The following is a 133,078-nucleotide window of genomic DNA, read 5'->3' as shown; positions in this document are numbered from 1 at the left end:
GGAGCCGGTGCCAGCTCCAGGACCCCCTCCTGGGCAGCCCTGTGTGACCCCCTGCGAGGTGCTGTCCACGGCGACCCCCGGACCGTGCCCAGGCTCTCCTGGGGCTGGTCACACTGCCCTCTGCCTGGCACGTCCCGGCCTGCAGGTCCCCGGGGTGGGGGGCAGGTCTGTGCAGGCCCCGCCATGCGCACAGACAGGCCGGATCCGTCAGTGGGCAGCGCCCCCGCCCGGCCCCGTTGTCTGCCCGCGGCCCCCCTCGACAGCACTTTTCACACGAGAGCCCCGGAGGGCAGCGTGAAGAGCCAGGCCAGCGGTCGCCGCGCTGTGAGAGCCACGTGACGGAGATGTCGCCCGAGGAGGGCTGGCGTCTGGGGACAGGCTCCGCGGCAGCGGCACAGGGGCCAGGAGACTCACAGGCCAAGCCCTGCTCCACGGGCCGCCCGCCGGCGTGAACGAGAGGCGACGCGGGGACCCAGCCGGGCCCACAGCTGTGCCTCCCGCCCTCGCCCAAGCCCCCGCGCACTCAGCCTGTTCAAGTGCCCGGAACGGCCTCAAGCATAGACACGCCTGGGCACAAGTCAACTGTCCATAAAACTACGAAGGTCCAGATTAGGCCAAGGGTCCTCTCTGACCACGAGGCCGAAAGCTCAGAGACCGACCGTGAGTCTCAGTGGCAGCTGGAAACGCTGCGGTCTCGGGGCGACGCGGTGGTGAGCGGCGGGGGTCACGGGGCAACGGGCCGATCCGCGCGGACAGGGCCCGGGGGCCGCAGACGCGGGCTCAGAGGAGAGGTAAACGCACCCCAGGCCCATGTCAGGAAGCGGGACAAATCCCTAACAAGCAACGTAACGCGCACCCGAAGAGGAGCGAACGAGACCTGCGCGCCGGGCCGCAGGGACGGAGCGGCAGAGCGAGAGCAGGAGCTCGCCGAGGCCCGGCACGGGCGGAGCCGGCTCTCGGACAGGAGCACACAGCAGGCCGCTCCCGCCCCACACGCGCCAGGAGGGAACGCGGCGTCCCGCACCCCAGAGGGGGGAGAAGCTGCCGCGCGGAGCACGCGGCCGCCCAGTGCCAGACGCAAGAGCGGACACAGAGGCTGCTCCAGACCCCGGAGGGCAGGGCCACCCTGGCACACAGCCCCCGACGCCTGGGAAGACGCCGGCCGTGCCGGCCTCGGCCTGGAGACCGAGCACGAGTCTCCCCGAGACAGAGCCCGCGGCGACAGCGGCGCGTGGAGGAGCTGCTGCCCGGCGAGGGCAGCCACCGAAGGGGCGCCTCTGAGTCGGGGCCCGGCCGCGGAGAGACTGCGCAGCGGAGGCGCGGGGCCCGCGGCCCCGAGGGACACGGAGGCGAGAGGCTGAGCAAAGGGCGAGCCAGCCCGCACCCGGTGAAGTCAGAGTCGCGGGGCTGAGCTGGAGGAGGGCTGGTGAGGCGGCGCAGGACGTCGAGAGAGGCAGAGCGGGCGTCTGGGAAGAGGCACGTGCGCTGCGGCAGACACCCCGCAGATACCCCACGCAGCGTGCGAAGGGAGGGACCCGCCCGGACCCGCCCCCACACGCTGAAGGCCGCCCGCCAGCAGGCCTGGGCGCGAGCAGCAGCAGCTTCCCCGGGAAGATGCAGAGGGCAGGGAAGCCGCGTGGCCTCCGTCTGGCGCGGCGCTGGAGGCTCTGCCCGGACAGACACAGACAAGGGGGCCGCGCTGGGAGAGGAGCGGGGCCGTCCCTCCCGCAGACGCAGTGCGGCCGCAGGCACCTGCTGTCTCCGCCAAGCACACAGACCAGGAGCGCAGGCAGCGAGGGACCGACTCCCTCCACACGGGCTTTAAAAAGAATGAACGTGGTGGGGCCTCCCTGGCGGCGCCAGAGGTTGAGCACCGCACTGTGTGGCTGTCCGCAGCCTCTGCAGCGCGAGTTCCAGCCCCGGCCAGGGAGCTCCCCACATAGCGCTGCAGACCCCTCCTGTCTCCCCGCTGCTCCCCTCGGCAGTGGATTTCAGTCAGTCTGCCTGTTCTGCTCCCCGCTCTGTCTCTGGGAATCCTCTCACCCCCACACCTCTGGCCTCTGCCCCAGCTCTTGTATAAATAAATAAATCTTTAAAAAAACTAAAAAGAATGAACGCCTGCAAGTTAGCCCGAGGGACAGGGGCCGCACCTGCGGCTGGACGGCAGGAGGGCAGGGCTCAGCCCTGGGCGCAGGCGGCACCACACGGGGGGCCGGGAGCGACGGGATGCTGCGGAAGGACCGTCCCGTCCAAGCGAGGCAGATCTGGGGTGACCCGTGGGAACACCAGCGGCACTCTCCAAGGAAACTGAACCAAAAGCAAACTGGAATTTAAATAGAACCACAAAACCCTCGAAATGCCAAAGCAATACTGAGAAAAAGGCAAAGAAAAGCGGCATCGCGTCACCCGGTCACAGACGCCACGTCAGGGACGCTCGTCCTCAGCGGGGAAGAGCCCAGCGGCCAGCGGCAGCCCCGGCTAGCCGGCCACAGGAGCCCACGGGGGCAGCGGTGGAGCCCATGGGGCCGGGGTGGAGCCCACGGGGCCGGGGTGGAGCCCACAGGGGCAGCGATGTAGCCCACAGGGGCCGGGATGGGGCCCATGGGGCCGGGATGGGGCCCACGGGGCCGGGGTGGGGCCCACGGGGCCGGGGTGGGGCCCAGGGCGGTGGCGGGGAAGGGCAGCGGTGACCTGCCGACGCACACACAAATGATTCCCGAATGGATGAAAGGTTTAGGAACAAGACCTGGAGCGACAACCTCCGCGGAAGACACCGGCGACACCTTCCCGCGTGGCGGCCGCGGGCCGGGCGGGTGGGGCGTGGAGACCCTGGGGCCGGCGCGCAGCGGCCTCCAAGCACGGTCGCCCCCGCGCGGCATGGACACGCCAAGGCGCGCTGGGGCGCGGGAGGAGGCGCCGCCAAGGGGGGCCGGGCGCCCCAGCAAACCCAACACGCAAACGCCAGTGCCAAGGGCCCCGACCTCGCTGGTCCAGCGCAGACATGTCCAGGGCGCAGGAGAGGGGGGTGCGCGGGAGAGGGGTGCACGCGGGAGAGTGGGGTGCATGGGAGAGGGGTGCGCGCGGGAGAAGGGGGTGCACGGGAGAGGGGTGCACACGGGAGAGGGGGTGCGCAGGAGAGGGGGGTGCGCGGGAGAGGGGGGTGCGCGGTCAAGCCAGTGGGCAGTGAGAGCAGCGACTGGCACTTTGATGGCTGCAAGCTCAGTGGCGCCCAAAGCCGGAGGGGCTGGGGGAGGGGCTGGGGGGCTGAGGCAGGGGCTGGGGGAGGGCTGGGGTGAGGGGCTGGGGCGAGAGGGAGGGGAGGGCAGGGGAGGGGGGAGGTACATTAACAAAGGCCACGTTGACATTGAGCCTCTGCCCCGGGTGTCCTCACTGCATCTTCTCAAGACCTGTGGGCACTGCACAGTGCCCCCCCCACGCCCAGATCCCGCCCGGGCCGGGACCGCAGCCTCGGCGCCAGCACCCTGCAGGAGTGTCGGTGAAGGACCCTGGCATGTGCTTCTTCTGCACCCTCCGGGGTCCGGCAGCCACAGGGCCTTGCAAGAGGGCAGGGGACCGGGGCCGAGTGGGCCACAGGGTGTTAGCCCCAGGGGTGGGGCGCTGGGCCTTGGAACAGAGGGGCCGCCCCAGGGGAGGAAGCAGGAGCCCCAGAGGGAGCCGGTCCGGGGCGCGCCATGACTTCAGCCGGGGGTTCCGACGCGGGTCTGGCCTCCAGAATCCTGCAGAACCTTCAGAGAATAAACTTGGCTTTAGGCGCCGAGCTTGCGGGGCTTGGGCTCAGCAGCCCCCGCAAACTGACACGGGGATGGCGCCCCAGAGAGTCTCCGGTCCTGTGACCCCGGCGAGGCGGGAGATGGGCGCTGGCTCCGCGGGGGCAGGCTGAGGCCGCGCCGGGCACGGGCTCCTACCCACCGTCCCGCGAGCCCGGCCCCGTCTCTCCTTCCGGGCCGAGGCCGCGGAGCCCCCCCTACGCTTCGCGGGGTGTCCCCAAGAGCCCCGGCGGTCTGCACGCCGTGTCCCCTGCGCTTCCGCTGAAGCCCCCAGTGGGGTATTGGCGGTGGGAGCGGCCAGGCCGGGCCGGGGCGAGGGGAGCCGGGCGGCAGCGGGCTGAGGCGGGAGGGTGCGCTCGGGGCTCCTGGGGCGAAGCTGGGGCGGCGCGGGGGAGGGGGTGAAGGCCAGCAAGGCCTTCTCGTATCTGCGGGCAGGCCCGGGGCTGTCGGCTCAGGCCCAGGACTGGAAAACAACACTCTGGAGAGCCCTGGAGGCAGCTGAGATTGGAGCCAGATTTCAGCCTTGGGGGGACGTCTGCCCGCACCTGGCGGCCAGGACAGCAGGAAAGGCAGGCTGAGCCCGGCGCAGGCCTCGGGCTGGGGGTCAAGCCCCAGAGAGGGACGGGGGAGGGCGGGGAGGGGTGGGTGGAGGGGTGGGTGGCTCTACGGGGCCCCGCGGCGGCACCCAAGGTTGTCCAGCAGCACCTGGGCGGCCGTGGGCCCAGACCGCTTCCTGCAGCCACAGAAAGACAAGACCCCGCCGGCTGCACCGGCCGGATGGCCAAGCTCGGGCCCCTGCTGACCACTGCCAGGGTGGGGGGCCGGGAGCCCCACGCTGCCCAAGCGCCACTTGGGAGGCTGCATGGGTAGGTGACCAGCTCCGCAAAGGCGGCGCCCTCTGTCCTCCCAAGAGGACGGCGGGGGTGTGGGGTGGCGGGGTACCCGGGGCTACCCCAGAACACAGGACCCGAGCCGCGCCCCTGAGGGCCGAGGGCAGAGGCACCGCCCGTCCAGGAGCCCGGGGGCGGCACCCTCGGAGCAGGGCTGTGGGGGGGTGCCCCACCCACCCGCACCCGGCTTTTCTGGGGGCGCTGCCTCAGCTGCAGGCCCTGAATGAAGGAAGCCCCCACCCTGGGGCCCGGCTGGCCTCCTGGCACCCGGAGGGAAATCGGAGACGACGCCCAGCGCAATCAGCCGGGGTGGGGGGCGCGGGCGATGGAGCGGAGGGCCCGGCCCTGAGCCCCGCCTGCTGTGGGGAGACGCGCAAGGCCGCTGTCGGGGCGCGGACAAGGCGGGGGGCGCGCGCACCTGCGCGTCTGGATGGCGCGAGGGGGCGCAGGGGCGCCGGGGGTCCCCAGCGGGAGGGCCGCGTTCCTGGCGGCGGGCGGCGCGGGGGGGCTCCCTGCGCCCCGACGTGCGTGTGTGCAGAGCCGCGCGGGCGCGCCGTGAAGAGGGGCGCAGGCCACGCTCCACGCAGCCAGGCGCCCCCGGAGTTTCCTGAACCCCGCGCGGCGAGTCTCGGGAACGGCTTCCCGCGGGCCTCTCCTCCGCGCCCGGGGCTGGGGCGGGGGGCGCACGCGCTGCTCCTGCGGGTCCGGACGGACGGGCCCCCACGGCCCGGGCCCAGGGGCCCGCGAGTGGCCTGGGGGCGCGGGGCCTGCGGCGGGGCTCCTCGGGCGTCGGCGGGCAGGCCTGAGGGGCGGCGGGCGGGGGCCGTCGGGGCGCGGGGCTCCAGCGCGGGGGCGCGCGGGGGGCGGCGCGGAGGGCGCGGGCTGGGGGCGCTGGGGCCTCCCGCGGGCTCGGGATGACCCTCGGGCCGCCCCGGGCCCTGGCGGTCCGGCCGGCCAGAGCGAACGGGCCGCCGCCTCGCCGTCCACCCGCCGCGGGCCTGTCCCCGTCCCTGCCCCTGCCGGCCAGTCGGGGGGCGGCCGCTGCTCCCCAGCGGACCTCGCCCGCAGGCCCGGCCGCCCCGGCCCCGGCCCCCACCCCGGGACGCCCCGGCCGGCCCCGGCCCCGGCCCCGGCCCCGGCGGGCGGGCGGGCAGCGGGCAGCGGGCAGCGGGCGCCGTCCAGCACGCGGCGCCGCGCCCGACGGGGCGGAGCGGAGGCCCCGGGCCCACCCGGCCCGCGCAGCTCGACCCCGCGCCGTCCCCACCGCGGCCCCGCGCGCCCGCACCGCCGCCCGGACGGCCCGACCCCCTCCGCCGCCGGCCCCGGTGCCCCCGGCGGCGCGGCCGGGCTGGAGGCGGGGACGGCGCGGCCGGCGAGGGCGGGGGGCCGGCCCCGCAGCGCCCAGGCCGAGGCCCCGCGCCGCGCCGCGCCCCCAGCAACGAGGGCCGAGCCCGGCGGGCGCGGCGCCCGGCGGGGCGGGAACAAAGGAGCGCGGCGGCGCCGGCCGCGGCCCCGGGGCCCGGCCCGCCCGGCCGCCCGGGCCCCCCCGCGCTGGCGGGCGGCGGGCGGCGGGGGCGGCGCCGGGAGGAGGCGGAGCGCGCGGCCCGGTCACCTACCCGGTGCTCTCGCCGCGCGGTCGTCCGGGCCGCAGGCCGGGGGCGGGGCCGGGCGCCGGGGCGGGGCTTCGCGGGGCGGGGCGGGGCCGGGCGCCGGGGCGGGGCTTCGCGGGGCGGGGCGGGGCCGGGCGCCGGGGCGGGGCTTCGCGGGGCGGGGCGGGGCCGGGCGCCGGGGCGGGGCCGGGCCGAGCGCGGCGGGGCGGGGCCGAGCGCCGGGGCGGGGCGGGGCGGGGCCTCAGAGGGGCTGGACTTCCGCTGGCCGCGAGGAGGCGGCTCCCCGCCCGGCCGCGCCCGGGAGCCCCCGGGGCCCCTCCTGACCCCCCGCCCGGTCCCGCGGCGGCGCGGACGCCGCCCCTGCGCCCCGCGGCCGCCCCTGCCGACCCGGGCGTTCGTCTGCACCGCCGTCCGCCGCGCCGAGCCCCGGCCTCGGGTCCGGGACCACCGTCCGGCGCGCCTGCCCCGGGGCCGCGCCCGGCCGGCCCCGCCCCGCGTCCTCCGACGGGGAGGCGCCCCCGCGGCCCCCGCGGCCCCCGCGGCCCCGCGCCCGGCCCGGGCCGTGTGCAGGGGCGGCGGTGCGGCCCCCGAGGAGCCGGTGGCGGGGCCCGGCGGGCGGTGGGCCCGGCGCCGCCCGGCCCGGGGCGCTCCCGGGCCTGGGCCGCGCCGGGGTCCGAGCAGGGGCCCCCGGGTCTCCGCGGCCGCCGCGTCCCCGAAGCCGCGGGCTGCCCGGCCCCGGCGCCCCCAGGGCCCGCGCTCGCCCGCTCGCGGCCGGCGACGCCCGACCAGCCCCGGCCCGACGGCGCCGGCAGGCGAGGGCGCCCCCTCGGCGGCCCGACGCTCGAGACCCGGGGACCCCGCTCCCCGCGCCCAGACGCTCGGGTCCGCGGCGCCGCCCCTCCCCCGGCTGCCGCGCGGGGGTCCCCGCGCCCGGCCCCCGCCCCAGGCCCCGCGGCGCGGGCGGACCGGAATTTGCCCTCCGGGAAGGGCTGTGCCCGGCGCGCCCCCACGGACCCGCCCCGCGAGCGCGCGGCCCGCGTGTCCGTCCACCGAGGCGCCCCGCGCCGCCAGACGCCCGCGCCCACGCCCAGGCCGGCCCCAGGCCTCGGGGTGCGCGGGCGGGGCTGCGGGCGCCCTCGCGGGGCGCGGGGCGCGGGGCTGGTCCGGCTGGGCGGCGGGCGCGGGGGGGCCGGGGCGCCGCGCCAGCCGGGTGCTCCCGCGGATCGCGCGCCCCCGCGAAGGGCCGCCTGGCGGGGACGGGCTCTGCCGGGGCTGCCGGTGCGCGGCTGCGGGCGGGGGGCGGGAGACCCTGCGTGCATCCCCCCGACGCTTCCTGCGTCCACCGCAGCAGAATCTGTGATGATGCTGTTGTAGTCCAGGCTTTACATAATTTGTGCTGTATTTTCAGTTTGGAGAAACTTTTCTCTGTTGCGGCAGGAACAACTGCAATAGCCAGTAAAATCCTCCAAGCAGGGCCTCCCCGCGGCGCAGCGGTTGAGCGCTGGGTGGCGACGCTGCCCGCGGCCTCTGCGGCGCCGGTTCGATCCCCGGCTGCTCCCCGGCCACCGGAGGAGGGTCCCGCATGGCGCGCAGACCTCTCCTGCCGCCCGCTGCTCCCCTCAGCAGTGTCCTTCGGTCCTTCTGCCTGCTCTGCTCCCCGCTCTGGCTCTGGTGGATTCTCTCGCCCTCCCGCGCTTCCCGTGCTCGTATAAAATAAACAAAAATAAAAATAAATCTTAAAAAAATAATAAAAAAATAAAATACCAAAACATGGCTCAATGTATTAAACTTTCTCTTTACTAATGATTAAATCCTAATGTTAAATGACGTAAGACCACCTCTGTAGAATTTAGTTTTATGTGAATCATCTTCATTATGATACAAATGTTTTCATTGCCTTGTTCTGATTTCTTTTCATTTTCCTAGAATGCTAACTTTGTTGCTTATTTCATGTGTTTCTGGATGAAGAAAGCTATTTTCTCAGCAATTAAAGATGCTTACAAATGCCTTCTCCCTGAACCTGCCACCTTCACTTCTGCTTTCTAATGTCAGCAGCAGCATAGACACACCAAGGATCAGATCTGAGATCAGTTTCCTTTTCCTTTTCTTCTGAAGCCCATGACTCATTTTTGTTTGAGGATGTTCTGCTATTTCACTTAACACTTCCAATGCAGCACAATTCTTGCATAAATTAAAATTAATTGCTTTAACAGCATTTGCTTGACATTCTTTTGTGTTTCTGAAGGTGATTATAAGGTCAAACAGGATACACATTTCATCAAGACGTTGCATGTTAGGGCAGATACAAAAACTCCCCAATGTAATATTTGAATTATTCCAAGCACGGGATCACTGCTGGCATCCTCAAAGCCATGTCTCCCAGGAACACACGCAGACTCGATGCCATCATTGGCCAAGGAGGCTTCTGGATTTCTGGCCAACATTTTGGCTGTTTGCCTTCTCCCTTCTGCATCATGGTAGCATCATGGTATTACGTCTTCCCTTAATCATCTTTTAAAGTGTTTAAATGGAGGTAAAATTACTTGATTTGAAATAAAAAGATTCACATCTCGCATGTTCGACATCTATCCTGTTGGCATTGTGCAGATGTGTCCCACTTCACTACCAGGTCTGCCCGATGTGCCAGTAAACAAAGAACATGATGTGAACGTTCAGTATGGAAAATGCTCCCCGGCTGCTGAGTGAAACTATAAGGAATGCTCTGTTAATTCCTGTGAACCTCTGGAAACAATCACAGGGAGAAATATGAAGAAAATCAAGACAAATGGATATCAGCCCTACTGGGAAACAATATTCAATTATGTGAGACTCCAGGGGATTACTGCCACCTGTGCTGGATTTGACTTTAGTTAATTTGTCTCTTTTTTTTTTTTTAAGATTTTTTTTATTTATTTACACAAGAACAGGGATACAGGCCAGATTCGTGGGAGGGTGAGAAGATTCAACAGAGACAGAGCGGGGAACAGAACAGGCAGATTGAGGAAATACACTGCTGAGGGGAGAAGCGGGCAAAACAGGAGAGGTCTGCCACACCATGTGGGACCCTCGCCAGCCAGCTGGGATCACACCCGCACTGCAGAGGCTGCAGACAGCTTCACAGTGGTGCGCTCAATCACCTGTGCTACCAGGGGAGGCCCTAATTTGTCATTCATGGGGAGCATAGTGAATAGGGAAAAAAAATGGGGCCTCATCCTTGTAGGATGTAAAAGGATGCAAAAGACTTTCACTCTCAGGGTAACAACAAGAAAAACCCAACAGGGAGGGCCTCCCTGGTGGCGCAGCGGTTGAGCGCTGGGTTGCGAAGCTGCTCTCAGCCTCTACGGCGCCGGTTCGATCCCCGCACAGACCTCTCCTGCAGCCCGCTGCTCCCCTCAGCAGTGTACCTCGGTCCTTCTGCCTGCTCTGCTCCCCGCTCTGGCTCTGGTGAATTCTCTCACCCTCCCGCGCTTCTGACTGTACCCAGTGCATGTATAAACAAACAAATAAACAAACAAATAAAGAAAAATATATGCCTCTTTAAAAAAAAAACTTAAAAAAAAAAGCAAATGGAAACAAATGAACCATTTAAAAAAAAAAACCAACAGGGAAAAATATAATTTTATCAGGTTAGTAGACAAGTGGATGCCAGGAAACCTTTCTGAACTGAATTCCTGAGAAGGTTGAGCACTTCAGAGAGGGACAGTGTGATGGCAAGCTCTCCTGGAACAGGAGAAGCGAGCAGATAAAGATATATTACATATACTGGTAGAATAAGACACATGATGGCTGAGTTCTCACAGAAACACTGGAGGCGCAAACACAAAAAAGCAACATTTTTAAAGACTAGAGGGGAAAATATTCAACTGAGAATTCTATATCCAGTGAAAATATACTTGAGAAATGAAGGCAAAAGAAAGGTATTTTCAAGTATACAAATGTGTGTGAATTCATTACTAGTCACACTCCAAGAAATATTAAAAATATACTTCAGACTGAAACAAGTGATTCCAGATTGAGACTAGAATGGACACAAAGGAGCATCAGAGCTAAAAACCCAATGGAGGATATAAAATTTAAGAACTCTAACAGGACAAATAGAAAACAATTAGCAAGATTATAGGCAGACTTAAACCGCACTATATCAATAATTACATTAAATATAAATGGCTTAATTTATAGCAAAATGGAAGGAGTTCAAGGAGATTACGTAAAGTAAGAATAACAAAGACCAATATTGGACATTTACATAGCAGATGAGTCAAAAAAGTAAAATTAATGGATATTAATAAATGAAGCAAGGTCTCTGAGGTTAAGAGGGAGGGGGAAGGATAAAGGGTCAAAGAAGACATGAGGGATGGTAGTGGGAATTAAAAAAAAATTAATTTAAAAATTAAAAAAAAGCACTCTACCAATACAAAAAATATTAGCCAAGTGTGGCTTTATTGCAGAACTTTCTGATCACATCAGTGACACAAACAGTTGCAAAGGTGTTGCTGATTATCTGAGTAGAGTTTTGAATACTCTTCCCTCTACTTTTCCTCTCATCCTTTACCACAAGCTTACATGCAACCTTTTTTTGAAGGCCAACCCCTTGTTCTAAAATACTCCCTCCACCCTCAGGACTGCACTCAGCATCCATCTGCTTGTTTCCTGCACAGAATAACATGTAGCATTCTTATTTGCATGTTGACTTGATTATCATTTGCCTCCTATACTTAAAGAAGCATCATAAGATAAAAAATCTGGTATATCTTATTCATCTTTTTAATCTCATAAATATAAACACACAGAAGAGTATCTTCCCCAGAGCAAATGCTTAATGAGTATTGTTGAATAAATTAATTAAAATAAAAACAATATATAAATGGACTAAATATTAAACAATTAAAAGGCAGACCATGGCAGACTACATTTTTAAAAACTTAATAAATCTATTTAACAGAGACACATTTTAAATATAAGAATATAGTTAGACTGAAAGTGAAAGGGCAGAAAAAGAAATACTATGAAAAATACATAAATATATGTGATAAAGTAGCCATAAGAAAGTTGGAGTCACACTATATCTTCAAATATTTGAAGCAAAAATTCTGAGAACTAAAAGATTAATAATAATAAACCAAAGTACATTTATAGGTTAATATTTTAACACTTTTATATAATAAATTGATGATTAAACCAGACAAAATTATCAATACGATGCATGATTTGAATATCATCAAACAAGCTGATCTAATCAACTAGTATAGACGGTCACGCCCATCAAGCCACAGAATACTTGTATACACAGAACATTACCAAGAGAGAACATATGTGGATCAAAAAATAAATTTCATTGTATTTTAAAGGATTGTGGATATACACTGTGTTCTCTGCTAACAGAAGTCAATAATATCAAAAAGCAGTCAACTTTTGACAAGTAAGTAACACACTTCTAAATAATCCACAGGTCAAAGAAGAAATCACAAGGGAAATTATAAAAATATTTCTTTCTAAACAGTAAGAAAATTCAATATATCAAAATATATGCTATATAGCTAAAGTTCTTCGATATAGATTTACAACTGAAAATGCTTGCAACAGAAAAGATGGTTTGAAATGAATGTTCTAATCTCTACATTAAAAGTTAAAAAAGAATGAGCAAATTAAATGTAAAGTAGATAGAATGAAGGAAATAAAAATTAAAGTGGAAATTAATGAAATAAGGCAACAATCAAGCCACAAGGAAAAAAAGGCGAGACAACAGTTGGTTTTTCAAAAAGATTAATATTTATCAACCCTTAGTGAAACTAATGAAAAAGAAAGGGAAAACCAGAAATACCAGTGCTAGGAATACAATTAGAGAGCCTGCAGATAATTAAAGGACAATAAGAACATAGTACAAACAACATTAAAAGATTGACGAATTGAAATTTTCTTTAACACAAAGAAAACTATACCAGAGGAAACAAAATCCCACTAGCTCTATATCAGTTAAAGAAATCAGAATAATAATTAATAACCTTTAAGGGCAAGTATGCTGATGTCTGCAACCGTACTTAGGAATGCATTAGAAAATAAGAGGGATTGGTGGATAAGGAAAATTATAATAAATCTAGGAAATGGACATGACTATTTTAGATTTCTGTCCATATTTTCTAAGTGGTTGAAATTTTCATAATAAAATTTTAAGGAAAACACCAGCCGTGTTCACAAAGATGCTTACTTACAAAGAAAATACCAGAATATACGGTGTTAGAGTGAGGCAAATATTTGAGAAAAAAGTAATACCTCTCTTGGACAAAGTCTTTTTCAGAAAACACAGACGACATATTCTTGAACTAATTTCTGAGGCCTGTGTAACTCCGAAACCCAAACTTGACAAGGAGAAGACAAGGAAAGCATAGGTTTATATTCTCATGAACATGGACACAGACATCCTTAGCAAAACATTACTAAGTTGAATAAACATCATGAGCGAGTACAGTTTGTCCCAGGAATATAAGGTTAGCCTAACATTTGAAAAAATGATCCTTGTAATTCACCACATCAACAAAATTAATCTGAAAAATGCTATAATTATGTCAAGGAATGCAGAGAAAGTATTTGTCAGAATTCAACACCCATTTATGGTTAATGACTAAAACTAAAAATAGAAGGAACTCCCTCAGTTTGATAAAGGATGTCTATCAAAAAGCCACTGCTGATCCTACCGTCATTGGTGAAAAACTGAGTCTATTCCCTTCATATCAGGAATGAGAGACCGATGCTGCACTCTGAACTTCTTTTCAACTTTGTATGGCATTCTTAGCTAGAGGAGTAAAGCAAGAAAAAGAAATCAAAGGCATACAGGTCAGAGAGCAAGACCTAGACGGCCTTTATTCACAGAAAATGTGGTGGTGAATATAAAAGCCTTAAGAAATTACTTAAAAACCATTAGAGCTAATAAGGGGCCTTAGCAGGGTTGCAGGCCACAGACATGTACATCAATTATAGTTCTATTTCTAGCAACAGTTGGAAAATTAGTAAGTTGAGGAGTGAATCTCACAAAGGGCACGTCAGACTTTTCCAATGGGAGACGCACCGCTTTCCAAAGTCGCAGGACTCGGTATTGGTTGGTCACATGTGAGTTCTCTTCAGGCCAGTTTAATGCCACCTCCATAATTTCAGCAGGAGTGTTGGGGTACAAATTGACATGTTGGCTTGTCACATGGAAATGCAAAAGCTTTCAAAAACCAAATCAATTTTGAAAGACGGAAGTTGCAGGATTTACAGGACCTCAAGACCGTCTCTAAAGCTAGTGATGAACAAATGTGGACACAGAGCCCAACAGAATTGAAGAGAATCTAGAAACAGACCCCTCTTGCTTGTTCAGGGGGTTGATTTGTTTTGAGAAAGGCACCAGAAACACTTAACGGGGGGAGAAAAGACTGTAAAAACGGTGCGGGAGTAACTAGCTGGTCACATGGGGAAATGAGCGCGCATGGAGCGCACCTCACGCACCTCACACGCAGCAGCTAACCTGAGCGGGATCACAGCCCCGACAGGCACGGCTGCCAGGGCACGTGGGACAACAGCTCATGACCCTGGTGAAGACTTCCCGGGACACGAATGCTCTGACCACAAGAGACAAATGAGGTGGTTCTGATTTTACTAAAAGCAAAGCTGTCCACCAAGACAACGCTCACTGCCGCTTCCGTCCGCGCGGCACCACCACCGGCCGGTCCACCACCACCACCTCTGACAAGTGGAACCAATGTGCCATGTGACATGGGGGTGCTCAGGCCTGGGCTGTCATTGAGGGGAGCCTGAGGAGTCTGCCTGAGATGCAATGGGACCCCCAGACCCACCCAGAGGAAGCCTCTGGGTGCCTGGGGACGGGGCCTGGATGCGAGGCGGCCCTGGGTGAAGAGGCCTGGACCCAGGCTTCCCGGCTGTAGGCCAGGCTGCAGCTTCAGGGGGGAACCATCGAACTGAAGGTGGGAAGCCCAGGAGGGAGGTCTTGCTGTAGCAGACCGGGTGGTCCTCGGCCTCCACCCCCACATCTTACCTTCCTACCTTGCAGGTGAGCTGCTGGCTGTGTGGCCCAGACCTTCACTCAGCCCCCCCAGATATCCCTTCTTCCCCAAGTACCCCTGCCCTTCCAGGCCAGGGTGCTCAGGGCTCCTGGCACCAGCTTCGGGGGCGTGTTTCTATTCTTGGCTCTAATCGAAGCAGCTGCCCATTAAAATTCCATTAGTTTTGAAGGCTGTGCTGCAGTTGGTATTTCTAATTATTGTGAAATTAAAATTGTCTCTGTAATTTAAGGATAATTACAGGAGATGCCAGCTGGCACCCTGGGGAGTCACACTGCTCCAAAGCAGGACTTGCAAAGTCTCTGGAAACTTCTCTGAACAGGAAAAGAAAGGTGGCTCAGAAGACGAGGGAGGGTGGGGTGAGGTGCTGAGCTGGGCCCTGAAGCTGAGGCTGCTGGGCCTCCGGGGTGGGCACAGGGTCAGCTCAGGGGAGCAGCAGGGGGAGACAGCTGCCTCTGGACCCCAGTGGCCTGGGCCCGCCCCTCCCCCCTCCCCCCAGGGGAACCAGTCCTTCAGGGATTAGGGGCACAAAGAGGGGCAATAGTGCTGGCAGTTCCGGAAGCTATGGAGGCCCTTTTAGGGGGCGCTGCATTGAAGGGATTCTATGGACGTGAACTGAGGGGACAGCCTGAGGAGAGAAGAGGGGCCCTACCATGTACCCTCTCAGGCAGCCCCTGCCCTGTGAGATCCCAGGCCCAGAGCCACCCCCCAGCCAGCGAGGCCTGCAGGACCCACGGCTGACTATCCTCGGGGCCCTGCAGGGGATGGCTGGTCAGATTTTAGTCAGAACATGGCCACCCAGAATAAAATATGCATTTTGCTGCCAAGAAGGACAGGTGGTCACTGGGGCCGGCACCAGCCTCCACAGAGCATGGGTCCGGGCGGTCATCTTGACGTCAGGGAAGGGCCGGCGAGCACCAGCCTCCTCTCCTCCAGGCAGGCACACTGCCTGAGCAGGTGCCGGGACAGGCCACAGGGCGGATGCACAGAAACGGCCAAGCCAGTGGCACCGAGGCACAGGACAAGTCACGGACGCAAGCCAGACAGAATGCCTCAGGGTACAGCTCCAGGCTGCATGCTGCAACAGCCCAGTGGAGTCACCGTGTGACACGCAGAGATCAGAGGGCACTCACCCCAAGGCCAGCCCAGTGGGGCTACTGGGCCACCACCCCCACTAGGACCCCGGAACCCAACGCAGCCCTGGATTCTCCCGGGCCGGGGCTGGGGAGATTTACCTCACGCCCTCTTCCACTAAAATGCTTGTTTTGGAAAATGTATTTCCCCTGCAGTGCGATTCGTGTCAGCACGGGGTGGGCTTACTGCTGTTCTCAAATGGGGCTTCATTCCCTCCAGGGTGCGGAGCAGGCAGCAATGCCGGTAGCTGAGCCACTGAAACAAAAGCTCTCTGGCGGCTTCAGTGCCTCTTGGGGGGTGACGGGGCCCTGAGACCACAGGCTGAGAGCGCCCCAGGCGGGGCTCGTGGAGCTGACCCCCCGCGGCTCTCCCACGGCCGAGCTGTCAGCACAGGCTCCAGCCTTTCTGCGGCTCCTCCCGCCGGGGGCGGCCAGGGCTCAGGAGCAGGAGCCGCGCCCCGGCCGGGCTGCCCCAGAAGTCCTCTCGTCTCTCCTTGGCACGAAGCTTTGCAGGTCACCCCTCTCAGAGCAGACCACGGCCGCGGCTGCGCTCTGTGAGCAACAGGGGCCTCTTACCTCAGAGGTTTTGGGAGGTGACGTCTCTCCCCAAGCTCGAGTATTGTTCTCGACTTTTCAATAAAGGCGGGAGTTTCCTCCACGCAACCTGGTGCGTCCAGTGCTTGCTCAAGAGCGGTGCGGTGTTCCGCTCTCATGTGTGAGAGGTCGAGGTGACTGAAAGACTCTTGGTTGTTTATTTGCTTTTCTGGGGATACAAAAAAATAGCTGAAAATAAGGATATTTTCACCTCCTTTCCGGCTCTTCCCTGCCGGTCTTGCCTGAGTGCACGAGCTGGGAGGTCCCAACAGCGCCCCGTCACAAGGGGATGGCAGCACCTCGTGGGGGTCCTGACTGGTGCTCGGTGTTCATGTGTTTTGCTGACTCTTACTAAATATTTAATATTTAGTGGCGCTACTTTTTACTCGTGATACCACCTTCTCCTCCTAACGGACCGACAACCAAGAAGAACCGGACACTGTCCGACTGTTCGTGAAGGGCGTCCGGGGGCCCAGCTGAGCCTGCGAGGGGAAAAGGACGGGCGGCGCTGGGCTCCGCTCTGCGCAAGACCAAGTCCCTCTACCTGCAAACGCTGAGGGGCCCGACGCCCGCAGCCGCGGGACTTGAACATGGGGGCTCGATCCACCAGGAGGCAAAGTGCCGGACACATGGCCCAGGGGCTCCCAGTGTGACCACCCTGAGGCAGGGGCAGGTGGGCTGGTGGGGTTCATGCACCCTCCCCGCAGGCCACCCAGCAGGGACCCAGGTTGGTGAAACAAATTCAGTGGCAGCAGCTGGGCCCGCAGCAGAAACTAGGTACAAGGCAACTCCCCGTCTCCTGCCTGGGCTGCGGGTGTGGAGCCACAGGGCCTCACAGAGCTGACATGTCAGGGCACACCCACGCTGCAGGACACGCACACCCCACATGCACGGCGCCACCATGCTCTGCACGACACACAGGTGCCACACCCGCTCAGCCTTGGGCCCCAGCACGAATCCACGGCACGCGAGCCCGGAGAAGCCCCCGGGACTGCGAGGGCCAGTGCTGCGGCCTGCTCCAACACGGGCCCTCAGAACCCTGCCTCCTCCTGCCAACCTACAAGCCACCTGGGAGTCTGGTGAGTCAGAGAGAGGGTGGTGAGAGACCTGGACACACCTGGAGGGCCTCAAGGGCCACTGGAAGGTCAGAGGAGCCGGTGGCTGGCACACGAGGGTGGTGAACCCCAGTCTGCCTGCCCTGGCAGTCTGCTTAGATGCAGTCAGTGGGAGCGTTTCTGGACAAGGCACCCCCAAGCCATGACGCCTCAGAGCCCTGCTGTCTGGGCGGCACCTTGCTAGTCCCACCCACACCCTGTGGCTGCCTCCTTGGCAGCCGAAGGCCAAAGCCCAGGGCGCCAACGAGACCTAGGAGGTTCAGCGGAGCAGCGTCTAGAAAGATTTCCCTGCAGGTGACCAGGAAGAGGCAATAAGGCAGCTCTGCCCTGTAGCTCATCTCCCTCCTGGCCCTGCCTCCACTGGCAGCCCAGAGCTTCCCGCTGAAGCACAGCCCTGGGCTTGGGGGTGCCAGCTCCCACATGCCCACCATGGCCTTGCTGCTCCTGGGAGGTGCCCAGCGTCCACCCACCTTGAGCCCCACTCAGGCTGTCCCTGCAGCCCTGTGCGTCCAGCCACCTGGTCTTCAGGGCCCTTCCAGCCCTGCCCACACCATCTGTGAGTTCGCCTTCCTTGCGTGTATCCCCAGGAGCGTGAGCCCTCGAGCCAGGGACTCCTGGCACAGGAAACTCCAGGAGTGCCTGGAAGAGTGACCTCGCCTTAAGCGGGGGACAGTGGGCACCCGTGTCCCAGGAGGGGAACAGATGGCCGCTCGCCTGTGTCTGTCTGCCTGCTTGGCACAGACTGACCCAGCGCCTCCGCCAGGCAGGACGCGGCTCTGCATGCAGGCGGCAACGGAAAACCACGTTTAATAGGCAGCGCCAGTTCAAGCGTCCCCGGCAGCAGATATCGCTGGTCCCAAGACGTCCTGTGGGGAGCCCCGCGGGGTGGGGCCCAGGAGCCCTCCTGGGTCTGGGCGGAGTTCTAGCACTGGACGTCGGCCTGTGGGGTCCAGAAGGAGCCCCGGGAAGGGAGCCCGGCGGTCGCCGGAGCCCCAGGGCCGGGCCGCGCTGCGCTAGACGCTGGACTTGGCGATGAGCTTCTCGAGCAGGCTCATCATGCGCTCCTGCAGCTGCAGGCTCTGCACCTGCAGGATGTGCTGCTGGTCCAGCACGCGGCGCGCCTCGCGGCAGGTCTCCTCCACGGCACGGCCCAGCCGGCGCTGCTCCTCCAGCATGGCCTCCAGCAGGCGCAGCTTCCGCTTCCGCAGGTGGCAGCTCTGCAGCTTGCGCTTCTTCACGGGCCGCTCGTCCGACCTGTGGGGACAGTGCGGCATGGGGCGGCTGGCCGAGCACGCAGGGAGACCGAGGCCCCGGGGAGCTGGAGTGCGCCCGCTCGGGGCGGCCAGCCCTCCCACACAACAGCCAGGGCAGTGGGGCACATTCTGCCACCGGGCATCCCCGAAACCCCTTGAGTGAGGCCATCAGGGGCACGGGTGAGGGGTGAGGTCCAGAGGCCGCCCCCAGGAGATGGGGGGGACAGCGACGCCCGCTGGCCTTGGGCAGGTGGGAACAGGTCCTGGGAGGAAGGGGTGGGAGCTCCCTTTGTCTCCAGCAGCCCGGAGCCAGCAGGCCTTGGGGGCTTGGGCCCCACGAGGCCTGGAACCCTGGTGGATGGGGCCTGGGCCGGCCCTCAGCTGCAGGCAGCAGCACCCTGGGCCGACCTGCCTGCAAGGGCAGAGAGCTGGCACGTCTCAGCAGACCCCCCCTCGCCTGGCCACCCTGGGTCTCCCCAGCAGGACAGGAACTCAGCTCCTCAGGGGCTCCTGCTCCAGCCTGGAGCCCTGACTGCCTAGGGCCTGGGAACCGGGCTCAGCCCCTGCAAACAATTGGCCATAAATCTCAGGCTTCCCTGCCAGGCTGGTTGGCCTGTCAGCAGAGGCTTTTTGTGTGGGGTCTTGGCTGAGAACTCCCTTTCAGGGGAGGGGTGCTGACAGCTGAGGGGGTGTCACAGCTAGGGGTGCCCCAGAGACGCCTTCTCACCCCCACCCCAGCCGACAGGGCTGAAGGTGGGCTCAGGGGGTGGCCACAGACACACTCTCCCTTGTGCCCTGCTGGCTGACTCCTAGTCACCCTTGAAGGCCCACCCCAAGTGTCCCTCCTCAGGGCCTGGCCCCACATGCAGCGGGGGGCAAGGCCAGGTGGCCACCGCAGGCTGGGGGCAGTGTGTGGCGGGCGGCAGAGCAGGTGGCACACCCAGCCCGAGAGGCTCAGGAAACACACCTCCCTTGCCGAGGGGACCAACAAGAGGCGGAAGGGCTCTGGATGGGGTGAGGGTCCGGAAACCAGGAGCTGGGGGCCGGCAGGGAGGCACACCTGGCCCCCCTGTATAGGGGGCCTGTGCCGTCCGGTCCGCCTCTGACCGGACCAGCCACCCTCCGAGAACAAAGGCGGAGCCCCACCGTGCAAGGGGGGACCGCGGCCCGGAGAGGCCAAGCTGTCCACAGGCTAACAAGCGATGGAACCGGAAGACTCACCCGGTGGCCAAACCATAGCCAATTTACGTCCACCTGCCTCCCCGCCTGGGCCTCCCTGTCCCTGGGGTGCTCGCGCGCCGCCTCGCCCTGGCGGGGATGGCAGAGGGGTGTCAGCGCAACAGCAGGCCACCCCTGCAGCTCTGCCCCTGCTCTGGGGCCGGCTCCCGGCCCGCGGGCGGGGAGAGCACACACCTGAGCTTAGGGGACAGTGAGCTGGAGGAGCTGCCGGAGCCGTCATCCCGGAGGCGGCCTTCGCGGGAGCACTGGTTATACGGTAGGTACAGAGGGGCGGACTTAGCGGACGGCGACAGGGACGCCTCGGTCGGGGGCGCGGAGGGCCCCGGCTGCTGGCTGTCCGGCAGTCCGCCGTCGCGGGGCTCGGGGGCCTGGGCCAGGATCCTGCCAATGGCGGGGTAATAGGGCCAGTCGGGCGGGGCGGCCTCGCTATCTGTCATGCATTTTAATTTCCTGAAACGAGAGACACAAGAGCCAAGGGTGAGAAACAGCTGCTCCCGCCCTGGCCCACGGCCCTGGGCGGAGTGGCCCTCGGGCTCAGGACCCAGGGGAGCCACGAGGCACAGGCGGCAGCCGCTCCTGGCCAAAGAGACGCTGGCCTTGGCAGGAGGCGTTGGGGGCGGCACAGCCTGGGGGTCGCGAGCAGGCCCGCGCCCCACTCACTGGGCTGGTTCGGGTCAGGGCGGGCCCAGCCGCCCGGGACTGTTTCTCTCTTCGCTTTTCTATAGTTTCTAAACGCTCTGCTGTGCACAGACACGGCTTTTAAGCGAGCAGCCAGCAGTACTCAAGTGTGCGCCAGCACAGGTGGGACGGGTAAGCTCTCGCGGCGTCAGGAGACTAGCGGGGAGGCGGGCACCGTCACGGGGGTGGATCTACGAGCGCGGGCCGCAGCACCCCACAGATCTGAGACCGTCTCTCGCTGTGTGACCTTGGGCGGGTTCATTAGCCTCTCTGAGCCCCTGTGTTCACACCAGTAGAGCAGGGATATCAAAGTAAGGTGCTCTTGGGGTGTGGGGAGCGTTTCGTGGAGTGACCCCCGGGGCCTGCAGAGCGCACACTGCCCGGGCTCACGAGGGCCGGCCTGACGTCCCCCCCCCCGAAGACACAGGCCGGCGGTCTGCACAGTGCAGCTCTGCCCACTCTCTGCCTGCCTCCTGCCCACCACCACAGACAGCCCGCGGGACCCTGGGGGGCGAGGGACAGGCGGTGGGCACAGCGGAGCTGGGTCACCCGGGCCAGGCCGGGGAAGAGGCCACAAGGAGGGTGGTGGGGGCTCCCTCAGGCCCCAGCCTCGGCCTGCAGTCCTTTGTGCTCCTGCCCAAGCTCCCACTGTCCCCAGCTCACAGACACAGCAGCTGGGGAGGGGCCCACTGCACAGGGCGGCCAGCAGGGGCCTGCTGTGGCAGGAGGTGGCCCTTGGGAGCACTGCCCACCAGGCAGTGTTCTCAGCAGAAAGCAGGTGACAGTCACACAGGGGAGAGCAGTCACACAGGGCTCAGTCTCCGGGCCATGGCACCACTGTCCATCACACGAGGGGGCTGAGCAGACATGGATACTGGCCCTGTCTCTGCCCTGGCTCCCCTCCAGCCCCCCTGGGGGCACCCAGCTTTCCTGCCCCCTCAAGAAGCCCACTCCCCACCCCGCCCTACCCTGGCCTCCCACTGATCCGGAGGCGCCTGAATGGTATTCCAACAAAGCATGCGCCACAGAACTGGGCCACACCCTTAGACTTTCTTAACCTGAAAACCTTCATATATAAAGAGCTCTCAAGTGAAAATAACAGCCCCTGTCATGGGGGAGGGTCTCTGGGGAGAGGGTAGGTAAAGAACAAGGCAGTCAAAGTGTTGGCTTCTCCAGGGCTGTGGGGCCTTGGGCATACCCTCTCTGCTCTGGGCCTCCATTTCCCTGGGGTGAATGAGGGCAGACAAAGCGGTCTGTGAGGACCCAGGGTGTTCAGGTGCTTCTTAAGCAAGTGCCGTGAGGAGCCAGCAGCCGGAGAGAAGGCCCCAGGCCCTGTGCTGCTCATCCCCGTCTCCTGTGGCCTCTGGGAGTGGAACAGGATCCCTCCCTTGGCCTCTGGAGAGGGCTTTCAGGATAAATAATGAATAACCCACCAGACACCCATCAGCTGCCGCACAGCTTCCCTGGCCACTGCAGGTGGGCTGGTGGCTGGGGGCCCGTGAGCATGCAGACAGCCACACCCGTGCAAGGCTGGGAGTTGAGGACACGCATGCAGAGGGGCCTCGGGACCCCCACAGCTGCCTCTCTTCTGGCCCTCAGGTCTGGCAGGGGCTGGGGACAGGAATGGGCAAGGCCTTGGTTAAATCCAGGTGACTGAAAGCAGCGTCAAGGGTCTCCGGGTGCAGGAGGGGCGGGGTTCCCTCCTCACCTACTGGGTGAGGGGTCCGCTTGCTACAGTGTGGCTCCAGGTGGCCCTCCCTGCAGGGCCTGGTCAACACCCCTGTCCATGGTGGCCCCAAGGCCTGTGGAACCCACAGATCACATCCGTGCTCCAGAAATAGCCACCAGGATGCTGCCAGGCTCTGGGGGCCGCCTACCCAGTTTTGTTCTTCTCCCACACCCCAGATCCTGCTTGACCTTCACCCCAGCAAGACCTGTGCCTGGGGTGTCCACACCCAGACCACTGCCCACACCAGAACCTCTGCCCACCCGACACCTGCCCTGCCCGTGAGCCTGTCTGAGTGACCTTCTGCAGACAGGCCCAGGCTCCCTGTCCCGAGGGGCTCCATTCTGGGCAGAGCCAGGTGGGACTAGGTGGAGGCTGAAGTGGGGCCAGGTCCAGGGCCCCCAGGCTGGGAATCCCTAGGCCCAAGGTTGGCACCTCCCATGAGCGAGCAGGAGCCTGCTGGGTGCTCAGCTGGCCCACAGCAACCCCAGCACCCTCCCCACCCCACCCTAACACAGTGGGGTCCCACTTGGCTCAGGGGACAGGAAAGTGGGTGTCAGGAGCAGGCGGGATGCAAAGGCCTGGCGGCTGGGCCTCCTCTGGCCTCCAGCCTCAGTTTCCCTGCCTGAGTCCCACCACCCTTTTGAGCAGTCACACCTGGGCCAGTGACCTGCAGGCCCGGCTGCCGGGCAGGGTGTGCGCAGGCTGCGTGGGGCCCCTGCCCGGGGTGCCCAGCCCTGGCCTGCCCCACAGGGCCTCGCTTTCCGGCTCCTGGAGGGGCCCGGCACCCACCTGTACTGGAAGGTCATGTTGGTGATCTTGATCTTGATCTCCTCGCCCAGCCGGCGCTCGCCGGTCATCTCCAGCAGCTTGCTGGCCATCTTCTCGTAGACCTTGGCGTTGCGCTTGGTCTGCTTCAGCTCGTCGAAGAACTCCTCCCAGACAAGCATGAGGCCGCGCATCTCGGCGTCCGTCCAGTTGCGGGCCCGCCGGTGCTTCTCCGCCTGGGGGGACACGAGGTAGCCGGGCACCTCGGCCGCGGCCATGCCGGAGGCACCTGCGGGCGGAAGGCGCGCTCAGGGGGCCGGCGCCGGCCTGCGCACATGGGCGAGCCCGGCCTGGAAGGCAGCTCGGCACTCAAAATGGGGCCTCCATCTGACAAGCAGGAATTTAGTTAAAAGCTTTTAAACGGGAAACGTCATTTTGATGTCACGTTTCCATAGCAACAGAGCAACTGCATAAGCTACAACAACAGAAACCTTTTAACTGAAAGCACAGGAATCAGACCGCCCTGACGGGCCGTCAATACTGCAGCCAGCGGCGAGGCCCAGGCCGCCTCCGGCCCCCGGCCTGTTGCCCACCTGCTCGGCCCGGCCTCTCCGGCCATGCAGCGAGAGGGCCATGAGGGGCTGACCGGGTGCAAGGGGTGGGGTCCCAGTGGGGCCCCGCCTCAGCCCCACCCCGAGGCCTGGGGGCCCAGGCCAGGGAGAGCTCAAGACCGGGAGTTGGGTGGTAGAAAATGGGTGACCTGGGGCTAACAGGGGAAGGTGGGGAGAGGACAGAGAGAGAGGCAGACACGGGGCAGACCCCTCAGGGGCCCACCACACAAATCACACACTGCCGCTCACCCCTGTGGCTCAGGCATGTCAGTGAGAGGGGCTGGGCTGAACGGTGCCAGGCTGCCCTGAGCCGCCCCTGCTCTGCCCCTCCGGGGGTGGCCTGGCCCTGGCCTGGGAGGGGCAGGTGGGCTGAGGAGCCTGGTGGGGGCCTGAGTCGCCAGGCATGTGTGAGCCTCCCATGCTGGGCAGTCCCCACAGCCCTGTCCCCTGCTTGGGCATCGGCCATACCCAGCCTTCCTCCTCCAGGGGGGCGAGCAGGGCTCCCTGTGTCCTCAGTCCCGCAGAAAAAGGCTTGGCAGAGGTCTGCCAGGAGAAAAGTAAATAATGGGGGACTGATCCTCAGCAGGGCTACTTCCTTCTCAGGAGATTGCCCAGACTCTGTCTTTGGACTGACTGGCAAACTCCTACTCATTCTTCAAAGCCTTATTTTGCTACCATCACCGCCTCTGAAGTCTCCCGCTCCACTTTTGGTCCCCACCCCACATGACAAGGCAAAGTGCTGCATGCCTGGGAGAATGTTCCCACCATTCCCGGGGCCCCAGGAGACCCTAACACCGACCCTGGACCAGGTGTCCCCTGGGCTATCGCCCTCCTGCCACGAGAGACCTGACCAGGCTCAGTTTCCACATCTGCGGGCCCCGGGGGTGACATGCTAGCTGCCTGCTGGGCTCCTCCATTCCAGGAACCAAACTCACCCTAGGCCTCAGGTGGTGTGGAGGCTGGAACCAGCTTGACCGAAGCCAGACCCCACTGCCAGGCAGGAGTGTGGCAGTGACACTGACCGCCAGCACTGCCACTATGGGGCAGTGACTGAGCCAAGGGGCAGGTGGACAAGTGGCCCTGCCCGCCAGGGGGCAAAGGGCACCGGTGGAGCACCTGCCACAGCGGCTAGGGAGGAGGGGGCCTGCAAAGACTGCAGGGGATGCGCCACCTAAAGGCTCCGACACAGTGGTCTGCCCACTGGGGCCACAGCCTTGACTGCGCAGGCTGGGGACCTGGCGGGCCCTGTCCCCTGGCAGCGGGTTGGCACCCAGGCCCAGTGCCAGTCAGTGAGCCTGCTTGTCTGTGGGTTCCAGTGGTCCTGAATCCAGGGGCGGGCTCAAAAAGTCCAGGCTGAGAACCAGTGGTGGGAGATCTCTTGCGTCAGATGGCTGGCAGTCCACTGACCTGGGAACGGGCACGAGTCTCTACTGCACCCCATGGGCACCGGCATGTCCTCTGGAGCCCTGTGCTCAGGAGGGCTAGCTGGGTGCTGGCCACAGTGGCGCCCAGGGTGGCCCGGTGGCTGCAGTCAGACGGGGGAGCAGCGGGCGGCAGGGGTGCATGTGGGCAGTAGAGGGCCTCTGTATCCCCTTCAGCAAGCTCTCAGGTCAAGGCCTCCTGCCATCATCTCCCTATGGGAGTCCCTTCCTCTGGAACCTCAGGATCATCTGGGGCCCAGGGGACATCCCTGCCTAACCATGTGGTGCCCCCGGGAAGCTCAGGATGGCTGCACTCCTGGGCGCCCAGAGCGAGTGCAGGAAGGCACATCTCCAGGAAAGGCCCTGCTCTTCAAGCACAAGGTCTGACCCTCCCAAGCGGCCCTCCAGCGGGCACTGAGCCGGAGCACAGCTCACAGGGCCAGGCAGGGCTGCCCCATGGAGCCCAGGTGGGCCCAGGGCCAAGGCAGTGCAGCATGGGCAGAGGCTGCCGGTCTGCCTGGGGCTGGTGAGTAACTGACAGGAAAGCTGCCGCCCCAGGGAGCCAGGGGTGCTGCCAGGACCATGGTCACGAGGCTCCTGGTCCTCGGTGTCACCACCTGCTCAGTGCCCCGCACCATCTCCACCTCCCGTGGGAGTCACATGGGTACAGGTACCCCTTTGGCCACTCTGGCAGACCCCAGTGGCAGGTCACCAGTGGGACAGGCTACCCACTCTGCAGATGGCATGTCTGGGGGATTTGGGGCAAAAGACTGGATGCCAACCTTCCTTCTCTTCAGGGGCACTGCATGCCCCCGGGAAGGAGATTCCCAGTGTGCATCCTGAAGCAGAGCCTCGACTTTGGGCCTCCAAAGACAGGAAGGAAGTAGGGGACAAGGCCAAGAGCCCAGCTGTCCAGCCAGGGGGACCCTGTGCCTGTCCTCTGAGGGGGAGGGGCTTCGTACCTTGGCACAGCTGCATGGCCTGCTGGGACCCTCAGTCTCTGCGGGGTGGGGAGGCAGAGGGCCCAGGGTGTGGCATCCAGCAGCACCTGCAGGAGAGGGGGCCACAGCTGAGTGGGGGGAGGCCCGCTGGGTCAGCCTGAACCAGCGCTCACTCCGAGCATGTGCCTGGCCCAGCCTGGCTGGCCAACGAGGAACCCTGGACAGGAGGCAGGCCTCCTCCCGAGGGCCAGAGCCCACCGCAAAGGCAAGGCAGCTTGGCACTGGGAGAGCTCAGGGCTCGGAAGACCCCCAACATCACGGAGGCCCAGTTCAGGTGGGAGGTGTGGGGCAATGTCGGGGGAGAGTGGTGATGATCCTCCTCAGGATTGGCCTGGCCCCATGTCCAGGGCAGCGGCCCGTAGGCCCTGCCTGCTGGGAGCCCAGGCCGGTCCTGAGCACCCCGGGCAGGTGAGTGGAGGCCTGGGAAACCAGGGCTGACCAGGAAGCCACCACCTGGGTGGCTCTTGGGTTTCCCTGGGAAGCTGGAAGGGACACTGTGTCCCAACGGGGCTGCCGCTGAGCCGGAAAGCCAGGACAACAGCGGGTGGGCATGGTTGCGGGGCCCGGGCGACACCAGAGCCGCTTGTCCTGCTCATGGGTCCGGGGCCCTGAAGACAGGCCCGCCCAGCAGGCTCAGCCCACTGCGAGATAGCCCTGAGGGCGAGGCTGCAGGCCAAGGCCAAGCCCTCCACAGAACGGCTCTTTGGCCTCAGGTCAGCAAGCAGGGGCTTTCTCTGAAGCAAGGGGGCCCTCCCCTCTGCCGAGCATGCTGCCGTGCTGCTGGAGAGCAAGCGGGGCCGTGCGAGACAGGCCCATGCACGCAGGAGCTGGCTGCCACCTCCAGGCACCTGGGCCCCAGCGAACAGTGGGCCCACTATGCACCTTGACTGGGGTGTGGGGAGGGGGAGGCCATCGGGGCCTGAAGTTGGAGCACAGAGGCGAGGTATTTGAGGAGCAAAAACCGTCCAACGTAAGAGCAACTGTGGGGAGCACTGACTGTGCAGGGCCAGCCCAACAAGCCCAGTCGCATCCTGCTCATGCCCACACCTCCCCCTGGACAAAGTCTGGCCTCCAGGGCCTCCGTCAGCAGGCCAAGACCGCTGTCCAGTGCAGAGAAAGGGCTCCGTGGTCACGGCAGGGCAGGGCACAGGCCTGCTGCTGATCCCTGGGAACGCTGCTGCGTTCCCGACAAGCACCCAAGGGCAGGGTGCTTGTCCTGTGCTCTGCTGTCCCTCGGGGCCCAGCGGGTGCGCACTCGGGGACTGCCCCACCTGCTGAGGGGAGGGTGGATGAGGCCCAGTGACCAGATGGACGGGCAGTTTCCCCTGCTGGCTCAGCTCACAGACAGGGTATTCGTCCTCGCAGGTTGGAGGGCTGAACACCTGCCCCGGGATGACTGCCACACCAACCACGAGGGCCCCGAGGGGCCTCCAGAGGATCCCCGGGCGGCCAAGTAAACTTCTGTGTGCTGGGGAGGCCAGGCAAGCACCGCCACACTCCCAGGCCAGGCCCTCAGGTGGGGAGACCAGCTGCACTGGGGGGCCGGGTGTACCTGGACCAGGAGCACACAGTGCCCATGGCCGCGGAGGTGGAAGGGGCCAGCCTGGTCACACCATGGCCCCTGCGTGAGCCCTTTGGGCCTACATGACCTATGGCCCCTGTGGGTTGAGGGACAATGTGTAAGCAAAAATTCAGAGCCGGTCATGGTGTGACTGGGCCAGAACCTCGCTCGGCCACCGCAGTCTCGTGGCCTGTGGGCAGATGGCCAGGCTGTGGTGAGCGGGCCCTCGGAGGACACAGGACGCAGGGTCTCCACTGCCAGGCTAGGAGGGGCCCCTCCAGACATCGGGCACCAACGGGAGGCCACCAGCTTCTGCCAGCTGCCCCCCTCCGCCCCCGGCAGAGTCTCGAGCCTTCGCGAGCAAACTAGCGTCACACAGCAACTCAGTTTATTTCTTGCCTTTAATTCCGACATACAAAGTCACGGCAGTCAGCAGAGCTGTAAGCACACGCCTCGGGTCGGCCCCTCCCGCTCCGCTCGGAAGTGACGGGCAAGTCTGGGTTGGGGCTCCGGATGTGCCCTCGCGGCCCCATGGGTGCACAGCACGGCCCCGCAGAAAGCCCCTGGCTGGGTGCCGAGAGGTGGGGGCCAGGAGGCCCCCTCAGCTGGGAGCCTGGCTGCCGTGCCCACCACAGGACTGGCTGCACGAAACCACAGTGACCGTCCAGGGCCCAAGGCTCCTGGGTGCTGGAGGGCCCTGGACTTGGCAGGCCACCCGCTGCTGTCACTGCCACCCACAGCCCCTCCCCACAGTCTGGCCGGCGGTCCTGGCCCGGATCGGCTAGCCACGCTGCCCGGCCAGACTGAGAGGCTGCCAGCCGTCTGCCTGTCCCTCCCACGGCCCAGACAGGACAGTAGCGACAGCCCCGGGCACTAGGTGTGAAGGAAGCACGCAGTCGGGCCACCGCCAGGGTTCCGTGTCCAGCCACACGGGCGACCGTGCCAGCCGGGGCAGTTACGGCCCCCCCGGGCCCCGTGCGCTCATTCAGCTCCCAGGAGCCGCCCGACAGCCCCGGCTCCCAGGCCTGAGAAGGCCACCTGCCAAGAGGGGCCTGCGGGAGGTGGGGCCCGTGGGGCGCAGGGCTCCCCTGCACTACTCCCAGGTAGTATGTGGGGTTTCCGCTTCACCCGCTTCTCTGGAAAGACACTGCTGGTGAAGGGCAGCGCTGGAGGGCACTTGGCAGGCGGGGCTCCCGGGCGGGGCACTCTGGCACGCACCCTGGTTTCGCTCGTCTTTCCTGACACTGCCAGCAGCAGAACAAACAACCGCAGAGAGGAAACCCCAAGCTGACCGTCCTCTCAGCCCTTCCGGCGTCCTCGGACAGGTGGCAGGGAGGGCGCAGGCCGAGGTCTTGCAGGAGCCGAGGTCGAGCCCCTCCCGCATGAGGGCCTGGAGAGGCGCCGGCTCGGAGGGACAGGTCATGTGAGTGCACACACCCCACTCTGGGGCACACCAGCCAGTCTCTGGGGGGGCACCCACACCCTGAGCTGGGCCCGAGCCCCCATGAGGCGCCTGTTGGACCGCTCTGTAAAAGGGGCCATTGCTGGGCCCAGCGACTCGCCATCCGGTGTCATTCCTAAGGGCACGGCCATCTCAGCCCTGTCCACGTCCACGTCAGAGCGGCGAGACCCCCTGGGCAGGCAGGGGCAGACAGATCCTGACTCTCAGCAGGTGTCCCGAGGTCCTGGAGTGAGTGGGGACGAGCTATGTGTGGCTCCCGCCTCCCCCCTCAGTCCTGCCCAGACGTCAGCTCACTCCTTCAGGCACACCAGACTCAGCCAGGGCCCTGTTGGGGGCTGCAGGGAAAATGGAAGGGCTGCTCTGCGGAGGCCCCACCAGCGCCCCTCGTGTGCACGGACAGCTGGCCGGCCCTGCCTCCCAGGGGCCCAAACCTTGGCAGCCAGAGGGGCGGGAGGCGCAGCTTGGGGCTGTCCCTGAGGCTGGCTCTGCAGCCTGCAGTGAGCAAGATGCCCCCACACAGACCTGGGGTGATTAAGGTAGTAGACAGGGTCTCCTGCAGACTGGAACACAGCTCCAAGGGGCCCTCGGACCCTAGGAGAGCCACAATCCGACTACACCAGAACTCGACCACGACGACTGACGTGACCACGAGCAGACGACTGTCCGAGGGACCGGGGGTGGGGGTGGGGTGGGCGGCAAGCAGAGCTCCCGCGCCCCGCCCCCCAGCACTGGAGAAGCTGGCACGCAAGGCCCCACCTGAGCGGTGGCTGGCAGAGGGTATGGGTTGTCCCCCATGGGCTGGCCAGGCCCTGTCCTGCCCCTTCAGATGGAGCCACACAGTGCTGAGGCACCACCCTGGGCTATCCTGGGCTCCAAGGCGCCCGCGGCACGGAAGGGCCCCAAGGGGCGCTGGGATCTTTCTAACAGTTGCCAAGACACAAAGCTCTGTTCTTGACCGGAGGATGCAAACACAGCTCGGGCGACTCAAGGGGCCGCTGGGCAAGGCCCACAGCTCTGGCAGACCACAGCCCAGTCAGCTGGGATGGGAGCCGGGGACACGAGGGCCACACCGCCCCTCATGGGTGCTGTGGGGAGGGCCGGGGGCCGTGGAGAGCCCCTGGTACGGACACGTGACCTGACGCTGATGCTGCTCTAAGGGCTGATGACACGTGAGTGCACGGGAGGGGCGGCCAGGCCCGGAGACACCGCCGCATGCAACACAGGCTCCCCAACACACACACACGCACACGGGCGCAAGAAGTTACCTTAAAATTAATCTCTTTACTGATAGAATTAAATTTGAAATCCTGAGAAGAAAACAGAGAAGGGAGGACGGCGCTGGGTGTCTGGCCACCAGCCCCCACCCACACCCCAGCTGACACGCCCACCCTGCCTGGCGCGGCCCAACCCTGGCTTCCTGCACCTTGCGGGGGGCGGGGGGGGGGGGAGCAGACCAGCGCTCCCAGAGCCTCTGCCTGGGGGACAGCAAAGGGCTGGCAGCCAGCCCAAAGGGCAGGGCTCGTGTCCCAGCCACAGAGCAGCATGCCCTGGACCCCAGGATGGACGCCAGGACAGAGCAACGCCTGGCACGCCGACTGGCCTCCAGCACTAGCTCCGCGGGAGGGTGAGCAACGTGGCTGCCTCCCCAGGAGGACTCAGGCTCGACCCTCAGAGTTACTGCATATTCCCTGTACGCCGCCGCACGGCCAGGGGCGCGGGCCGCCTGCAGAGACGGACGCCACTGTGTGCCCTGGCACCCCAGGAGAAGCCCGAGGCTCCCAGCTGCCCCATGCGGCCACTCAGCATGTGGTGACCTTGTGGACATTCCGCAAACAAGTCAGCAGTCGGTGATACGGGTTTCCTGGTGCCGCGACCACCTCGAACACAGACTGAAAGGCCCGGCGGTCCAGCTCCTCCTCTATCTGGTGTCTGTAAAAGTCTGTGGCGACCAGGCAGAAGAGGTTAACATCCACGTGTTCCAGCCTGCCCATCCTGCTGACGACGTGGGGAAGGCTGGCAGAGGAGTTAAGGGAGCAAGGCTACAAGGGAGGGGGGAACTGCCCCAGGAGTGTGTCGCTGGCGCCAACCTAGGAAGCCCTACTAGTCCCCACGCAGACCTCAGCACGGCTGCCAGGACGCAGTGCTCCCTGCTGGCTAGGGACAAGGGCAGGTTGGGCCAGGCAAGCTGGCCAAAGGAGCCGAAGCCCCGTAGGGATGCCGCCGTGCCGGGCGGCACTTACCTGGCCTGGCTCCTCACACGGTGCTGGTGGCTGGTGCTCCCGCTGGCCCGGCTCCCAGGGACTGAGGGCAGAGCCATGGCCACCCTGCCTAGGCATGCGGGGCGAGGCCTGCCGTCCGCACCAGGACGGCCATCTGCCCAGAGGCTCTGGGATGTGTTGTGGGCAAAGGCTACCAAGAGGGAACATCCCCTTTTGGCAGTTAGTGTTTCGGGGTGGGAACTTGCCTTTATGAAGTCTTTTACTCCAGACAATGGACAGGCACAATGGCGAGGGCTAATTAGAAGCAGCACTGGTGGAAAGCCTGGCTGCACAGAGCACAGAGCCCAGCCCCGGCCTCGAGTGAAATCCCAGACCAGCCTCTCAGGTGGGCCTGGTGAGGTACGTTTTCGGTTTCCTCTCTTGGGGTCTTGCCACCCAGGGCCCTCTGTGCAGAGCAGGGTCTTCAAACACTGACCCAGGACCAGCCCAGAGGTGACAGGGGAGCAGCAGGTGGAGCCTGGCCCCCGGAAGGATACATCGCCGACACCCAGGGGCTGGTGGAAGCACTGACAAAGAAGCAGGACAGGCTCCACACGGCCATGGCCACGGGGGTCCTCTGTGTGAAGTTGGAGAGGGACAGCATGACCCAGTCACGGACCATGGACGACTGCCCTGTGCTGTGCAGAGTCTGGAAAACCTGTGGAGAAGAGCTGTGTGTTGCAGGGAGCCTGGGGTCCCTAGCAAACCCCGCGGCTGATGGCCCAGGTGCCAGGGCCCCACCCACCTGGTACACGACGGTGGCCATGAACTGTGGGTATGGCTGCTGGTTGGACAGAAACTCCCCGATGACTTTGTTCATGACGTCCTGCGGTGGGAAGAAGTCGTCTAAAAACTGAGGAAGGATCCGCGCCACCACTCTGGCTTCACAGGGAAACCCTTTTCGGATCCTGAAAGGAAGGAGCCCCATGAGAGCTGCCTGACCCCCCTGGAGGCCTCTTGTCTGAATCAGCCTGATGTGAGACCTGGGCTGGAGGGGTCTCAACATTTAGGCTTTGCAAGCTGGCCACAGGCTGGATCCCCCACTTTGTGGGGGTGTGGGACAAACGACCCCAAGTCGTGAGAGTAAGGAGCAGAAGTGGTGAGGGTGGTGACGGCAGAGAAAAGAAACGCCTAACACCCTGTCCACATGCAGACACTGACCCCAGCCACACCCATCCTCGGCAGGCGCCCCAGGCTGTTGCTCCTCCTGCCATACACCCACCGCCTGCCCCTCGAGGAATGTTCCTCAGATGCTGGGCCAGCCCCGACTGTACCCTGCAGGGCACACGTACGCGCTTCGTGTGGTGAGAAGCACCATGTGACCCAGCCCCCGCCCAGTGTGCCCGCCCACCCCAGCAGACGGCATCTGCTGCCCAGCACACCAAGGCTGGGGCTCTGGATGCCACCCACAACCCAAGTCCTCTTCTGTCAAACCCGCTCGGCAGGGCGCAGCCGCATGTGATGGCAGGGCCTGTAGCCCATTGCCGACCACAGGGAGGACTGCCCGCTCTCACTTTACAGGTCACATGCAAACGGCATAGACTTGCAGACATCTGCCAGCAGAGGAGGGCCCGCAGCGTGGGGGGCACTGAGCGGGACCCCCGAAGCTGTACGTTTTGCTAGTTGAGACCACCCTGGTCTCCGGAAGCTTAACGCTGCTCCAGGTCAGGCCCTGGCCCAGTGGGGGTGTGCCACTTTACCCCTGGGGCGCCTCAGGCCAAAGGCCCCAGGTCAGAGCAGGGCTCCCACCAGCCGGGGCAAGAGCCGGAGCAGAGCACAGGTTGGGCAGGGCCAGCCCTGCAGCAGAGCGGAGGCAGGCGCTAGTGCTGTCAGCCCTCACCTGTCAAAGAGCACAGACACACGCTCCATGGCCACAATCACCGACTCGCTGTCAGGGGCAGTGGGATTGGGATCTGAGGTTCTGCCGGGGCTGATTTTCTCTTTTCCTGAAATAGAATCATACAGCGCTGTCACTGGACGGGCTTTTTGCAAACGCCCTCAGGGAGGTTAAGGAAGCCCTCGAGATGGCCTGAAACTGGGGAATGAGAGCCCCCACCAGCCACAAGTGCCACCCAGACTCTGCCCCACAGGGTGCAGTGGCTGGTCTGCTCGGTCTAGACCCTGAGCCGTCACCCCAGCTCTCGGCGCTAGACTCTCGAGCGCCACAGAGCCCTGTGGCCAGTGTCTGTGAACAAGCACGCTTCTGTCCACCTGTCAGTGTGGAGCTTGGTGGCAGTGGCCGGCTGGGCATAGGCAGGCCAGGGACGCCAGAGGCCCCAGCACTCACCTGTGTACATGCAGGTGAGCATCAGGCCCAAGGCTGCCATGGAGCGGTGCGGGCTGTGCACATTCACCCTGTCCACACTCAGCTTGACCAGGGACTCTGTGTCCAGCCGGGAGAGCTGCTCAGACAGCAGGAGGCGCTCCAGGCCCCTCAGGACGCAGTGGTAGATAATGGAAGGTGTGGCCTCCTCGCTGCCCGACAGCATCACCCCACACATCTGCACAAGGAGGGAGGCTTCCAGGTCAGGTGCCATCTCGGTGCCCCATGGCTCCCAACCCAGGGCCAGGAGCAGCGGCGCCTGCTCACCTGTATGACCGACGCCGAGAACTCCGGCCCCACGTCCAGAGGGTAGTTCTCTATCAGGTAGAAGGCAGTGGCACACATCACCAGCACATGCTGCTGACTGTGGACGTTCACACAGCTGAAAACACCAACAAGGGCCTGCTGAGCGGCCAGCCACGCCATTGTCTCAGTGACCCTGGTCACCGTCCCGTGAGAAGGGCACCTGCCCACACCAGTGCCCTTCGGTGGTGTCAGCCAGGACCCAATGCACCCTGAGGTGGGCGAGCCCCCTGTCCCAAGGACCAGCCCGAGAGCCCCACTCACTGGGCCATCCCTTTGAGACTGGACAGGAGATAGTCACTGAGCACGGGGATGAGCTGCTTGGCCGTGTCATCCAGCAGGTCGCACTCGAGCACGTAGAGTGCGCCGTGCAGTGCCCCGATCTTGCTGGGCAGGTGGCCACTCCGCAGCGTGCTTTCCAGCAGTCGGCTGACCGGCTCGGCCACAGCTTTGTCCTAGAACAGGCGGGTGCGGAGACTTGTCCCTACGGGGCACCGGGCTGGGGCGCTGTCCACTGACGGGATCCCGGCCTGTCTGTGTGCATTGTGGGGCCTGCACAGACCTGCCCCCAACCCGGGGGACCTGCAGGCCGGGACGTACCAGGCAGAGGACAGTGTGACCAGCCCTAGGAGAGCCTGGGCATGGTCCAGGGGCCCCCATGGACAGCACCTCACAGGGGGTCACATGGGACGTCCCAGAGCTGGCACTGGCTCCTCTCGACCCCGCCATGGGTACTGTTTTGTGTCCTCTCACTGCGCCGCATCACAGCTGTGAGCTCGACTGTATGTGAGCCCGAACGCCCTCCAGGCAGAGTCCCAAGGAGGCCCACAATGGCATCTGCTGACCAGGGTCAAAGTGTCATCAGCTCATTTAACTCCTGCACCAGTGGGGCTGAGTGGGAACCTGCACTCTCAGCACCATGCTCTCATTTACTAGGGAGGAGGCCCCCCAAGAGCACAGTGGAGGAAGGGGCCTCCAAAAAGTCCATGAGAGGCTGCCCGCCACATGGGCAACGGCTCCTAAGGCCACTGCCCACGCCTCCAGGGTCTGCCAGGGGGTGGGCCAGCGAAGAAATCTCTCAAAAGGAAAAGACAAGTGTGGTCCGCAGACAGGCCCGGGCGCTCAGGCGGGGGGCAAACGCAGAGGCGCAAGGGCACATGGGGACAGGATGCATCCCTGAGCCCTGCCTACCCGGGGAGCTTTATAAAAACTCTCCTTACTTAGTTGACTCACTGACAACACAACAGCCGCCTGCGGGGTCTGGGCTGAATGGAAAAACAATGACAATGAACATCAACCCGGCAGCAGGAGCTGCCCACAGAGAAGAAAGGGGCCCTTCAAGTCTCGCTGTGGCAGCCAGAGGCAGAGCACTTTGAAGGGGTGGGTTCAGGAGAACACCCGCGTCCTCACTGTGCCTGTCCCTGGAAGACGGCAGCAGGGTGAGGACCACCCAGAATGGACGGGACCTGCTCTGGCTTGGAGGGACAGTTCTACACGGAACACGGGGGAAGGGGCGGGAGCCACACCCCAACTCCGCCACACCCTGGGTGACCTGGAGCAAGTGGCTTAACCTGTGGCCTCAGCCTCCTTGGGGGCAGACAGATTGAGAGGGGCCTGACTCCCAGCAGAGGGAGGTGGGTGATGAGGGGAGGGCCCAGCCGACATCAGTGGCTGTGGCAGGATGGGTTGGAACATGGCAGGCACCCATGGTTACGGCTGTCCCCGGCCCCAAGAGCCCGGCACATAGCAGCCATTTGCGGTTTGCTGAACATAGGACTCTGGACCATTACAAGGGCTCCAGGGACATGGAGGCAAGCAACACGCCCCTGACTTGAGTGGTGCAGGCACGGGCACAGCCGTGCACACCAGAGCCCAGAGCATCCTCTAGCTTGCAGGCCACAGGCAAGCACCCTCATGTGTCTGTGGTGACGTTTTAGAAAGGGAACGCCACGCAGCATGGCACTGCTCTGACCCAGGGGTTGCTGAGCAGGAGGAATTCGCAGAGGAACTATCTGGCCCCTATATTCAACAAAGACAGGGTGTCCAGACCCCCAGGTAGAGGCCGGGTGGCTCAGGGTCTGGAACACTCGGCAGGCAGGCAGGGAGGAAGGCTGAGCCTGTGGAGGGCTCAGCCCACACTGCACACACCTAACTTGGTCGGGAGGGGCTGCCGCGGGACCTGAGGCTCTAGGCGCCCCACTCCAGGCTCATAGCTGCTACAAAGACCAGGTAGACCTGCCAAACCGGGCTGCTCCCACACCCCAACAGCAGCAGCGCCAGCCTGAGGGGGTCTCGTGGCGCCGGGCCCACCCCTCCTTACCATGCCAAGGACAGCAGCTGCCTTGCAGGTGGCGGGCACCAGGTACTGAAGGAGAATCTCGTCCTCTGAAGGGTGCACCCGCCGCAGCTCTGTCAGCGTGAGGTACATCATCTCAAACTGGTTGCGCTCAGTGAACAAGTCTGAGACCACGAGAAGCTGGAGGCACAGACAAAGGACGGGGAGGGGAATGTCACACGTGGGGACAGCAAGGCCCCCCTGAGGTGCAGGCAAACACCTGCGATGCAGGAGGGCGAACACGCAGCACCCTGACTGGGCGGAAACCTGCTGCCACCGGGAACCAAGACGGCGCGAACGTGGAGGGGGTGGGCCACCCGGTCTTCTCCAACATGGTGCATGCACCGCAGGCTGGGGGGATCAGCTTGGCCGAAGCCCGTGTGGGGATTGGGGTAGAGTCATGCCGTGTGGGGAGCTGCAGCCACCGACAGGGCTGGAGCCGCTAGAAGGCCAGGCCACCCCTAGCGTGGAAGCCCCGGCACAGACGAGCCGCCGAGGGCCACAGAAACGACTGCTTTGGTGAAGATTCTTTGGCCTCCCCAAGATGTTCAGGCGTCCGTGATCTTCACACCACACCGCAGAGCAAACGTCACGGGGGCGCACACATGTCCGCGGAGGCCAGAGCAGGTGGAGTCCGGCGGGCCAGCACGGGGCCCAATGAGCAGCTCTGCAGGGGCCAAGGTGCTTCCGCAGTGACACAGAGCCCGGGTTTGTGCACCCTCCTCCCCAGAGCTGGCTGGCTGGACACAGGGGTGTCCAGCTGTCCTCTCAAGAGCAAGTTACTGAAGAAATGGGCAGCAAAATTCATGCAAGGCTCTTTCCACCGGTTAAAGAAAATGCTACTTTAAAAAAAAAAAAAAAAAAAGTGCTATCACTTATTTTTAAATGGACTAATGAGTAACCTTTTTCAGAAACACTAAGACTTCCCTGAAAAAACAAGACAGCTAAAACTTTCAATTGAAAATGAGGTTTTTACAAGCCTCAACTTACCAGATATGAAACAACTTAAAAAGCCTTAAAGGCATGTTGAGAAAAACCAAGTTAAAAGGAACAGAACAAGTCGTCCTTGCCAGAGGAGATGCCTTCGGGTAAAGAGAAAGGCCCAGGCTGCGGAGGTGGAGCCGTGCTCCCGGGTCCGCGCACAGGCAGGCCCGTGTCCCACGACCGTAGCCGCCGGGCAGGCGGCAGGGGTGGCGCAATGGCACTCAGTAAGCAGTGACTGAGAGTGCTCGGGCTCGGGCTGCCTGTCACGGCCCCTGAGGACAGAGACGGGGATGGGGAGGGGGACCCAGAAGGCAGAGAGCGCTGGGACTCCCACGATGCTGCCCTGGACCCGAGCGGAGCGCCGGCAGGGCGGGAGAGGACCCGCTGGCTTGAGAGACGGGTCTCTGCACCCTCTGACCCCCAGAGCTTGCTCGCTCACTGGAAGGCCCTAGGGGGGTGTGTGCGCACGTGCACCTGCGCACGGCTCCCCGCCCCAGCCCCCGCCCCGGCACGAGGGGCAGGCGGATGGACTCACAGACCGCACGACTTCGCTGATCAGGATGACGGGCATCCTCCGGGCTGGGCCCGACGGCAGGACCCAGCGGCTGTACAGCTCAAGCAGAAACTGCGAACAGGAGTGGATGTCAACGCCGGCCCGGTGTTTCCTGCAGAACATGTGGGACAGTGACCCCTGGCATAAGGTCGTGTGAGAGGCCCCCGGACCCATCACGCGAAAGGAAGACATTTCAGACGCTTTAAACAGAGCCCGGCGGCGACCTGGAATTGACTGGAGACGTGGGCGGTGACGACGGCGCGGGCGCGTCGGCCTCCTCCTCCTCCTCCTCGTCCCACTCCTCCTCGCGCAGGGGGGTGATGCTGTTCCCCAGCCACACGGAGTGGATGGACACCTTGGACAGACGTACACGCGGTTTCACACTCGGGGCCCAGCAGGCTGCTTCAGAGCCGCCAGCCCACAGGCAGAAGCGCAGGACCCCGAGCCCGGACACAGAAAACCCCAGCTTTCGGGCCAAAGCCAGGAATGAGGGGTGGTCAACTCGCGGGGGCAGCTGAGGGGGGAACTGAAGGGCCCCTAGATAGGACTTGAGGTCCCAGGACAAATTTCTTTTCGAAACGGGTCATTTGTGCTGAGTCCCTGGATTACTTGAAAATGCAAGAGAGGGTCTGCGCGTGTTCTGAAGCTCTGCCGGGGCGGCGGGGAGCTGGAGGGTGCCTCCCGTGGAGGCGGTTAACCCACTGTCCCGCCATCCCCCAGAGCCCCAAGACGCCCTTCCTTGGCAGCCTGTCCATGGGAAACGCGGCGAGTCAACAGGGCTGTGCAGCTGTGCCCTCCAGCAAGCGGCTTGGCCCTCCTCCCTCTGCACAAACACCCGGCCTCGGCTGCAGTGGGCAGGCAGGGGGAACGGCCCTGGATCTGCTGGACTGCAGAGAAATGGACTCCCTATTTGCTACCCTCAGGCCCTGAAGGAGTGACACCCCACTCCCTGTTTCAACCCCCTCCCCAAACCCAGTGGTGGCTTAGCACAGAGGGGATCCCCGACAGGGCAGGGGTGGCGCCCTAGCTCAGCCCTGTCAAAACCCTCTACGCGCAGATCTCACGGCTAGTGGGAGCACGGACCGGCAAAGGCCAGCAGTCCCCAGAACAGGAACCGTGGTCCCAGCCAGCCCCAGGCTCCTCCCTCAGCCTGCCCCTCAAAAACACACGTCCGTAAGACGGCATCCGATTCTCCCAGTGCACTGGCTCTCGCACAGGTGGAGAGCTCGCTGAGGGACCAAGAACGGGGGCGTCCATCTGTGGCGTGGCGCTCACAGGGGACGACGTGGGAGGACAGACTGTGACACGCGGTCCCCAGACTTCGAGGGGGCGCGGCCTGTGCTGCTCGCTGTGGCCTCAAGCTAATCCCGACACTGCTCTGATCAGCTTCTTCCTGGAAGGCCCATGTGGCCGCGTCTAAGTAACCAGCACCACGGGCAGAGAGGGCACAAGGCAACAGTGCGGCCCAGCCCGGCCCACGCCACCGCATCGCGGCTGACCCGGGGCTGCGTGGTGGGTGCGTTCCTGGCGTCAGAGCGGGAGGTCTGGACCTGGTCGCCCCGCCATCTCCCCTAAGTCTAATTCACACAGCTCGCATCAGGGTGTGTGTGCTGGGAGAACACAAGCAGACGAACAAAAGGGAAGGTCCTCTCCTGCAGACGGTGCGTTCAGCTCTCATGGGGGGCGGGGGGCAGCTGCGGGGAGGGCAGGCAGTGGAGGCGGATGGGGCGGGCTCACCTGGCCCAGCTTGTAGCTCACGTCGCCCAGCTCCCGCTCGGGGTTGACCTGCAGCAGCAGCCTGTCGTGGCTGATGAGGGCGCCTGCAGGGACAGCGAGTGACTCACCTCCGGAGCTGCCTGGGCGTCACCCGCGGGCCTCGGGGCCCCTCTGTCACTATCGGCCCCCACGGGGCCGGCCGGCAGGGTGGAGTGGGATGAGGGCGAAGGCCACGGTGCTCTAGGCCCTCCCTCAGCTTCTGCGGCTACCAGGAGCCGGGGTGGGCTGAGCCAAAGAAGTGCTCAGGCCGGCCGCTGCGGGCCGGGCAGCAGGCAAGCCTCCGGGGCTCAGGAGACCACTTCGGCGGGCAGTGCCTCCCAGGACCCTGACTTGGCCGCTGCTCGTCCATTGTGCCAACGAGGCCCCAGTCCACCACCTTCCCCCACCCCCCGATTTTCACCCCCTCCCACTCTTCCGCCCAGCACCCCTCTCCCTGCAGGGGTCAGCCCCTGGGCAGGTCTAGTGGCAACACACCCTCTTGGCAGAAGTCCCCCGAGTCCCTGGAAGCACCTGCTCCCCTCAGCTCCCGGAGGAGCGCTGGGTGCCTCTCTGGCCTACTCGCCCCTGCTCTGCGGCATCTTTCACGTCTCCAACTGGCCGTGAGCTCCCTGAGGGACCGGGCACCCATGCTCACAGCCCTCGTTTCACGCCAACAGCCTGGACGCGCCCGGGTGTGCAGCACACCGCACTCCACACAGAACCGTGTGCGGGCCAAGCTTTCAAGGATCTCACAAAGTCTAAAACCCAAGGAATCAAGAAAAAGCTCTGGGCTGAAAGTAAACCAAACCTTTTTAACCCCTCTCTCATAGAAAACCAAGGGAAAAAAGAAATTGAAAAAATATATAATAAAGTAGAAAGAAAAAAGGAAAAAAGACACAAACTTTCACAACACGACAATTCAGTCTGCAAACGCAATGTAACTGTACACATTTCCTACCTGTGTGGCTTGTCCCACAAAAACATGCACAATTAAAAAAACCAAAACCCTTCCTTTAACCTGGGTGATGTCCTCCAGGCGCTCTGGGCCAGCAGCCGCGGCCAGTGTGCTGTGGGCCCTGCCCCACTGATACGCCCCACAGAGCCAGGGGGCTCTGCTGGCTCTCAACACAGGCACTGGGAAAGCTTCTGGAATCCCTCAGGCCTGCCAGCCTGGCTGAGGACCCCAGCGCCACAGACAGCGCCAGCTCAGCTCTGGACTGGACTGCTCAAGGCCTTTAGTCTCCCCGCCCCACGTGACTCAGCTTAGAATTCAGAGGGCACGGTCAGTGCCGCAGTCTCTGAAAAAAGCCCTGACTCAGGTCCTCTGCCACGCCCCTAGGCACACGTCGTTCGGGCCCAGGGACAGAAGGCCGTGCCCCACACGCACCTGTAGTGGCCGGAGACAGAGAGGGGACGGGGTCCCACGCCTGGTATGGGTGGTGGGAGGCGATGTTCTCTCTCTTTGACACCATGGCTTGGATCTCCTGCTCCACGATCCCTCTGATGATGCTCAACTTCCGCCCGAACCTGAAATTCAGAACAAATGAAATATTAAAAAACAATTTGCTTTCTTCAACACCATCCAAGTGAAGCACACCGGACGCGCCCGGGTTTTCTCAAGAGACACAGGCTCCCGCGCCAGCTCACCGCGCACGCTCTATGGCCACGCCGCTGCCCACGTGGCCCGTGCAGGGGTTAAATCAGCCCAGCTCTCCCGCCAGGCTCCACGCACTCATGGGCCTTACCACTCTGCGCCTCACTGCAACTTGCCACGGGGTGGGGGGGGGGGGCAGGCAAGGTCCCTGCCGGATTTGTACCTCTCGCAGCCACGCAAGGCACATGGTGTTCTATTCAATTTTTGGCAACAAAGGGGAGGGTCCTGCTGAAGCTGTTGTCACCTGCCCAGGTGGGGTGAGGGTACCTCGCCGTTCCCTCCCCGCCATGTACGCTGGGAACTCAGGCCCACCTGGTGTCGAGAGCTTTCAGGGGCTTGTTCCGAGGCTGCTGCTCCAGGCAGCTCACAGCGGGGTTGCCTGCCACAGGCACGGTCATGGCACTCAGCACCAGAGAGGTGATGGCCTGCACGGCCAGGACATTGATCTGTGTCCGCTCCGTGTCCTCCTGCAAGGGCCCACATGTGCTCAGTCACAGGCAGCCAGGTATTGGCCACCAACCCTGCCTGGCACACAGCACCCCCACCCCCGGGGCCACCGCAGCCCACACGCAGTGGGATGGGCGGGTGGAGTGAAGGCGAGTGTCTGCCCTCCCGAGCATGGCTCCTGCAGGCACAAACTCCAGACAGGAGTGGCTTTCTGAACAGCTGTCCAAGAAAATCTCCCCAAGTTTAAGGCCTGAGCATATGACAACACGTTCGCTCCCAAGGGTGACCTGCGTGCGGTTCTGCACGTTCACACCGCAACTTCAATCAGAGCCAAGGACTTGCAGCCTGTGGTTTTCGCTCTGTCAGGCCTCACTAAGTCACCAGAGCACGGTGTGGTCGACATGGTTAACATGGCTGAGCACTTCAGGAGGCCTGATGAAATCCCGGCAAGACAACCAAGAGCAGGGGCGTGGAGCACAGGCGGGGCCACTTCACTGGGTCAGGCCTGCAACACGCCCGGAATGGACCCACAGCTGGAGCACGCCCTCAGGACCGGGGCGGCCCTGGATTGCTGGCATCCACTGACCAGAAAATGCACTCCAGCCCCAGCACCAGGATGCCCAGACCTGGGCCTGTGCTCCTGCTCTGGAACACCAGTCGGAACTCAGGTGGCTGCTGCCACAACCGGGCTGGGACAGGCCGCCATGATCTGCTGCCTCCTGCCTGCATGGGGTCTTACTTCTGGCGGGCTCTCCTCCTGCTCCATCACCAGGGGCTGAGTCACCAGGACACCAAGGAGAGTGGCCCATGTCTCCTCAAACTGGGTCCGGCTGGTCCACCCTAGGAAGCACAGGGGAATGAGACAGGGTCCCTACTCAAACCCCCCACACAGTGGCCACCCAGAGAAGGGATGGGAACTGCCCAGGGGTACCAGCGCAGCCACACCAGGTCCATCAGGCGGCCACAGTGGCAGCCTCAGGTCGCCGGTGAGGACACAAAGCCCCCACGGCAGTGACGCAGGCGGTGGCGGAGCTGGCAGCGTTGGCACAGCAAAGAGTGGTCCAGTGGCAGCTCCTGCACGAGCGCAGAGCCGCAGCCACTTCTCTCCAGGGGCGCCCGTCCTCTGGAGGCCGTGACGTATACCCCACGGAGAAGCACAGCCCACCGACGGGCACCCTGAGTGGGTGTGGTGTGTGAACACTCCCCAACAGAGCAGGTCCAGACACAGGGAAAGCAATGCTTCCCCTGACCCCCTCTAGAAGCAAACCTATGAAAAACAGAGCTGTAAGCAGGAAGCACTGGGGATGAGCCGCTCCCCTGACAGCCAAGTCCAGGCTGTGCCGTGTCCACTCATGACCGTGGGCGTGGGGAGTGCGAGTTGTGCCCCTTGCACTACGACTCCAGGTGACAGGAGGGGGTTCAAGGACAGGAAAACCAAAGCACCAGGATCGCCTTGGTGAACGGGACAGAGGCAGAGAGACCAAGGGGCCCAGGCTGGGCAAGGCACCCGACACAGAGGGTCTGTAAGCGAGATCCAGGCGGACACGTGTGGCCATTTCCACGGGGAAGGAGAACGAGCACAGACAAGGGGGCACAGCAAAGGCAAACACGAGACAATGAACACTGTCTAAGCACCCAGGTTCGACCGACAATTCAAACAAGGAGCCCGCAGTCAGAGGCGGGGGCACGGCAGGGAGGAGCAGGCGCCGCGGGCAGACGCAGCGTGACCCTTCCCAGATGCGTGGGCTAGTGAGGCATCAGCTGCCTGAGCCTCCCTTGGGCCCTCAGCACCTGCACTTGGCTGGGCGGGAGAGGGGCAGAGCGGCGCCATGCTGCTCTCACATGCAAGCCATGCCGGAACGCCCTGGGAGGCAAAGCCACGGGGATTTGCAAGAACAATCCTGCCACCTCCTCAGGCCTCCGGTCACGAGTGGGAAGAGACAGGGCCCCCGCAGGGGGGCCTCTGCAGGGACAGAGGGGAGTCCTGGGGAGAGACAGGCCTGCCGCGTCAGGGACCTGGTGCTGACACTTGGGGCTGCGTGTGCAGCATCCATGAGACAGGGCCCAACACTGAGGTCCAGAGGCTGAAAGGACCCGTGGGTTCTCCTGTGGAGTCACCCCTTGCCCCAAATGCCTGCTCTGGTCGGAGGAGAGGGGTGGCAGCGAGGGTTAGACACAGGTCCACTCCACCATGTGTGTGCATTGCACGCAGCAAAGGCTGGACCGGCTTCACAGGGCCCACTGCAGGGGCACCTGCCCTGACCTTGGCCGACACTCAACCAGCCCCACCTGGGGCCGAGACTGGACACTGTGTGCACCTGGGCCTGAATCCACGTCGAGCCCCACAGTAATGGCTTCATGGACACTGCAGAACACACTCATGCACAGCTGCACCGTGCCCACACCCTCCATGACATGCAATTAGCGCCCGTGAGCACCACGAGGAGCCCCATCTGGCTGCGAGGGCCTGAGGAGTTGCACAGGGTCCAGTACCTAGAGTATTGATGCGGCAAATGAACTCCTTGAAGACTTCCTTCTCCTGCAGGAACTCCACAGGGATCTCGGGGAACACAGTGCCAAAGTCCCCTCCTGGCTTGGGTGACCATCCAAGCCTCCACACCTGAGAGGATGAGAAGAAAGTGTCCTCAGGTCAGCATGGCAGCTCGGCGAGGCCCAAGAGCACCGGCCTCTGCGGGGCAGGGACCAGCAGCACTTCCTGTCCTGGGAGTCTCTTCCAGGCAGCCAGCCCTGCGGCGTGGCACACCATCCGGTTTCTGATTTTGGGCCCTGGGGAGGGGACAGGTCAGTCCACCCTCCGTCCCCACCCCACCCCACACTCTCAGCAAACCTGCTTTGTGAGCTCCCAGTGCTGACGGACATGGCCTGCTGGAGGCCACAGGGGCTCTCCTGGAGCCCAGGCCCAAAGACACGGCAGAGGCCTCTGCAGACACCCTGTGCAACTGCACAACCACGCCTGCTAGAAGGGTGCGGTCGACTGTGACGCCAGTTCCTACTGGAGCCATCCCACAGTAAGATCTGCAGTGGATGGGGCATCTGACGCGATACAACGCCTTGTCCGTTTTAGACATTCCCAGCCGTAGCCGGGCATCACGTCCAGAAGCCAAGCAGGTGCCAGGTCCTCCTGTGCAGATGCTGCCAGGGCCCGCCAGGCACCTGGCTTTCCAGATCCTCTGCAGAAGCGCGGTCAGACTCACCAGTGGGGGGATGCGTGTGTAGCTATTGACGAAGGGCAGGCGGGCCAGGCTGACCACGATGTTCCTGAGCACAGGCGTGAGGAAGGCGGGCATGCTGCTGTTCCTCTGATGGCCCAGAGCCAACACTGAGGGCAGGGCCTCCACCATCTCCGCCACCATCCCACAGGCTGCAGCCAGGTACTTGGGGGCTAAACAAGCACGTGGGTAAGGGAGGATTGCTCGGTCCAATCGTACCCAAACCCAGCACCTCTGGGCCTGTTCCCCCTGCCCGCCAGGTACAGAGGACACCCCTGGAGTTGGTGGCTCCAGTCTGAAACGTGGAGCCTCCACATCCACCTGCCAGGAAGGCAGCCATCCTCCTGGACCTAGTCTCCTGGCTCTGGTGCCAGCCCCAGCCACCTGCATGATGCAGTGTTACCCGGGAGCCCCAAACCCCCCACAGGATGCCTGTCCCGCCCTCCCAACCACAGCCCATGCCTGGACTTTCTCTGGTTCTCCCAGGGCCTGTGCTTGGCTCTAAGTTGCACACAAAGAACCACGTTGCCACCCCACAGTTCACTCTTTCCCCAAGATCAGGGCTTCTGAGCTGGCTGAGTCCCCCAAACGTGGTTCTGGCAAAGGTGAGAAAAGGCACAGGCCTGCAGGGTTGGACGGCTGCTAAGTCCCCAGAGTCTGGCATGGAGAAGGCCCAGGGAAGTGCTCGCAGGGCGGCCAGTATAACAATGATCAGCAAGCCTAGCCGGCCTGCATGTCCCCAGTACAAGGAGGCGCCCCCACTGGATTCAAGGCATCATGTCCCAAGTGGAGAGAGATGGAACTGTGTTTAATAATATTTACTGGACAATCTCGAAGTGGTAGTGAAACGATATTAAAAAAAAGCAAGCTTCTTCCCTGCCCAGGACGAATCACCCTGCTAAGGGGAGCGCCAGGGCGAACAAGCACAGTGGCACCAGCCTGCCAGCACGTGCCGCACAGGCCTCCAGCTCACTCTCCGGGGGGGGGGGGGGGCGGGGGGTGGCATGGGACGGGACGACACAACTGGCAACAAGGCTCCTTGCCAGGTGGGGCTGGTTCCAGGCCTTTGAGGGGGTGACTTTAGCCTCCTTCACCTACCCCAGCCCTCTCGGGACTGTTCTCCCTGCGGAAGCACAGGGTGGAGGGGTGCGCCTGCCGCCCCCACTAGAAAGTGGCTGCATGGGGAAGTGGGGATTGCACGACCTCAGGGACCAACAACAGTCGGGAAACCACACACTCAGGGCTTGGGAAACCACACACTCACACCACACGCACCATCAAGAGAAACACTCAGCGGAGCTGGGACACTCTGGGCGGTCATGCAACTATCAAGCCCTGGGCAGGTTAACAAGAAAAAATTGCTATGCTGGCTTGATACTAAGGACAGGAAAACTCCACCCTTAACCGAACTGCAGAAAAGCTAGCCCCAAGCCCCAAAGCAGCTGTGTGCTTGTTACGGAAAAGGCATGCTTCTCAAGCCAGGCACACGGACAGCACTCGTGTTTCGGGTGAGAGAGTTCCCGAGGACTGTGGGGGCGGGGTGCTGGCTTCTGTCCATGGTTCGGGCCGTGGGCTGGCATCAGCAGGCGTGGCCGGGGGGCCCCGAGGCCCTGGTACAAAGTCACAGCCCACGGACCTCCCCCCACCCTGCCTCACTGCCCCCCGCCATTAATGCACGAGAGCTGAAGCGGGAGAAGGACATAAAAATTAGGGTGCGTGTCTCAGTCCAGGAGAGGCCTGGGTGGGAGGTGGGCTGGGTTTTTTTGTACAAAGAGTAGGAATTTTCATTTAGAAATCCACCCAAAATAGATGGCACAAGCAGACACTGAGGGTGCCTATCATCACGTGGGGTGACCCCCAACGCTGAGTCCCAGCAGCTCCAGAGCATCTGCGGACACTCACGGCAGGAGATGGAGAGGGGCCCTCTCCACCTCCCCCGCGGCCCCCCAGCTCTCAGGGGAGGAACAGCAGGGAGCTCTGTGGGGCACGCCGGTGGCCAGGCAGGAGAGGGCACCGGGGCTGAGACCCACTGCTCTGAGACTGGGCGGGCAGAGCGCAGTACGCAGGCGAGGGAGGCGGACTCGCCCTGACCTTGGGGCAGGTCGTGGGAGGCAGCCAGGGCACAGCCCGCTGCCCAGCGTGCGTGCTTCCAACCTCTCTCTCTTGTGAGCGACTCTCTGCCCCCAGAGAGAGAAGGCAGAGAAGCTGACACTTACTCTGAGTGTTTGAATCTGCTCGGCTGTCCCTGGAGGCCTTTGGGGTATCTGTCCTTCTTTCCGGACTGAGCAACTGGTCCCCGGGCTGCACTACAACTAAAGGCATGTGGAGCAAAGAAAAGAAATCGCAAATGCTTTTACCCTCCCTTTTAACTCAGATCTTCACATCTGTCAAAGTGACAGACTGCCAAATGAGACCTAGATGTCCCAGAACCACCTTCAGACAGCAGGAGAAACGAGACAGGGCCCGATAGGGACCGAGGCTCTGGGTTGGTCCTGAGCACACAGGGCCAGGGCGCCGACTCCCCGAGGGCCAGTCCTCCCAGCTTGTGTGGCGCCTGCCCGCAGGCCCTGGACAGCGACGCCCCCTCCCGGCTCAAGGCGCGGCGCCCCAGCAGTCTGCTCAGAGACCGCTCCCCGGGTCCTCGTTCTTAAGCTGGCCACAAATGCACAGATGAAAACAATTTAAACAATGAGACTTCAAAACACCCCTCTATGTTTAATTTAAAAATACAAAACTTCAAAACACCCTCTAACATGTAACCTAAAATGTCCAACTTGAAAAAAAAATTGGCTCATGACCCTCGTTGAGGACACCATCCGTGAAAAGAACGTCACGTCAGCATTACAATGCATGAGTCTTACAACGAGGTATAGAAACAGTCGTCTCGGCTATAATAGAAAACAAGTAATCTTTTGATCGTAACCTTAGTAATCTTAAGGTCATTAAGGACTAAAAGCATGAAACAGCCAAGTAGGAGCAGAGCTCAAAGGAATATAAAACCCTAAGCACTGCTACGAGAGCGGAGCACCAAAATCTAAACAAAATGGCTACAAAAGCAAATTCCAACGAATGCAAATGTAGACTCCAAGGTACTGGAGGTGAAGGCAAAGCCCATATTTTATCCACCTTTTCTCCCCGGATTCCTCACTCAGCACCCAGCAAACAGAGGGCACAAAATCAAACAGCAACAAAGCCCGTGACCTAGGTGTGTGCTCACGGCTGGGCAGGGCAGGGCAGTGGGCATGGACTCACTGGCTTCCAGGAGGAAGCGGACGCAGTGGATGAGGGAGCAGGCCTGGGTCACCAGTGCCGGGGAGGACAGTGTGCTCCAGAGGCCGGGCAGCTGCAGGGCCAGGCAGCAGCAGTCCAGGCCTGCCTGCAGGTCCAGACTCAGCGGGATTTGCTCGTGGACCAGACGCCACGCCAGCGCCTGTGGGGAAAGCCAGGTCTCAGGTGCTTCTGGGGCAGCCCCACGCCTGGTCGCTGCGGCCCTGCTCTCACAGTAATGACTCACCACCCACTCCCAGACGCCTGCTCCCCTCCGCTCTCGCTGCTCCCGATCTCAGCTCCTTGGGCTCCGCTAGAACCCTTCCTGGCAACCCAACCCCAGGCCCTCCCGGGGCTCCCGAAGCACAGGCCTGGTGGCTTTCGCTGCGCTCAGAGGCTGATTCTGTGGTTCCCGATGGCCAGAGGGACTACGTCCTAGTTGGGCGAGCCTGGGAAAGCAGCAAAGCCCTAAACCCCTTCCTCCTCAGCTGTTAGGTGGGGACAACAGCCCACTGGGCAGGGATGAAGCAGTACCACGTGTGTCCCGTGCATGGCAGGCACCCAAGGGAGCCATAACCACACGCTCTGCAGCTGCTTCCACCACCCTGGACCCCAACGGCCAGGCCCGAGAGCAATCTGCCTCGGCCCAGCCTCTGCTCACAAGTGGCTCCTGGCAGCTTCTCCCTCTCTCTGCTGCAGTGGGCCAGGGCTCACTGCATCCCGGAGCTGGCCAGGGTACCAGTTCAGCTTTTTGGCGTTCAGGATGCAGACCAGACACTATTTTCCAGAAGATTTATATAGAAAGCCAGTGCGCCACAATGCCACAATCAGCTTTCAGGTTTATGCTCAATTTGAAATATAATGAATTTCCCAGGTGTCTTAAGTATCCCAAATTGTAATTGTAATTGTGTTGCTTCTTTTTTTCTGGACAAAAATTTTAGGTGCTCTGTCCTAAAATCAAAGGCATCTCCGCATGAAGGGAACAGATGCCCACATCACGATGTGCCCCCCGACATGGCTCTCGCTTCTCAGGGGGAACCTCCTTCCTTGCACACAGAAACACTGGGTTCCGAGCTGCCTCTTACCTCCAGGGTCATGACCACAAACTGGACAGTGTCCTTTTCCTTGTCAGGAGGAAGGTGCAAATAGCCGGGCACTTTGGACAAGGCCAGCAGGTACTGGGCCAGGGCCCGGGCCAGTGTGGTCAGGGACCGATACAGCACAGCATCTCCTGAAAGAGAGTGGTGGTGGGCGCAAGGCTAGCAGGGGCCGGGCAACTGAAGTCAACTCTCGGAACTTCTCCCAGAAGCTGAAAGCAGGCTCCTCAGAAGCACATCGGCACGTACCCCAAACTGCCGCTCCTGAGGTCCAGCCCCAGCTTTCTCCAGGGCCTGGGACCCAGACTACCGCAACCGTGGCAGAGAGGCACACACACCCCACAGACATTAGACCTGAGAGCCCAGCTACCGGGAAACACTTTCCACTGATCAGAGCAACAGCGTTCGCTGCACTTCGCTCAGCGCAAAGCACTGTGCTGGCTCTGCCGGATTTTAAAAGAGTAACAGCAGCTTTTGTTTTAATTACCAAACAGATGGCTCAGCTTGCTCCAGTAGGCAGTGGGCTCGGCAGGCAGGCCGGGCTGGAAAACCTGATGGGCGGCGGGGAGCTGCTGCACCGTGCCGCTCACGCGCTCCAGGGTCACCAGGCGCGCCGCCTCAAAAAGGGGGCTCTTCTGGCCGCCAGAAATTTCACGCAGGCCCAGGCCCAGGCACGGGGTTAACAGGCTGAGGTTGAACTCCTGAGTCAGGGCATTAAAGGCCCAACAACAATCGTCAGTTTTCAGTCGGGGAGAAGATCACAAAAGCAGGAAGGATAATGCAAACCTTTCTAAGAAAACACAGATTAGTAGCCCACAAAAATGTATTTTAGAATAAATCCCACTTCGGTTACAAATAATTGAGCAATGCCACTTGACGTATGCTTGGTGAAGAAGATATTCCTGGTCTTTTGGGGGTTCTGTAATTTGAATTGAGTATTGTGATTTTTTTTTTTACATCTTCAGATTTGTTTGAAAATGTAACAAGGAAATTTTAATTGATGAAAACATAAAATTGAGCTGACAGGCCATGCAAGAAATCAGCGAATCACCAAACATTGCTGAAATTTGAAAAAGCTAAGTTATGTTCAGAAGCAGCTAAAATAAAACTGTGACAAAATGCCGAAGTGCTGGATGGAAGAGTACATTCTGCAGGATGTTTCAGTTAGTTTGCTTTGCCAACATTTGAAAAACCTCTGGAGGATTTTTTTGGGGTCAGCATCTCAGGTAGTTAACAGTTAACTTCATTTAGCTAATGGAAATGGCTGTTTCGCTGGCAGAGACTAAAATTGGAACTTTCTGTTATAGTCAGAGCCTTTAAAGCCTTAAAAGTCCAATTAAAGTCAATTTGGAAAATACAATCAATGGGTCATTAAGCAAATCAGCTCCCCCTGAACGGGTTTTAAAATGGTTCGGCAAAGTGACTCAGGCCTCTGTTGTTCCCAAAGGAGCGCCTGTTTTCAGAGCGATGAAGACTCAGTCTGCGGAGCAGGCTCTGCAGGGCTGTCTTCGCCCACTCCGGGAGGCGCTCTCAACCGCTCGCTTTGCTCCCTGGCCCTGAACGTGGCCTCATAGGGAGGCGGGACCCCAAGCACGTCTGTGTCTTCATTTCCACCAGGAAGTGGGCGGCCTCCTCGTGGGGGTGTGGGGGGTCGAGAGCACACCCTTGGCGCTAGCGGCTCACTGCTCCAGGCCTGCAGGGGAGGCCGGGGCAGGGCACCTCGCCAGCCTCACAGGGAAGAGGGCTCACCGCCTCCAGAGAGGGGGCTCGTTAAAGATCACTTTCCAGAATGCCACCGAGACAGCCGCGCGGCCCTCCCCAATGCCTTCCCTCCTCACCACGGCAAGAGGCCACTTCCCTGATGGCCACGCAAGGAGACATTTTCTTAAATGCATGAAAAATTGAATGAACAGAGCTTGCCTCCTCTTGGATTCTAACGTGGCTGAAAAGAACCTGTCCCCTCTGTTCTGGAGCCCCCACCACTAAAGCAGAAAGGGGAGCGGACCCCGGAGCAAGGCTGCATGACAGTGACCCCGCGCTGCGGCGTCAGCCACGGATCAAGGAGGGTCCCAGCGCCGCCTACCGAGTCCAGCATGAACGCACTCATGTCCCCGGAGGGGAGGCGGCTCAGCAGCTCCGCACCTTCCAGCAACGCGGAGTCCGACCTGGTCCAGCACTGGGATCTGACCAGACGTAAGTACCAGTCCTGGGAAGGAGGAGAGGTGACCATGGAGGGCAGGCTCCCTACTGGACGTGACTGTTCCTCAGCCCTGTCCCTGAGGCCCAAAGTGCCAGACCCAAGCAAGAGGCGCCCCTTGACTTGGAACGCAGCTGTCATGAGGACTTTGGGGAGGCCACTCACCTCACCACATGCCCCTTCCCACCGGGCTTGGCACCGGCTGGCACAGGCCAGAGGGATACCCTGTCCTCCCTTCATGGGGCCAACGTCCGCCTGTCTTTCGAACTCAGCTGGAAGCACCAAGGGTCACGGGCCACCCTCCGGCCCAGCCCTCTCCTCTCCCTGTACTTGGCGTGACACTGCCTGCCCCCCGCCAGTGTCAGGGGCTGGTCTCCGCCCGGGAACAGTGCAGCGCAGGCGCCTAACGCAGGGAGCCTGAGAAGAGGCTGTAGTCTACACCTGGGGCGCTGGCTTTTGAGTCCCCAACTCATATTTAAGTGGAACTCACTCCAGAAAATTAGTGTACTAAGGCCTGCAGGGTCTCTTGGGCTGGGAGGTGAGTGGTGTGACTCAATAGAAAGCAACACCAGGACCCTTGGGGGGGCCTTTAGCAGAAGGTCGGCAGACACAGGAGAGGGAGATGGCCGGGCGATGTGCCCTCGAAGGTGACGGCAGCGGAAGCCCACAGGCCCAGGCCATCTCCTGACTTGCCCAGCACCTGTCCTGACCTTCCCGGCCAGCCACCAGTGCCCCAAGCCAGCATGTCCCTTCTCACGCCACACCCTGCCTAAAGCTGCTAACAACCTCAGGCCTCTGATCAGGGAGGTAGCCCTGCCCAGGCCAAAAACCAGGTCACCCTGCCGCCTGAGCCACCCAGCCACGCACTCTGGGTCTGCTGTGGAAGGAAAGAGGGGCTCAGTGCACAGTGGGCCCCACACAACACCTGTGGACACTTACTTTGTCCGGAGTCACTGTCTCCAGTGCCAGGGGCCCATCCCCGTCCAGCGGGTGGGACGTGAGTGGAGGAGAGGGGCCGCGTGACCCTGGCGCAGCAGCCAGACGAAGCCTGTCCAGCAGGGAGTAGAGCCGCTGGTGTCTGCAAGGCAAGCGCGGTGGGGTCAGAGCTGAGGGCAGAGCAGGAGGGCGCCATGCACCCGGACTTCCTCTTCAGAGTTCCTCCTCACCCGCCTCGAAGCCAGTCAGAGGCAGCTTTAGACACTGCTTTACTTTTAATGACCAGAGTCTGCACTCCATAAACATCTCTCAGAGGTTTCATCTACGCTCGAACACGACCACAGGCAGTCATGGTGCAACAGCTCACAAAAGCATCTTCATGCACACAGGACAGATCATCTCCTCTAAGAGCCGAGTGCATGAAATGTCCTATTTAATCTCCCAACAAGACAATTTATGCTAATTTATGTTCATTTCATGGAAGAATCACCTCGTCTGGCACAAGATAGTTATAATCTTCCCCATCTGGGCTGAATACTAAGCCGAGGGTCAAAAAATAATAGTTTGACCTCCCACCATCTGCTGCGCGAGTGACTACTTTACAATGCAAATGACAGGGCTCCTCAGCCGGCGCGCCGAGCCCGCAGCCCAAAGCACATGCGCTTGCCCACCACGCGCCGGCGGCTCTGGGAGCGGAGTCACAGCACCACAGGCCGGCTCCCGTCCCCCACGAAGGAGAGACGGCGACACCCTGTTTACTTTGTGGTCCTGGAACGACACTCACATAAGGTGTCAGGGTTTCCGACGAAGGCCTCTGAGAGGCTCTGAACCAGAGTGAGGTGCTAACTGGCTAGAAGACAGTGGCGACAGGAGGCAGAGAAAGCTCGCGTGCCGAGAACTGGGGCGCTCATCTCAGACTGGCCCACCAGTATTCAGCAACTGGACTGTAGGCGCCAAGATCTTGCTAAGATAAAGCTAGTAATTCCCGTTCCGTGCGATCACAGGATGAGAACAGAGCCTCACTGAACTGGCAGGCGTGCGGCACCCCCACACCCGGCGCCCCACCGCCCGAGGCCGCAGGTGGCACTGCCAGCGTGCTCCAGCGTTTTATACGGCAAGAGCTGACATTTTCATTTAAGAAGGCTTTCGACTCGCGCCTCCCTGCAGTAAAACCACTACCCAGCAGCCAGGCCCCTGTCCCGAATTCACCCCTAGAGACAGGCGGTCATCCCCACCCAGGAGCCGCGGCCCCCGTGTCACCTCTGGGCGAGCCCGCTGCTCTGCAGGTGCTCCTGGACCCTGCTCAGCTCCTCCACTGGCAACTGCGCCGCGCTGCTCTGGAGCGGAAGAGAGCGTGTTAGGGGCTGTAGGGATGGCCCGGCCAATCCCACGCTCAGCGACGCAGGGCAGGCGCGAGGACGGCGGGGCCGCCTGGCCAGCACATAGGCGAGCCAGTGAGGATGGCCCTGCTCGGCCTGCCCTGCTAAGTTTTCAGTGAGAAGCAGCACCAGTGTATTTTCAGTACCTGTAAATTTGCGGCCAAAAGCATTTCTACCCGGCGACAAGCCAGGGTGTCCACCATGCGGGCCAACACACGGAAGGGGGTGCACAAGAGCTTGTCCACATACAACGTCAGCACGGCCCCCGACTGGCTGAGGTGGATCCCTTCCAGGCACTGCAGTGTCTTCTTCAGGGTGGTGGGCTGATGAGTGAGGAAGGAAGGACAAGAGTAGGGCATTGTGCCAACCGGAGGCCAGCAGTTCAAAGATGCTAATTCTCCATTCTTAAGGCCGAGGGGACCGGCAAAAAGCGGCAGAGGGAGACTTACAGCCGAGAGGTTTTCACAACGAGATTGAATTGCCTGGATGAAAAGGCCGCTGGCAGCAGAATTGCGATGCACTGCGCTGATGAAGTCCTGCACGGGCGGCTCGTGGGACAGGCTGATCAGGTCCTGAATGTGATTCACGATGAGCCACGTCAAGTGCTCAGAGTCGTGCAGGTTCTGACACTGAGGAGGAGGAGGAGGAGGAGGCGCGGACTCACCCTCCCGCAGACGGAGAGACCAGACATTGGTGCCACAGGAAGGCCGCGGTTGGGAGGAAAACAAGCTCCCAAGCACGCCCCTGCCGTATCGAGCCCCTGAACCCCATAACTGAGCAGCTGGGACACTCGCTTCATGGGGCCGACACCTCGCCCAGGTACTGTGGCCGGGGACTCCAGAAATCAGTCCTCACAAGGAAATGCGACACAGCTCAGAGGACATCAGCTATGGGCCAAAGACTAGAGCACAGGGCCCAGGGTCGTGACGCTCGGGCCTGCGCGCTGGCTCTCCCGGCGACAACCTGGCCTCCCCACAGGCGTTCTCCAGCACGCTCCTCCCACCCCGGCCTGCCTCCGGCAGTGGAGAAAAAAGCGTTCCCCGTCACTGTCGGTTTTGATAGAATTCCTGAATCCAAAATATGAACGGATGCCACATATTAAATGGACAGAAGTATGAAAATTTTCAGATCAGTGAGCGAGTGGGAAATGCCGTTTAAGAGTGAGCAGCCCTCCATCTAACCCTACTCCTGCGCGGAAACCGTGACGTGTGCTCAATTCCGTGACCTCTGGTTCATGATTAATATTTTTTGTGTAAGATTATTTCACAGTATTAACTTATAAAATTACCTTTTCTTCTAATTTTGTGAAAATCAGCATATAGAATTAAATTACTCCTCAAAAGTGGAACAAGATAGAAGTACTATTTCAACATCAAGGCTATAAAGCAAAAACTGAGTGTTAATAAATCACTATCACAACAAAAAAATCTGCGATAACATCTAATTTAAAGAAGTTCACTTCTTTTTGATTCAGAAAGTTTAACAAACCATTATGGTGTAGAAGGCTTTATGCTAACACTGTTGTGTCCACTATGTCATAATAAAACTGGAAAAATAAAGAGCGCAAGCCACAGCCACAGGCCAGGTGCTCCATGGCACACGCCGCGAAGCAGGGTGCAGGGGGCACCTGCCTGTGCCGGAGAAGGGCTGACCCAAGGACAGCAGGCAACACCACCGCAGGAGGTTTTCCTCTCTCCCCTTGCTTGTCTGGCTTTGTGGTTTTGACAGTTAGTATGTGATGCTAACTTCATGGTCAAAAACGCCACAAGTTATTTTTTAAAAAGAATGGCACTCAGCCAGGAACCCATCTCAAATGCAGCCACATGCAGCTAACCCTTCTCCACAGATTAAATTCTTAAAATCAGAGCCTGCTCCAGGCCGCACTTGGCTGGCTTTGGACCTCTGTCCCAAAGCCAGTGTGACGAAGGTATGGCTGCCACCGCCGACCTGCGACACATGGCAGCCACAAGCCTCCCACGGGCAGACTGACACCCGGCGGCCAGCGCTGGCTTCCGATCCCTTGTCAGGTCAGGACAGTGCCCTGCCTTTGGTTTTCCTTCTGACAGAGTGGCAGGAAGGCCAGGGCTGGGCAACAGAGTCTGCAGGAGCTCAAGCTCCTGGGTTGGCAAACTCACCACATAATCGCAGAAGAGAATGAGCGCCCCTCTCCGCACAATCTCTCTGTTGCACATCCCGAGTTTGGAGACCAAGGCAGCGTCCTCCTGCTCTCCAGACAGCTGGGGACTCAGGGACTTCGTGCTGGACAGACTGCGTCTTCTAGAAGGGGCAGCAGACACACAAAGTTTCTGGGATGGCAGAGACCTTATTTCAAAACACACAGGTTATGTTTAGTTCCGGTTCTAAGCAGCCCATTATCTTAGATTCTGCTGCATCAGAAAGATGTGTGTGCATTACACTTAGTCATCTATCCCTGAGCTACGATAAAGTACATATGGAAAACCAAAGAAAACAGATTTTCCAGGCAGAAAATTACCACACTGAACCAAAGGCCAAATCCACAATGAGGTGAACACCCAGTGGCTCCCCACCTCAGAGCTCTCCCCGGTGACCGCCAGCAGGGCAGTGGCGGCACAGTGCCAGGCACACCAGCCGCGGACGCTGTCTACTGCCACAAAGAACACCTTCCCGCTGGCCGACAAGTTTACCATCCGGTGACCAAAGAACGGCTGGTCCTCAGGCCACAGGCTGCGTAGGGATCCCACTTCAGAGGACCCACCTGCGCTGGACACTGCTCAGGCCACTCGCTGTCCCCACTCATGCTGCCCTTCCTACGAAGCGGGCATTAGCCTCGGAGCCGCGACCAAGCCACACAGCACCCTACACAACCGCCGCTCCTGGCAAACCACCCCGCTGGCATCAGTTCTGTCCCACAGCACGCCCTCCTGGCTGGGGGGCTGTGCCCCCGTGAACAGGTGTGGGGATGGTGGAAATGCCCCGTCATCTCAACTCCTCACGCGACACCGCAGGGTCTACAAGAGGAACTGATAAAAAAATGCTACAGATATAGCAAGTTTTTAAACTGCCATTTGTCTGTTTTCAATAGGTGAGTGTCTGGCCACTGCTCAGAGGTCGCTGGGCCCCACACTGGCCACAGCAACCAGCTGAACTCCAAAGAGGCGGTGCTGAAGGACGCCGACAGGCACCGTGCGGTGGGCGGGGGCCTGTAAAGGGACCACAGGGAATTGGGAAGTGACGGGTATCTGTATGTGGAGGGTGCTGGCGGTCACTTGAGTGTGCTGGCATCAAAGGGTGCATTCTCCTATACCACGGCCATTTTCAATGACAACACTAACGCTCTGGGAGCGCCTGCGCTCCCAGGGCGCATTCGTTCGAGCTGCAGTTTGGTTTTGCAATAGCACATCTTGGGGAAAGAGCCTCTGAAAGACAAGAGGTGCGCTTGCACCTGAGGGTTGGCAGTAGGCCCCACGAAGGGCCACCTCAATTCAGATTCAGTCCCGATGTGCAGCTGGACAAGCCCCCAAGCCAGAGGACAGATGCTAGCAGGTAACGATGGCAAATGGACATCCAGACGCAGGACGTGCGCCCACACAGGCCTGGGGAGAAGGCCGCGACCTCCACCCATGCCCAGCGCTGTGGCAGCAGCAGACCCTCCGGCCACCAAGAGCTGAGAAAGCCCTAGGCCAGTCACAGCCTGGAAGGCACAGTCCCCAGCTAAGAGAAAAGCGCTTCCTGGTGGTGGTGCCCAGAGCGTGGCCTAGGCCCAGCCTGCAACCAGCTGGTGTCCTGCAACAGCGTCACCGAGGAGGCCTGTGCCTGCTGCACCCACAAATCAAAGAGGGACTGTGTCCTGTAGTTCACCCTCCCAGAGCTCCTTTAAATTGTCCTTTGGAAAGAGCCCTCAGCCGCCATGACAGGCAGCTGGAGGAGCCTGTGCCAGGGCAGGGGCCAGCCTGGACGTGCACTGCTCTAGGCGTCCTGACCCGCCTGCACAGGGGTGCCCTGGCACCTAAGTCCTCCCCACACACACCATTTTCCTCCCACACCACCTTTACGTTACCAGCAGACAACACAAGCTTATGAAATTTAAGTAGAGAGAGGCTGCACAGTCCACAGTGTCCTTCCAGGACAACAGAGGGGGCGAAACAAACGTCACAGAGAAGGAAAATGAGTCGGGGTCAAGAAAAACTGAGAGTGAACCACTCGAATTTATGGAAAACTGCAGTTTGCCTCCAACAGCTGGCCGGGGACACCTGCCGCAGCCAGACCGCTTCCTCGGGTGGTCTGCAACAGCTCTTCCCTCCACCTTTTCCTCTTATTGCACATTGAAACCTTTCAAACCAATAGAAAAACTGACAGAATAATACGACGACAGTGATACGCTCTTCACCGAGATCCAACTACCGGCTGTGTCACGCACTCTGCTCTCACACACACACACGCCACTCGCACCCTCTGCACGCTTTCCTAGCTTGCACCGTTTGAGTGGGCCGAGACCCTGTGCCCCTAAAGGCCTCAGCAGGCAGCTCCAAAGACCTGCTCAGAATCACAAGCCCCACAGGCCGCCTGGAGCTCAGACCCCACACAGTGGAGACCAACCACCTGCGTCTGCTCTCATGGCTCCTTTGTTTCTTTTTATCCAAGCAGCTCTACCCAGTGGCTCAGACCTGGGGGGCGTCTGGTGGGGTCTCTGCAGAGGGGCCTGCGTTCAGTGAGCGGCAGCTTCCTCAGACTGCACTAGCCCTCCCACTTTTCTTGAGCCACCCCAGGTGCCTCCTGCCCTCACCACCTCGGTCTGTCAGGAGAGGAGGAGGCAGCAGTGGACAGAGATGGGGGAGGAAGAGACAGGAGATGGGAGAAGAGGAGGAGGAGCTGAGTGAGACTCACTGGGGTGGTGGCGCCTTTAGCTCCCCATCGCCCTCCCAAATACTTGCTGGCACTGAAGCTAACTCGAGTCCCACCCACCATCCTGCCTGTCCAACTCGACTCCGGTGTCCCTGGGGGTATTCCAGGAGTTTGGAAAGACACAAGAGCCCAGGACCCCAACTCCTAAAATGCCTGGTCACTGGCCTGAGGCTGGGCAGCCCTTGTCCTGAGGCCCACTCCGCCGGGCTCAGGGCCTGCTGCTCGCAGTACACCATGGAGCCAGAGCTTCAGGGCCCAGCGCTGGCACCCACGGAGCCTTGCAGAGAGACCAAGCTCCAGGCTCATGGCTGCTTGCTCAGCACTGACCCTGACTTCAGCGATTTCCCAGCTGATGCACCTTTCAGAAACATAAGATGGAAGGTGCTGCCCTATGCTGCACCCCCACCGCAAGCTCATCAAGCACTTCTGGTCTGAGCACCCCACCCTGACGGCGAGCACTCTAGGGCAGGAACCCACCAGCGCGAGCGCAGCACACGTCCAATAATGCCTACTGCCATGGCGCTCCCGGCCCTGCACGGTACGATCTGTTCTCACTGGTGGGGGGCACCGGCTTCACACCAGTCTGCCAGGAGCTACACCCAGGATGCGCCTGGGAGGCAAGTTAGGGTGCTGAGCACCACACACATGCAGACAGCTCTGCAGAGAGCACCTGAGAAGTGAGGCCCAAGCCTGCACACATGCTACAGAGAGGCCGCCTGCAATCGCACCCTGTATGAGCCTCGAGCGTGGTGACTGTGAGGTATTTTTTCCCAGCCACTTGGAAATGTCACTAAACAAGTACTTCATCATCTAAGAATAACCAGAACCACATTTAACTTATAATGAAATCAAGACATTGAGACATGTCTGGCTCTGGAACCATTTAAGGACGAGACCTAGCAGGAGGGACACGGGTGAGGAGGCGGCCCGCGGCAGGGACCTTCTCAGGTAAGTCACATGGCAGTGGCCGTGGCTGAGCCGGGGCCCAGAAGGGGACACAGCAGTGACGCCTCGCAGAGCCGGGGAGGGAGGTCGCCGAGGGACAGACTCCGCAGGGGCCGAAGCATGAGCTACAGGTCTGAGCACGCACATGTAGGGGGCCCTGGCCGGGGAGCCCTGGACATACTTGGGGGTCTGCTGCACCTCTGACCACCAGCGGTAGTCGGTGTGGCTGACGAGCAGCAGGATCTGGCACCAGAGCAGCACCAAGGCAGGGTGTGTGGGGGCCATGGAGCACACCCGCGCGTTCAGGCTCTCTAGCCCATAGAAGCTGCTGTCAGCGGCCTCAGCCGTGAACAGTCTCGTGGCGGCGGCTGTGATTCTCCGGAACATTCCTAGAAACAAACCAAAGTAAAACAGATTAGCAAAAATGTCTCTGCTGATCATCAAGGTCCAGCATCTTGCAGTTCGGGAACATTTTACATGAAGACGCATGCCCGGCCTCTCCTACGCTTGCATACTCAAAGTGTTTGGCACTTCGGAAATGTCAACTTTTCTAAGCAAAAAAGACATTCCACATAGTTATTGGAACAGCCAAGGAAGCTAACAACTCTGCCCCCACCCCCCTTCTGGTGGCTCAGGAGACATGCCCCCCCACAGCTGGGCAGCAAGAAACAGGGCCCTCACTGCTCCTTACTCTTGCCTTACAAGCCCAGGGGCACACACTACAAGGGTCAGCTGGAACAGGACAAGTGCCCAGCACCCATGCCAGCCAGGCTTGCTCCTGCAGAGCACGGACAGCCGAGGGCAGGTGGTCCTGTGTCCACCACGGGCTGCTCGCCACCACACTTAGCGCTGGCCTGCAGCAGCAGACGCATCTGATGGCCCACATCTCCACGGCATCCCCCCGCCCGCGGATGAAATGACTCCATCCCATCCCCTCCTCTGGAAGCACAGGAAGGGCTCAGTAGGCCTCTCCGCCCCATGGACACAGAGAAAGGCACTGGGAGATGGGACAAGAATTTGCCAAAGGCTTTCTGTCCCCCAAATTTCAGTAGATCCATCTGTTCTGCTCCCCGCTCTGTCTCTGGTGAATACTCTTACCTCCTCCCCCCACGCCTCTGGCCTGCACCCCAGCTCTTGTATGCATAAATAAATAAACTAAATCTTTAAAAAAAAAAAAAGTCACCAACTTTATATGCCAAACGCACCTCATTTATATCAGGACAAGATGACTTACCTCAATTCTATCTGAAAACCAGCACAGTAATTCTGCCCCCTAGTGTCTTTAAAAGAAATGCAGTCTAAACAAACCAAGAAGCAGAAACACTGCGCAGCCACACACCCAGTCACGCTCACACACCCACACAGACACACATTCAGTCCCAAGCACACACGTGCCTCACTTATGATCGCTGACCAAGTGATATATGCCCAAAGACGTCAGCAGCAAAGCCCCGGTGCCCAAAGGCAGGCGCAGCTGCCTAACAGTGTGGCCTCTAATGTGCCCGTCTGCCTCTCAGCTGGGGGTCCTTGGCCATGACTTGTGAGCCAGGCAGGGGGCACCCCTGTAAGTCAAGGGTTCCCTCCAGCCAATTGCGGAGAAGCCGGCCACACTCTGGTCAGCCTCGTATCTGGGCCAACTTCCTGGACGTCTGTTGCTCTTGCTCTTGCTGAAGCAAGGAAGAGAGGTATGCACGCTACACCTAAGTCTTCCAGCCCCTCACCCGCCCTGTCCGAAAGGCAGGCGCTCTCGAAGACACTCACTCCTTTCAGAAAACGCTGCCTGCCTACCAAGGACCTACAACTTCAGAGCTATGACTGTGGAATGTTGGCATCTCTCAACTTTCTTGGGTTCACAACCCTTTATGGTTCACAGTCACGGGCAGGCAACAGAAGCACCTGGCCTCCCACGTCGGCACACCAGGAGGAAGCCCTAGGTCTTCTGCCCCACCAGGCACCCAGTACAGAGCGGCGTGGGCCCGAGCGCACAGTATGGATAGCTCTGCCTGCAGCTGCCAGCCCCGCCCCCCAGCCACCTACCCGACTTGAAGATGTGGATGAGACACATCAGCAGCGTGCCCAGCTCCTGGCAATAGAAGGTGTGCTGCTGCTCGCTCATGTCCACTTTTAATTGCTTCGTGACAATGTCCTCTAAAAGAATGCCGACCAGTTGCAATAGAAACCTTCAAAGACAAGGAGAAAGGTAGGGTGACGAGGAGACCCCGGCAGAGCGCCATGGGAGGAGCGGCAGCAGAGCGAGCGTGAGTAAGCAGAGGAGCGAGCACGGTGCAGTGCCAGCTCTTCGGCCAAAGTCACTTTCCCTGTCTGCATCTCACTTTCCTCGCTGGGGGATGGCTGTCACGGTGCCACCTTCAAAGGACTGTCAGCAGGATGAAATGACAGCTAGTGACTCTTTAAACACCGCAAACCGTAATCATCCAGCTGATGACCCAGCACTGGGATTTCAAGTGTCAGCCACCTGCTTAAGTGGAACAGGGGGCTCCCTGGGCTGTCCTGCTGAACCCAGAAACACAGAGTGCCATGCAGGGTAGAGATTCCTCTCTGCAAGCACAGCTCTAGGGAAGGGTGTCCACGCCACTGTCCACATCTGTCCCGGCAGCTCCGAATCCAGCACGGGGGCCGCTGAGCAACAAGCGCCCTCAGACTGGGGCAAGCCACTGCCTCCTGCCCTGGAGGAGGCCGCCCCATAAGGAGGGCAGGCAAGGGGTCAGCAGTCTCCTGAGGGTGGCCAAGGTGAGTGGCCGCCCCATAGGACCAGGAATTCATCTGCCAGTCCCGTGACCAGCACACAGGAAAAGCAGCTAAGGCAGACTTCAGTGGGTTTTCCCAGGGCCTCCGTCCCCTGCAGGAAAAGCAGCCTGCAGCCGCCCCCACCCACGCAGAGCCAATGTGTTGCCTCTGAACAGGACACAGAAGTGTGACAAGGACCCCACAGCTGCGAAGCAGAAGGACCAGCACCACCAGGCTCGGGAGGCGGGGAACGACACAGCCCTGAGAGGCGCAGAGGAGGACGGGGCTTGCACGCGCGCACCTTGAAAACGTTTCTTCTGGCAAATTCTTCACTTGTCTCCCATCACTGTGTTCCTCTGGCGCAGGACTGCTGTCCCCTTCTCTCAGCCTGTTTATTACTGGGCAGGATATCAAATATGGAGAGAGGGCGAGCTCTTGAATGCGAGAGAGAACAATGTCTTCGGTTGACTGGGAGATCAGGACCCGCAGGATGGCAAGGATTCCTGACACCCACAGCTGAACAGAGCTCACAGATGCCTAAGAGGAAACAGAAGTTGCAGCTAAAGAAAAAAAAGACGACGTCATTCCCCGGTGCCAGCTTCATAAGCGAAAACCGCCGCGCCAAGCACAGCCCCAACTGCCAGCCCCCTCGGCCACCCCAACAGCACAGCCCCAAGCACAGCCCCAACAGGCGCTGTAAGCGCTGCGGCGGAACCCTCCAAATGGAATTTTTAGGTCCAGCCCTGCAGGGTCCACAGGTGCCTCCCAGGGACCACCGCTCTGCAGGGGAGAATGAGGCGCCGCCACGGGAGACACTCACCATCGTGTCCGGAGTGACGAACATGCTCCGCAAAAGCATGTCCACGGGCCGCAGAGAGGACGGGGCCAAAATCTCAAACAAAGTATTTAACACTCCAAGGGCTTCGTGAGAGTCGATGTGCATCTGTCACCACGAAACACCAGGACACCTCTCGGTGAGCAGGTACAAGGCCAAGGCCCACACCCGCCCAGCTCCACTGTCAGCGCAGCCTAACTTGGGGAGTGAGCCCAGCCAAGAGGCTTCAGGGCACGGAGCTCTCTTCCTCAGCCGCTGGTCGTGCCAACAACGTGCGCTTTCTGTAAATGACTCAAGCACATAGAAGTATGAAAACAGCCCCTGGGATGGCCCTGTGGGCCCAGGGGATGGTCCCGTGGCCCCTGTGGGCGGCCTATCCACACATGTACAGCAGTTTTTAAGTTGTTTAGAAAAGTCGTGTTACAAATGCCAACTTTCCTAGAAGAAACAGGTTCTAAAATGTAACACTTTCAAGGTGCAAACTCTGCCCAGGCTGTCTCTCCAGATACACCCCCCACCCCCACCCCTGTGCTGAGCACTCCCCACTCCCTTCAGCCTTTTCGGGTGAGGATGTGCATACGCTGCAGACGTGGCAATGCCCAGATAGGGCGATCCAGGCGCAGGTGGAAAGCCAGGGGTGAGAAGCACAGACCCGCTGCCCTGCCAACTGCCCCTGGCCAGGCCCCCAAGAGCTGCCGCTGCAGCCCAGCACCGCCCAGCGCCCAGACCCTCCCCATGCCTCCCTTCTCCGGCTGCCGCCCTCCCGCTCTCACCACCACAGGCCACCCAACGGCTCCCAAGACCTCCCAGCGCCCTGAGCCCCAACCTGGTCCCAGCAGCCCGCAGTTGACACCCCCTTGTGGAAGAACAGCACCCCTGCCTGCCTGCCCGAGGTGGGCAGCTCCTTGTCTCCCTCGGGGGCCTCCCTCACCACACTGGCTGCTCAGCTGGGGCAGCTCCCAGCTCAGAGTTTGGTTCCCTCCCTTTGCAGCTGTGCCGGGTCCTTTGACAGTGACCATGGCCAGTCTTGGGCAGCCACAGCCTGCCCAGTGTACACAAGCACTCACTCTCTCTCCAGCACCAGACCAACCCCCCCGGGAACCTGCTGTGCCCACAGTCTTCTTCCCGGCGGTGGAGGGCAGCCTCGTGCTGCCTGGAGTCACCCCACTTTTCTCGTCCTCACGCCCAGGACACCAGAGCACCCAGATGGGCACCTGAGCTGTGCCGGCCCTGTCCACAGCAGCTCTCCTTCAGTGGGCGTCCTGCGCACCCCCACCTCCAATCTCAACATTCAAGTCACACTTCACCACTCCTTTGTCCCTGCCTCTCTGCCCACCAGACTTCCCTAAGCACTCAGGCAGGCCCAAGAGGCCCCCACATCCTTCCCTGACCCCGTGCAGGCTCCTGCTCTTCTTTCATCCCACAGGGATGCACCCCCGGGAAATCTCCTCCCAACCCTGTCGATGCAACCTTTCCTTCAAGGCCCACCCACTGCCCGCAGCCAGCTTCCTCCCTTCGCTGTCACACACCGCCACAGGGCCATTTCCTGTGCACTAGGCTCCCACCAGCCCCTCCGCAGCACAGGCTAAGCTGGAGCACGGCCGCGGGCATCTTGCCAGGAGCCAGGCCCCAGCCCCACCGGCGGGGCTCCAGGAAACAAGCCAGTGAGGAAACCAGACGCGATAAAGCAGCCACCATGCGGGTGCTCGTGCTCCCAGGATGCCCAGGACACACGACCAGACGCACGCAGGTCAGGGGGCCAGGACGGACCTACGCCTTGGCTGCTGCACTCCACGGCCAGGCACCAGAGCTGGTAGCAAGCGTTTCCCCAGGGACCCTCTTCCTGGCCCTGCCCTGATCACAAACTGTGGCCCCTGGGGGAGGCGCAGAGGGGCCCAGAGCACACAGGCACCGGCAGGTAGCTCTTCCCCACCTGGAGAAGCCCTGGAGCGCGCCGCCTGATTCCAGAAGTTGAGCTCAGCATTTTGCCGGCGCTAGGTGAGCACCGTCACCTATACACACCAACTCAGCAGAACCGGGGGCACGTGTGATGAGGGCCCGGCACCTCCAGCACCACTTCCGGGAGCCCGGGAGACAGCTCTGCGCCTCAGTCTCCACACTTGCAAGAAGGGACAGGAGCAACCCAAAAGGGTGACTGAGAAGGCAGGAGAGGCCCCTGCCCCGAGGGCCTGGTAATTGCTAAAAGAACTCATATCCCTCATACTTGACGGGGCGATGCCGGCACCCACTGGCAGCCTCTCGGCAACACAGAGCGCTGCCTTGACCCCCACAGGGACAGACCTGCTGCCTGGCCAACATGGGCAGGATGATGTCAGCGATCTGTCGCGACAGCCGTTTCCACTTGTCCTCGTTCTCCTTGTGGCACTGCTGCAGGACCAGGATGAACATCTCCACCACCTGCAAGAGATGGGCACAGTCCCTTTCCGTCCCACCGCATGCCAGCTCCCACGCACCCCAGGTCGGCCTCCCCGTGCGGTCCAAAGGTCCCCCCCACGCCCCGCCCCAACCCAGCCGTGACCTGCACCATCACCTCCGTGAGGACGAGGCTGCACAAGCAGAGAGCAGGCACCAAAGGCCAGTTAGGCTGACCCTGGCCGGGCAGAGCACAGCCCCTGGCCACGCCGTCTGTAGCCCCTTCACCTCGCATCTGCTCTCTGCACAGGCCCCACCCACGGAGGCCAACTCACTTCCAGAAGCATCACACACAGAGGTGTACCAGCTTATTAGCAGTCATTTCTAACAGAGGCGTCGTCAGCCCACTGCTGTAAATAAAGTCTGGCTGGCTCACAGCCCTGTATGCACGCCCGCCAGGATGGCTCTGACCGTTTCCCGCGATGCTGAAAGCACGATTACCTACTTGTTGACAGAAAAAGTGTGCTAGCCTGGACGGAGGACACCACCACCAAGACACAGCAGTGCGAGCTCCCACAAGCCGGCCCGTCCACACCGCCGAGGGCTGCCTGTTCCCTGGAGCCTGGGCAGCACCAGGAAACCCCACCACTTCTGACCTGCCCCGAAAGACCAGCTGACCCCGTCTGCCCTCCCACCACACAGCCAGCCTGCTGCCAGGAGTGAGCACCATGTTCGCAAGCCGCTGCCCGGAGGGTGTCCCCTCGCAGGAGGTGTGGGGGTTAAGGAAATACTGCAGGGGCAGCCGAATGCGAAGGGACAGACAGACGCACACGGCTTGATAAAGCTTCCAAAACAAGCTTCCAAAACAAACTGAACTTCTACAAATTCTACAGAAAATGACCAAATCAAGAGGCTGGACCCCTGACCAGCTACAAGGAGGAGCCAGGCGGCCAGGTCCGTACTCAGGCTGTCCCAGCCCCACTCGAAGCAAAGAAACCAGAAATCAGCCCCCAAAGAGAGTGTGGCACTAGTGAAAACAGAGGTGAATAAATGTATGACTAAAGTCTTCAAATTATTTCAGATTTGAGATTTTTAAAAATTATTTTCAGAATTTTGTCATTTTGATCCATGCTGCCAATGATGGGCGCCGGTCCTCACTTTGGGGGGTGGGACTCGTGACAGTCACCTGGGTTCCCCCAGGGCTGGGCTGCTTGAAGGCAGGGTAGGGCCGAGTCTCCACCTCCCCGGGTGACTCCCCGTGAGCTGGCCCAGGGCCAGGCCAGGCCTCCCCCGCACCTCCCCCCGGGACGGCAGGGCAGCGCTGCAGGGACCAGCGCCCACCTGGTGGTACTGGATGAGTCGCAGCAACATGGACACCACCACCTCTTTTTGGGTCTCGAGCTCTTTTCCTGCATCGGCTTTGTTGGTTCCTCGTAACACGAAGAGGTCGTGGACAATAGGCTGCAGAGCCGGGATGGCTGCGGGCAGAAGGCACGCTCAGAGGCACTCAGGACTACCACACTCAGGGACGGCACTGACACCTCCAGAAAGCGTCCGACAAACGAGAACGCCTCCCCCCGGCAGGTTCACGGCCATCGACGGGCGCAGAGATGCTACCGCCACACCACCGCAGCAGCCCTGGGCTCTTGACACCGCGATGACTTTGTGAGCTCTTAAAAACTAAGTCAGGGGAGAGGCCACGAATTTCATCCGGAAGCATCTTTGAGCTCATCGAGGAGACACCGTGAACAAAGCTCACCCCACTGAGGTGAAAATGAAAGTGGAGAGCGATGGCTTTGTGAGCTCCTAAAAACTAAGTCAGGGGAGAGGCCACGAATTTCATCCGGAAGCATCTTTGAGCTCACCGAGGAGACACCGAGAACAAAGCTCACCCCACTGAGGTGAAAATAAAAGTGGAGACAAAAAGGGACCAGCTACCCAAGCAGGCCACACACGCCCAAAGTAAAGGATGGCCAGCCTTGCCAGCCAGCCGGCACTCTGGACGCGCGCACGTGTGCACACGCAGAGCCGGGCTGGCACAGCTGCAGCAGGCGGGCTGGGAGAGGCACTGCCACACCTGCCGCATCACACGTGGCCCCAGGGACACCCCGCCCCATTACCATGAGTCACAGCCTTCCTCCCGCTGGCCATGATGCCATCGCAGAGCTGAATGATCTTGGGGATTCCGATGATCTGCTTCGAATGGTAGCGTTCATAAGACAGCAACACCAGGAAGAAGAAGATGTTTGGAATGATTGCCTCCGATTCCCTAGAAACAAAAACATCATTTAAGTGCTTCTTATAAAATCCGGCCACATGCCAACACATATAAACACCATCCATGGAGACAGCATGAAGTTACTCATGATGCAGAGCTGAGAGAGCACGAATGTGAGCTGGGGGGTGCATACTCGGCACCTCACGTCAGCCCACCTAAGACACCCTGCTTTCTGTGCAGCACACGGGCTGCAGCCTGCTGAGCATGTGCATCACCCGAAGGCCAAAGCCCCGCGCCCACGGGACAGGCTTTTCCACCCTCCTGTGCCCCATCCTCTTCCGCTGAAGAAACGGAGCCTCAAAGGCAAAGCAGGCATCAGCAAGGTCACTGTCGGGGCGCGTGCTCAGGAGAAAGTGACCTCCGGGCCAAGCACCTGTCAGGGCGCGCTCTCGTCACTGCTCCCTTCTCTTTAGCAAGCAGTGCAGGAACTAAAGAAGCTTAATTTTCAATGAGTACATACCTATAACCGGCACAGAAGCATTAAAACCTTACTGTCTAGCAAAGAAAACTTCAATAAATTAGTAAAGTGCATAATAATCACCTTTATTAAAGATAACCGTGTCTAGAAAATGCTTTCTCTAAGATTTTGAAAGACCAGCATTCAGTCAGAAGATTTCACTGAACAATCTATTATCACACTTGAAAGCTATGAAATGTGAAGTAAGACTGAGGAGACGTGCCATCACCAGACGCTAAACTACTGTTACACAAGCCTAACACACTCATTTACTTCTAAGAGAAACAAAAATATACCATATTAATCAGATTTCCATTAACAAGCCAGCAAAATTGCCTAAGAATCCTTTAAAGTAAACATTCATCTTAATATTAGTAATTTATTCTATGTAAGTGCAAAGTGAGGGTAAGAAATCTGAAACGCTGCCCGCGGTTACCTGAACTGGCCCACTTCGATGTATTCAAACTGCTTCAGCACAAACCCGATGAACACCTGCAGGCAGGCAAGGAAAGGCCCCATGTCAATAATTAAACTATAACCGACATCACTTCTCACTCACACGTGCCAATTCTTAGCAAGTTTCCTAACACTACATAAATCTGCTTGTATGTGAGACTCAAGTGGATTCTACTGTCAGACTGGATCATTCCGGAACACCTCCAGAAATCCCATTCAACACACTCAAGGCTGGACACCTGCTGAAACCCGCGTGGAAGAGGGTGAATTCCAGGGGCCATTAAGCACCCCAACGCCACAGCGAGGGGGCTCGGTCACTGCAGTTCTGGGCAAAGCTGGCAGCAGAGTCCCTGAAGCTGGGTCAGTAACGAGAGGCTCCACTTAGTCCACCTCGCCTCCCCGACCTGCCGTCCAGACTCCCATAGGAGGGGTGCTGGAGTAAGGGGCACATCAGGACTGGGGGACAGCAGCCGTCCCCTCCACCAGGCATGAGCATCAGGCACAGCTTCCTCTCAGCCCTGGACATGGGCCGGGCCCGGGGTCTCAACACAGCGCCGGGAACAGCGCTACCTCATCCAATCTCCTGGGTGTGCACACACACGCTGTCGGAGCTGCATCCTCAGGCCGGGAGGGAGGCCAGAGCGGCAAAGCAGGTCAGCAAAGTGAGGCCGGCATTCATGACAAGGTAGAACCAATGCTGCCTGTTTACCAGATGCTAAACTACTGTTACACAAATCACAGGAATTCAATTTGCTAGAGGGAGGCAGAGGCTGGTCGAGGGAGCACTAGGGGTGGGGAAGGGGGAATGGGCTTCATGTGCCCTCCCCCATGGGGAAGCTGGTAACTTGGCTGTGTTTCCTCGCTTCTCCTGAGGAATCAAAGCCTTTAAGGCACTTAAGTTGGAGTCGGCGTCTCTTCATAATCATTCTAGTCAGCTGTGGACGGGTCTGGCCGATGGAGGGGAAGTGACTGACACACCTGATCCGAGTCCAGGAGACAGTAGTTCACCCTCAGCTGAACCAGCTGTGCCAGCAGGTCCAGCACCTGCTTCTGTAGCTGCACGGACGTGGTGGTTGTGTACTGCTTCAGAGCCTTTATGACGAGTGGCTCAAATAAGCGGATGTGATTATGAATCGCGTTCTAGAAGAAAGGAAAAAAAGCATCCCCAAGTGAGTCTTCAACAAAAAAACTTCAACAAGCGAACTGTGAAGTCTCAGCCCGAAGTTCATTTTCCACGCCCAGGACATCCTGCCCCTGCTGATCCTCTACCTTATCCGCACGGTTCTTGGCGACGCTCGAGAGGTTTGTCTTCAGCTGGGTAGACACTTTCTGGAGGACGTCAAACCACCTGGTGAACAGAGACAAAGGTGAGCGAAGGAGACACAGAAGACCCTTCTTGGAATTCAGCTGCTCTCCAGCCCCAACGGTTGCAGAGTCACAGAATCTGAACATGCCACGCAGCAAGAACTGGAGCATGGCTCCGGGTGACGGCACCACACTCTTGGTGTGGTGAAGTAATGGGGAGTCCCATCTGACTGACACCAGCAAGCCTGTCTGCACAGGCAACTTTCTCTGCTGTGGAACTCCCTGCTAGGCCCGACTGCAGTGGGGCGAGAGAGAAAGGCGACGTGCAAGTGAAAGGCCAAGTAATTTAGAAAATAGCACTTGGTCGTCGCAGAAAATATTTTTACACATATCAACTAGTCCCTTTTCTTTTTAATAAATACATGCAATGAAAGAAAATGACTCTCTCTCTTTCACACACACGCTTGTAACGTGCCCCGTGTCATCACGTTAAGCACGGGGAGACGCTCGAGACAGAGTGCGCAGGCATGCAGTGAGCACCCGCCACAGCTAGCAGGCGTGGGCTATTGTCCTTAGTTCCTGAACCTGAGGTTTTCACTGCAGCTATTTGATCACTGCATCTATAAGAGGAAAGTCACAGAATTTACTGTCACCCCAAAGAGCAGTAATTCAACCCCGTGCTAATGAGTACGGGGCTTTAAGAAATGATGTACAGATTTCAGGCATCAAAAACACAAACAAAAAGTTAAGTGATGAGACTTCTAGCCATAAAGCGACAAGACCCAAAGTAATAACATCCAAGGCTGCTCCGCAAGCCCCCCTAAACGCAAGCACGCTGAGCCATGGGGCCGCCCCTCACCCCATCCGAGGCCAGCACCTCCATCAGCACCGAGATGCCCCCGTGACCCCAGGAATGACAGCACGCTCCCAAGCATGGCTGTCACCACTCTGGTCGGCCCACATCTCTGGGCCCTGAGGTCAGCTGCCGCTCACACGGAGTCCATGCCTCTGAGCAAGGTAGCTCCCAAGTGCCCACGCACTCAGAGAACCACACACTGTTCTGAGGCAGGGCTGTGCCGCCTGCTGCACCTCAGTAACCACCTTATCTCCCAGAGGGCTCTGAACACAGCCGACTGTTAAAAGATGCTACCTAATTCACTTCTACAGCTCACAAGCCATTCGCTGCTGGCTCTTCTGTGCCTCCACCCGAAGCGCTCCAGGCCACGAGGCCGGGACAGAACAGGAGACTTACCCCGAGGGGTCGCGGTCCTGCTCGGCCTGCACCATGTTCCTCAGGCTGGCGTCCGCCAAGGCCTGGGTGAAGTGGGTGTACGGGGCCATGAAGCAGTAGTGGTACAAGCCGGGCCGCACGCTGGAGGAGCCAAGGCGCTGTGCGCGGCCTTGTGACTTGCTGGGGTTGGAAGATAAGCCATCAAACTGGGAAGCCAGGTTTGTCCCAAAGAGAGTCTTCAGCAGCTGTAGAGAAGGGATGGATGCGCCAACACGCAAATCAGCGGCGCACGAGAAAGCACTTCAAGGATGTCCCACAGACTCAAACCCACCCAGAAGGAGCTGGCCAAGCAAAAACCCGACAGCACAACCTTGAGGACCATCGTGATGGAAGCCCTAAAGAGGCTGCTGCCCGGCACAAACAGCGCCGAGGCACTGAGGGTTCTGAGTTCTCTGAACAAAGATGGGGGCCAGCTGGGTGCCTAAGACCCACCGCTCTATGCTGATGGGCCTTCCCTCTAGGACACACAGGCACGGGACTCCCTGACCCAATACCGAGGGAGCAAGGGGCTGACAGGTGTGCTGCGGGACACACCGCTGGCACCACCTTCTACGTGACGAGAGGTACAACGCCTCACGGACAGACAACACGCCCTCACCTGCTGGACACAGACTGTTGCCATCATGGGCTCCCGACTGAAGCAGGACCTCAGGTAACCAAGGATCTCCTCGACACACTGTAGAAAGGGCAAATGGCAAGACGTGGAGTGAATTCCAGACAGAAGCCAGAGACACAAGCTCGTGGCCCTGACCTTGCATGTTAGGAAACGTCAGAGGAGATGCAGAGCAGGTTTTCATTTTACCATCGTGGACGCAGAAAGTCGGTAAAAAAAGTACGGAAATGCCAGCGGCACAGCTCACCGCGTCTGCCCTCGTCTGCCGGCTCGTTCGGTGATTGCACGCCCAGAGGGTTCTGCAGGGCCGCCTGCGCCCTGTTCTCGTGCGGGAACCCAGGACCCGTAGCGGGGTGTGCACACCCCGCACACAACCCCAGCACCTCACACACCAAGTGCTCGTCATCGGAAATGCCATCGCGTCACCCAGTGTCCTCGCGAAGAACAGGAGGAAGACACGGAGTCTCAGGACACCCAGCCCGGCATCTGCTCACCGTCGGCCCCCGCCGTCACCGACCGGCCCATGCAGCCAAGAGTCACGGGCTGAATGGCCCTCTCACGTCGCAGGTGAGACACTACTCCCTGCGCTTAGAAGCAACTGAGTCTGCTTGGCTTCAAATACTCCAGACCACAGACTGCCGACATCCGGATGTACTGAAATCAGCCAGCATGCTAGGCAGGGGAGGCGCTGGGCAGCTGAACTTGCCCGGCGTCCCGCGGTCTTCCTAGCTCACGGCAGGTGGCTGCTACGTGAGGGGCTGCAGTGCAGCCTCAAATCGCCACCTGTCTGACGAAGGCGCACGCCCCCGTCACGTGCAGGGTGCCCTCCAGGCAAGCACAGGGGAGGAACAGGTGCTGGGTGGCCACCGAGAGCACCTGGGCCAAGGGAGACACCTGGCACAACACCCACACACAACACATGAAGGAGAAACGCCACTCGCGGCTGGAACGGGCAGAGGAGCCCGGGTCACCCTTGGCCAGGCAACGGCAGACTGGAAGCCGGGGCTCCAGCCACTGACACTCACGCCTGAAGGACCGTGGTCCCTGAGAGCCGGAGAGCAGAGCAGCAGCGCCACGGTGACCTGGCTCATCGCCCCGCACTTTCGGTCGTGGGACACAAGACGGGACAGAGTGTGGACAGGCAGTGCTGCCCCTCCCCAAATCTGAGGCGAAGGCCAGACTCGAGCAGGAGCTCCCCCCCGGCCAGTGGGCAGGGCGGCACCCCAGGGCCCGCAGCCGGGGACACGCACAGATGTGCCGTCGGCAGCTCAGCGAGAAGAAACGAGACACAAACCTTCCCGATGTCCTGGAGGGTGGCCAGCTCCAGAATCTGAGAGAGCACGTCCAAGGCAGCGCGCAGAAACCCCCCAAACTTCTCAGTGCTGTTCTGAAGATCCAACGTGACCTTGGGAAGACGGCGGGAGAGAATACACGATTAATGGCCCGGGTCCACTGGCCATGCTGAATCTGACACACGTGATCCACTGCAGTGTACAGAGCCTGCCAAGCACCCCGACATGCTTGCTTTTTGGGGTGCTTCAGTTTGTCTGTAGCACTGAGGAAATACCCTGGGAAAGAAATTACTCTTCCAGATTGCATCTAAAATGTATCTTTCAAAGACATCTGACTTACACTGACCCTGCTAGAATAATTCCCGACTTTGACCAAGATGGAAACGCCCACCACAACCACCACCTGCCGGGAACATGAGACACGTGCCCTGCTCCCAGGACACTGCATCTTTGTCAAGTTCAGACAAGCCTTCCAGTCTGGCAGCAGCAAAGTATCCATCTCAGGTAGTGTTAGATCAAGATTCTGAAGACTCTGCTTCACCCTTTAACAGACCGACAGAGTGGGCAAGACTGAAGGCAAGACGCGATGTCAGAATGGGGGGTGGGGGGGGGACACACACGGGCAACACATGAGTGGAAAGAATCTGCTCAGTGAAACAAAACCGGACTCCCGTCGTGAAAGAGAAAACATGCTGCTGGTGAGAGGAGAAGAAAAGCAGGCAAGAAACAGCCAAGACAGTGACAAGGTGAGGGCTGAGATACTGCGGCTGCTCTTCTGTCAACCTGCTGGTGCTTTCCACGGGCCCAGAAGGAAGGGAGCTCCAGCACGAGACTCTGATGACCCAGCGTCCCAGGGGCAGGTGCCCGACATGTCCGGTCCAACTCGGGGACACAGGACAGGGCCCAGCTCAGCAGCAGCTGCTGTTGATGGGGGAAGCGGGGGGCAGAGGAAGCGGCAAGGGGACGCCTGCCTGAACAATCAGAGGACGAACGGAGAATTTCCATCAAAGGCTCTGAGGAGCTCTGAAGAGGGACTTGGAGACTCGGAGGTGGGCAGTGAGCCCAGGAAGAGCCAAAGGCTCGCTGGGGCCAGAGGGCCACGGCCACAACAGGAGGGCCCAGTGGCTCTGCAGAGCAACAGAGAGATGGGCAGGTGTGACCGGAGACTCGGGACAGGCTCACACATTCCAAACACAACCAAGGGTGGCTGCCAGCAAGACGCTAACCAGGCACTGGCCCTCAGGAGGTGGAGACCAAGGCAGCAGGGAGGGTCCCGGGCAAGACATTTGGGGAAGAAAGCGACGAGGCAGCAAGCACCAGGGCGGGAGGGCAGAATCAGAGAGCTGGAGAGAGGCGGGAAGGAGGCCTGCGAGGCAGCCCTGAGACGAGCCTCCCCTGCGGGGGGGGGGTTGCCGTGAGAAGCGGCAAACTAGCTGAGCCTCCCAATTCTTTCCTAAAATGTGGTTAAGATTTTTAATCTTTCAAAATGATCGCTACCCTTCACGACAGCAGCCAGCGAGCTGGTCGATGGTTTTTCAAGAAACTGATTAGAACCTATTAGTAACAAAAACGGGGCTGCGTGGGCGGCACATTTATCAAGAGACAGGGGAGACCTATGTGAGCGGAGTTTGACAAGTCCTTACATGAGCCTGCGCGCACGTGCTCTCGGGCGCACGGCGGGAGTCTGTGGAAAACAATGGCGCGGCCGGCGCTCTGCTCTGGCCCACATTGCAACAGAGACCTTCGCGCCCCCTAAACTAACCCACACATGTAATAGGACCCCTGCAACAAGACACGCTTACGCCAGCGCTCACAGGCAAGCGTGATCGAGTGGGAGCACGCGGGAGAGTCAAGAGAGACTCCAGGGCTGCCCTGGAATCTCCCAAGCACCACAATAACCAGAAGTGTGTTTCCGGCAGATGGACAGACGGACGGAGCAGTATGGCAGAACAGAACCCGGAACTGGAGAAGAACATGAGTTTAGGGTTTTGTGAAGACAGGACTTCAAGACATTTAGTACAGGAAAAACGTATTCAGGAAACAGCGGTGGGGACAACTGATTAGGCAGCTGGAAAAAAGCCAAGTTAGATCCATACTTTATCGATGAAACAAACTGCAGTGGGAGAAGCTTAAAGTAAACAAATAAAAGCAAAAAACAAAAATCCCTCGACGCGAGCACAGGAGATTTTCCCGGTGAAGGCAGAATGAAAGGTCTGAAAGCCCAGAGCAGCATGGCCCACGCTGTCTTCCGGAGCCAGCAGCAGGCTGGTCCCGGGTGTCTGGGAAGGTGGCCAGACCGCAGTCCCCACGGCAGAAAACCCCTCCGACGGGGTGGCTCCCCGTGCCAGGACGCCGACTAGACCGCACAGTGGCTGCTGAGTGCCGCCTCCTGTGAGGCCTAGGGTCCCGTGTAGGGAGCAGGCCGGGGAGGGAGAACGCAGGGCCGCAGGCGAGGGCTCTCCCTCTGGCCTGGCTGCGTCCCGGCCTCACTGGCGCAACACATCTCAGGGTGGCTGTGCCCAGCGGTCCCCGCGAGCCTCCGGTCACTGTGTCTATTGGGAAGCCACACGACACCAATAAACCGTGAAGATGTCATTTCTCCGACAACAATCGGATGTTTTCACGATGGAAGCTACCCTAGACACAGCTGAAAGGGAAACCTAAACACTGGCCCCAAGGACTTAACTTAAAGGTAAGGACATGTCTGTGCACACATCACAGAGCATGGAGGCAAGAGCCCCGGGGAAGGGAAGCATGTCTTTACGGAGGAAGCAGCACCTTGTAGTTGGCGTGCGTGGCCTTCAGCACATCGTGCAGCTTGAGGTACGAGGGAAGGTGACAGAAACTCCCCAGCGACGAGGACTTGTTTGCCGTGACAGGCCCTGAGGTCTCAGACTGTCGAGACGCTTTCAAAACAAACACACATAATGAAATTTTAGAAGCAATTACTAGCAATAAGGATTTTTAAAAGTACCGTAGTGAAATTTTTTTTTTTTTTATTAGATACAAGTAAACAAAATCTGAGCACCTCCCCCAGAATAAAATTTAAAAAAAGCAAAGTAACAGAAGCTGTCACATACTTTGGTCTCACTGCCTAGTTTTAAATCCAAGGAACGATGGATTCCAGGACGCTCAGCCAATCACGCAACCTCTTGGTCGCACCCTCACCAAGAGCAGCTTTTAGAAAGGCCGACCGAGTTGCCAAATAAGTAGGATGGACGGGAGGCACGGGAAACAGGACCAGCGCAGGCACGGGAAACAGAGCAAAGGCTGGGGGCCCCTGCTAGGCCTGGCTTCTTGGCTCTGGCAGACCAGAAGGGACAGCTGCACAGCCACTGTACCCTCTCCTCCCAGGCCCCCGGGCACGGCCACCCCTCCGGCTCCTCTCCCTCAGCTGATCTTGTCTCTACTTTGCCTCGGGCTCAGCTATTCCAAACGTAAACTGCATTTCCTGCCTCAGCATTCTCTCCATACCAGAACCAAATACCGCATCTGCTCCAACCCACCTACACGCGCCCCCCTCCAACCCCCCCCCACCCCCAGAACAGGAGTCCTGTCCAGCCTCTTCCGCAGTGAAAAGAGTCGGAAAGGCCAGGAAGGAGAGCTAGCAGTGGTGAGGCGGCCCACCCAGGGCTACCGCCAGCTGGTGGTCGGCGCCAGCGTTAGCAGCGAAGCCTCCAGACATGGCCCGAGTGAGTTCTGCCTGCAACAGCATCTGCAGACACCACTTCTCTGACTTCACCACTGTGTACCTCGGAAAGCCTCCGAGCTGCCAGAGCAGCTCTGATGTGAATGCAAGCTTGAGTCCTGAGTGTCTGTTATCCAGACGGTGCCCCCACCAAGCCTCCAGCCTGGCCTACCTGGACTGGCCTCGTTGCCTTTCTTGGGACTTGATGGCACAGATGTCTGCTCCCCAGGCTCCCTCTCCTTCCCCTTCCGTCGGATGGGACTTAGAGAAGGGGGGTTTGTTAACGACGGCAAGGCTGCCTACAATAAAACACAGAAAGTGGAAACTAAAGTCGACAGCAGCCATTTACTGGACAGAGGCCACCCACGCCGTGCTCCCCACACGCACAGAGCCCAGAAGCAGCCCACACACCCACAACATAGGGCATGACCCGAGACCTCCTGCGGGCGCAGTAAGAGGCCTGGGAGGAGGAGCCCCAGGGACTCAGCGGGGCCTGAGGCAGGGCCCTCGAAGAGCTGGGCCAAGAAAAGATCCGAAGCAGCATTTTAACTTCTGCATTCCAAAGGAGGAGCCACGCCCGGAGACGAAGAGGCTTATTCAAGATTACAGCCAAGCAGCAGCAGAGCCAGCAGCCAGCCAACCGACTGCCCACACGGCGCGCGCTGTCCAGGGCTCGAGGCAGGCGGCAGGCCTCCCGGCTCCCACCAGCAAGGCAAAGAGCTGACACAAACAGAGCATCCCGGTCCCTGCTCTCCTCACTCACTGACTCAGAGAAGCCTTCTCTGAGAGAAAGCCAAGGGGACAAGGGGCTATGATGGGGAGCAGGGCCCAGGGACAGCAGGAAGGGACTGGAGACCACGGAAGAGCTGCCGCCCCTGGAAACGGAGCAAGGGCCAGGCCACAAATCGCAGGGGCCGTGCGCTCCGTTGCTGCCAGCAGTCGGAAGAGGCAGACAGACGGGACTGAGAGGAGCTGCCGGAGCTGGGAGTGCGGGAAGGTGGGGTGGCAATAAAGGGCACAGCGTTCATTTTCTGCTGGTAAAGGCAGGACAACTCTGTGGATACACTAAAACAGAACCGAGCCCTTTGGACCAGCGGGATGCTGGTGCGGGCATCATGCTACAGGGGAAGACCTTGCCAGTCACACCGTCTCAGGACAACGAGGCAGCACACAGTGGGCAGCTGCATCCACCTGGACCAGAACAGCGGCGGGCTAGAGAAGGAACGTGTGTGTACACACGCGGCCATGTGTGCATGCACATGTACACAAAGGCATGGGGTTGGGGGGAGCGTCAGGATAGCTCGTAGGGGGAACCAAGGACCCTGTGAGTGGAAACAAGGGGTTGCACCGACCTCATATCCCTGCGCAGTGGCGCAAAGGAGGAAACAGGGCAGGGGTGAGCAGGAAGGGTCGGTGTGAGGGCCACACAGGACTGGCACGCCACACAGTGTTGGGTTCTCTGCTGGTCAGACTCCAGGAGCAGCAGAGACCGCAGAGGGGCCCCTTCCCACGTGTAGCTATGGGATGTCCACGTAATAACACTCCCTCTGTGGCACTGGGCACACTTCAAGTGCCACTGGTCACATATGATTGGTGGCCACAGCCGTGGCTGGCATGGCTATGGAAGGCTTCCCCATTACAGAGCTACAGAGGATGGCACTGAGTCTAGAAAGTGCCCAGGCAGCAGACGGATGGTGGAGAAAAGCAAGAGAGAAGTTTCAGGACAGGAGTGTGTGGGGGAGCAGACAGGACCAGAGAAGCGCCTGTGAGAGGGAGACTGACCGGCAGGAAGAGCGGCTGTGGCAATGACAGTGACAGCGACAGCAGAGAGCAGATGGGCAGGGGCTGAGGAATCACTGGCAAAAGCAATGGGCAGAGTCCAGGGCCACAGGGGCCAGGCACAGATGGCCAGCACCACAGAGTGGGGAAGGCTGGGGTGTGACGGGGAATAGGACCGTTAGTATGAGGGGGACAGAGCAGCTACCAAGGGGCAGCTGAAGTTAAAGGGGAATTCTTTCAGGAGACTTGAGGGGAAGACACAGGGAAGAGTAACCAGATAGAAGTGACCCAGTCTCCCCTGCATGCACTGTGCCAGCAGCGTGCCATCTGCCCTGAAGTCTATTCACCTAACATTACTTCACTGAAAAGCAAAAGTGTGTGCCAGCATTCCAGGAGCAACCAAATCAGTTCTGTGAACCGGCAGGTTCAATGTTGAGCTTGCTCAGCCAATGCTGACAGCCCGGGAGGGAGGCTGGCAACAGCCTGAGGGCTACGGTTGGGGGATCACACTTGGCGCTGAGCTTAGTGTCTTGGTCAAAGGAGCTTTGTTCATGTGAACCAAGAGAGCACACAGAAGGGACCGGTGAGTCGGGGAAGGCACGTCCTGGCCACGAGAATGAACTCGACCGCGACCCAGGAGGAAGTTACCTTGAGTGCTGGTCCCGGGGTCACATCATCCAAGACATGGGCACAGATGTTGATCACCTTCAGCAGGTGGGAGAAGAGCTGCTCCACCATGGGCACCAGGCTCCGGTCGCCCAGGGCTGGCCAAACCTCCTCCTGCTTGGTGGCGGCTGGGTTGGTCTCATCTTCAGAGGTCCAGGGACTTCTCAGCGATTTTGGGGCACTGGCTGTGAAAAGGCACACGCGTTACTGCGTCAGCTCCATGGTGTGGGGAGAGCACGCGGCACTCAGACCCACCGACTTGAGGGTCTGCTGGACAGTTCCACCTGGTGGTCAACAGAAAACCTGCGTTCTCAGGTCCATATAGGTCACCCTCATTCACCATCCCCAGGAGTCGAGGGCATCCAAGCACCATCTTGAGCTGTACACCTGCCCTATCTCCTTCGTGCCGCGCAGCTGGAGTCTCTCCCCCAGCTCTGCCAGAGTTGCCTGGTGCGGACGGGTTCCACCTCTTGCCTTAACTACACTATCAAGCTCCTAAAGAAATGGGCCTTAAACAGCCAGAGGCTAAGGGCGAGCACACTTGCAAGAGACCTTGGGCTCCAGGAACAGCAGCCATGGGGTTTGCTTTACAAAGAGGGAGAACAAAGAGCCAACTGTGGCCACAAGTGGCAGCTTCCTCACCCCAGGTCCACCAGAAGTACAAGCAGCATGCCGGTCACTTGTCAACAGAACTGGACAGCACTGGGCAGTAGTGATGGTCACCAATGGCCCCTCCAGAGGCCGTGTCAGAGACACCCAGTATGAACAGCTCTCTGTGAGTGGCCGCACAACAGCTCTTTGCGACCCTAGGCCCAGGGCCTTTGGTAATCCTATCAGGAGATGTCAGAAACAGGATGGAGGCCCGGCCTCTGGCTTCTCTTCTTTCCTCGGAGGTCAGCTGCCTGATGCTTCTTCCTCCTCTCAAGATCGGCTTCTGGTCCTTCTTCTCCCTTCCTCCAGAGATCAGGAATGGCGTCTTCTCCTAGGAGGCTTCCTTCTTCGGAGCGTCCCCTCAGCCCCCTCTGGCCCTGCCTTACATCCTCTTTCAGGGTCCCCCACCTGCAAGTCTGATTGGACCACGTTTCAATCCTATGGCTGACGGGACCACTTAGAACCTGACTGGTCCACTCAACGACCCTGGCACCTAGTATGAAAGGAGGCTGAGCCAGAGGCGGCCTGTGGTGCAGCCACCACCGCTGCCAGCGACCGCTGCTGAGGGGGACTCCAGCAGCACTGAATCTCCCTACCTCTGCTGCCAGCCTGCATGCAGGCCAGCTGAGTGAGCTTCCCAAAATGCTGACTGATGGTTCGTGCCTCTCGCAGCTCTTCAAGGAGTCTGCAAGAGCGACTCCTCCAAAATGGAAACTGACAACACCCTACACCCACCTAGTAATGCTCCCACCTTCCTCGACAGCCACAGCCTCCCTTTCTCACGCAACACCAGGTCCATGCAGAGTCCCCAGCTGTCACACAGCTTCTCCCGACACATGTCCTGGATGTGCCACGCCCTGTCTGTTGTGTCCTTCCCTGCCAGTCTACACACGTGACACTCAGTGCTGCTTTACTTTACCTCTCTATGCCCGAGGCTCTACAGTCCAAGACTGAGTTCACACATCACACCTCCTTATTATCCTGGCGCCTGAGGCCATACCTGGCATTCGAGATAGTCAGCGACTCTGCCTCTAGCTAGCTGAGACCAGCTGCTGGCAGGACACTCTTCTGCCAGTCGATAACATCTGGAATTCCCACCAAAGGAACAAACTATGGCCACACACCGCCCTCCTTCACATACTCACCACCCACCCGGCAACGTGAAAGAACCGAAGCCCCTTCGAGCTCACAACCAATACCTGCAAGCAAGTTTCCAGCTAAAATCAGAGCATCTTGGTGGGCTGAGAGATCCAGGGGGAACCAGGCGGACGAGAGTAGGGTGAGGATCATGGTGGCCATCCCAACGGTGCAGCTCTTTCTGGATTCATCTGAGGCACTCAGGGGGGGCACTCTGGGACAGAAGCACAAGGTCAAATTATAGAAAAATTTTAAAGAAAGCAGTCTTGTTCTCTCTTATGACCTCAAGAAGCAGACCCTTCACAGAATATTCAGCTGTTCAGACTGCTTTTACTGTTGTCAACTAGCATCTTTCCTGTATACCAGAGCTCCATAAATTCACTGGAAAAATGAAATCAGATCACATTAAAAGCATTGGGACTGCTTATTCTGAGAGCTTTTTCATTTTCTTTAACTGTGATTTAGCATGTTTTGTTCCAGCACCAAAGTTCTTATTAGTTGAGTCTAGTGCCAGAGCTGACTATCTGTTGTTCGAGAAGGGTCTGCTGACAAGAGGGAGCAATCACTCCAGGCCAGAGAATGCTCCACCTTCAAGCAAATCTTCACTGGCCATTAGCTGACACATGGGAACGCCACAGATTTACTGCCACATGTGGTGAGACTGAGTCACCAAAATTTTCTTCAATACTTGGCACACAAATGCAAGGTTCCTCTTTAAAGCTCGGGAAGCTAAAAATTACTTCACAGATGCTACTAGAGCCATCTATTGCAAGAAAGTCATTTTTAAATGAAAACTGCTAATGTTGGGACATTAGTTTTGAAATTAGATCCTGTAGTTCATCACATGAGCAAACCAGGGATTCAGTCCCAGAAAGTACCGAGGACGAGCCTCTCACACTCATAGGGACCCCTGGCAGGTGCCCGCCTCGGGCTCCCCACAAGACCAACAGGGCAGAGCGAGAGTTCCATAAGCTAGTTTTCCAAAAGGTCAAAAGACTTAACAAGGTAGAAAAAAAAGATCTCAATAACCACATCTGTATCACGTAGCTGGACAACCAGAGGCGACAGATGACACTTACCCACAGTGCCAACCTAAGCTCCAAATGCAAACCGGGAAGGCCGTCGAAAGCAGACACAAAGCTTCACAGCATCCAAACTAAAGAAGAAAGGAACAATAAAATCACACCAAACACCAAAGAGGTTTGTTTCATCAGGCCTCCTTTTATCTTTTATAAAAAGCGCAAATAAGATGTGCAAATGGCTTCTGAGGACAGGCTGGCCATTCTAACTCGATAAAAAGTCATTCCTTAAAGGATTCCACTAGACAACTGAAATTCTCAGAAATACCCACGATGGCATGGTGGGGAGGCCAGCACGGGCAGCTGCTGCAGCCTGGACCGGCGCCTGCTCTGTGTGCCCCTCTGCCTTGGACACACCACCCCTGCAGGTCCGCCCCTGCACACTCAAGACCTCAGGACGGCCGATTACGGCCCTCTCCCGACCAGCCTGCAAGACGCTCAGGGCAGGGTGCCTCTTCACACATCCCGAGTCTAAAACAGTGCTGGACTTGTGGGCACGGTGCCAACAATAAGCAGAGTTCACGGTCCCTTGAATCAATCAAGGAGAGACCAAAGTAGAGTGAGCCCAGACAATATGGGGGTTTGCAAGGCACTTATACACTGAGGGAGGCAGCCTCATCGTAACTGCTGAGTTTTCTACAACACGCAAGCATCTCTTCTGCCACATAAAATGAAGGGAAAGGTTTGAGCTGGTAATCAGCAAATTAATACTACTTAGGTATATTTTGTTTCTGATTATAAAAACTACATTTGTTCATTTAGAAAATTTTGCAAGTATTTGAAAAACAGAAACAAAACCATTCACAACCCTAAATTCATTTTGGCAATTTTCTATCAGTTGTTTTTCTGACTACATGAGGCACATTCGTCTGCGTGAAGATTATTTTCCGCAACTGAGATCTAATTGTACACCGGTACGTTCTGTGTTGGGTGCTTTTCATTCAATATTATAATTCAGATTATATTTCACTGTATCATTAAAAATTCTCTAAAGCATCATATTATTAGGGATATACCAAACTACTATACGTAGAACTTAGCTGTAATCTGAACTTAATCTCTCTTGGATTTTGGGCATCGTGGTTCTCTTCTACTTCAGTATCGCAGGCAACGACACGGATAACTGCGTGACACGGTAACCCTTGTTGGCATTCCGACCGCCCCCTTCCCATGCGGCACAGTGACCGAGTCAGCTGTCTCAGAGAGATGTTAAACTTCTGCTATATTGCCAGTCAGATGATGGTGCTTTTCATTTTCTTGTCTCCCTACACAACTGAATTTGTTGAAAATGAGCAGGTACTGCTTTAACAATCATAAAAAAAAAATGCTGTTTACATTCATATTGAATCAACCAAGATTTTGTCCACAGCAGCACAATTTCTTAGTAAGCCCCACATCAGGTGAGCACGCCACCATGAGCGCCTTGCCACGAAGAGCCCCCCCACGCGCCACGGCAGGTGATGTCACCACGACCAAACAGGAGACTTACTGTGAGTGCACGCGTGGTTGATGTGATTAGTTCATGAGAAACCGCAGCAATCACTCTCGAAAGGTTATTTTCCATAGTGACATCTGTTATGCTGGGTAGTAAGTTATAACCTCTATATATTCTAATAAGAAAAATACAGAGACTTAGAAACTACTATTTTTTTTTTTTTTTTTTTTTTTAGAGGCATGTTTTATTTATTTGTTTGTTTGTTTGTTTATACATGCACTGGGTATAGTCAGAAGCACGGGAGGGTGAGAGAATGCACCAGAGCCAGAGCGGGGAGCAGAGCAGGCAGAAGGACTGAAGTACACTACTGAGGGGAGCAGCGGGCGGCAGGAGAGGTCTGCGCGCCATGTGGGACCCTCCTCCGGTGGCCGGGGAGCAGCCGGGGATCGAACCGGCGCCGCAGAGGCTGCGGGCAGCTTTGCAACCCAGCGCTCAACTGCTGCGCCACCGGGGAGGCCCTAGAAACTACTATTAAAGCTATACTTTTGAATATAAAATACTTTTGAATATAAAATGGCATATAAAGTTCAAGATTAAAGGTGGCTACAAGAAGTGACAGCGGTCCTGACTTTCAATTTAGAGAGAGACTGGAAACCCAATTGGTCATTATTCCAATTTGGAACAATCCAAACGCCCACCCCTTCCTTCCAGCCCGTCCCAAACACCCTCACAGAGCACGGAGTAGCGCCCCTCACGCGGGGCCGTGCCAGCGATATCTCTACAAGTCTCAAATCACCCATCTCTCACTTAAAAAAGAATTTTAAAAAAAGCTGATTAATAACAAGAGATCCTTCAGGAAGCGTCTCCTGGTTCCAAGACGGAAGGTGGTACTTTTCCGAGATGCGCTGCAGGCGCTCACCGACGAGCAGCCACAGCCAGGCGGCGGGGCCCGGGCAGACCCATGTCTGACTCACCCTCGGCCCCCTCCAGGTCCTGCCCACAGACACCCCAGCCCCAACAGGCACCTGCCCTCCAGAAAGGCAGCAGGCAAAGACGTGCGGCCGTACCTGGTGATGGTGCTGACGGAGAAGTGGGAGGGGGGCGGCGTCTCGTGCATGAGGAGCTTCAGGTAAACGCTGCTCTGATCTCGCGCCACGGCCACCACGGGGTCAGCTTGTCCTTGGTCACATTTATAAAACAGCTTTGGGATAAGCCTAGCAGAAAGTGAGGCTTGTTTACTTAAGAAAGGATAGGACACTCACCCGTGATGAGCCCAGCCCCGGAGGCTTAACCTCAAACACCAGCGGACACCGCCTCCCTTTCTCAGCAGGGGCGGGGTCTCCACGCACCTGCGCGAAAGTGAGGCAGCCCACACTCGGTCATGGAAGTAAGCCCCTTCCTCATCAGTAAATGCTCTGATTAAAAAACAACCCTAGCATCCTCCTGCTAGTGCTCTTGCGTGACACCCGCCAGCACAACGAGCCCTGTCCACGCAAGTCCTAAGCACTAGGGGCTGGCTCTGGCTCATCCTTGGCATTCTGTCTGCAGATCACCCCTGTCCCAGATGGCCACGCTGCGGCCGAGCAGCTCACAGGCCTTCGCTGAACATAAAGGCACAGAGATGGTCTCCAGGACATGGGCCCCGGCCCCTGTGATGAGCACTCAGCAGGGCGTCGTGCAATGGGCACAGACACAGGCAGGTGCACAGCTTTTACAAAGGACTGGCCTTTGTTACATTGGTCTGCAAACTCCAGTATCTTGACTCTAAAATCTCTTCCGCGACACTTGGTATAAGCACACTTTTCCCAGGGATATAAGAAATTGCTATCGCTTGCAAGAAGGTAAAGATGCAAACTCTTTGATCAGTCAAGTCACACAAACTCGGTGAAGGTGGGTCTCGGGAGCACACAGAGAAAATGCAGACACCACAAACACTGAAAGCAAATGCATCAAAATGCAGCTTTGGTTCTGAGTAGTTTGAGTATAAAAATCTTTATTTTGATTTTTATATGTTCCCCAAATTTTGTTCATTAAACATGTATTACTTTTTAAACTAGATGAAATTCAATTTTAAAGAGACACCAATTTCTGCCTAGATATCTGTCTCTGGAGTATCTGTTTTGGTGAGAAGACTGGGGTGCAAATGCCGACCAGCCCGTAGGAACGTAAACTGGCAGGTCTCTGGAGAGCAACTTCCTAAGCAGTATCAAACCCATAAAAACCCCACTTTCAGGCGTCTACCCAAAAGATACAAAAATGTGCCCACACAAAGCCTTGTAGACAAGTGTTCCCAGCTGCATGGCCAGCCAGATGAAAAGTTACAGCAGCAGTCACCAGCGAGGGGGGAGGGCGGCTGACACAGCGTCAACTGGCCCTACTGCAACACGGACAAACCTCAGGACAAAGTGGAAGAAGCCAAGTGCAAAAGTCCACCGGCTCCTGGCCCATTTGTATAAAACGTCCAGAAAAGGCAAATCTCTAAAGACAGGACACTCTCGGTTGCCTGGACTGGGGGCAGGAAGTGGGAATTACTGCAAATGGGCACAGGGATCTTTTGGGGGAGAGGGACATGCACTAAGGGTACAGTGTGGTGACTATCACCCAACTGTATTACAGACCACCTCCTTGTACAAGTACAGTGGGGAAATTCTGAGGTATGCAGATTGTTCTTCAATAAAGCTATTAGAAGCAGCTTGGCCTAGTAGCTAGCTTTCAGGAGTTAATGCTAAAGAAGAAAATATGTAATCATTTATGTATAACAAAGTTCATGGGGTGTTTAGTCATTTAAATCAAAGAGAATTTAATCTCTGTCAAAGTAATATTTATATAAAAATTGCTCACAACCAAAATGAAAATATGGCATTGACTAAAATTTTTTTCTAGAAGGTTACTTGGTAACAGGCAGACGCTAGCTATAATATTACATGTACATTTTGTCCCAAATTTGAAAAAAAACCTCATACTCAAGATACACAGCGACACATCACCAGCGATCACCTCCGAGGGAGGGATGGAGATTTTTCTTTCCTTCCCAGCCTCCTCGCTCCCCACATTCTGAGACCTGAACAGTGGAGGGTGAGTGTGCTCCTCTGTCACTTGACTCCTGACTGTGGAGAACCTTCTTTCCTCACAGCTGGCGTCATGAACGCCTGCCAGGTCGTCTGAGCGTTGCCCTCCCCCTCCACACACCACTACTGGCTTACTCAAGAAAGCGCGCACAGGTGTGGGGTGAGTACCTGGCCAAGGAGGCTGCGGCCACGTGACGCACCCTGGGGTCTTCGTCCCCAAGCAGATAGATGACAACGTCATGGAGCACTCGTTCCTGCAGCTTTAGAAGCTGCAGAGACAAGGGAAGAAGAGCAGATGCAACCTCCTATCGGGCTAAACTGTAAGTAAGGTATTCTGGAAAGCCACTGAGGAAGAACTCAAGTGTTAAATTCCCACCTTTCCTGACAGAAGCTGTGGGAAGACCTACAGAGAATGCCCCCAGAGAAATCCACGGTCCTAAGAAGGTGCAATTCCTGAAGTTAAAACACGGCCTCCTCATAACCAGCGGCTTACCCCAGTGTAATGATGGGCTCCTCTGTGTAAATTTTCGGCTTTGGCTTCCAAAAAGCTCACCAACCTAACGGGAGGGCAGATTTAAAGCGCAGTCATTTTACTCACACACACCCACTGCCCGACCTGCGGGGGTCAGTCCAGACCTTAGGAGGCAGCTCTTACAGAAAGGACAGGGGGACTTTCACGCCTTTTGTGGTCCATGCAGTAAGATGCCCATAGGAAAGGCCACATTCAGGGGCTCAAACACCTGCCCCAGGGGAAAGGGAGTGGGGGCAGAGGTGGGAAGGGGAGTGGAGCAGGCACTTCCTGCCCCCAGGCCCTGCTCCGGGGGCTCCCTGTCTGAGGTGGGGGTGAGAACAAACCACAATCCCTGACTTGTTCTGAGGATGAAGGAAAACCACCCCACAGAGGGCACCTCACAGCGCCCCAGCACAAAACCAGTGAGCACTTCCAAAGCTGCTTATAAAGGAAAATGTCCCTCCTGAAACTGTAACACTCAAATACCTCAAAAGGTCTCTGTTAGGGGCACAGGGTACAGGGCAGCTGTCCTTCAGCATCCCGTAATGTCAGCACATTCCCGGGCACCCCAGTCCAGGCTCTTACCCCACTGTCCAGGACACTGCATGACTGAGGCTTCCAGAAAACCCACTCACCAGCCTATCTTTTTAACACCCAAGGTCAACACTGCGGTGGAGAAGTTGTCAGCTGCCAGAGCACTCAGATTCGGGGTGCACAGGCGCCCTGGGACCTTCCCTGCCAGGAGCTGCTGCCCTGCTTTCATCCTCTGCTCGCACTTCCGAGAGGCAGCGCTCAGTGACCATGGCACAGGGACGCACTCACCTAAAGTCAATCTCCGCCAGGGTCTCCAACAGCTCTGTCCTCACCAGCCAGTAAGAGCTGTTCCTGAGGGTCAGCACGTCGGTGATCAGCTGCACCCCCAAGTCGCTGTAGCTGCTACTGCAGAGACTCGTGACACAGTGCTGGAAGACAAGTGCACACGTAGCCCCGCGGCCGCAGCGTTAGGGCAGCGTCCCACACTGACTGCTATGTTGTATTTTGTTTTTAATGGCAACATGGATGGGGCACTTTTTCCACACCTCTCAGAAATCTCTATAACGTACATGTTGTCTCAGCAAACTCAAGTTTGAAAATATGACCTTGCACGTAACATTGCTTCTCTCTTCCTCCTGCTCTGTCATACCCTTAACTCCAGGCTGCAATTTCCCAAACATGTGTCAGTGGTAAGAGGGTGACTGTGTGACCAGCTTACTGCTAAATCAACCTTAGGCCCAGGGCAACGACCAGGACCCACGCCCTGCTGACGCTACTGTCCAGGAGATGGAGGGACTCTGCACCCTGACCACACTCGGGGCTGGTGTGCTGACTCCGTCACATGGCCAACACACTTCCCTCTGCCCCACGGAAGACAGACGGACTGAAACTTGGCAAACATTTGGAACTGGGGAGCAGGCCAGGCTGTGAAAATGATAAACGGGGAAGTATCGCACATTTTGACAGCTGCAGGTTTTTTTGTTTAGATGTTTCCCAGTTAATATCCTTTGGCCAGCTGTGACCCAGAGGCCAACTGAGGCGCGAAAGTTGGACAAGGCCACCATGGAAGAAGAGGATATGCGACCGACACAAACACAGAGGGTGCTCCAGGGACCCTGGGTTCACTTCGACTCTGACATTCTACGGCCTAACAGAGCCGGTTTTAATGCAGCAGGTTTTACAGTTAACGTTAGCAAGATTTTTAAATACCCTCAACAAAAAGGTGTATTTCAAGCAAATATGCGGAGAATTAAAACGGACTTTTTTTTATCACTTCCTTTCTAAAGCTAGATGATGAATACAAAGATATTTATTATTGTTTACAGCTTTAGAATGCCTGGAAATATTTCATATTAACCTCCAATTTTAATTGTCACAATGGTGGTATTTCCAATAATGGAAGAAATGATTTCCACAAGAAGATCATGCTCACCCTCACAGCAGTACATGCCAATTTGCAAGTAACAGAAGACTCATCCTTCAAACTTTTCTGCAGCAAAGGGATGCAATCCGCGAGAGAAAACGTATTTCCTGACCGGAAGAACAAGCACAACTGCAGTCATGTGAACTTGAACCTGGGAGCAGGATCTGGAAAGCACACTGATAACGAAGCTACTGTTACCTGTCAGAGACCTGACGGGGCCGATCCAGTCTGCCACCTGGAAACGGGACTTGCTGAGGATGGAGTAGACCAGGGTACCGCAGAGAATGGCTGTGGCTCCTCGGACCTGCGGGTCCCCGTGGTCAATGTAATTCAGGACGTCCGAGACGTACTGCTCCTCTGTGGAAACAAAGCCCCTAGCCACTGGGCAAGCCCTACATCAACCGCCCGACAAGACAAAAGCTGAGCTTCAGAAAAGGGGAAAAAGGCCGAGCAGCCCCACTGAGTAAGCCCTGCCAGGAGTAACCACGAGCACTCGCCAAAAATGTCTGGGGCTTTAAAATTCTAGTGTCACTAGAGCCGTGACAGCACTAGGACACAACACAACAGATTTCCTGGATAATTCCAGGATGCCAGACAACAGTCAACATTCCGAAATTTCATTTCAAAAAAAAAAAAAGATGAGAGAAACTAGAGTCACTGCACACTTCCCTAGTGTAAACTGAAAAACACACATCCATCCCCCTCCCAAAGAGAGGACGAAAGAAAGAGAAGGCGGCAGGAGAGTACGGCCCCCTCCCCACCTGCTCCAGAAGGGCAGGCTGGGCGCGTGTACCGGGCCTGTGCCTGCTGCCGCCTCGGCTCCAAGCCGGAAGCAGCGGCCCAGAGGCTGCGCCCCGGAGCCCTGTGGATCGTGCGCTCTGCACTTTCAGGAGAAACACACACATTTGTCAACGGGCAATTGTCCCCAGACTTCTACTGCTCTCCTCTGGGTGTTTCAAATCTCATCCCATCTAAGGTTAGCCCAAGAAGCTAAAAATATTAATGTTATCGTTTTCGGGCAAGTTACAACACAGGCCAAATGCCACAGATTAACAGAGAAAACTTACTGCTCTAAAATAAAAATAGCCAAGATGGTTTGAAATAGCTTTCCAAACAATGATTAAATACAGGTAGTAATACTGAGCTTTTAACCTACCAGGGAATTCGGTGGCGTCAAGGGGAACCTTGTACAGTTTGCTGAAGAAAGACTCGGGATGAAGGGCCACGGCTGCCCCCACACAACTGAGCGCCAGGGCCTTCACACTGACCCGCACCTCCCTGTCCGGAACCAGCGCTGCAACGAAACCACCAGGGTTGCCGCTGGCATCAAAGCAGCGACGTTCACTTTCCAAATGAACAGAACTAGCCCCCTCACCCCACTGACCCCGCCAATCCTCCTCCCTGCCTCGTCCGTCGGTGAGAACTAAAGCTCGCCCCAACGTTTCCCTCCCTCACTGCACAGCTGCGCCCACATTCGCCGTCACGCTGCCCTCTGACACGTAAAGCCACTTCCTCCAAGTCCGCGCCCGCCTCGCCGCGCGTACCGTTCCTCTGTCCCGTGAGCAGAAAGGAGGCAGACAGGAGGCGGACACAGTGGGTGAGAGGCGCAGCGCCCGCGTCGGCAACCTGGCCTATGTCCCCCTTGATCCGGCAAGGCTGCAACGGACAAAGCGGTTTGTCTCCCAGCCCAGAGCGGTCCACAGAGGGTCGGGGTCGGGGCCGCGGCGGCCCGGGCGCAGGTGGGCGGGGGGCTGGGGTCACCCCTGCCCGCACACGTGCCTGAGCTCGGAGCTCAGCGGATGCCGTCAGAGCGGTCCGAGGCGGCCAGGACGGCCCCCGGCTGCGGCGAGGAGGGCAGCTGAGACCTGCACGCAGGCGAGGCCACCAACTATAGGACGGGGTGTCACTTTCCCGGGAAGGGCCAACGCCAAGGGGCGCGAGGGGAGAAGGAAGTGTGGAGGCTGCATCCGGGTCTGAGCGTCCCGGTGGACCAAGGACAAAGCACAGTTTCTACCCTCAAAGGACTGAAAATGAACTGGAAAGACAGGAACCTCCCTTGGACCCAGGTAGACAATACAGAGATAGTTTTTAAACAGCTCAGTGAACAACTCATCAACCAGAAAACCCAAACCACCTCATGAAACAACGGGCCCAGGCATTAAGTAGACATTTCTCCAAGGAGACACACCGATGGCCAGCAGGCACAGCAAGGACTGTCACTGACCTCTCGGGAAATGCAAGCCCAGCCCCCACGGGCCGCCACGCCTGCCTGGAGGCGGCTACTGCGGAGGCCAGAACACAGGTGCTGGCGAGGACGCCGGTGGGACTGTGAAGGGGCCTGGCTGCGGTAGAGACTACGGAGGGGCGGGCCTGCTGACCTAAGCGGCCAGTCCGGCCACCACCTTTGTTACCTGTGGTCTGCATTCCCGTGCAAGGTCAGAAGCGCCCGGCCCATCGGTGATAGGAGCCCAACCCCGCAAGGTGTCTTTTAAGTCCACTGAGCAGAAAGCCCTGTCACCCTGGGGGGCCGTTGGCTGATGTATTGACAAGGGGCCCCAGAAGATGACCAGTGGACGCCTGTGGATAAGATTGAAACCCTGGCTGGGATGGATACTGAGTCATCAAGCAGATGAGACATGCCGGGGGCGGGGGCAGATTACGACCCCCGATACTAGAGCTGACAGAGCACATTTTCTAGTCTCACCCCTCCCTCTCTGTCTCCTTCCCCAAGCAACTGATGCTGGAGGACTATTCTACCATCACAGAGGCCAGGGCAGCTTGCTCCACGACTCCCACTCCTCAGTGCAGTGCTGTCAACACAACATGGAGGGTCCTTGAAAAATTAAGAACTGTAATTCTCATAGGACCCTGCAACTCCTCTGCGGGTACACCTGCAAGAATGGGACACAGCGTTGAAAGACACGTGTACACCCGTGTTCACGACAGTATTCACAACCCGTGTAACCAAAAGGCAGAAGCACCCGAGTCCACTGCAGGGTGAACAGACAACAAATGGGGTTCACCCCCACAAAAACCGGTCATCCAGCCTAGAGAAGGAAGGAAACCCATGCCATGGCACACCGGGTCTTCAGGAAATCACGCTGGGTGAGATGAGCCAGACACACAGGGACGGCACGGTAGGGACAGTCAGACCCAGAGACAGAGGACAGAGAAGATGGGTAAGTGTCTCATGGAAAGACAATTTCAGTTAGGGAAGATGAGGAGCATCCTGAGGAGGGGCTGATGAGCAGGACAAGGCCACTGCCCACTTGGGAATACTAGGCGGTCCACCTCATGCCACGCGCATTTACCACAGCGCATAAGCAAAGAGGTCCAATGGAACAAAACAAAGAAGTGGCGCCAGACCAAGCACAACCACGGAACGGATGGTCCAAGAACTCCAGCAAGGCTGCACCAGGTAGGGCGACTCGCCTGGGAAGGCCTCTGGAGGAGGAGCAAGGCTTCAGGCAGTGCTCAGAGCAGGGCGGTACATTGGGGGGTAGGGGGAAGTGATGGGAAGAGGCCTTAGAAGGCACCAATATTTAAAGGGGAAATAGCTGAGCAGAAGGCGGGGTGACAAGCCTGACTTCCAACACCCCTAGGCGCTCAGGAACGCTGAGGTCACATGTCCGAACAGCTCACCTTGTTCTCCTGATCACCTGGCTCAGCAGCCTCCTCCCTTGAGACAAACTTGTCCAGGCTGCTGTCAGAGGCCTGCCTGCTGTGACCAGTGCTCTCCAACAAATGTGCCTGCTGAAGGGCTTCAAAACAAACAGAGATTAAGTGGCGAGTCACCAGCGACAACACAGATGCACGCACCCGAGCACACGTCCAAGCAGCACGGAGGACAGGGCAAGAGGCAGCGCCCCGCAGCGATCACCACAGCCGCTACACGCTCAGGAGACAAAGACAGAAAGTCTCTTCGTGGAAGCAAACAAGAAACTGAGATGTGGGGTGGAAACCACCGCCGCTTAGGTCCATGGCCTGAGCTCAACATACCGACGGAAGAGCCGAGAGCCTCCGCGGCCTCATCCGGATGGATGGCGGCCGCCGCCTCGTCGTCCTCGTCCTCCTCGTCCTCCTCGTCCTGCGGCTGTCCGATCTCCGAAAACTGGCTGTCGGCACCATCTAACACCTGAGCGGTTCAAGAGGGGTTCTGAGTGCTGGAGTGGGACACCAGGGACAACCCCCACAGGGGCCGCAAAGTCCACAAGCTCGGGGTCCCGCACGCACGCACGCACGCACGCACGCATGCACGCACGCACGCGGACAGGCCCTCCCAAGCTGCGTTATCAGAAACTGTATAAACGAAAACTTGCAAACAAGTTCTGCATTTCCAATCTGGCAATTTCGCTTTCTGACACAGATGCATATAAATAAAATGGGCGTCTTCACGAGCTAAGGTCACAATAAGTCAGGGGCACGGAGAATCTCTGTGACAAAACCTGAGACACAACTCGAGGACGGAGCCGGCGAGGCGGCGGGCACAGCAGCACATGCCCCCGAGACGGGCGTGGGCTGTGGCCACACCGCAGGACTTCCTCCAGGCACCCGAAACTCCCGGTGTAATTCACCTGAGAAAGTGAGAGACGGACCCTCAAGCCAACAGTCAATTCTCTCATTGCTACCTCACTTTTAAAGAATCTTTCCAAGTCCTTCCAATTAGAAGAAAAAAAGAACTTTATTTGTCTACATGATCAAAACGAGAGAAATTAATTCCTCACACTCCAGGCTAGTTTGCAAAAACCGCACCTTAGCTTTAAAAAAAAAAACAAAAAAAAAACACCCAGGTTAAGGTGAGATGCCCCAGGGGTGAGCAGCGCCTACTGCGGCGTCTGGCACTTCCCACGCGGCACCGCCACCCTTGCCCACCAATCAGCAGAGGGTCTGGCCAGCTGAGGCAGAGCCCACGTTCTCCTGGGGTTCCCGGCACCCCAGCCGCACATCAGCAAGTTCGCTCTGGCCTCTCTTGCTCATCTCCCCGGTGGCGCTCACGTGAGCTGCCGTGTTTGCTGAGCTCAATTCCTGTGGCGGGTGAACCCCCCGCACGTGCACCCTCTGGGATGGGCGCAGGTGCCGAGGCCATCCCGCTGCCCTGAGCCCAGCCGGGGGGAAACGCACGCTCCCTCGCCCTGCTCTGGCTGTGCCACGACAGAGCCCGGCCGTCCTGGCGGAGGCCCGCGACCTGAAAGCCAAGTCGGTGGCGCTCCGGCTCCTCACAGGAGGAGCTGCTGACTTCTGTCAGCCCACGTGAGCACAAGTTTTGTAGATGTGCCCTGACACCCTCCCTGAGATGCAGGAGCACCCCACGTTTGTTTAGTAACTGCTGGTCACACAAAGGCCACGGGAGGCTGCACAGGCCAGAGGGACCACACCCATGAGAAACGCCAAGGGCAGGTGTTCCCATCCACACGGGTCCTTGGCTGAAGCCACCTGCCACCTGCTAATCCCAAGTTTCAGGCGCAGCATGGTGGGGGCACAGGCGTGGCAGGGCCAGATCACTTCCCCCAGCACTACCAGACATGAGCACACCCTGAGAGAAGCCAAGAGCAAGGCAGAGGGAGAGGAGGGACCTGCAGCCCACAGGCAGCAAAAGATGAGGTCAAGTCACCCGGAAGCCTCACCCGAAGAGTAAACTGGAATTAGGAATAGGGCGCGGAGCCCACCTCTCTCAATGCGCAATAATGACAAATAAAGTTCTCAAGAAACATCAGGGGCTGGTTTCAGCAAAAACCATCGAGACGAGGGCCAGGCCGCGTCCACAGAAGCCGGCAAGGCCCTGCCTCGCAGGGGAGCGCCCAACACGCCGAAGACGGGGCTTCCTCATTCCCTGTGGCCACGCTCCCGTTTCTGACACACATGTCCAGAAATCACCCGACATCAAGCAGCAGTACGCTCGTGGGAGCGGCACAATAACTGGACAACAGCAACTCCACCGCCTGCTCCACACGCGAGGGCAGCCTTCCTTGGCCCTGGCGCTGGCCAACACCCACGTGCTCTGCCCCATGACCCCCTCCGCGGCCCCAGCCTACCCTGCCCTCCCACAGGCCGCAGAGCCACTAGAATCCACGTCCACACGGCAACCAGGCAGCTCAGAGGGTCACGCAGGCAGGCACTTTATCCTGTGTTCGTCCGCCAACGCATATGGATTTATTCAAGTTAAAAAAAATCTAATCCATATTCTAACAACGTATATTCAAAAGCAGCAAAAGGCTTCAACGGTTTTATATCTATACATACATACATACGTATATGTATACACACACACATTTAACACAATCTGGGGTGTAAACTCAGCGCACACACTGGCACACACTTCCCAGGCTGCACCTTGGGCTCAAAGGTACATAAATCCACACTACAGAAAAAGGAGCATTTGTAAGAGATCCGGAGACGTCAGAAAGTATTAAAATAACAGATGGTACCCCTGTTACTGACTGTACCCCATCAGGACAGAGTGGGCTCCTGAAGGACTTTGCAGTGATTGAGTCTGTGCCCAGCAGGGTCCTGTGTACCCCTTGGATACCACGATCACCTCAGCCTCAGCAGAGCTCACGTCACCAACCCACCCAACTCTCGCCCTCCCTGTCCAAGGGACACTCGGCCTCTGCCATCCTTGGAGGGCTCGGGTGGGGTCAAGCCCCCGCTGAGCCCCTCGGTGGGTCGGAGGGAAGAGCGGAAACGGATGACAGGCCCGCCTCAGCCACTCACGATTTCAGAGCCGTCGGACGGGGTCACGGCCGAATCGGGGCCCTCAGTGGTGGTCTGGGAGCTGTCACTGATGGGCGAGGAGGCCTGGGTGCCGTCATCCAGGTCCATAGCGGGGTCGGACGGGACGGCGCTGACCTGGCTGGAGCTGTGGCTCAAGATGTCCTCCTCGTCCCCGGCGGTGGCCGCGCTCACCAGGTCGCAGCTAGTGGGAGCCCCGGCATCCGGCTGTAGCGTGTGCTGAGGCCGGGGCTGCTCAGTGATGATGTCCTGGCCCGCGGGGCCCAAGCCAGTGCAGCCGGGGGCAGAGAGCCCAGGAGCAGGGGCCAGCTCGCCCTTGACTGAGGCTGAAGACAAAGAAACCTTCATTCCTTAAAGAGCCAGGAAAAGCACCCACTAGGGAATCAAATGTTTGCAAAACACCGCACAGTCACCACCACCAAATGTTTTAACTACAAACCCCCTAAGACACAGTCATCTCTGAACTAGTAGATTTCAAAAGCAAAACAGGCACCCTTCAAACATGCCTTAGATTGCCCTTACTGTATCATTTACTTACCTTTTACTGTATTTCTTTTTTTTCTAAAATTTTATTTTTATTTATTTATGCATACAATAACCTGGGTGCAGGCAAGAGGCAGGGGGGGTGAGAGGAGTCACCAGAGACAGATGTACTGAAACACACTGCTGAGGGGAGCAGCGGGGAGACAGGAGGGGTCTGGGGCACCATGTGGGTTGCTCTGTGGCCGGGGATAGGCCACAGTGGCTGGTGATAGCGTGATAGTGCTGAGACTGTAACCCCTGCGCCACCAGGGAGGCCCACCTTTTACTATATTTCTGTATCATTAAAAAAAATAAGGCTCAGTGGCAGATATTTTCCAGACACTGATATTCTTGAATGACAGCTCACTGGAAAACTGAAGCATGACAGTAAGCTCGCCACTGGGCGCCCAGAGATGTCCCTCAAGGGGCAGGGAGTTGGGGGAGCTGGGGGCTGGGGGGCTGTCTGCCTGGTGTTCTGAACTGGGAGCTCAGGCTGTCTGAAGTGTGCTCTCCAACTTGCAAGACACCAGCAAGGCCTCTGCGCCAGCGCCGTTCTGCTGCGCACATCTGCTCCCTGCCTTTGTAGCTGACTGCCTAATGTGCGACTTAGAACACCACCACCCAAAACTACCAGGAGAGAAACCGTGGTATGAGACCCATGCCCAGGTGCCGCAGGCGTCACTCCCCGAGGCCAATGGAGCAGGGAGCAGGCTTTTTATCGTACCCCGAGAGAAGTAATGTTTTGTTTTAACTTTTTGATTTGCAATGAGGAAAAAATTGTTTTCTATTTTATAAAATAACTGAATAAGTAAATAATCACCCCTGGAATTATTAAAACATTCCTTCCCAAATACGGAAGCCTTATTTTTGGTTATCAAAAATTACTCTTTGGGGTAGGATTCAAACCACTCTCACTTAATCCAATTATCAGTGCCTCAGTCAATGCTCACCTTGTGTAAGGTGAATAAAGAATCCAATCGCTGTAGCTCTCTGATCAAACAAATGTAGATTTTTGAAACTTAAATTATGCACAATTTTTAATCCCATTTTCCCCCATGAGCCACCATGCCCTACTCAAAAAGACATTCTCAGGGAGTAAAAACCTCAATTTAAAACAGCCAATACCCGGCCTCCCTGGTGGCTCAAGGGATTAAGATGCAACCTATGAAGCTGTCCGCAGCCTCTGCAGCACGAGTTCCATCCCCGGCCAGGGAGCTACCCACAGGGCGCAGCAGACCTCTCCTGTCTCCCCTGCAGCTCCCTGCAGCAGTGTTTTCAGTCAGTCTGCCTGTTCTGTTCCCCGCTCTGCCTCTGGTGAATCCTCGCACATACACACCCCCCACACACACACCTCTGGCCTATACCCCAGTTCTTGTATGCATAAATAAATCTTAAAAAAAAAAAAAAAAAAAAAAAGGGCCTCCCCGGTGGCGCAGCGGTTGAGCGCTGGGTTGCGAAGCTGCCCGCGGCCTCTGCGGCGCCGGTTCGATCCCCGGCTGCTCCCCGGCCACCGGCGGAGAATCCCACATGGCGCGCAGACCTCTCCTGCCGCCCGCTGCTCCCTTCAGCAGTGTACTTCGGTCCTTCTGCCTGCTCTGCTCCCCGCTCTGGCTCTGGTGAATTCTCTCACCCTCCCGCGCTTCTGACTGTACCCAGTGCATGTATAAACAAAACAAACAAACAAAATAAATAAATAAATAAACATGCCTCTATAAAAAAAAAAAAAAAAAAAAACACAGCCGATACCAAGGACAACAGCAAATATTTGAGATGCAAGAAAGCAAGTTTCAAAACAAACAAGATGAAAGCCTGAACTCTCCACCGAGGGGCCACCCAGACGCAGGGGAGGAGCAGAGGAACCGGTGCAGGGAGATGGTGAGCAGCAGCCCTCCCAAGGGCTCCCTGCGAAGGTGGGGAGGGGGTGAGGGGCCCACTGCCTTTGGCCCGGGACTCAGGGTCGCCCTCCAGGGCTGTGGCCTCTCCGAGATGGCTTTCCCTAGGCCACGACGCAGCCAGAGCGCCTTTCAGGGATGCATGAGCAGACACACACTCAACGCCACCAGCCCCCTTGGCTGTCGCGGTGCACACGCAACGCCAACCAGCTAGCCCTGAACACAGAGCGCGCAGGGGGAAGAGGTTGACAGCCGTGTCAACGTAAGCCTATATGGAAAAATAGTTAAAAGCAATGATTTTCCAACTGTACCACAGTTAACAATTAATACTCTTTACCTAGATTACTGTTAATGTTAAATAATTTATATAACTACTTACTCTTTGAAATGGCGCTATGAAAATAAATAAATAAAATGGTAAGTTATGGCTGGAACCAATTCTACTAACCCTTTAGATACTCATGTCACATCTTCAACGGGACAACATTAGTACACAAAACTTTCATACCCAAACGTCACTTTTATTTTATTATCTTTGAATTTGCTAGGCTCTATCAGGGGTGAAAATAAGAACTCAAGTACCGCATGATCTGAAAAGATGGCGTAATACTTCATCTCCTGCAAAGTTCTGAAAATGAATTTTATCGTTCATAGTTTCTAATAAGAAAAAAGAAAACTGACGGCTGACCATGATTTAACTGGACTCGTCAAATCACTATGGCCACATTACATGTACATGCCATTAAATGACGCTACCAGAATCATTATTAGTCACTTCCAAGTTCTAATTTCATGGCTCTTCAAAGAGGGGTCAGAGTGTGATACTTCCAGAAATCTACATTGACGCGACATCAAGGCAAGAAAGAAGAAAGTACAAGGAAGCCCAAGATCTAGAAGAAACTAACGCAGCAACTCATGTGCCAAGTAACAGGGTCATGGATCCCAAAACAAGTCACTCTCCGGCCCCAGAACCAGCAGCTGGCACAGCTCTCCAGGGCCCGGGGGCAGGGCCGCCACCGGTGGAGGGACAGGTCGCACCCACGCTCTCCCTCCCGACATCCCAACACATCTGCTCACACCTCATCTATTGGTAGATTTCATTTGGAAAAAAATTTTGCAATTAAAACTGCAAAAACCCTAACTGTCGGAAAAAAACCTACTGGGAAAAATTGTTTTAAGTGTCCCAGCCAGAAGACAAGACAACCTGTGTGAATCTATCACCGTTTTCATCATTACTGGAAAGACTGACCCCAAAACAAACATCAAACAATGTGGCGACAAGTCTGAAAATCTCTCCTGCTCAGGACAGAATTCAGCGCACAGAACCTTCCCAAGCACTGGTGACCACCGTGGCTGCTCCTGCCTGGGGGCTCCGTCTACTGCAGCCACAGGCTCACCAAAAACGCCAACAGTTTCAGAAACTCTGGCAGAGAGCAACTGAGAAAGCTGATGAAGCCTCTATAAGGAATATGAAGAAGGTTCTTCACTGTAGGGAAAAAGCATAGCAGCCTGCAGTCGTGTTTCACAGAAGCTTTGCAAGCAGCAGCCTGCGTTAGTCCACTGAGAGAGGTGCCATCTTACCACTCACTCAAAATCTACCTGGGATTAGTCTTTTAAGATTTCAAAATAGAGTATGACAGAAATGTTATCCTGTGGAAATCTAGAGTGGGGAAAAAAAGTTATTGGTGCTGCAAAGTGGTAACACTTACCATACATTACAGGTTATATTGGAAACACTTTGACTTCATTGTATTAATTTTATCAGAACACTTTGGTGCACACAAAGCTAAATATAAATATGGCTGAAAAATGATAACTAGGCCCAAACTAAATAAAGAATTAAACATTATTCCTAACAGTAAACAAAATTCATGAGGAAGAGAAATCACCTGTTTCATAAATAAAGTTTCCTCAGGGCGTGGCCACATCATTAGCCTAGTATTGGGTGGGTATCCCCCCCCCACACGCGCGTGGCACACACACACGTGTACACACACACACACACACACACACACACACCCCACCCCACCCCCACCCCCATCACAGGCAGAGCTGGAGGGGAGCAAGAGCCAGCAAGGCTCCTGAGGGGAACGTGTGCCAGCTGGCCCTTCACACAACATTAAAAGTTTATGACAAACCAGTTCTGGTACACAGCAAACTTTCAAAAGGCATCCTACAGAACTATCCAGGCCTAGTCATCAGATTCCAACAATACACACACACACAACCCCGCTACGGAGAGGAGGTACAGGCACAGTCACCAGCTTTACAGAAATAAAGAAAAAGCAGGAAGATTTTCAACAGTAAGACTTTGATTTCTGAAATAATCACCTTTTTGTTTTCTTGAAAGGACAGGGCTGCAGGAAGAACCCCCTCCAGCTGTGAATCACAGAAATGACAGGTGAAAGAAGGTAACAAGCTGCTGAAATCTGGAAGGAATTTGAAAAGCTTTAAAAAGCTTGATTCAACTTTAAAACTGGAGACTACATGGACACAGCTCCACAGGAGGCTCCCACACTGCAACACTTTAATTTCCATGGCACAGAAGTCACATCAACACGCAAACACAGTTCTAAAAACATGACTGAACATGTCAGAAGAGTACACTAAATTGCATTTAAAAAACCAAATTGAAAACTTGAGAAATCTCAGATTATTGGGTTAGTAATCACAGGTAAATTTTCAACTATACAACTTCATTAGAAACAAGTTCTCTACCCATTACGTGCAGGGAATGCCATCACTGGTGTCTAGCGAGGAAGCAATCAGACTTCCAGGAGACCCTGTCCAGTGTGGAGCAGAGGAGACTGTGCACACAAGGCTCCGATGGGCCCGACACCACAGGGGCCGCGGTCAGAAAAGCTACAGAAGCCTCCTCATGCAGGCCTGCCTCCAGAGCTTCAGGGGTCCCGTCTTGCTGGATGCCAAAGGGCAACTCCATCTCAGACAGGGCCCACTGAGGGTGGAAGCAAATCTGTGGTCACCCTGTCAGGCAGTGCCCCGTGGCAGGATCAGGACCTGAACCTGACAGTGCAGGGGAGCATGGCAGCAGCCGGCAGGAGGTGCCCACAGGTAGGCACCAGGGGTTGCTAAAGTCAGGACGGAGACTTGAAGAGCCCATCTCCAGCAACATGACTCAGGATTCTGGAAAGTCCCCCAAAGTTTTCACACCATGACCCCTGACGTGCCAAGGAGGAAGGTGCCGTCAGAAAGCTGGGGCCAGGCTGCCAGGGTCGTCATGGCTGACCCCCTCACCTCTCAGTGCCAGCCTTTGCTGCGGGCAGCAGCAGCTGCTCTGCACGGTGCGGGCACACCCCCTGGTGAAGCCGCACCCACTCACCTAGGAGCTCCACAATACTCCCGCTGCGGCTCCGGGCCCTCGGTTCCTCCTTGGCGGCCGTGAGCTGCGCGATGCCGCCGGCCGCAGTCAGGGTCTGCAGGAGCTCGGGCGGAGGTGTGCGGAGAAGCTGCTGTAAGAGCTCCAGGGCCCCGGTCACCACGTTGTGGTCCTGGTGCTGAGTGTAGTGCAGGGTCAATTCGTAAATCTAGAAACAGACACGCTGTTACTGGCATGGTTTTCAGACATGCCTGTGCTCCTTCCGCTTGTTGCTAGCGCCATGCTGGCAAAACCTGTGCCTTAACTTATACCCCGTGAGTTCTCCGCCACGTCCACCGGAGAGATCATTAGCGTCCACACTGCTTTCTAAATCTCCAGTTACACACACTCCTGGGAGACAGCACGTCCACAAAGCAGTGGCACGCTAACGTGAGGCTCGCCGCTTCTCCAGGCTGGCGACTAGGAAGGCAGACGGGCCCGCTGTCCACACCCGTCTAGCAAGCAAGACACTGAGAGCAGTGCCCCAGATACGCACCCAATGTTAAATGCCACGTGTGCCCCCTGATGCTGGGCCACATTCTATTGACAAAATGGACCTGCTCCTTTCCTTCTAAGTGAGTTGCCAGATAAAACACACCATGCCCAGTGAAATTTGAGATTCCAGTAAACATTAAATAACTTTATAGTATAACTATGCCCACGCAATTTGGAGCATACAGATACCACGGTTACTCATGACTTATATGATGTTCAAACTTCAATGACATGTTCATATGCTTAGTCAAGCAGCTACCTTTGAGACCCTAGGATACACGTATTTAAAATGAAAACAGACACCACAGCGGAGCACGCGTGGCCCCGAGCCGGGGGTCACTAAAGGCTCCGCCCCGCTAGACTGTCCACCGCTGTACGTCCCGAGCCTCCCCCATATAAAAGCAAAGAAACACAAGTAAAGAAGAAACTGTTCCTACACGTGTCTCCCACCACCATTACACCCTCTCCAGCCACTACCACGCCGTGAAACAGCTTTTCTGCAGGCCGCACAGCTGGGGAGCCACCACCGCTGGAGGCGTGAGCAGGGAGCTGTCTCCGGGTTGCCTCATGCTGTCGAATTCACACACCTCCAGGGCCTCGCGCTGGGCCAGAAAGGCTTCTAAGCACTTTACAAACAATGCCAAACTCAACACTTAAATCTTCACTGTTCTCTTCCACATGTAATTTCTAGCAATAATCATTCTAACGCACTTAGACTCCGGTACCCTACAAAATTTAAGTAAAGGACACCACCCACAAATCCAGTTGACCAAATTCCAGAAGCAAACACTTGAGTCAGGCACCGCCCCCAGGCCAAGAGTGCATGCCCGTCTACCTCACAGGAGGGCCAGGCCAGTGCACACCCAGCACATGAGTGCAGCACAGGCCACAGGGTAAATTGCCGCTCCCGAACCCAACTGCTTAAGGAATGGCCGCACAGTCGCACAGCTGACAAACACTCACGGGCGACAGCTGAAGCCATCTTGGTCCCAAAATATCAGCGTTATCGCTGGTTCCCCCCCCCCCACCTCATCCCACCCCCGGTTGTGGGACTCCTGCCCACACTGGGCTCCACAGGGCAGGGAAGGCGGCACAGTGCTGTGCGGCGCCCCCAGCTGTCCTGGGTCCAGACAGCGTGGGGCCCGCAGAGCGGTCACTGAACAGATAAACACATGTCACAAGCTCTGGTTTTTGAAAGAAGGCGCCCACTGGAAACAAGGGCCTGGGGCCTGTGTGATGCTCGCAGCAGCCTCATGACGGACCTTCACTCAGAGGCCAACGCCACGTGGCAGGTCACGTGGCTAAGGGCCATGACCTAGGGCCGAACAGAGAGCCCAAGGCCAGAGCCCACAGTCCTTTTTTTTTTAACACCATTTTGTTTTTACTAAAGACCTACATCAGTGCCTATTTTTGCTAAGTGAAAGAAATCCAGAGTATTTTTCAATGTTAAGACAATCTGAAGAGTGAAACGAATTCCCCAAGCGTGTGGCTGCCGTTATTTCCAAAGGCAGCGACGCTGTCACTGCTCCTTCCCTGGGCTTGCTTTTATTATTAAGCGATTTAAAATGCTGTAGTCTCTAATGCTTATAAAATCAAGATACATTAAATTGCTAAATATTCATCACAACTAGATCTTACATTTCATGGGAGATAAATGAACTGAATAGTTTTTTTAAATGAATAGTCAACACGGTCATCTCACGCTCTGGCAAATGTTCTCAAGAGGTACCGCTCACTCACGTGCACAGCAGAGTCCACATCTTTAACCCACTGTGCTGCCACTTTTCTTCCAAACCATCTGATCTGAATGCAGTCAATTAGGTACAGGCACTCGAGTGTGCCCACGGCTCCTACCTGGACAAGGTGCTCTGTCGAGGGGGAGACTTCCATTTCTTTCCGTGTCACCCCAAAGCTGCCCTTCAGGCTCGTGTCCTTGACCTGCTGCTGGAGCAAGGGCACCAAATACCTCAATGTGAGGAGCACCCCGAGAATCAGCAGAGTGGAGTGTTCGTCCTCAACGGGAACTAGCAGACCTGTAAGGGAAGCAACGAGACCTCCTCACATCTGCGCTGCAGCTTGAAGAGTCTCGGCCTCACTGCTTAAAAGCAGAGTGCCATGGAAGGACCCTCCGACGAGGTTGGCAATGGGGGAGAAGACAGCACCGACATCTATGAAGCACGCTTTAAATGTTTGGCTTCTGGGTCCGTGGCAGTGATCTGCTGCTCGGGAACGTCAGGGGGTTCCTTTACATCTCAACCCCCCGAGCTGCTCACACCCCCACATGCAGCCGGACAGAGCTGCACCTGCAGGGACCTGAGGCCACCTGCATCCGCGGGCAGCGGCGCTACATGACAGCGACAGGGCCCACGAGGCAGGGCGGGGCTACGTTAGCCTTTCTGCAGAGAGGAGGGGCTGATCCCTGCTCCTCACACAGACCCCACATGGGCTCACGGCCACCCAACCCAGTTCAGGCAGACCAGTCAGTCAGTGCCATGGGCCTGGTTGAAGGTGAGGCACCGCCTGATTTCAGAGCATTTCAAAGACCTGCCTGGAGTAAATGCTGGAGACTCCAGCACAAATGCGCTTGCTCCTTACCTAGAAGCACGTTTAACAGCCAGCTATAAAAATACTGCGTCCTTCTCGAGTGCTGACAGATGCTGACTGCTGAACTGGCTGCTGTCCGCCGAATGGTAGGGGAGCTTGACTTCAGATTTGCTATGAACGCCTTCAACAGAACCTATGGAAGCAGAAATCCCCGCACAAGGGGATTATGAAGCTCATCAAGACATTTTTGTAAAATTTAACATACTTCAAATTCTTGCAGTCTCCAAAGAATGAAAAGGAGTGATCATGTGGTGGCCGTTACTTGGGAAGCCCACTCCCACTGTACTAACTCACATTGGAGCAGCGACCAGGCGCGGGGCGCCATGCAGCGTGCTCTGTGCATCACTGAACACGTCGGGCACTGTCGGGCCCTCGCCCGGATTGTGACCCCAGGCAAACAGGCAGCAAATCCACAGGCTAGACTCTAACCTATACATACACAGTGGCCAGCACACGGTGAACCAGCGATGGCTGCGTCTCAGTGAACATGCCACTCAGACCCTTGGGCCACAGGGACCCCCGTGGTCTGTGGCTTCTAGTTCCTCCCACTGAGACCCCACCCAGGCAACCCAATCAACTTCTCTCTGATAAATCTTCCTTGCTCCAAGTGGAGATGTCGGCATCTTAAAAACTACTCTGAGTGAAGACATACTCAGACACGACTCTGCTGTGAGCTCAAATTATCAGCACAGTGGAAGCTGAGCATCAAGATGAAGAGCCAGCCCGCGCTGAACTTGAGCAATTAGCAATAATATGCAATAAACTAAATCTGAGAGCCTGAGGGGCCCTGCCGCCTACAGGCGGGCGTGCAGAGCACCCCAAGTGACTGTCTCCCACTGCCGCGGTGTTTCCTCAGCTATCTCAGGAAGACAAGGTCATGCCCTGGAAAGAAGCCTCTGAACCTGCATCTAGAACCACCTCCTAGTCAACTCTTCACCACACAGTAGGAAAGCAGAAGGGTGACTCAAAATAACTCAAGATTTTAATCTAGATTGCGAAGCAAACATAACTCAGAAGTACCCTCAAGGCCCTCATCACAAGAGTAAAGTGTTCTGCCACAACGTCAGGTGATGTAACTAGATTTTCATGATGACCACTTCGCAATGCATGCATGACACAAGCTGCGTGATACCGGCCACCTAGCACTGACAGGTCATGCTGTTTAGCTACCAGGAGAAAGTGAACAATGGAAAGGCAGCCTGCTCAAACTTGGCCCCGAGACTCAGTCAACAAGTCTGTGACTTGAGAAGGCCATACCTTAATTTCATTGTCGTTTGCAAAATTGCCAAAAGCAGCCATAATTTTGGGTATAGCTGCAGCCAAGGTCTCCTGAACAGATTCCTCAGGTCTCTTGCTCGTTCGTGTCAGACAAGGTAAAAGGTTTACCAAGTAAGGCCTGTGTGGGTGAACAGATGGAATTATCTCCGGGTGTACTTTCATGAACAACATAAGCAATTACTTCAGTGCCTGCTGGGGAAAGTCACTTTTTATCTGCAACTCACTCATGAACAGAAAGTCAACCAGCCTACGCTAACAGAACAGGAGGTGAAATGCAGGTGGCATTCAAATGTTGGGAGACACTCTTCCTTCATTTCTCTTATCACCACAGAGGACTCCCAAAAGCCGGGCTTAAAATTATGTGCAGGAAAATGTGTAAGTTGTTAAAATATACTGTAGGGCCTCCCCTGGTGGTGTAGCGGTCGAGCGCTAGGCTGCGAAGCTGCCCGCAGCCTCTGCAGCGCCGGTTGGATCCCCGGCCGCCGGCGAGGGTCCCACATGGCGCACAGACCTCTCCTGCCGCGCCCGCTGCTCCCCTTAGCAATGCATTTAACAGAACAGTCTGCCTGTTCTGTTCCCTGCTCTGGCTCTGGTGAATTCTCTCACCCTCCCGTGCTTCTGACTGTACCCAGTGCTTGTATAAATAAATAAATCTTTAAAAAATAAATAAAATAAAATATACTGTAAATTAAAAATAAATATAATGCCAGGCCTTCCTGGTGGCCCAGGTGGTTGAGTGCTGCACTGTGAAGCTGTCCCCAGCCTCGGCAGCGTGGGTTCGATCCCAGCTGGCCGGCGAGAATCCCACATGGCGCGGCAGACCTCTCCTGTCTCACCCGCTGCTCCCCTCAGCAGTGTATTTCATCAGTCTGCCTGTTCCGTTCCCCACTCTGTCTCTGGTGAATCCTCTCACCCTCCCGTGCATCCAGCCCCACACCCTGGCTCTTGTATAAATAATAAATAAAAATAAATAAATAAATACAATGCCATTTAAAAGAAAAGTTTTAAGAATGAAGTTTTCTTTTTTTAAGATTTATTTTATTTATAGAAGAACCGGGGTACAGGCCAGATGTGCAGGAGCGTGAGAGGATTCACCAGAGACAGAGTGGGGAACAGAACAGGCAGACTGACTGAAACACTGCTGAGGGGAGCAGCGGGTGCGACAGGAGAGGTCTGATGTGCCATGTGAGTTGCTTCCTGACCGAGGGGATCGAAGCGGCAGTGCAGAGGCTGCAGACAGGTTCATAGAGCTGCACTCAACCACTTACGCCACCAGGGAGGCCCTAAAGTTTTCTTGAAAAAGAAACACTACCAAGAAAAATTTTTCAGTGTTTGCGCTGTTACGTCTTAGAGACAAGATGCCGAAGACGAGAGAAGCATCAGGCACAACCAGAACACATGTGCTAAGTGTGGAGGCGCCCTCTGTGGGCAGAGATGGGCACGAGCCGGTCAACACCTATGACTGTGGGGAGACTTTCCAACAAGAAACAGATACCCCCATGAGGAGAAAAATAAAACAGGCCATCGAATCCATGGAGAGGGTCTGAGGAGCCGGCGGGGCTAGGAAGGAGCCCCGGCTTGTCTGAATGGCTCCAGGAGACAAGTGAAGACCCCAAGGGAATGAAGTGGCCTGCTCCTATTTTTAGGCGACTTTGGCTCTGTGAAGAGCTCAGGAGGATGTATTGCTTCAGAACTATAAAAAATTGTTCGAAAAAAGGAGAATAAAAGAGACTACGTATCAAGAAATTTCTTGGAGGGCCTCCCCGGTGGCGCAGCGGTTGAACGCTGGGTTGCAAAGCTGCCCGCAGCCTCTGCAGCGCCGGTTCGATCCCCGGCTGCTCCCCGGCCACCGGAGGAGGGTCCCACATGGCGCGCAGACCTCTCCTGCCGCCCGCTGCTCCCCTCAGCAGTGTACTTCGGTCCTTCTGCCTGCTCTGCTCCCCGCTCTGGCTCTGGTGAATTCTCTCACCCTCCCGCGCTTCTGACTGTACCCAGTGCTTGCATAAATAAATAATCTTAATAAATAAATAAATAAAAATTTCTTGGAACTTAACTGGACTTATTTTGATTATTTCACAAAATACACAAATATCAAATCATTACATTGTATATATGAAACTAATGATGCTATCTGTCAATGATGCTATCCCTCCACAGAGAAACTTCCTTACTGACTGTATCTCTGCGGCTATGTAAGATTCTTAGTAAACTCCAACTCACAGGAATATATCCCTGTCTCTCACGAATAGTGAGGGTTTCGGCTACTCATCCAGTTCCTGTGGAGAGACGTAAGTGTCCCTGGGACATCAACCTGGTTTTTTCCAGGAAGGATAGAAAGAAGGTTGACGGGAGCCCTGGTTCCACTTTCACTTCTCAATCCATTAAGTCAGAACTGTTTCGACTTCTCACACTTCTTCGTCACTGAACATTCCCATTCTTAACCCGCAGACTAGACAAATGCACCGTTTTCAGTAACCCTGAGAGCACGCCAACGAGGCTGGACTTGGCCTTCAGCCACTTGACAAGGATCTCTTCAGCAACTACCATGTGTGGACACTCAGCAGTGCTGGGCAGCAGCAGAGAGCAGGAGCAAGGCCCCTGCTGACCTGGGGTGTGCATCTTGGAAGTCTCTTGGGGGGTGATTATGGAAAATAAACAAGCACACTGATAAAGTGTGAGAGATTATTCCTGAGAGTTGTAAGTGCTACAGAAGAAAGATAAACTAAACCATGTCAACTGCAATTCTGAGGGGCAGAGGGAACAGGGAAGACCTCTGGGGACGGGACATCTGAACGGAGATGTGGAGGATCCACAGGATTTGACAAAACAAAACCAAGTACAACTCACCTGCACTTCTGTGGCCGAACCAGGTGAGCCAGCTCAGCAAACCTCCAGAGGGCAGCGCGCAGGCTCCGAAACGCGCCGTTCTGCATGGGTGAAATGAGCCAGCAGGTGTTACACTTAACACCAAGAGAACTTCACATAAACAAAAGCATTTTTTTACCATTAATTTCCAAGTTTACAGAAAAGGCCACGGAAATGTATAACTACTTTATAAATATTAATGTCCAGTGGGCTTCAATTATAGATATAAAAAATAAATTCCCATCTAATAAATAATGAAGCGTAACCACTTCAAGAGATAAAGTCTACTTTATCAAACAGCATTTCCTTTTAACATTTTTACTTACTGAATGATAAAATTTCAGAAATACTGGTCAAGATAGTGAAACACTGCCATTTTTCCAACCATGTAAATGAAAGGCCTACCTTTTTAATTTCCTTATAGAGTTCTAACTGTAGCCTGGGAAGGTTGGAATCCATCAAAGCCTACAACAAAACACATGAGGTCTGTTCGAGGAAGACACAGGTATCAGCAGTTCTCAAGAAAGCTACAAGACAACTAAAATTTCAACTTGGGGGCAAAGTGAAAAAGCAACTAGGCTTAGGCCCTATTTATTAAGGAAGAAAGAAGCATACATAAGCAGGAAGTTACCAAAAAACTGGATACATTCGTGGGGAGAGGAAAGGCAAGTGATGACAATCAAGTTCTACATAATATCAAAATAAAACGGTAGATGGCACAGATCCATCCTACAGCTGTCCTACCAACCCTTGACCCCGCAGTCCTCATTAAGTGAGACTGGCTGGAGCCCGCAACGTCAGTGATACGTGTGAGCCCTGTAGGGTAAGTAAAGTGTCAGGCTTTTCTGTCCTCCCGCCATTGGGATTGATGATGGAACCCTGCGGTCCTGAATGCACGCCTGATGGAGGGCACCTGGAGTAGGTGTGGAGTAAGCTCACTAGACTGAGCTTACAAGGGCGGCATCACGGGGACGCCAGCAGAGCGAAAGATGACCAGAGGAGCACCAGCAGAGAAGCAGAGGCTAGGAGAGAACACCAGGGAGCCCAGGAAGAGTGAAGACTCACTGGGGGTTAGGAGGCCTGCCAGCCTCCTGGCCCCCCGGCACTGCTGCCTGCCGTGTACCTGGTAATCCCAATAAAAGCCTGAAAAGCCCCCGAGGGCTCCAGGACTCCTCCTTTACACCATCTGCTCGGGTCATAGAGATCCTGCTCTAGACCTTCCTGCCGCTACTGCCACCAGAGCCAGAGGGGCGGCAGAGCTCTGGGAGGTCAGAGCAGCTGGTGGCACAGAGCCCACACCCTTCCTAAGAATCTACTCTTTCTGGGCTGCATGGGCGCCCCCAAGCCCAGGGTTCCAGTGACCCTGGGAAGCCCCAGCAGGAGCCTCATATTCCTCACTGCCTCCCAGCTCGTCCAGCCTGAATCAAAACTAGCGGCCATGGGGCAAACCTCATCCCAGAAAAATGGCAGGCAGGAGCCAACGGCCCCAAGTCCACACAGGAGGCGGCTCCTCAAGGTGGAAGGAAGAGAGGAAAGATCTCTGGGCCCCGTTCATGCTTGTGGGAACCCTGGCTTCCAAAATAGTATTGCCAGTGGCTTGTCGACCAAGGACAGAGGCAAAATGTGACTAAGACGCCATCAAAAAGCCTTTCTCTGTGTGCTAACAGGGCACCTGAGGCCTACGGCTGAGCTGGCGTTAGTAACCCTGGGCTCACACCCTGGTCGACAAGCTTGAACCGCGAGGGCAGTGTCACATTTTAGGAGGGTCTGAAGAATAATACCTCAGAAACTTTTAAATCCTAATTCTGTTGCTTTAATTTGACTAAAAATCCTTCATTAAGCAAACCTAAGAGAACTTATATTAAAACACTACTTTTCAAATAAAACCTGAAGCCATGTCATGATTTAGCTTTATGAATGTTTTATAAACCATTATCAACTCATTTTGTAACAAGAGAAAACTAATCCCCAACCCCCAATAACAGCAGAGAGTCAGTTCTCACAATCCTGAGTCACCTAACACCCTCCTGGGTCTCCCCTCCTCCTGAGCCTGCTCCCACCCCGACACTGACAGGCTCTTCAGTCGTCAGACTCAGCCCTGCGGCCCCTCACGGCCCAGGCCCTGAGCCATCCAGCCTCAGACTCGCTCCTTTCCTTGGCCTGCCTGGCCCACTGCGTGGAGCCTCAGCTCTGGCCGCAGGCGGTCACCCGGGTGCTGCCCTATGAAAGCTGTCGGCAGGCTGCGTCCATCTCCCGCACATCTCATTCTCGCCCAAATAAAGCGCAACCCCGGGAACTACCTCAGCACCTCTGTTCTCTGGCAGCATCCTCAGCCATGGCCCTCCATAGAAGCAACCTGGCACACCCTCCAGACAGGATGCTGGGAGGCAAGGAAGGTCCCCATCTCCTGCTTCACCTGCTCACTGTCACCTCCAGGAAGCCTTCTCAGCATCCCCAGACAGAAATCACTTTAGCCTGCCGACTAGTGGTGAGCTGCCAAAGCTCTGAAGACAAGAGCGACAGCCATGCCTGAAGTAACACGCACGTGGCCCCACAGGAAGGGTCACCTCCTGTGAGCAAGAGCTGAATCAGGCTGAATCAGATCCTGGTGTGTTTTCCTATGCTAATAAAAAGCTAACTGTGGGGCCTCCCCAGTGGCGAAGCGGTTGAGCGCTGGGTTGCGAAGCTGCCCGCAGCCTCTGCAGCGCCAGTTCGATCCCCGGCCACCAGGCGAGGGTCCCACATGGCGCGCAGACCTCTCCTGCCGCCCGCTGCTCCCCTCGGCAGCGTACTTCATCAGTCTGCCTGCTCTGCTCCCCGCTCTGGCTCTGGTGAATTCTCTCACCCTCCCGCACTTCTGACTGTACCCAGGGCTTGTATAAATAAATAAATAAATCTTTGGGAAAAAAAAAAAAAAAAAAAAGCTAACTGTGCTGCGTGGCCTTGCAGTGCAGAGTCTGGGCCCCGACACCAGTCAGCAGCAGTGTTCATCAGCAGACAGACAGCAGGGACATACGCAGCCGACTCCCGAGTGGCCACCCCTGCATTCTGCCCAACTCATCCAGTTACCCAGCCAATGCATCCTCTGCCACAGGGAGAGCAGACCTGGCCAAACACCCACTCCCAGCTCCCGGATGAAGCAGAAAGCATTCAAGGAAGCAGGCTTCTGGTTGCAGTCAAGTCCCAGGAGGCGCAACTTTCAGCAGAAAGAAAGGCTGAAAGAGACTGACCACCTCTGAGATTCAGGGCATGAGAAACTGGGATCTGCCCTGGGAGACTAGAAAAAGAGGGAACGGGGAACGGTCAGGCAATGACCAGGATGAGAGGCCAGGACCTAGTACCACAGCCCTTGGCCCCAGGCCCCCGCACACCATCAACCCGGCCAGCAGGCCTGGAACAGATCCTGGCGAAGACACGATGAAGTGCAGAACAGGGCAAGGCGTGACGTGACTAGCACCTCCACCGCGCTGGTCACATTGTTCTGCCGGCCTCCTCCACTTCCCTCCTGCCAGGACAAAGCAGCCTGTAACGGCCTCATCAGGTAAACTGATCCTAAGGATCAAAAGTCAGAATTTTGTCAGAAAAAGCCAACCTGGTCCTGCAGTGGGAATAATAAAGCAAACAAGGATATTCAGGCCTCAAGAGAAATTTAACTAAAAATAGGCCACCTGCGCAGCGGTTGAGCGCTGGGTTGCGAAGCTGCCCGCAGCCTCTGCGGCGCCGGTTCGATCCCCGGCTGCTCCCCGGCCACCCGAGGAGGGTCCCACATGGCGCGCAGACCTCTCCTGCGGCCCGCTGCTCCCCTCAGCAGTGTGCTTCGGTCCTTCTGCCTGCTCTGCTCCCCGCTCCGGCTCTGGTGAATGCTCTCGCCCTCCCGTGCTTCTGACTGTACCCAGTGCTTGTATAAATAAATAAATAAAAATAAAAATAAATCTTAAAAAAAAAAAAAAGGCCACCTGCCAGTGTGCCGTGGTCCCACACACCGGAGTGTCACCACGGGCCACCTCGTGTGGAGAACAAGGTAAACAGCCACCGGCCACTGTCTCTGAGGCAGGAGGCAAGCAGAGGCATGCAAAGCAGCAGACTAGACAACCTCCTAGAGACAAAGAGGGTCCCCCACATAGGCCACTCCAACAGAAGGAGTCTGAGCTTGTGAAGTTAGTGTCCTGGGAACAGGGTACCAGGATCCACAGGGCAGCACACAGAGCAGCTGAGGCTCTTGCGGGCCCCCCAATCTCTCAGTAAGATGTAAACAACCTTATTAACAAGAATACCCTCACCACTCAGAGGCCCAGTGGAGGCAGGAGGCCGCCGTGCAGGTCACCTGCATTACCATCTTTGACCCTCGTCTGGTGGCCTCTTGCGGTTAAGGACGCACTCATGGGATGACATTTCCCAAGGTCCTTGAGCTGGCAGGGGCAGAAAGAGATCCACCCCACGTCTCCGCATCTCTCCCTGCCTGGCGATGGACGCAATCTCCTCAACACAGGGCTAAAGGCTGACACTCCTCCTGCAGGAAGCTGGGCCCGCAGAGGCCACAGGAAGGGCGGTCTCCACAGAAAGACCTGGGAAGACTCCGGAAGACAGTGTTTTTCTTTTTCAAGACCCTACTGAAAAGGGAAATAATCCCCCTCACCTGAGGCAAGTTGGCGCTCTCAGTTCACCTGGCCAAAAAAGCAGCACTAAGAGTCTTCAAGGAAAATGAAGAGATGGAGCCTCTTACCCAGAATCAGAGGTGGGACTCTCCTCAGACGCTGGAGGAGAGAAAACTGGAAAGGTCCAAAAAACACGGACCGTGCAGAGAGGGGACGTGGGAGACTGTCACCTCAACCGCTACCATGGGACAGCCGTGTGAGAGCATGGAGACTGTGTCAGACACTCCTCCACAGCGTCAGCTGCAGTGAGGAGGAGATCAAAGCCTGCACACCCACTCCAAGGCCAGTCACCCGGCTATAGAAGGAGGAGGGTGGGCTGGGGACTCATGCAGTGGGGCAGGTGAGTCCCCCAGCACACTAGGAGGGTCTCTCTTCAATGGTGGCCGGAGAGAGGAGGTTAAAGCCTTGGCGGCGGTGGGCACCAACTCTGCAGCGGCAACAGGAGGAGACACGAGCAGAAGAAAGGCTCCCCCTTCGCACTCCTCCCTGCACCATCATCCCAGTGGCCTCTGGCTTCATCATCCTTTTCGGGGATCCCCCTTCTCCCCAGTCACATCACACGAGCCCAGCTAACCCACTCACTGCAGAAGTCACATCTCCACCTGCAAAGACGACGACTTGACCAGGTCTTAGGAGTGACGGGGAAGGAGACACCCAAGACAATCCATTCACACCCCCACAGCCCGCTCTCAGGATGCCGCGTCTCTCTGGTTTCCACGCCAGAACGAATGTTGGTGTCTGCACAGACAGCGCCCACGAGCACCACTGGCCGCTGCCATGGCCCATACCCGAGCTGCACTGGGCGGGCACAGGGCAAACAGCTCCTCCGCACAGCTTATGTACGAGCACGCTGGCGACACCAGAGCACCCCAAACCACACGCCATAAGCGAGAGCCATGCAGACGTCCCCGCGACATTGCCCTGATGCAAGGGGAAGCCCGTCGTGGCCTGTGCCCACAGCCCACAGGCCTTGCCTTGATGACTCTGTTGAGGCACTCGTCAGCCACCATCCTGACGTCCGACTCCGCATCGTCGCTGCACAGCAGGAAGAGTTCCATGGCAATGCCCAGAAGCTTCTGGAACTCTGGAGAATTTCTAAGTAAAAAAAGAAAAGAAACTATCACAGTCAAGAGGGGTTCCAGAATTCACGACGACCAAGAGAGTGTGTGTGTGCGTGTGTGTGTGCGTGTGTGTGTGTGTGAGAGAGAGAGAGAGAGAGATCATCTTCTGCCTTTCTACACATTACAGACTGTGACTCTGTGACTGCATTGCATTTAGAGCCCATCAGGATAATATTTCATCTCAAGATTCTTAACCGCATCGGTATCTAACTTTTTTCTCATTCCACATTTTTCCACAGGAAATATGAAATAGGTGTTAGCGCTTATGTTTATAAGCCCCATCATATTTCTTGTCTTCTGAACTACCTACTTCTTGGTCTTCGCCTTCGTCCTACTAGGATCATGGTCTTCTTAACGATGGATAAAGACCTTTCCTATATGTCTGTCAACACTTTCTCCAAGTTGAATTTCTTTTGAGTTTATGGATTTTGACATACAGAACTATATTCCAGTCAAAACAAGTTTATTCTTTATATTGTTAGCCTTCCCCCTCGGTCTAAGATTAAGCGTTCTTTTGATAGCAATAATTTCAGTTTTGTTCCAGTAGTAAATTAATCTGACATTTAAGTTTGTTTGCAGTATGAGGCAGACAGCACTCTCCCCCTGGCTGGCTGGTTCAAAGATGCCTCATTTTCCTGCTACTACAAAATGTTGCCTTCATCCTAAGTTCCCCAACACAGATACATAGAGTCTGTCTGTCTGTCTGTCTGTCTCTCTCTTTTAAAAAGATTTATTTATACAAGAACCAGGGTACAGACCAGATGCGCAGGAGGGTAAGAGGATTCACCAGAGACAGAGTGGGGAACAGAACAGGCAGACTAAAATACTGAAATACACTGCTGAGGGGAGCAGTGGGCGCAACAGGAGAGGTCTGCCGCGCCATGTGGGATTCTCACCAGCTGGTCGGGATCAAACCTGCGCTGCGGAGGCTGCAAACAACTTCACAGTGCAGCGCTCAATTGCCTGTGCCACCAGGGAGGCCCGAGTCTCTTTCTCTTTACTAATTTCATTCCATACCTTCTAGAATATCAACTGCTATTCACTGTCATGTACACCAGCTCTCACCATATTGCTGATGGTTTCTGATTTTCTTTGGAACGCTTATTCTTGCAAGATGAACAAGTTCAAAAATAACCCTACTACAATTTAAAATTATGAGTTATGTTAGAGAAAAATTCAACTTTAGGCTAAAAAGCTTTTCCTATAGGAAGGAAGGAATTAGTCATCTATCTCTTTTAGGAAAGCCAATAGCAATCTTTATATAGTTCCTGAATTTTTTTTTTTAAGCAAAAATAAATATATTTGCTACTTTTTCTCAATATGCATAGAGATTGGTGGAGAAAATACTATCCAGGAAAGTTGCAAATATGAAACAAAACAAAAAAGAACAAAGCAAAAATGAATAACAAAGAAATGAATAAGATCCATAAGAAGGGGAATATAAAAAGTTATTCTGAGAAAAATATTAACAAATAATGGAGGGGTATAATATATCCCTGGACTGGAAAACTTTTAAAATTTACATTTTACAATGTAAATTATTAAATATATATATTTTAAAGATTTATTTTTTTATTTTATTTAAATTTTTTTTTATATTCCCCATACAATTACAACCCCCTTATTTTGACCCCAACCCCTCCTTTCCCCGCCCCCCACCCCCCATAGAGTGTGTCTGGTTCGTAGTTGTTTGTTGATTTTGATTTTTTTCTTTCTTATAGTTATTCTTTTTCCTGGTCCCTTATTTAGGTTTTCTAGATCCCTGCTATGAGTGAGACCATCCGGTATTTTTCTTTTTCTTTCTGGCTTATTTCACTGAGCGTGATCCCTTCCAGCGCCATCCATGTTGCTGCAAATGGCATGTGTTTATCTTTTTTGACTGCTGAGTAATATTCCATGGTGTATATGTACCACATCTTCTTGATCTAGTTCCTGAATTTTTCTGTTAGTTCTTAGAATTTTATACTTTGGGGCTACTATGCACCGGCTCTTGAACCATTTCATCTTCTGCATTATGCTAACATAATACATAGGAAATCTACTGGTTGCTGTGTATTTCCTCCCCCCCGCCCCCCGCCACCAAGGCAGACTTGCTTAGACAAAGGTCCCCAGGATTTCACAAAAGGATACTTGTTAACAACAAATTCCCCAGATTCTACACAAACAGAAGGTGTAAGTGTGTTTGGAAGAGAGGGTGGTGAGTTATCTTCCTTAGTAAAGTTTTGACAAATTTCCGAGATGATTTTTGACACTCCTATTTACGGACCAGCAGCTTAGACCGCACCAAAATGAGAGCACACGTGCTAACAGTCACACCGAAGGGAAGCTTCAGATTAACGACTCTAGACACTGCATTAAATGACCTCGCTGGAGGCAAGGTGAGTATATCACAGGAGCTACAGAAATGAACCCAAAAGTTACTAAAATTCAAGAAGTTACAGGAAACACCAGCCATCGAGGTTTTATCAAACACTGCATGTAATAAAACATCCATCTCAGGTCTATACTCTGAAATTCCTACAAAGAAAAGAATTTCTTACAACAAACTCCTTCTCTGATCTGATGAGACCCAAGAGAACCTCTCTGGGTCCATAAAAAACCCTAGGAACACCCTCCTCTCAGAGCCGACCAGCAGCACTAGCCCATGAAAACCAGAGACACACTGATGTGGAAACTGCCCCCAGTTGATGTTTGGCTGAAGATGGCAAACTGAACCACCCATCAATCTTAAGGTAGCTCACCGGGCGCTACTATTTGCGGGTCTAAGTCAACATCCCATCAATTCCACTGAGAATCACAAGAAACAAAGAGCATGAGGTGGGTTGGAAGAGCCCCATGAACTGGCAGTCCTGGAGGCCAGGACCACGCCCACGGCCGAGCGCGCAAGAAGCGATGACAACTCACAGCCGTGGGCAGCGTGTGTTAGGACAGGCCTTTCTCCCTCTCAGCCAGCCGACGAGCCATCTTCGCCGCTCTCCACAGCATTCCGCATGTATTCCTGGCTCCCCGGTGTAAATCAGGTTTACGTTTCATAAGCGAGGCAAGAAGCTTAAGTTAAACTCACCTAAAACCCTCTAGCTCTGACGAACAGATGGAATTCCAGTCTTCACCCCCCACTCTCAATATCGTGCTGCTGTTTATCACAGCACGCTACCTCAGAGCGCCTGTCCTTTCACTGTGGCACATGCTCTCATGGTTATTTCATTTTCTTCCCATGGCATTTCTACAAATTAGACAAAACAAATCATCCACCATATTTCACAAATGATGGAATAAGTTCAACGGAGATGAAATACCGTGTGTGAAATCACTTTGAAAGCATAAAATACAAATGTGTTAAGAATAAGTGAGTCATCAAGTTTCTGTCAGTAGTAAAGTCAAGGTTACTTTTCTCAGAGTTTTCTCTAGCAGATTAGAAAGAGCTCTTTGCAGCTTTCAGCAGAACACGGGGAAAGAGAAGCAAGGAGAGTAGTATCGCACACATGCGCGCCCCTCCGGATAGATCCAGGGTGTGCACAGATTCATCTGCCTCCCGCTCAGCTGTTACACACAGGCCCAAATTACCTGCCCCCACCGCAGCCAGGAGCAGCCGTCGGAGAGGCTGTCAAACGCAGAATGAGAATTAGCCGAGAAGCTAGAGAAGAAGGTGGCGCTCGTTCACCCCAGAAGGAAGAACAAGCAAAGGATCCCACCACGCCCAGAGCACAGAAGGGCAGCAGCAGGCACCCTGGGAGGCCGGCCCCGCAGGGCGACAGGAAGCAGGCTGCCCCAGAAAAGCCAGAAAAGGGAGAGCCTGGACAGTCCAATTACTGGAACAGTCCATGTTGTTCCAGTTACTGCAACAAATAGCAAACAAAAGTGATTCTGTAGTAATCACATGACCGACGGTGCTAATTAAATATAAACAAGCAGTTCAATCATGACTGCGACTGCGCAGGAGTTTACCAAGAGCAAACGTTACTCGTAGTGGGGCTTGGGGGGAAAGGTCCTCCTTTTAAGCAGATTTCTCCGGCGGCTAAGCCCGCGGGGACCACGAGGACTGCGAGCAGAAAGTCCTCGCTGCCAGAAAGCGCGCGCAGTTACCTGAGCGACTGGGCCACTATGTTCTCACATATGGTCAGGCAGTGGTTCACGCGGTCTTTCTTGGTGGCCGAAAGCTCTTTCTTTCTAGAAGAAAAGAAGGGAAGGAAGTGAACACATGCTGAACTGTCCGGCCTGCTCATCCCTACACATCGCTCACCCAGCGCTGGGAGACTACCGGAGCGGCGGTCAGGTGGGGGGGGGGGGGCTCAGCCAAGGCCTCCCTAACCTACGCTGCTCCTTAGAGTCAGGGACATGACCGAAGGACCAGACCCCCCCACCCTAGAGGACTCATGGGGCGGACAGGCCTGCCCAGGCCCAGGCCCGCACCCATGAGGCGCACTGCAGCACACCCCGGCACCGCGGCCTCCCACACACCTCACGCTCTCTACTCAGAACCAAGCCAGGCATACAAACAGCTACTTGCTCCTGTATCTCCCAGCAGCTAGAAAAACTCCCCCTGCTCAGAGCCTTTCTCAATCCAGAGTCTGAAGACTTCTCAAACAAGAGGCGGCAAACAGCCAGGTCAAGAGGGTCAGACTTAAGGGAGGGGTCGCCAGGGGCCGGGGAGGCTGCAGGCTCCCTGCCCCACCCAAGGGCGGTGGAGCTGAGCAGGGAGGAGGGGAAGCGGGAGGAGACCCGAGGAGGAAGGAAGGAGGAGCCTGGAGGAGGCGGGGCAGAGATGGGTGGAGAAGCCGCGCTGGCCTCGGGTCCTGGACGGGTTGACTCAGACGCGGGCGAGCCCCGCGGGGAAGTGAGAGCGGCCACATCGATCTGGATTCCGATTCTGCTCCTTCCGCCCCAGACGCGCTGGGCCCGTCTGCCCCTTCCCAGGGGTCCCCACCAGGAGGTGCCTGAGACGCGTGGCAGGTTTTCGGGCCTCGGTGCTTGGCTGGGCATTTACCCAAGGGGGGGCGGGTGACTCGGGAGCTTGATCTGGAACCTGTATTCTGCGCCTCTTCCCGCGCACTGCGGGCGCCGAAGCTCCTTCCCGTCGACGGGCTCGGGCGCTGGAGCGTGTTCTGTCTTGACGCGGGGGACAGCAGGTCCTATTCAGAGCGGGCAGGTTTGGGGGCCCCGGGGTGCCCACTCCCTGCCCGGGAACAAGACTAAAGGTGTTTGCTTCCAGGTAGGTACCATCAAACTCAGGTAGAGAGGCTTCAAGGAGGAAGCCAAAAAGTACAGCAAGTTTAAGAACCACACCCAGAGAAGACGGCGGGCACAGGGCACCCTGGTGACAAGGCAGACCCCGGAGGCGACCGCAGCCCTGCGGGAATTCCACTGTGCAGGAAATGAAAAGCCTAAGCTTTTGTGACCTGCAGACCTGCAGATCTGCAGGCAAACATCTGTGATCAACTTTAATCCCCAATAAACCCTCAGACTCAAAGCGTCTCTGAAGTACCAGGCTCCCACGGCTGCAAATCCCGCGAGGGCACGCTCCCCACAGGGCATCACGGAGGCGGCCAGGGAGAAAAGGAGGAGCCCACCGAGTAGGGGAGGGGCAGGGCAAGGAGCCAGAAAGGCCAGACCACCGGAGAGAGGACGCCAGAGAAAAAGGGTCAAGATGTATGGGGCGCTGTGCCTCCCAGCCCTCCCACGCCCTCCCCGCCAGGCCAGCCTCCCTGCCTGGGGCACCTGTGTGCCTGGTCCCCTGACAGCATTAGGGCCGGTGAAACCCACCGTGGGCTTCCAACGCTCCTTTATCTGTCTGCCCGAGTCCACAGTGAACCTGCCCTGCGCTCGCCCCTGCACCATTCATCTGACATTCCGCAAGAGACGAGGTTATGGCCTGACCGAGTCAATTTCGCTAGATGTTCAGAAAGCCAAGACTGAACAAAGAATTTCCACAAAGGAAGTTTTTTATTCGGGCAGCGCTGCCACGGGAGCACTCCACAGCCACTCACAGAACTTGGTGGCTGTCAGAACAGAAGTACTCAAGGCCTGAGGTCTCCAGCAGAGCTGGAGTCAAAGCAGGAGCTCTCCCGAGGAGTTGTCAGGGCAGACCCTGGTCAGTTGGTCATAGCTGTCAGAGCGCAGGAGGGGAGTCCCCAGGCCTCACCTGTGTTCAACACAAAGCTGGCCAGGACTTGACCTGGGAATGAGGGAGCCCAAACCAGGCAACTCCCACGCCCTCTAGTGGTCAGGAAACGTGCTTAGCAGCATGTCAACAAGCCGCCATCTCTGTGGTGACGAGTGACAGCTGGGATTTCAGTGTGTGCTTCTCTGGGTAGAACCACCAGGCCCCAGAGAACTGTAAAGACAGCGCCTCCATGCTCATCACCCACATGCCCAACGGCCAGCCAGAGAGCCCCAGGGAACACTTATCTTTTAAAAGTAACAGAGGCAGGACAGACCTCTCCTGCCGTGCCCGCTGCTCCCCTCAGCAATGTATTTCGTCAGTCTGCCTGTTCTGTTCCCAGCTCTGGCTCTAGTGAATTCTCTCACCCTCCCGTGCTTCTGACTGTCCCCAGTGCTTGTATAAATAAATAGATAAATCTTTAAAAATAAATAAATGAATAAATAAAAGTAACAGGCACAAATATGAGTTTTACAAAGAACTTTGTCTTCTGCTCACATATGAGGTCGAGCAAAAGCATCCAGTTAGCAATAAAGAATTCAGCACCAGGGCCTCCCCGGTGGCGCAGCGGTTGAGCGCTGGGTTGCAAAGCTGCCTGCAGCCTCTGCGGCGCCGGTTCGATCCCCGGCTGCTCCCCGGCCACCGGAGGAGGGTCCCACATGGTGCGCAGACCTCTCCTGCCGCCCGCTGCTCCCCTCAGCAGTGTACTTCGGTTCCTCTGCCTGCTCTGCTCCCCGCTCTGGCTCTGGTGAATTCTCTCACCCTCCCGCGCTTCTGACTGTACCCAGTGCTTGTATAAACAAAACAAACAAATATAATAAATAAATAAATAAAGACATGCCTCTATATAAAAAAAAAAAACTATTAAAAAAAAAAAGAATTCAGCACCAGGGGCCTCCCTCGTGTGCAAGGGGCTAAGATGCAGCGCTATGAAGCTATGCGCAGTCACTGCAGCACAAGTTCAATCCCCAGCCAGGGAGCTACCCACATGGTGCAGCAGACCTCTCCTGTCACACCCGCTGCTCCCCTCAGCAGTGTATTTCGTCAGTCTGCCTGTTCTGTTCCCCACTCTGTCTCTGGTGAATCCTCTCACCCTCCCGCATCTCCAGCCTGTGCCCCAGCTCTTGTATAAATAAATAAATCTTAACAAAAAAATAAAAAATAAAAGACACCAAAAAGCCTCTCCTTTTTATCACACCTGAGAATGTCCACATTTTAAAATGTGAGGTTCAGACTTTCTCAGATACCCTCACAAAACGACATTAACCAAAATTATTAGAAAAAAATTTTTTAAAGATTTTTATTTATTTTGCATAGAACTGGGTGCAGACTAGAGGTGGGGCCTCTCAGGGGAAAGGAAAAAAAAAAAAATTTTAAACCTTCCCAGCACCACCCAGTGCAGGTAAAAGAGCAACACTGTGACCAGTACACAGAACAGACCCCCTGTGCAAACCTCCCACCAGACTGCAGGCCCGAGACAATCTGGCCTCAGGCTGCCTCTCCACCACCCAACCGTCAGGAAACTCTGGCCACAAGGAAGAAGCCCAGTTTGGGTGGCACACTTCACACTCCTGTCTCATATGTTTAAATGGGCTCTGCCGGAAACACCTGCCTCTTGCCTGCAGCCCAGCAAGCACACAGGGGCCGACCCACACAGCCATGGCGGAACACCGTTAGCCGCTCAGAGGTGAGCGAGCTGACCAGCCTGTTCTACAAGAAGAGCAAGTATGGAGCCTCAAGAGAAAAGGGGCCGCCTTGCTCTGGGCAGCAGCTAGAGGAGCAGGGCAGAGCAGCCCAGACAGCTCAGCCCTTCCTGGGGACGCCACCTGCCCTTCACCAGGAGACCCCGCAGACCCACAACCCACTGGCAGGAGGGGCCGGAGCGCACGCTGGGCCAGCTCCAGAAATAGGAATTCCAGCTCTCTCATCAAATTTCTTATTTTGAGTTATGTTATTGTAAGATAATGTAAGAAAAATGGGACACTAAGTTCAGAGTGGGCAAGAGGGAGGTCGGGGCCCCCCAAGAAATGGAAAGCCAACGCTCCTCTTGGGCCTGGGGTGTGGGGCGCACCTGCCAGGACCTGGATGTGCAAACTCGGAGCCAGGGCCCCCCACTCGGTGCGCAGAGATGGGGTCCCGGGCAGCATCGCCCGCACAACCAGGACTGAAGGACAGGGGCAAGGATCAGGGGCTGCCTAATGTCCACCAAGTACTGTACTATTTGCTGAGACAGTTCTAGAAAGCTAGGGCTCTTTCAGAGAGATTTAAGAAGAAATGGGACACCAAAAGTCATTTTGGAATTATTTTTCATAGTTTCTCGGTAAAGATGGTTTGGAAAAACATGCTTAGTTTAAAGCTGAGCATGTTTACACATATATGCACACATACATTTAAGTATGACTGTACAATATGTGCATATATAATATATAAATTATGATTTCATGGTCAAAATGCAGTCTTTTTTTTAAAGATTTTATTTATTTTTACGTAGAAGAACTGGGGTACAGGCCAGAGGTGTGGGGGGGGTGAGAGGATTCACCAGAGACAGAGTGGGGAATACAATAGGGGGATCCACTGAAATGCACTGCTGAGGGGAGCAGTGGGGAGACAGGAGAGGTCTGCCGCGCCATGTGGGTAGCTCCCTGGCAGGGGATGGAACTTGTGCTGCAGAGGCTGCGGACAGCTTCATCGTGCTGACACTTAACCCCTGCGCCAACAGAAAGGCCCCAAAGTCCAGTCATTTAAATAGACCATCCTGCTGTCTTGTGAATGACGCTTGACTTGGGTGAGATTTTACTCCCGCCCATCACCATGAAGAGGTCTGCCATCTCTGGCAGACCGAGGACAGTCAGCTAAATTATATTAAAATTTCTATAAAAACAGACTGATAGGGGGCCTCCCCTGGCAGCGCAGCAGTTGAGTGCTGGGCTGCGAGGCTGCCCGCAGCCTCTGCAGCGCCGGTTCGTTCCCTGGCCACCAGCGAGGGTCCCACAAAAAAAAAAAAAAAAAACAGACTGATAGGTCTGAAAATGCAAATTAAGATTTTGTTAAAAAGTGAAATTGCCGTTTGGCGAGGGGAACCAAGCCTAAGATGTCCGCTCCCCCGCCGCCCACAGTCTGCACCCCACAGAACAGGGCCGCGGAGCCGTCTCGCCAGGAGCGTGCTGCACACGGCAACGGGCACTGACGGAGTGCGGCAGAAAACCAATCTGCTATGCTCAGTGAAAAAAGTCTGACATAAAAGACCCCATTCTTATGAAATGTCCAGAATAGGCAAAACCATAGAGAAGCAGCTGAGTGGGTGCCAGGACTCGGGAAGGGAAAAGGAGAAGGGACTGCTAATGGGGAGCAGCTTTGAGTGACTGAAATGTTCTGGAAATTAGATAAAAGCGATGGTGGCAGAACCCTGTGAATGTACTAAACACCACTAAATTGTACACTTTGAAGTGGTGAATTTCAGGGTATGAGTCATAATCTCCACTTTTAAAAATCTGTCTGCAAATTCTGCCAGCTCTTCCTCCCAAGAGCTCCAGAATCTGATCATTGCGACCACAGCATGGCTGCAACTGGCCTGGCACAGGCCACCAGTGCCCCCAGCCACCAGCACTGGCAGCCACCCATCTGCTCCCCATTCCTAAAACAGCACCATTTCAAGGCCTCTACAGAAGTAGAGGGTACAGGCAAGGATTACGCAGCCTCTGGGGACTAGCTTTTTCACTGGCATCATTTCCTCATTCATCGAGCTATTCCTTTATATTGCTGAGCAGGTACGCACTCACCTGTTGAAGGATGGCTAAGCAGTTTTTATTCTGAACAAAGCTGCTGTCAACACTGTGCACAGGTTTTTATGCAAAGCACAGCTTTCATCTCCCTGGGACAAATGCCCAGGCCTCAATGGCTAGGTCGGTTCTCTAAGAAAGTGTCCAGCTGTTTCCAGAGCAGCCATAACATCTATGTTCCCACCAGGAAAAAGAGAGAGACCCAGTTTCCTCACCACCAGCACTGGGTGTTCTCAAAGTGGTTTTTAAAATAAAAAAAAAAAAAAAAAAGATTTATTTCTACAAGCACTGGGTACAGTCAGAAGCGCGGGAGGTGAGAGAATTCACCAGAGCCAGAGCGGGGAGCAGAGCAGGCAGAAGGACCGAAGTACACTGCTGAGGGGAGCAGCGGGCGGCAGGAGAGGTCTGCGCGCCATGTGGGACCCTCGCCCGGCGGCCGGGGATCGAACTTCACAGCCCAGCGCTCAACCGCTGCACCACCAGGGGAGGCCCCAAAGTGGTTTTTAAAAAAACAAAGTAGGCAACTGTTTTGGTATAAACATGCCTCTGGTCAGTAAAATCTAAAGTCCTTCTATTGGGGTCCAAGGCCCTATAAGTGGTCCTCCATCCTTCTGACCTCACCTCCCACTCTGCCTTCATCTCTCTTCAGAACTTTCCTTACTAGGCCGCAAGCACAAAGCCCACCCTTCCTTCCTTTCCTGGCCCCTCTACCTGGGTGGAAATCTCTTGTTGCAAACTTTTTATGTAAAAAGTTTGGGCATCCAAACCAGGCATCCCTGGTAGCGCAAGGGGTTAAATCTCAGCACTGTGAAGCTGTCTGCAGCCACTGCAGCACGAGTTGGATCCTGGCCAGGGAGCTACCCACATGGCACAGCTGACCTCTCCTGTCTCCCCGCTGCTCCCCTCAGCAGTGTATATCAATAGATCTGCCTGTTCTGCTCCCTGCTCTGTCTCTGGCGAATCCTCTCACCTCCCACACCTCGGGCCTACACCCCTGCTCTTGTATGCATAAAGAAATTTTTTTTTTAAAAATTAAGTGCATCTGATTGGTGTGAGTCTACACTTCTAAATCATACACAATATTGTAAACCAATGTTATCATAACAAATTAACTAATTTAAAAAGTTTGCCAACCAAGGCAAGGAAGTGTACACCTGAAACCTATACAGTATACTAAACTGTGTTCTCAACTAAAAGTAAAATACTATTATATTGTGTGGACATGGGTGTGCGAGTGCGCGTGTGTATGTATACATACATACATACATACATACATACACACACACACACACACACACACACCCTCTCACTCTTGCCAATGTCCATGACTCTAATTAGGGACGTAACACTGTTTAGATCCCCAAATGATATACAGATTCAAAACAATCCCTATCAGAATCTCATCTGGCTTCTCTGTAGAAACTGACAATCTGATCTGATGATTCACATGGAAAAAACGATCTTGGAAAAGAACAAAATCAGAGGACCCACATTTCACAATCTGAAACTGTGACACAAAACTACAGTCATCAGAGCTTCCTGATGGGGTAGAGGACAGACATATAGACCAACAGAAGAGGATTAAGAACCTAGAAATGGGGCCTCCCTGGTGGCACAGAGGGGTTAAGCACTGCACTATGAAGCAGTCCACAGCCTCTGCAGCATGAGTTCGATCCCCCGGCCAGCCAGGGAGTTACCCACATGGCGCAACAGACCTCTCCTGTCTCGCGAGCTGCCCCCCTCAGCAGTGTACTTCAGTCAGTCTGCCTGTTCTGTTCCCCGCTCTGTCTCTGGTGAGTCCTCTCACCACCCCCACCACACCTCTGGCCTGTACCCCAGTTCTTGTATGCATAAATAAATAAATCTTCAAAAAAAAGAATCTAGAAATAAATCTACACACTTGTGGCAACAGGGTTGCTGAGACAATTCAATGGGGATAGTCAATAATCCTTCCAACAAATGACACCAGGATACTGGATAGTCACACGTAAAAGAATGAAGTTGGACCCTTACCTCACACCATATATAAAAAGACCCCAATCTGAGAGCAAAAACTCTGAATTTTATTTTAAAATATAGGAGTAACAAATCTTTTTGACCGTGAATGAAGCACACAACAGTTTCTCAGATATAAGCCCTAGAGCACAGCACCAAAGACAAATAGAAAATTGGACTTCATCAAAATTAAAAACTTTTGTGCTTTAAAGGAGCCTATGAATAAAGTGAAGAGACAATCTACAGAAAAGGAAAATGTGTTTTCCTTTGTAAAAAATTTGTAAAAAAATTATTTTTACAAAGCGTATATCTGATAAGGATCTACTATCCAAAATGTATAAAGAGCTGTTCAAGAATTTTAAAAAAAAACCTGAAAATTGGGGAAGAATGAGAACAAGAGCTACTACACTAAGTCTCAGAAAGAGGCTGGGTAGCTCATCGTACAGCTGAACTTTCTCAGACACATCCTACCTGATTAAGCCACTATAGCAGCATTTTCTGTTATCTGCGACCAAAGACAATCCTAATCCGTAACACCAAAAGGAACTAGTAGGTCATGATTAGCAGAGGACAACAAATCCTGATGGCTCTCCCGTCAAAATTCAGTCACTTCTTACCTGGCCACTGCTGCCATCCTGACAGAGTACCCCGTCGTTGCTCACCTAATGGAACACAGCATCCTCCCAGGGTCCCCTTCCCTCTTCCCAGCCAGTATGGAATCCTGCCAGTCCTCCCACAGCAGTCGGAGGACTTGCCCCAGCAGAATAAACGCCAATGTCTTCATCCCACTTTCAGGAAGGTCGTCTTGCTCTGGTGTGGCTCCACCTCTCTAACCTCCCATCACTAATTCAAACAGGCCAACTGACCTTGCCGTTCCTCCCCGGGGGGCTCTGGCCCTACCCCACTGCCTGCACGCTCCCCTTCCACACGCCCTCCTGGCTTTACCCTGGCCTCTCCTCAGGTCTTTATTCAAAAGCCATTTCTCCCTCCATGGACCTTCCCTGGACACCTGATGCATAAAACCACACCTCATTGGCCCAGATAGCTGCACGTCCCCTTCCCTGCTTTGCGGTTCCTCCTCCACTTTTGCTTCTTCATCTGTGTGAGCGTCTGTGCCCCCCCAGCACGAAGGCGCCGCGAGAGCAGCTCTGCCTGCTCACGTGCTGGCCCCGCACCGCAGGCCCCCTGGCGCACAGCTCAGTCGCAGGCACCGACACATGAATAATTAAAGCCGGGGAAGGTGCGGATCTGCGGGAGAGGAGCGCGGCCCGAGACCATTGCTGCGAGGGCTCTCCCGGCCCGGCCCTTCCCCGCGCGGCCGCCCGGCGGGCTCGGAGCCGGCGCCACCAGAGGCCGGCCCCTCGGTGCGGTGGAGCGCGGACGCCCGGACGCCGCGGCCGACGCCCGCGCGCCTGTGACCGACGGCTCCAGGGACCGCCGCGAGCAGCGCAAGAACAGCAGATGCTTCCACCGTGCGCGGGGCCGGTCCCGGGCCGGGAAACGGACTTTTCTGCCGAGGCGTCTGCACGGACGCGCGTTCGCGCCTCCGACTCCCAACCACCAACTCGGCCTCCGGCTTCGGGGCGCGGGGCCTCTCCCCGGCCGGCTGCGGCTCCTCCGCTTCGGAACCGCGCGCTGTCCCGACCCGGCGCGGCGCCCGGGAGGCCGGAGGGCGCAGCCGACGCCCCGGGAACGCGGGTCGGCGGCTCGGGCCGGCGAGACGGACGCGGCGTCCTCCGGTGACGCGGGGCCGCGCCTCGCGTGGGGACTCGGGCCGCGCCGCGGGCTCCGAACCGCCGAACCCGCGCCGGCCCCGCCGCGCAGCGACTCCGGGCCCGGCCGGCCGGGCGCGCGCCTCCCCCGGGCCCGGGTTTCCCTGGTCCTCCCGCGGCTCTCGCGGTCGGGAAGAGGCGGCCCCCGCGCCCCCGCGTCCCCCCGCAAGGCCCCGCCGCTCCCCAAACCCGCGGCTTCCCGTTAGGCTCTCGGGACGCGGCCGGCGGGGCGGGCGGGCGGCGGGCGCGGGGCAGAGCGCTGAGGGGCCCGCGCCAGGCCGGCCTCGCGCCGCGTCTCGATCTCCGCGAAAGCCCGCGGCGCGCCCGGCCGCCTCCCCAGGCGCCGCGCCGGCTCCCGCACGAGCGAGCCCCGCCGGCGCCCCCGCCGCCCGGGGCCGGCTCCGCGCAGGGGCCCGTCCCGTCCCGACGTCGTGTCCGCGACGGCCAGGCCGGGCCGCGCCGCGAGCGCGCAGGGCGAGGGCGGCGAGGGCCGGGCCGGGCCGGGCCGGGGCGCGGCGGGCGGGAGGGGAGGGAGGGGAGGGGAGGGGAGGGGAGGGGAGGGGAGGGGAGGGCCCGCCCCCCGCACTCACGGTCGAGGCAGCGGCTCGTCGGGCGCGGCCAGGCCGGGCGGCGGCGGGGGCGGCTGAGGCGGCTGAGGCGGCTGAGGCGGCTGCGCCTGCGGCGGCGGCGGCTGAGGCGGCTGAGGCGGCTGCTGCTGCTGCTGCTGCTGGAAGGACTTGAGGGACTCGAAGGCCTTCATCAGCTTCTCCAGGGTCGCCATGGCGGCGCCCCGCCCCGCAGGGGCAGCCCGGGGCCGCGGGCCGGCGGGCGGCGGCGCTCAGCAGCGGGGCAATGAATGGGGCTCGGGGCCGCGGGCGCAAGCCGTTCGCAGGCGCCAGGCCATCTTGGGCCCGTCCCGGCAGCCCCCGCGGCCGTGCGTCCCCCGACGCTCCGCCGGCGGGGCGGGGCCAGGCGGCGGAGTGATTGACAGACAGAGGCGGCGGCCTCTGCCAATGGCCGGCCGAGACGTCAGCCCACCCCCCGAGCTGTCTCGCCGCGCGGAGTCCCGACGGCGGCCGAGATTACAGGTCCCCTCTCACGAGAGCGAGCCGGGCGCGGCGGCGGGGGCGGGCGGGGGCGGGGCGGGGGCGTGGCCTGAGGGGCGGGGCGGGATGAAGCCACGCCCCGGAGGGGCGGCGGGCGGGCAGGCGGCTCTGCGGCACCTGCCCAGGCCCGGGAGGCCGCGGCGGGGCGGGCGCCCGCCCGGGAGCTCCGTCGGGAAGGAGGCGGCACAGGAAAGGCGCCCGACGAGGACTCCGGGGCCACTGGCCCCGCGGAGGCAGGGAAGGAGGGCCCCCCAGTCCTGCGGGCAGCACCCCAGCGTGCAGGGGGCGCGGGGCGGGGGCTGGCAGGCTGCTGCACGGTGACAAGCTCGGGGTCAGCTCCTGCTGCCCCCAGAGGCGGCTGCAAGCCAGAGCTACCCGAGGGCCCCCTTGCGTGGGAGGGGACTCCCGCCCTGGCCGCTGCTCGGCAGCAGCCCACGAGGATGGTGGGCACCCGGTGGGCGAGCCCTGGGAGGGTGGCTCCCAGCATCTGCCAGAGGCAGGCGAGCGAGACAGGGGTCCGAGGACGGCGGCGTCCGGGGCGGCTGTCCCCCAGCAAGCCGCAGGAAGCGGGTCCGCCTGGGCGAGGCTGCGGGCTCCGCCACAGCCCCCTTCCTCTCAGAGCCCCTCCCTCGCCCCAGTGGTCAAGTCAAGGGACCCCGGCCCCACCACGTTGTCCCCAAAGGGAGAGCAACGTTCCCGGAAAGGAGGAACCCCTGAGAAACAGGTCCCCCACCTGGGGCTCCTGGCCCCCTGCCAGCCACGGCCACACAGGCAGGGCAGGCCCTCTGGCCCTCTGGAGGCCCTGGCTGGGGCAAGGCGGCCAATGCTGGTATTAAGTGGCGGGAAGATGCGGCTTCCTTCTGGCTGAATCTGCGTTTCCCTGATGACGCCAGCGCGGCCGCCTGTCGGTCACTCTCCTGGCTCGCGCCAACAGCAGCAGCTCTCGCCGTGAACTCTGCTGGAGTTGGCTGGGCTTTGGAGGAATAGGCTGACGACGTCCATGCCTTTGAACTCTCGCTCATTATCTCAAAATGTTCTGTCCCATTCTCTCCCTCTCCCTGGCGCTCAGGAAAACCTAGATGAGACACCCCCACTTTCTCCTACCTGCAGCTTGCTTGTCCTGTGTTTTGGACCCTCGGGGTTTCACTCTGGATAACATCATCTGACTTGTTCTTTTTTTTTTTTTTAAAGATTTATTCATACATACAAGAACCAGGATACAGGGCAGACGCGCGGGAGGGTGAGAGGACTCACCGGAGGCAGAGCAGGGAGCAGAACAGGCAGAAGGACCGAAGACACCGCTGAGGGGAGCGGCGGGAGACAGGAGAGGTCTGCGCGCCCTGTGGGTTGCTTCCCCGGTGGGGGATCGAACCCGCGCTGCAGAGGCTGCTGCTGACAGCTTCAGGGCGCGCGCTCCACCGCCTGCACCACCAGGGGAGGCCCGGCAGAACCTATTTGCAACAGGCAGGTTTGTGGGGTCTGGGGTGCCCTCTCCCTGCCCTGTAACAAAAATGGTGCCTGTGGTGGCCCCCACACGGCCCCTCCCGCTTCCCCTGCTGCTGCTTTGAGTCGTCCTCTAGATGCTCGTAAATCAAAGACGTCACAGTCCACTTCACCTTTATTGCTGCTCAAGTTGCCCCCAGTCCAGTGGAAGCCTGTTTGGGGCAGCCCCTGGGTACTTCCAGGCGCCCCACCGTTTCTCTCGGGCCTCACCAGACGCCCCGCCCGCCGCCCTCTGTCCTGAGCGCCAGGGGAGCGATGGTGGAAGGCCAGGAGGGTGGGGGCGGGCTGATGCGACACTGCGCTAGTGCCCCCAGGCCTGGCCTCACCCTTGTGTCTGCTCAGGGGAGTGAGTTCCCGCCCCGCCCTACCCTCTGCTCCTGCTGTCTCCTGTTGTCGCTTCTGCCGCGTCTGCTTTTGGATGGGGGCTGCATTCTTGGGCCCGTGTGAGGACCCACCCTGCAGCAAGGCAGTTCCCCAGGCTTGCTGCATCCCACAGCTGGCTCGCCAGGGCACCTCAAGCAAAGCGCAGGCCAGTGAGGGGAGCTGTTTGACCCCCGCCCGGCCTGGAACCCGGGACGCCCCGCGGGGTCTCCGCAGTCAGGGCAGCAGCTCAGGGAAACTGCGTGGGCAACTGATGACAACGCGGTCATGATTCAGCAAGAACATGAGAAAACTCGGTGAAGGCTAAAGGGAGTTCTCACCAAGACTGGCAAGGACCCCCAGGAGCAAGGGCTTCCAAAAGCTTCTAATTGTAATAATTCCTCACCACTTTTCTGGAGCGCTTTGGCAATGTCCATCACAAGGTTTGAGTATGGGAAACGTCGGCTCGCTGTCTCCTGACAGAGCATCGTGATAAACACTCAAAGCTGAACATCAGAGACGAGGCCCAGGGATGCTAACTAAAGCAGCGTCAGCGGGAACATAACAAGATTTGAAATAATGTAAAATTCCAGCAGTAAGAGATTGGCAGGAACAGCAACCTTCTAAGTGTCAAGATAATGTCAAAGACCCACTGAAACGTCCAGGAGGCGGCAGAGAAATCGGGGTCTCGTGCCGTTGACGGGGTGCAGATGCTGCACGGTGCAGAAGACGGCACATGCATTCCTCAAAAGTTAAAAACAAGGACCGCCTGACTCAGTGATTCCACTTCTGGCCTAACACCCCCAAGAATTGAAAGCGGGGTCTTGAAGAGGTATTTGTGCACCAGCACGAGTCGCAGCAGCAAGAACGCGGGGCCTCCGCGCAGCGGAGTGTCGTCAGCCTTAAAAGGGGAGGAAATTCTAGAGCGCCCATAACACGGATGACCCTTGTCACACCGAGTGCGACAAGCCAAGCCAGTCCCCAAAGGGCAAGTGCCAGGCAGCCCTACACACGGAGCCCTGGGGGGCCTGGCTGGGGAGCCCGGAGGCAGCACGTGGTGCCTGGGCCGGGTTGGGCGCCGGTGGGCAGGGATGGCTTCGTAGGGAGAGTCCCAGACAGCGAGATGGAGAGCTGGGGGGGGCGGGGTGAGCTGCACACTTGAACTGGCTGAGAGGGTAAGTGTTGTTTGTGTATTTTACCATAATTCGAAACAGTTTCTGGTGAAACAGTTCAGCAAAAGAAAAACCTGCTGGGCTGCTGAAAAGGGGTCTCCTCAACACACTGGTGCCGGCGGCCTTCGGGCAGCGGCCTGGGCACAGCTGGGACAGCGCGTTGCGGACCCAAGCTGGGTCCACGAGGCCAGGCTCAAAGCCAGAGTCCTCCCAGCGGCCCGCACCTGTCAGGTGCTGTGCTGGCCCCAGGAGCACTGGCTGGAGCCACGCCCACGGGCACGGGCACGGGAGGACAAGGCACATCCTGCCCCTCAAGTCCAGTGTCCAGGCACCGGCGTGTCCAGCCCCGGCAGCCTCTGTGGCAGAGCCTGGCTCTCTACTTCCCAGCTCCCCTGTCACCTCCCTGAGAAGTCAGGGTGCCCCTCATGGGTCTTTGGAACCCATCACACCCTTCCTGAGACAGCCCCTCACCTAGGCTGCAAATGTCCCCGACCAGGTGCAGAGCCTGCCGTCCACCTCAGCCCAGCGCGCCACCTCCTCTGCAACAAGTTATTGGCTTTGGAACTCTGATATTTCTTAATCTGTTCAGGGAGCCCCTAAGGGGTGGGGTCCACCCTCCCACCCCAA

General features: G+C 57.2%; 2 protein-coding genes across 4 annotated transcripts; both read right to left on the bottom strand.

The window, feature by feature from the left end:
* Positions 1-18,197: 18,197 nt before the first annotated feature.
* Positions 18,198-25,858, bottom strand: MSANTD1 (Myb/SANT DNA binding domain containing 1). The gene is made up of 4 exons (XM_037529647.1): positions 25,843-25,858; positions 22,873-23,137; positions 19,851-20,126; positions 18,198-18,438 (listed from the first exon to the last, which is right to left on the bottom strand). The coding sequence occupies exons 1-4, from the start codon at positions 25,856-25,858 to the stop codon at positions 18,198-18,200; spliced, it is 798 nt and encodes a 265-aa protein (XP_037385544.1).
* A 3,753-nt stretch (positions 25,859-29,611) lies between these two features.
* Positions 29,612-129,097, bottom strand: HTT (huntingtin). Of its 3 annotated transcripts, XM_054688226.1 has the most exons (66): positions 128,901-129,097; positions 118,691-118,774; positions 114,461-114,581; positions 109,237-109,296; positions 108,814-108,893; positions 105,946-106,084; positions 104,680-104,821; positions 103,939-104,117; positions 101,554-101,758; positions 100,545-100,592; positions 95,782-96,125; positions 93,070-93,205; positions 92,713-92,831; positions 90,615-90,726; positions 90,227-90,364; positions 89,269-89,427; positions 89,080-89,177; positions 87,936-88,075; positions 87,096-87,159; positions 86,771-86,871; positions 84,602-84,748; positions 83,589-83,709; positions 82,100-82,176; positions 81,083-81,234; positions 79,215-79,417; positions 76,960-77,086; positions 75,878-76,005; positions 73,102-73,212; positions 71,793-71,870; positions 71,156-71,379; positions 69,868-69,946; positions 69,577-69,738; positions 68,579-68,634; positions 67,528-67,676; positions 66,749-66,885; positions 65,336-65,452; positions 63,020-63,142; positions 62,501-62,736; positions 61,489-61,631; positions 59,633-59,840; positions 55,758-55,899; positions 54,072-54,251; positions 53,769-53,945; positions 53,504-53,580; positions 52,247-52,385; positions 51,194-51,316; positions 49,598-49,811; positions 49,099-49,244; positions 47,999-48,176; positions 46,963-47,058; positions 44,732-44,919; positions 44,010-44,136; positions 42,256-42,356; positions 41,382-41,536; positions 40,803-40,942; positions 39,398-39,480; positions 37,885-38,015; positions 37,643-37,772; positions 36,109-36,264; positions 34,053-34,243; positions 33,753-33,867; positions 33,450-33,663; positions 33,003-33,108; positions 31,908-32,070; positions 31,660-31,820; positions 29,612-30,917 (listed from the first exon to the last, which is right to left on the bottom strand). In XM_054688226.1, exons 1-66 carry the CDS (start codon positions 129,089-129,091, stop codon positions 30,704-30,706), a joined length of 9,285 nt encoding a protein of 3,094 aa, XP_054544201.1. In that variant the 5' UTR covers positions 129,092-129,097; the 3' UTR covers positions 29,612-30,703. The 3 variants fall into 3 exon arrangements, with proteins under 3 accessions (XP_054544201.1, XP_054544203.1, XP_054544202.1); XM_054688228.1 differs by lacking the exons at positions 114,461-114,581; positions 128,901-129,097 and having other exon boundaries at positions 118,691-118,722; XM_054688227.1 differs by lacking the exons at positions 100,545-100,592; positions 118,691-118,774; positions 128,901-129,097 and having other exon boundaries at positions 29,613-30,917; positions 114,461-114,580.
* Between the last annotated feature and the right edge of the window lie 3,981 nt (positions 129,098-133,078).

The sequence above is a fragment of the Talpa occidentalis genome, unplaced genomic scaffold (genome assembly GCF_014898055.3).
Source record: "Talpa occidentalis isolate TD23 unplaced genomic scaffold, MPIMG_talOcc4v2.1 talOcc4.6, whole genome shotgun sequence".
NCBI classification, from domain to species: domain Eukaryota; kingdom Metazoa; phylum Chordata; class Mammalia; order Eulipotyphla; family Talpidae; genus Talpa; species Talpa occidentalis.
Note: the sequence above shows the minus strand (reverse complement) of the source record. Positions and strands in the feature narration are given on the sequence as shown.

Bases quoted from the DNA above. Each gene is read 5' to 3' on its own strand.
- MSANTD1 (XM_037529647.1), bottom strand. The intron at 20,127-22,872 runs GTGGGTGCCGGG...CTCTCGTTTCAG, and splicing joins AACATGACCTTCCAGTACAG to GAAATTAAAATGCATGACAG. The intron at 18,439-19,850 runs GTGTGTGCTCTC...CTGTCCCCACAG, and splicing joins TCACTGTCCCCTAAGCTCAG to GTCGGACGAGCGGCCCGTGA.
- HTT (XM_054688226.1), bottom strand. From the start codon at position 129,091: ATGGCGACCCTGGAGAAGCTGATGAAGGCCTTCGAGTCCCTCAAGTCC. The intron at 89,428-90,226 runs GTAGGTTAAAAG...TTGTTTCCACAG, and splicing joins TGACGCCACCGAATTCCCTG to AGGAGCAGTACGTCTCGGAC. The intron at 47,059-47,998 runs GTGAGTCCATGC...ACATGCCTTTAG, and splicing joins CCGCTTCCTCCTGGAAGCCA to TTGTAGTGCAGCCCGGGGAC.